This window comes from Quercus robur, chromosome 5 (assembly GCF_932294415.1).
Source record: "Quercus robur chromosome 5, dhQueRobu3.1, whole genome shotgun sequence".
NCBI classification, from domain to species: domain Eukaryota; kingdom Viridiplantae; phylum Streptophyta; class Magnoliopsida; order Fagales; family Fagaceae; genus Quercus; species Quercus robur.
In genome coordinates, this window is record NC_065538.1 from 69,650,539 (window position 1) to 69,767,117 (window position 116,579).

At 35.6% G+C, this 116,579-nt stretch overlaps 6 protein-coding genes, 1 long non-coding RNA gene and 1 pseudogene across 8 annotated transcripts; 6 read left to right on the forward strand and 2 right to left on the reverse strand.

Moving 5' to 3' along the window:
* The first annotated feature begins 13,935 nt into the window (after positions 1 to 13,935).
* On the forward strand, positions 13,936 to 15,783 carry LOC126729165 (uncharacterized). Its single transcript, XR_007656528.1, has 2 exons — positions 13,936 to 14,082; positions 15,481 to 15,783. It is a non-coding gene; the product is annotated as an uncharacterized LOC126729165 (long non-coding RNA).
* A 7,265-nt stretch (positions 15,784 to 23,048) lies between these two features.
* LOC126728622 (uncharacterized) lies at positions 23,049 to 23,888 on the forward strand. Its single transcript, XM_050434418.1, has one exon. The coding sequence runs from the start codon at positions 23,049 to 23,051 to the stop codon at positions 23,886 to 23,888; it is 840 nt and encodes a 279-aa protein (XP_050290375.1).
* A 9,884-nt stretch (positions 23,889 to 33,772) lies between these two features.
* LOC126726860 (U-box domain-containing protein 35-like) lies at positions 33,773 to 35,968 on the reverse strand. The gene is made up of 4 exons (XM_050432265.1): positions 35,369 to 35,968; positions 34,556 to 34,674; positions 34,342 to 34,457; positions 33,773 to 34,226 (listed from the first exon to the last, which is right to left on the reverse strand). Exons 1-4 carry the CDS (start codon positions 35,754 to 35,756, stop codon positions 33,962 to 33,964), a joined length of 888 nt encoding a protein of 295 aa, XP_050288222.1. The 5' UTR covers positions 35,757 to 35,968; the 3' UTR covers positions 33,773 to 33,961.
* A 15,699-nt stretch (positions 35,969 to 51,667) lies between these two features.
* LOC126726862 (phosphatidylinositol/phosphatidylcholine transfer protein SFH2-like) lies at positions 51,668 to 59,819 on the forward strand. Of its 2 annotated transcripts, XM_050432268.1 has the most exons (11): positions 51,668 to 51,869; positions 52,007 to 52,035; positions 54,728 to 54,811; positions 54,931 to 54,984; positions 56,141 to 56,218; positions 56,396 to 56,449; positions 56,573 to 56,632; positions 56,800 to 56,895; positions 57,827 to 57,928; positions 58,135 to 58,215; positions 59,171 to 59,819. In XM_050432268.1, the coding sequence occupies exons 1-11, from the start codon at positions 51,815 to 51,817 to the stop codon at positions 59,486 to 59,488; spliced, it is 1,011 nt and encodes a 336-aa protein (XP_050288225.1). In that variant the 5' UTR covers positions 51,668 to 51,814; the 3' UTR covers positions 59,489 to 59,819. The 2 variants fall into 2 exon arrangements, with proteins under 2 accessions (XP_050288225.1, XP_050288226.1); XM_050432269.1 differs by lacking the exons at positions 51,668 to 51,869; positions 52,007 to 52,035 and adding an exon at positions 53,038 to 53,628.
* A 637-nt stretch (positions 59,820 to 60,456) lies between these two features.
* Positions 60,457 to 62,618, reverse strand: LOC126726861 (WEB family protein At1g12150). The gene is made up of 2 exons (XM_050432266.1): positions 62,425 to 62,618; positions 60,457 to 62,124 (listed from the first exon to the last, which is right to left on the reverse strand). Exons 1-2 carry the CDS (start codon positions 62,602 to 62,604, stop codon positions 60,568 to 60,570), a joined length of 1,737 nt encoding a protein of 578 aa, XP_050288223.1. The 5' UTR covers positions 62,605 to 62,618; the 3' UTR covers positions 60,457 to 60,567.
* Positions 62,619 to 76,906: 14,288 nt separating this feature from the next.
* On the forward strand, positions 76,907 to 83,174 carry LOC126726863 (cellulose synthase-like protein E6). The gene is made up of 8 exons (XM_050432270.1): positions 76,907 to 77,397; positions 77,527 to 77,848; positions 80,930 to 81,070; positions 81,178 to 81,309; positions 81,418 to 81,630; positions 81,743 to 81,967; positions 82,077 to 82,424; positions 82,511 to 83,174. The coding sequence occupies exons 1-8, from the start codon at positions 77,075 to 77,077 to the stop codon at positions 83,054 to 83,056; spliced, it is 2,250 nt and encodes a 749-aa protein (XP_050288227.1). The 5' UTR covers positions 76,907 to 77,074; the 3' UTR covers positions 83,057 to 83,174.
* A 2,260-nt stretch (positions 83,175 to 85,434) lies between these two features.
* Positions 85,435 to 91,403, forward strand: LOC126726866 (cellulose synthase-like protein E6; annotated as a pseudogene).
* An 8,820-nt stretch (positions 91,404 to 100,223) lies between these two features.
* Positions 100,224 to 106,080, forward strand: LOC126726867 (cellulose synthase-like protein E6). Its single transcript, XM_050432274.1, has 8 exons — positions 100,224 to 100,560; positions 100,727 to 101,048; positions 103,811 to 103,951; positions 104,065 to 104,196; positions 104,336 to 104,548; positions 104,662 to 104,886; positions 104,980 to 105,327; positions 105,420 to 106,080. The coding sequence occupies exons 1-8, from the start codon at positions 100,289 to 100,291 to the stop codon at positions 105,963 to 105,965; spliced, it is 2,199 nt and encodes a 732-aa protein (XP_050288231.1). The 5' UTR covers positions 100,224 to 100,288; the 3' UTR covers positions 105,966 to 106,080.
* The last annotated feature ends 10,499 nt before the right edge of the window (positions 106,081 to 116,579 follow it).

Genomic DNA, 116,579 nt, shown 5'->3' on the forward strand with positions numbered 1-116,579 from the left:
AAATGATTTGGTGGTTGATGTAATCTCTTCTTCTCTGAACCATATAGATGCGATCATTAATAAGGACACTGAAGCAGCCTGGCGCTTCACCGGTTTCTATGGCGAACCGGAAACACATAGAAGGCATGAATCATGGGATCTACTCCGCAATTTACATAGCCAAAACTCAATGGCTTGGCTGTGTACTGGGGACTTCAATGAGATTTTAAAGCAAAGTGAGAAGCTTGGGGGACGGATGAGACCTTTGGGACAAATGCAACTTTTCAGGGATATTTTGGATGAATGTAGCCTTATGGACATTGGTTTTAAGGGCTCGCCTTTTACTTGGAGTAAACATTATAGCAATGGAATTTCGATATGGGAAAGGCTAGATAGAGCTGTGGTCTCCTATGACTGGTTTGCAAAATTCCCAGGTGCTCGGGTTCATCATATAGATAGTACAACTTCGGATCACAAGATTCTTTGGATTGAAAATTCGGATTTGAACTATTTACCGAGGAAGAGATTGTTCAGGTTTGAGGAGATGTGGCTAGGAGATAAGGGGTGTGGCGAGACAGTGGAAGGCATTTGGCAGGTCAGATATGAAGAGGAAGGAAGCACTAGAGTTATGAAGAAGGTAGAAAATTGTGGGAAAGCTCTAACAAAGTGGAGCAAAGACTGCTTCGGCAATGTTAGAAAACAATTAGAGCGAAAAAGAAGGGAGTTAGCACAGATTGAAAAAGTGGTCCTCCAAGGAGGGAATTCGGGCAGATTAGTGGAGCTCAAAAAAGAGATTAATTCTCTTATGGATAAGGAGGAACGAATGTGGCGTCAGAGATCACGTACCTTGTACCTTAAAGATGGAGACCGAAATACCAGATTTTTTCACTGTCGGGCAACACAGAGAAGACGTAAAAATCTCATCACCGGTATCAAAGATCAATCTAATACTTGGTGTACAAATCCTGAAGAAGTTTCGGCTACTTTTAAATCATATTTCCAGCAACTTTTTGCTACATCTAGCCCCGAGATCACTGAGGTAGACTTGGACTCTATTCCACGGGTAGTAACAGTTGAGATGAATGAGAGCTTGACAGAGGATTTTCAGGCTTGGGAAGTGGAGCTTGCTTTGAAACAAATGGCACCACTTAAAGCACCGGGACCAGATGGGATGCCGCCTCTTTTTTATCAGAATTTCTAGGATTTGGTAAGAGGTGATGTAATTCATGATGTTTTGTATTTTTTAAATTCTGGTTGTATTCCTAGCCCTTTAAATCATACATTCATCACTCTGATTCCTAAAAAAAAAAATCCCGAGTGTGTTACTGAATTCAGACCTATTAGCTTATGTAACGTGCTTTATAAGATTTTTTCAAAAGTTCTTGCAAACAGGCTGAAAAGAGTCCTTCCCAACATTATCTCAGAACACCAGAGTGCTTTCATCAAGGGGCGTTTGATCACAGATAATATTTTAGTGGCATTTGAGACTTTGCACTACATGAAGAATCATAATTCTGGAAATTCGGGGTTCATGGCTCTTAAACTCGACATGAGTAAGGCGTATGACCGTGTTGAATGGTCTTTCCTAAAGGCGGTGATGGCACAAATGGGTTTTAGTGATAGGTGGATAGGATTGATCATGGAGTGTGTTACCACAGTCACTTACTCAATTCTGATCAATGGGGAACCCAGTGGAGAAATCAAGCCAGGCAGGGGTATCCGCCAAGGTGATCCTTTGTCACCATATTTATTCCTGCTTTGCTCAGAAGGCTTGCACAGGTTGATTCAAAAGGCAACAGAGAAAGGCGAAATTCATGGGGTGGCTATATGTCGCAATGGTCCTAAACTAACCCATTTGTTTTTTGCAGATGATAGCCTTTTGTTTTGCAGGGCTACCACTCAGGAGTGTGAAAAGGTGATGGAAATCCTTTCATCTTATGAAAAGGTTTCGGGGCAGAAATTAAATAGAGACAAAACATCTCTATTTTTTAGTAAGTCTACCCCAACTGATGTGCAAAGGCAGATTATGGAAACTCTTGGAGTTAGTGAGCTGAAGCAATATGAAGAGTATTTGGGATTGCCGGCAATGGTGGGGAGGAATAAAAGAGCTAGTTTTGATAAATTGAAGCAAAGGGTGTGGAAGAGATTACAAGGATGGGAGGGTAAGCTCTTATCACAAGCCGGTAGGGAAGTTCTTATCAAATCCGTTATTCAAGCAATCCCCACTTATACAATGAGTTGTTTTAAACTCCTTATTACCTTGTGTCAAGAGATTGAGTCCCTTACAAGAAAGTTTTGGTGGGGACAAAGGGGGGATAGGAGGAAGATTCATTGGGTTAGATGGGAGGATATGTGCCAACACAAAGAAAAGGGGGGGATGGGTTTTAGGGATTTGACAATGTTTAATGAGGCGATGCTTGCTAAGTTAGCTTGGAGACTCCTTCATGATGACAATTCTCTTTTTTTCCGAGTGTTCAAGGCTCGTTTTTTCCCAAGTTGTTCCATTCTAGAAGCCAAGGAGTCTTCTTCGGCTTCTTACGCATGGAAAAGTATTCTCAAAGGTCGAGATGTCATCCAAAAAGGGGCTGCTTGGAGAGTGGGCGATGGGAAGATGATAAAGATTTGGGGAGACAATTGGCTGCCTTCACTTTCTTCAGCTAAAATCACAACACCGGTTCTATTTGGCCAAGAGAATTCAAGTGTGGAGGTGTTAATCAATCCGGTGACTAGAAGTTGGAGGACAGAGGTAATTGAGCATGTGTTCAGTGCACAGGAAGCCGAGACTATCAAAGGCATCCCACTGAGTTCCACTAGCCAAAAAGATGTACTGGTGTGGCCTTTTACACCCTCTGGCACTTATTCGGTGAAATCGGGCTATCGGTTCCTTGTTGATAATTCTGCCCAACCTCAATCTTCAAACCAGGATTCGGCTTTTTGTAAGAATTTATGGAGTCTGGAAGTGCCGAGCAAGGTTAAAAACTTCGTGTGGAGAGCTAGCAGGGAAGCTTTGCCGGTGAAAGATAATCTTCGTCGAAGACGGATCATCACAGAGGGGCTGTGTAAGACCTGCAAAACAGGGGAGGAAACATGCTCACATGCAATTTTCTTTTGTTCTGATGTGCAGGTAATGTGGAATTCAGTCCCCCAATGGCAATGGCTTTCGGAAATGCCAGGCAGTAGCGTGAAGGATGTCTTCAAGCGAGCTTTTGAGGAGAGGATGGACGTGGAGCTGCTGGCGTTTACTAGCTGGGCCGTGTGGAACAGGCGTAACCAAGTGCGACTCAAACTACAAGCTTGCCCCCTTGATCAGATTCATGTTTTATCTAAGGAAAGGAAGAACGAATTCCAGCTCATTCATCCCCATTTGGGGACGCCTCAACACAGGAAACATGTTCGATGGAAGCCACCAGACCAAGGGTGTTACAAGATCAACTACAACGGAGCGGTCTTCACTCAGCAAAGGAAAGCTGGTCTCGGCGCTGTTATCAGAAATGAGAAAGGCGAGGTGTTGGCTTCAATGACACAGCTTGCGCCACTCCCAACAACAGTGGCACAAGTCGAAGCCTTAGCAGCGAGGCGAGCTATGGAATTTGCACTTGAACTTGGTCTCAACAGAGTTATTCTAGAAGGCGACTCGGAGGTTATCTGCAAAGAACTTCAAGACCAAAGTCCATCTCTAGCTCTGCATGGACACATTCTGCAAGATGTCAAATACTTGGCAGGAGCTTTCCAATCTGTAAAGTTCTCTCAAATACGCCGTCAAGGGAATAATGTTGCTCATGCATTGGCACGAAGGGCTATTAAGGAACCAAATTTAATGGTCTGGATGGAAGATGTACCACCAGACATTTACCATTTTGTACTGGCTGATTCAACCAATAATGATTAATAATATTAATAAGTTTCTTCCTCAAAAAAAAAAAAAAAAAAAAACCAAATGTTTAAATCTACGTATAAAATTACTCTTCTAACAAAGGCCTGAGCTGGAGAATATGCCCTTCCTCTTGATCTGAATATACCACTGAAAAAAACTCAGCTTGCAATTATATGAGTCTTGATTTATTCAGCAAAAAAATTATGAGTCCTGATGTTGAATGAGAATTGTGAGACACTATCCGAATGGTGCCAGGGGGATGAGAATTGTCAAGTCTCAGTATTTTTTGTTACTATGGGTCCTTTGACGATACCTACTGAAAAAACTGTAATTACTAATGAATGTGACAAAGTTAAGCCATTTTATTACACGTACTATACTTGTCATTTGTCATTGTCGGTCACCCTTGTAACCTATTTCGTTGGTATTTCTTAACGTTTTCAATAAGATATTTAGGGTTCCAATTGTTATTCTCTCAACTATCAAATATTTTTAATAAGAAAAAAAAGTAAAATAGACCTTCTAAATTTTTTTGAATAACTATATATATATATATATATATATATATATATATAAGTAACTCGTGCAATATACAAAAAATTTTAATATATAATTTTTGTTCTTTTTCTTAATTTTATTTTTAAATATGAAATAAGATAATTATGGTAATTATTAATAGACATTTATATGGATTCATGATTGTATTTGTATATAGAATTCTATGGTTTAGCATTATTATGACTGTATTTGTATATCTATATATATAATAATAAATGAAGCTGAGAGAAACTCATATTACAATTCTAAATTAGAGTTCTAATTTTGCGCCATATGTTCTAAATTATTTATTCTTAAAGAATTTTATTTCTTAATTTTAGAATTAGTATGGGATTACATCATAAATATCTATCTAAGTGTGAGTTATTAATATTTCGCTTACCTTTTTCTCAAAAAAAAAAGTACAAAAACCAAAAAGTCTAAAATAAATGAATCGTAAAAAAAAAAAAAAAAAAAAAAAAAAAAAAAAAAAAAAGTGCTTCACAATAATTAAAAAAAAAAAAAACATTGACAATTTACATTTTATACCTAATAATATTCTTACAAAATTTTTTAAAGAGTTAACAAAATATAAAAATGACTATCAATAGTATTTAAATTATATATATATGAATTATATTATGCATTTTATTGTATATCTTTTAAGTGTATCCTTCTATATGCATGGAGTTACAAGTTAATTTTACTAGTCTATATATATATATATATATATATATATAAAACCGAAGCCTTTGCTGGCACCACAATTTTCCACGTCAGCACAATATTTAAAAAATAAAAAATAAATAAAAATTATAACTCCTCAAAACCCTAGCAACCTTACCCCTCTCTCAAGTTAAGTTAAGAAATATAAAGCCACGGTTTCTGCAAACTCTCTCTTTCTCCAGACGTAGGAAGCCCTAAAGCATTCAAGATCTACAAAACCCTAGCAACCTTACCCCTCTCTCAAGTTAAGAAATATAAAATCACGGTTTCTGCAAACTCTCTCTCTCTCCAGTCTACAACGCACGGTATAAATTTTAGCTTATAAAGTTCAGCTTTTGTAAGGTTAGTTTTGTTTATATATTAATTAATACATAGTACTTTGTTCACCATTGAATACTCATATAATCAATTTCCAATTCAGTGTTCAAGAATTAAACCAAAATTCTAATTGCGCTATCATAAAATATTATTATTAGTATAAATTTTATGGAGTTGCAGTGTTCAAGAATTAAACCAAAATTCTTTTAAATTATCAATAATATTTTGTCCTCTGAAAATTTTATCTCTTTGATTTTAGTATATTATGTTTCTTAAGCTATAGAGAGATTTTCTTTGGTTTTCGCAAACTCTCTCTCTCTCCAGATGTAGGAAGCCCTAAACGCACGATATAGCATTCAAGATCTACAACTCACGGTATAGATTTTAGCTTATAAAGTTCAGCTTTTGTAAGGTTAGTTTGTTTATATATTTAGTCCTTACGTTTAGGTTTAGGTTTAGGTTTTAAGAGATTTATATATTACTACTATGTGGCTGAATTTCCCGTGACATCAATTTTATATTTTTAACCAAATATATCAGGAAAGCAAGAGAAGGCGCATAAATATTTAGTCCTTACATTTAGGTTTAGGTTTAGGTTTTAAGAGATTTATATATTACTACTATGTGGCTGAATTTCCCGTGACATCAGTTTTATGTTTTTTTTTTTTTTTTTTTTAAATTTGTTTTATGTAAGGTTAGTTTGTTTACATCAGTTCTTTATCTCAAAGATAAGGCTTTTATTTCTACCGCAAGAACTATTTAGGTATGTATCCCTTGCAAGCACACATGAACTTAAATTGTCTTTTAATATATGCATGCTTTATTATTTTCTAATAATTTTCCCATGCATCGCACGGGTTAGCGACTAGTTTTAAAGAAAAAATGATTTACCAATACTCTAATGGAGAGTTTAAATATAGAGTAAAATTTAAAAATAATTGAAATCTATATAGTAGAATAATGACATTTTTTTAGAAAGAAAAAATAAATTGAAATAAAAATGTACCAGGAGACAGGTAGCATAGTGCAACAAGAAAAAACACACCGTGTTGTTTAAATACTCGCAAATTATTAATCTATGACATGTTTATTTGTGAGGTCTTGAAAGCTCATGCGGCAGAATATTCTATGATCAGACAAAAGTCAAATGTCTTAAATTAAATATATATTACTAGTAGCAATATGAGCAATGTACAAAAAAATCAATAAAATATCATTTTTATCTAAAAGAAACTATTTTTTCTCTCTTTTATTTTGTAAAATATGATTTTTTTTTTTTTTTTTTTTTTTGGGTGGGCGCGTGAAATTTGCAGCCCTTCAACCTGAGTGTTCAAATATGAAATATAATAATTGTGATAGTTATTACAATTAATAGACATTTTATTGTGTTTTATATGAAATGTTAAATATGAAGTTCATAATTGTGATATTAATTAATAGTTAATAGATATTTATTATGATTGTGTTTTTATATGAAACTATTAAATAAATAATTGTGGTAGTTATTAATGGGTATTTATTAAGTTATAAAAAATTAATAAGTATTTATTATTTTATTTTTAGATGGAAGTATAATGCTTGGGACACAACAATTTCATAACATTCCTAAATTAGCATGTCAACTCACACATGGGTTCACCAACCACCAAAATCCCCAATTTAACTTCTTTTTTTTTTTTTTTTTTAAATGATGTGGTATGTTAATTTGAGAGTGTTGTGAAATTGTTGTGGCCTTTTGTTGTGTCCATAGCCTTACTCATATAATTATGGTTATTAACTTATTAATGATAGATATTTAGTTATTATGTTTGTGTTTTTATATGAAATTATCTATTCAATTCTTCTAAAAAAAATTATCTATTCTATCATTTAAAGAAAAGATTATGTGTCAAGATTTTAATTGAGTGTTTAAATATAGAATAAAATATAAATTCCATTAAAAATATATATTAAAATATTAATGTGTAAAATTGTGAAGACTCAAAAATTTAAGTGGAAAATATTATGAAGCCAACCAAAAGTAAAACATCTTCAATTTTATATACAGTATAGATTATAAATAAAAGTGTTAGGTTTAATTGTTCAAGTTATAGTTTATGTACTTTGCAAAAAAAAAAAAAAAAAAAAAAAAAAAAAAAAAAAAAAAAAAAGAAGAAGTTAAGTTTGTGTTACTTATTATTGGATTACAAGTTCAATAAAGTATAATATAATCATTTGATAATTACAATGAGGAGGGAAGATTTGAATCCTGAAATAATAGCGATGTCAACCACTTGAATTACAATACTCTCAATTAAGGGTTTGACTTACCTCCAGTATTTTTTTAACTAAACATGTCCTTTTATTTTAAATATACAATGGCAAGTTGGTAGTGAGTTTTAATCTCCACTTTTTATTTAGTTAGTGAGTGATGTGACAATCTCTCATTAAAATAAAAGGAGATTCATTTTTAAAAAGTATTAGAGATAAGCCAAACCTTCAACTAATACACATCACACAATAATTTTTTATTGAAGGAATATTTTTAGAATCTTAATATTAGAATACACGTAGTTATAGTTATATATTGATGTTAAATATGTAACTCAATTATGTTTTTTTCACAAAAAATACTTTTTTTTTTTGGGAGAATGTTTTCAAAAAATACTTGGTGGTATAGACAAAATTTGAACCAAATCTAGCTAAAACATATATAAATTACATTTCATGTTAGTCAAGTTTGTTTGGCTAGAATTCTAATACATAGAAATATGTAGACATTCACAACTCACAATCTAATAGTTTTTTAGGGTCATAATTAAATTTATTCTTATCATTTGTTTAATTTGTTAATAATATCTCACTACAAAAAAATCGTCCTATTGCAGTATTTTTTTCCAGCGCTTTTTGAAACCGTTAGTATAGGAAATCCTATTACGGCATTTCAACACTAGAGCTTCATAAATCGCTGCAATAGAAGACCTATAGTGGCGGTTTCTAAAACCACTGGTATAGGAAGCCCTATCGCAGTGTTTTCAAACCACCGCTATAGGCCAGAATTACCAATTTTTTATATAATTATTTTCTTATTTGAAAAGATCCTATCCCGGCGCTTCAAAAGTGTTGTAATAGGTTAACCCTATCCCTCTCGAAAGCATTGGGATAGGATTACTCTATTCCCTTATAAGGGAGACCTATCCTGGCGCTTTTAAAAGCGTTGAAATAGGGTTAACCTATCCCAGCACTGTTAAAAGCACTGAAATAGGGTTACTCCATTCCATTATGGGGTATACCTATCTCGGCACTTTTAAAAACTCTAGAATAGGGTTCACCTATACCAGCGCTATAAAAGCGCTGAGATATGAGTACTCTATTCCCCTTATGGGAGAGACCTATGTCGGTGCTTTTAAAAGCGCTGGAATAGGGTTTCTTCATTCCATTATGGGGGAGACCTATCTTGGTGCTTTTGAAAGCGCTGGAATAGGGTTTACCCCATTCCCCTATAGGGTATACCTATCCCGGTGTTTTGAAAAGCACTGGACTAGGAATTTCTCATAATAAATTACCAATACCCCCTTAAAACTTGAGCAATGAATAAAGTACCCCCTAAAATATCAAAAAATACCAAAATACCCTCGATTACTTGAATAAAACCAAATTACCCCCATAAACCGAAAAAGTGACCAAAATGCCCCCATAAACACAAAAAATGTCCAAAACACCCCCGATACACCCTCAAAACCTAAAAAATGACCAAAATACCCCCTAAAACATTGAAAATGACCAAAGCTTGTGCCTGAAACAAACCAAAATACTCTCGATTAGTTGAATAAGACCAAAACACCCCCATAAATCGAAAAAGTGACCAAAATGCCCCCGTAAACACAAAAAATGTCCAAAACACCACTGATACCTAAAAAAAGATGGATACACCCCTGAAACCTAAAAAATGACTAAAATAACCCCAAAAACCTAAAAATTGACCAAAGTACACCCCAAAACATAAAAAATGACCAAAGCACCCCATGCCTAAAAAAGACCAAAATACCCTCAATTACTTAAATATGACCAAAATACCCTCATAAATCGAAAAAATGAATAAAATGCCCCCATAAACACACAAAAAAAAAATGTCCTAAACACCCCTAATACCTAAAAAAGACCTATACACCCTCGAAACCTAAAAAATGACCGAAATAACCTCAAAAACCAAAAAACTAACTAAAGTACCCCCCAAAACATTGAAAATGAACAAAGTAGCCCCTATGCCTGAAAAATATCAAAATACCCTTGATTACTTGAATTAGACCAAAATACCCCCTTAAAGCGCAGAAAATGACCAAAATGCCCCCATAAACACAGAAAATGTCCAAAACACACCTAATACCTAAAAAAAGACCGATACACCCTTGAAACCTAGAAAATGACCGATATAACACCCAAAACCTAAAAACTGACCAACGTACCCCCAAAACATCAATAATAACCAAAGTACCCCTCGTGCCTAAAAATGACCAAAATACCCTCGATTACTTGAATACGACCAAAATACCCCCATAAATTGAAAAGAAAATGAACAAAATGCCCTCGTAAACACAAAAAATGTCCAAAACACACTCGATACCTAAAAAAGACGGGTACAAACCCGAAACCTTAAAAAATGACCGAAATACCTCCCAAAACCTAAAAAAATGACCAATTACCCTTTAAACATTAAAAATGACTTGAGTATTTTATTAATTTTTTAAGTTTCCAGGGCATTTCGGTCAGGTTTTAGGCTTAGGATGTATGTGTGTAAGAAAATTTAATGCTTAGAGGGTATTTCGTCATTTTTATCTTTTTGGGGTATTTTGGTCATTTTTTTAGGCTTAAAGGGTATTTTTGATCATTTTTAGGTTCAAGGGTACTTAGTGATTTTATTATTATTATTATTTTTTTTTTTTAAGTTTCTAGGGTATTTTGGTCATCATCTTAGGCTAAGGGGGTGTTTTTAGTAATTTTTAGGGTTTGGTGGTTTTTTGGTCTTTTTTTAGGTTTCAATGGTATTTTGGTCTTTTTTTTTAGGCTTCAAATTTATATTAGTTCTTTTTCATGTTTTGGGAGTATTTCAGCCATTTTTTGGTTGGTAGGGGTGTTTCAGTCATTTTTTTAGTTTATCGGGTAAGTTGGTCTGTTTTTAGTCTTAGGGGTATTTTAGTCATTTTCAAGGATTATTAAATTATATTTTATTAATTTCAGTCTTTTTTTAGGTTTCAAGGGTATTTTGGTCTTTTTAATGCTTCAAGGGTATTTTGGTCATTTTTCATGTTGCAGGGGGTATTTTAGTCATTTTTTGGGTGGTAGGGGTGTTTTAGTCATTTATGTGGGTATCTTGCCCCTTTTTTCAGTCTTAGGGTTATTTCAGTCATTTTAATGATTATTAAATTATATTTGTTTAATTTTGGTCCTCAAGTTTCATCTTATATTTTTATTAATTATTAAATTATATTTTATTACTTTTAGTGTAGGAAAAAAAATCCCTAAAGGCCTATTATGGCCGTTTTTACACCTATTATGGTGGTTTTAAAACCGCTACTATAGGTTTGAAGTAAAAAACCGGTTTTAAAATTTTGAAAATTCCATGACTTATTGTGGCAGTTTAATGTCGATGTAATAAGTGAAAAATTCGCCATAATAGGTTTAAAACTTATTACAGCAGTTTCTACCGCTGCAATAAGTGCCATTTTCATCACAATAAGTACCTCGTACCACTTCAAAATTTTCAAACTTCTCACGTATTTTTTTCAGCTTCCCACCACTTTGGCCTCTCATTTTTGGTCTCCCACTTCTTTACTTCAGATGTTTTCCTCTCACCCACATTTTCTCCCCCTCTTCCTCTCCCTCTCCCTCTCTCTCTCTCTCTCATGGATCTTCTCTAACCCACTTCCCCTCCTCCTCTCTTCTTCTTTACTCAAAATCCACCATTTCATTCCCAAAATTTCAAACAAAAAAAATACTACCCAAAATCACAAACCCTACCCAAAGTAAGGTAAGTCTCTCTAGCTCTTATTTCTATTTTGTAGCAATTTTTGTATATATATTTGTTGTTAAATTTCTAGTCTTTTAGTTTTAATTTTGGTTTGTATAAGAGCTAAGAGGGTAATAAACATTAAATCAACAAACTTAATGATATGTGATTGTGATGGAGTCAACATTTTTTTTTCCATTGTGCCATATGTCATCAATTTCTTATACTCAATTTATAATTGGATGGTGCATTGATGATGCCTTCGTTCATCAATTTTGTTTTCTATAGCAAGAGAATGAAGGTGCTAACACGTGCAATTGGATTAGCCTTTTATAATTCCAGAGCAAAGGAAACTTCTTAATCTGTTATATTAGAGATAGTATGCCATTTAAAAAAAAAAAAAAAAAATCTGAATAGTATATAGTTGGATTACTCAATTCATAGTTCGACATTATTTTTGGCCCAAGTGGCATTGGTTCCAACATGATTGGTGTTTAATTTCATTATCTGATTTCATGGTTTTTGTGGGTCTTTTATGGCATTCTCAATGATTCTATAGATATACTTTTGATAAGCAACTTGTAATGAGATTTATAATTCATCTGAACTCTGAAGTTGTACATGTCATTTTTTTACCTTGTAAAAATTATTGCACTTATGTTTATAAATGTATATACTTACTTTAATAGTGCGGCTTGAGTAGGAAAAACAGATACTGCTTGTGAAGTTTGGATGGTTATATTCTGTTTGAGGTGAAAATTGAACATTGTTATGGGGTGGCATCACACCAACTAGTTTAGTTACATGTCAACCTGGTCAAGTTCGTAACTGAAAACTGGATAGGTTGCTCAACTAATAGATCTTTTATGAATAAAGATGTTTGAATGTATAGTTTATTTATATATTATCTATTTATTGTTGCCACCCCCTTTACTTATATGAAAAAAAAGTTTAGTGAAGCTTAATCTTTTCTCTTTCAGATTCCATATATTGAGAGATCTTACACCCAATAGTGATCAAAAGAGAGACACGACATCATTCCTATTAGAGGTACCTTATTAGTGAATAATCTATAACAAATTTGGCTAAACTTTTAGTTGTTATTTTATTAGTGGACACTATAATAAATTTGTTAAAATTAGCTCTCTTTTTTTGTGCTTAATTTGACCGATGGTCAGTGTGCCATTTCAGATTACTCATGTTCAATATTTACAAGAAATGGTACAGAAGTACGAGGGTTCTTACCAGGGATGGAGTTCTGAGCCCACAAAGTTGATGACCTGCATCCTTGTTTCTAAGTGAATTCTCATGTGTAAATATTGAATATAAGTTTTCTACTTTTTAATTTGGAATTGACCTATGCATTTTACAAGTTTAAAGAAGCCTTCTGTAGTGGGGAGGTCATTGAGGATATGACTTAGTATTTAGCATTAACTATTATACTAGGCTGGTATTAGTATAATAGTATAGATTATAGAAGGGTAAAAGAACTCTAGGTTTTTTTTTTTTTTAAATTGTTGTCAACTGAGAAGAATTAATGTAAAAGGCTCTGCAACTATTCTGATTCATTTTGACACTTTTTAGTCATTTTGTTGTTTTTCTTCATCAATAAGCAAAAAAGGGTTTTGTAGGTGATGCAGGTTGGTATACATTTTGTCAGTGACACCCAATCTTATGGTAATTAAGTTGCAAATACATCAGTTGGTATAGATTCAATCCAAGGTAAAACTACTAGTTTTAAAAACTTGAGGTAGGTCAAATTCTTTTAATTGGTTAGTATGTATTTCTGGCTGTGAACATCCTAGTTGGTTTTATTTTGATATTTATACTAGCATTACTAAGTAGCTCATGAACTACTACTTCCTCTCTATCCTCATTCCTTTTCAACTTTCTCATCTTTTACAATCTTTGTTTGCAGATTTTGTTCTCAAATATAAATATTGGTTTGAGTATGGAAAAAAAAAATGTAGTTGTGATTTTATTTGCAATAAAACCAAGTTTGTAGTTTTTTTTGTTTTTTTTATTTGCATTATATATCCACGTTTAAGGAATGATAGAGGATTATTCTTGCTACAGTTTCTATTGAGTGAGTGCAACTCATTTTATGTGGAAGTCTACGTACTGTGAACTTCCAAAGTCAATTTACTCTTTATTTTGGAACTCAACGCAGGGAAAAAATGATATAATTTCTATGGTAGGTTTAAAGTGGGTTTATTCTATACAGTTTTTGTTTCAACCAAAGTTAAATTCTGGTTTTGTTGTTGTTTGTTTGCCCCTTGAAGCTTGGATTGGGGGGGGGGGGGGGGGAATCTAAATTGGGATTAATTCATTGCATAAAAAAGATTAAACCAATTATACGTTATATTGTTCATGGCTGATGTGGGCTCTATAATTTGGTCAACACTTCCTACCCTAATATACTAAGAATGAAAAAACCACCCAAAAAAAAAAAAATTTATGATGATGATTATTATTATTCTCACTACAAACTTTTGTTGTTGAGAAAGTAAATTGATGCATCCTATTCATACCTTTCTTTACTTTATCTTTATGCACTAGTTATCTCAATAGTTTATAATTTAGACTTAGCTTTTGCAGGATTAGTAGCTTGCTATAAGTTTGGGTTCTTCTTTCCGTGAGGTGGGCAGTGAGTTGCTAAGGGGTGAGTAAAATCTGCTTCATAATATCCTACTATATAATTATATGTCAAAATTACTGTTGTGGTGGGTTGTTGATTTGGAGTAAGCGGATGGCTAGCATGGTGATATAAGTTGGTCTATTTTTCATTATTGGGAGTGTTGATTCTTATTTCTTTAAAATGTGTTCTTAGTTGGCAATAGATTGAATTTGTATTTTGTGTTTGTTTTATGTCTTTCATGGAAAATATGATTTGTAAAAGTGGCCAAAAGGCCATTTGGCAATAATTGAGAAGCGGGAGATACATACTTGTGGTTCCGAAAGCTATAACGGTGGACCTCCTTGTAAGAATTAAAATTTATATATTAGTAACATGTCAAAAAATAATCAAACTTAAATTATTTTGCGTTTTAAAGTAGAAGTAAATGTGTTTCAACACCGTCGCTCTATATTTTTGAATGTAATGACATCGTTGTTGGAAAAAAAAATAATGGAAAGCCAATAGACATGACAAATAATAAGTGATTTTTTTTTTTTTTTTTTTTTTTGTGCTGGAAAAATAAGTAAATAATAAGATGTGCATAACTTTTCATTTTAGGGTTAATAATATGGTGCTAGACCCCCAAAAACATTATTTGTGGTTCAATTTGTCAAATCTTATAATTGCATGCTTATGCAAACAAGTTGTTGATCCTTGCGTTCAGCAGTCCTATATTTGTTGATTTCCTCAGGCGTAGATCACCATTCTATCACCAAAATGGCATTAGGGTTTTCCAGGCAAACATGCACCATTTTTGGCATTAGAAAGTCTAATATATTGGATACGAAAGCTAAACTTTTTGACACTTCTGTGGTGGAATTTTCACATTTCTATTAACATAGAATTGTCAAAATTTGTTAATAAAATGAGTCACAAACACACACATCAAAAGCCTGTAAATGTGATGTGTGATAAATTATTAATGAGAAAAACCTTATATCTCACTTTACTCTTGATAGTGTTGTCAAAGATTGTTATATATGTTTTTTGCCTTTACTTTGCATCTTTCCAATACAAGAAACCTTAAATTGGATTCTTAACGCAATGCAATCTAGTAGTCACACTTTTTGGGACTTTTGACTAATGTCATATATAACGCAATATTAAATGTTTTTCTATACTGATTATGCTCTTCAAGTTTCAAAATGATAGGAGATAAAACCATCTCATTAGTAAACTATTCAAAACTATAGTTTTTTCTTTTCTTTTCTTTTAATGTTGTTTTGAATTTATTAAATGCATGGATTCATGAGTTTTATATTATAAATTGATACAAAATTTAACATTTACAATAATTATAAATAGATGTGATTTAATGGTGGTACTGACAAAATACTAATACGTTGATGTGAACTAATCCATTGTGCGTTTATTATATTGTAGGATGGTGATGATGATTTGGCAGCGGATGTCCATTCTCCTAGTGATAACCGTGTATCATCCAATGACAGACATTAGACGACAATGACGTAGACAGTGGGCCTTATTTTGGAGTAACTACCTGGACATTTTGATATTTATAATAAAGTTTCAAACTTTGATCTATATATGTCATAGTTGGAAACTTTATCATAAAATTCTAGACACTTGGGATGTATTATTTTGAGTATAATAATCTAGATATTTGGGATGTAATTATTAATATGGTGTAATTAAATATATTTGGTTTGCTAGTTTAAAGTGATATTGTATTTGCTATTGGAAAATATGAATTGTAGGTTCTATAAAGTATAGATTACAGGGGCTATGAATTGTAGGTTCATTACAGGTGCTGTAGGGACTCGATTTTTAACGACCCATAGACGACGTTGGGCTCGCATGTAAAAGGCCCCAACAATATGATTTGTAGAGGGTGGGCCTGAAAGGCATGACCTTGGGCACAGGTGAGCGGTTTAGTCGTAGTTCCTACGGGAATTTATGTATGGACGGGCTTGGCTTGACTAGCTAAACCCTTCATTAGCAAGGGTTGTAAGACTTAGGCTTCACCGCCCCCCCCCCCCCTTTTAGCTTTGTTTTCTTCTCCTTTTATACTAGTGTTTCATTCCCCTTTTTGTGTCCACGTGTTAGTTTTACTTTTTGGGGTGCAGGTCTGTTCAGTCAACCCATACCTAGAGTGGTTGGGGGTTGCTGGAAAAGCACAAAGGCATGAGTTTAAGTATGGGCTTGTCAGATGCAGGATTCTGTATTACTGTATTGGCGGCTTTTTCCCTTGCCCTGCCCCTGTACCGAGTTTGCTTCTTTTATCCAGGTGTTTTGGGAGGTGCTGAGCATAAGATCGTCCTCGGCCATGTCCTCGTGCCCTTCTTAGGCTTTCATTAGGCATCCTCGGAGACAGCTCTCCTCGGCTTAGGCCTTGGGCCCAAACGAGGAGTGGGCTTGGGCCACAAATTATCAGGCCCCACAATAGCCCCTCAAAATCCTGCTGCCCGACTTTAGTTGGGGAGGAGGGTTTTGATTATGTTGGGTTCTCATCATGACTCGCTCAGATTCTGTACTTCATTGATGTCTGTGCCTTTCCATTTGCATAGAAGATGCACCAAATTATAAGAGGCGCCCCTTTAACTTTTAGTCACGCGGCGTTCTTTGATGTTACAGTGCTCGAAACGCGCCTTCATGAGGATCTTTTAATTTTATGGTTGCAGATGGCATTGGAGACTGAGCCAAGTCCTCCTGGTCCGTAGCGTTCCTTGGAACTCTGCGTAAATCAAATATCTCCTCCTTTCCCTTTAAATAAGCAGGATAGGAGGTTACTCCTCTTACATACAAACCCTTCGGTTTTCTTCACAACCGTAATCCTTCAGCCATAATTAGAGTCTCCATATCTAGTGCTTCCCACCCTTAGTGCAATATGCCTAAGGCACGTGTAGGGGTGAAGGAACTACACCCGCCACAGAGGCACCGGGTCCCTCCGAAACTCAAGGTGAGGTGGTCTGGACAGGGTAGACACAGACTCAAGATGATCTTCCATCTTGGTAAGGTGGGGATAGTATCTCTACCTCTTTTAGCCAAAATCTGAAGCAGGTACTGGTCGCGTCAGATTCTTGACGCGTCAGAAGTAAGGTTTTCCGCCATCAGCGCCGTCTGCTCTATCGCGGGCGCGGTTATACGGAGGCTCCTCAAATTCCGGCTCCCGGCACATTTTCTTCAACGATGCTAGCCTAAAGTCAGGTTCCCTACACCTTTTCTTCAACAGTGCAAGCCCCAAGTTGGGCTCTTTGGCTGCCTGAGTTATAGGCATGTAAAAGTGTTGAGGAATGGTTTCCTTGAACAACGTCTTGGAGCAGCAGCCAACCTCTCCTCTGCACTTCTTCCTCGGCTTTCTCTTTATTCTCTTGTATCTTTCTTTTCGCTTATGTAGTTAGTTTTAGTATAAGCTTATTCCAGCTTTTCATTGTACGCTGTACTATTTCTTTGTCTTAATAAAAGATGAATTTATTTCTTTGTAAATACTTTTTCTTTTGGCAGCAATTACTTTGTGAACAGGTGCGCTATGTATGTATCTTCCTTTACTGATGCTTAAAGCAGGAAACCTTGAAGCAGAAACTTACCAATTGAGATAACGGCTTAATGCCCCATAATGCATGTGCGGCGACCGTCCGAAAATGATAAATACTAAATATTCCCTCCGAGGGGGTTGCCGAGCAGTGAGGGGCTTTGGCCGTGTTTTGATAACACCTGACCCTATAACAATTGCACCCATTCCCTTGGTATCGAGGATCCGAAGGTAGGCTGCGGATTTCAGTCGGTCTAAGAATTAACCCAACTATCAATGGGTAACTCTCATCTGGGGTAGACTCTTAGGGCCATATAACGTCCTGGCTGTGTCCAAACCTTGCACTTTTCCTCTTAAGTAGTTGGTTTCCCCAGAGGCTTGAGTCCGAGGACCATACAAGGCCTTGGTTCTGTCCAAAACTTGTGGTTTCTCGTCTAAAAAGTTGGTTTCCCCAGAGGCTTGAGTCCGAGGACCATACAAGCCCTTGGTTCTGTCCAAAACTTGTGATTTTTCGTCTAAGTAGTTGGTTACCCCAGAGGCTTGAGTCCGAGGCCCATACAAGGCCTTGGTTCTGTCCAAAACTTGTGGTTTTTCGTCTAAGTAGTTGGTTTTCCCAGAGGCTTGAGTCCGAGGACCATACAAGGCCTTGGTTCTGTCCAAAACTTGTGGTTTCTCGTCTAAAAAGTTGGTTTCCCCAGAGGCTTGAGTCCGAGGACCATACAAGCCCTTGGTTCTGTCCAAAACTTGTGGTTTTTCGTCTCAGTAGTTGGTTTCCCCAGAGGCTTGAGTCCGAGGACCATACAAGGCCTTGGTTATGTCCAAAACTTGTGGTTTTTCATCTCAGTAGTTGGTTTCCCTAGAGGCTTGAGTCCGAAGATCATACAAGGCCTTGGTTCTGTCCAAAACTTGTGGTTTTTCTTCTAAGTAGTTGGTTTCCCCAGAGGCTTGAGTCCGAGGACCATACAAGGCCTTGGTTCTGTCCAAAACTTGTGGTTTTTCGTCTAAGTAGTTGGTTTCCCCAGAAGCTTGAGTCCGAGGACCATACAAGGCATTGGTTCTGTCCAAAACTTGTGGTTTTTCGTCTAAGTAGTTGGTTTCCCCAGAGGCTTGAGTCCGAGGATCATACAAGGCCTTGGTTCTGTTCAAAACTTGTGGTTTTTCGTCTCAGTAGTTTGTTTCCCCAGAGGCTTGAGTCCGAGGACTATACAAGGCCTTGGTTCTATCCAAAACTTGTGGTTTTTCTTCTAAGTAGTTGGTTTCCCCAGAGGCTTGAGTCCGAGGATCATACAAGGCCTTGGTTCTGTTCAAAACTTGTGGTTTTTCGTCTCAGTAGTTGGTTTCCCCAGAGGCTTGAGTCCGAGGACCATACAAGGCCTTGGTTCTGTTCAAAACTTGTGGTTTTTAGTCTCAGTAGTTGGTTTCCCCAGAGGCTTGAGTCCGAGGACCATACAAGGCCTTGGTTTTATCCAAAACTTGTGGTTTTTCTTCTAAGTAGTTGGTTTCCCCAGAGGCTTCAGTTCGAGGACCATACAAGGCCTTGGTTCTGTCCAAAACTTATGGTTTTTCGTCTAAGTAGTTGGTTTCCCCAGAGGCTTGAGTCCGAGGACCATACAAGGCCTTGGTTCTGTCCAAAACTTGTGGTTTTTCTTCTAAGTAGGTGGTTTCCCCAGAGGCTTGAGTCCGAGGACCATACAAGGCCTTGGTTCTGTCCAAAACTTGTGGTTTTTCGTCTAAGTAGTTGGTTTCCCCAGAGGCTTGAGTCCGAGGACCATACAAGGCCTTGGTTCTGTCCAAAACTTGTGGTTTTTCATCTCAGTAGTTGGTTTCCCCAGAGGCTTGAGTCCGAGGACCATACAAGGCCTTGGTTCTGTCCAAAACTTGTGGTTTTTCTTCTAAGTAGTTGGTTTCCCCAGAGGCTTGAGTCCGAGGACCATACAAGGCCTTGGTTCTGTCCAAAACTTATGCTTTTTCGTCTCAATAGTTGGTTTCCCTAGAGGCTTGAGTCCGAGGACCATACAAGGCCTTGGTTCTGTCCAAAACTTGTGGTTTTTCTTCTAAGTAGTTGGTTTCCCCAGAGGCTTGAGTTCGAGAACCATACAAGGCCTTGGTTCTGTCTAAAACTTGTGGTTTTTCTTCTAAGTAGTTGGTTTCCCCAGAGGCTTGAGTCCAAGGACCATACAAGGCCTTGGTTCTGTCTAAAACTTGTGGTTTTTCTTCTATGGGACCTTGGCTTTAGGGGAGTTAGCTCCTCGGTCGAGCTCCTATAACCATCTGCGCGGCTGACGCTATAAAGCGTAGCCCTTAGTCAAGGATCGTAGCCCCTAACGTAACTTTACGCTAGAACACCATAACCGGCTGGTAGAAATGACAAGGGATTTGTCTCGAACTATCGCCTATGCCAAGACACAAGCCCTCCCCACAGACGGTGCCAATTGTAGGGACTCGATTTTTAACGACCGATAGACGACGTTGGGCTCGCATGTAAAAGGCCCCAACAATATGATTTGTAGAGGGTGGGCCTGAAAGGCATGACCTTGGGCACAGGTGAGCGGTTTAGTCGTAGTTCCTACGGGAATTTATGTATGGACGGGCTTGGCTTGACTAGTTAAACCCTTCATTAGCAAGGGTTGTAAGACTTAGGCTTCACCGGCCCCCCTTTTAGCTTTGTTTTCTTCTCCTTTTATACTAGTGTTTCATTCCCCTTTTTGTGTCCACGTGTTAGTTTTACTTTTTGGGGTGCAGATCTGTCCAGTCAACCCATACCTAGAGTGGTTGGGGGTTGCTGGAAAAGCACAAGGGCATGAGTTTGAGTATGGGCTTGTCAGATATAGGATTCTGTATTACTATGTTGGCGGCTTTTTCCCTTGCCCTGCCCCTGTACCGAGTTTGCTTCTTTTATCCAGGTGTTTTGGGAGGTGCTGAGCATAAGATCGTCCTCGGCCATGTCCTCGTGCCCTTCTTGGGCTTTCATTAGGCGTCCTCGGAGACAGCTCTCCTCGACTTAGGCCTTGGGCCCAAACGAGGAGTGGGCTTGGGCCACAAATTACCAGGCCCCACAGGTGCTATAATTATAAAAAATAAAAAAAACCTATTGCAGCGCTTTACAAACCGTTGGAATAGGGTATGACAAAGGTAGTACCTATTTCAGCATTTTTAAAAGCGCTAGTATAGGCTTTGTTATTTTATCCATTGATGACTATACCAGTGCTTTTAAAAGCACTGGTATAGGTTGTATTCATATTTCTGTAAATACCCTATAAGGGTGGTTATAAAACTGCTGGTATAGATAGACCTATATCAGCGTTTTTAATAAGGCAATAATGTCACGTGTCATACCCAAGGTCGAGGAGGCTAATACAATTCCGAGGAGGCCAATACACTCGGATGGTGAAGCCAGAGAGGGGAGCCATGGTCATGTCAATGGCACATTACCAGAGGAGACCACACTGTAGAGAAAGAACTTCAAAGAGGGGGTTAGCCCTAACGTGATTGGAGGGATGGTAGCTGTGGTGGGTAAAGTCTGTCAGTTGATGTTGGGCCATAACTCATGTACCAAGCCCAGCCGCGATAAAGAAGAAAAGGCGTGGGCGTAGGATACCCCGTCCCAATAGTGATGGGCCGGGCCTACTAAGGGGCGTCCGAGGAGGAACACCTCCTCGGACTCACCAAGTAAGCATCCAATTTGCACCCCTTACTTAGCGAAAGGTCGCCCAGTACACGGAAACAATGCGTGACACTCAGGAAGGAGGAAGAGACAATCACAACTGCCGCATTAAATGCCAGGGAACTACTTTTCCAGCCGCATTAATGTGGAAGGGACAGGAACGCAGAGTGACCTTGGCCACTGCAACTCACAGAAAGGAGGGAGAATGACCTATGGAACAGGCACTCGAGTGGAGGATGGGATGACTGACAAGTGTAGGGACATGATCTCAGGAAGGGAGCTATATAAGGAAAGGAGATCCCCATGGAAGAGGGATCGGATGGTGTAGAGAAGAAAGGATAAAGGAGGATAAAAGAGAGAGAAGCAACAAGAACAGCCTCAGGGACCTTTACTAAAAATGCTCGAAGGAATATCCCTACGTCCAACTAGGTTGCATGGCTTGGTCGTAACTTCATTTTCTCCTGTCAAAGACCTAGTTCTATAACTCGCTCTCTACAAATTCATTGTTGAGGGACTTTTGGGCCAGGATCTCCCACCTGTTGGGCCTGAACCCCGAATTCGTCACCCTACAATTGGCGCCCACCGTGGGGAGAACTTGTGTCTTGACAAGTGAAACAGCAAGGGATGGAAGGATCAGGTCCGCGCCAAGCTGGACGTACTGAATCTCAACGACAGGACAACTTTGTAAACCTCGAACGAGCAAAAGACCAAAATGATCAACGAGAGGGCAGTGTGAACACCGCTCACACGAGTAAAAGTCGCTCGAAAGGGAAAGACCATGCATCCCGCCAGCACAACGAGCAGAAGGCTCTGCAGCAAGAGATTGAGGATTTGAGGAAAAGGCTGCGGCGAGCCCAACAAAAACGTCCTTTGCCCATTTCGGATACTAGCAGTGGTGAGGATGATGAATACAGACGAAGGAGGAGGACCCCCCCGAGCGAGACGTTCTCCTATGAGGAAGAGAGGCCTCACAAACGCGGCCGCAAAAGCCCACCTTACCAAGGCTTAGTCAATGACGCCATGAGCAAGGCCCTGGATCGAATCTCCCAGTCGCCATTTACCCGTAGGATAGAGCGGGCGGTGCTCCCTCGGCGATTTAATCAGCCAACGTTTAGCCTGTATAATGGTCGAACTGACCCAGTGGAGCACGTGAGCCAGTTCAACCAGAGGATGGCCGTTCACTCCAGGGACGAGGCGTTAATGTGTAAAGTGTTCCCCTCCAGCCTGGGGCCCCTGGCCATGAGATGGTTTGATGCCCTCCCACCAAACTCTATAGACTCCTTCAAACAATTGACGCAGGCCTTTGGTTCCCGCTTCATCACCAGCACTAGAGTCCCTCGGCCCCTCGATTCCCTTTTATCTCTGTCCATGCGAGAAGGAGAGACGTTAAAGGCCTACTCGGACAGATACTGGGAGGTGCACAACGAGGTAGAGGGGAGTCACGATGACGTCGCCATCAGTGCCTTTAAAAGGGGCTTGCCAACAGAGCATGGTTTGAGAAAGTCTCTCACAGGGAAGCCAGCAACCAGCGTGCGGCAACTTATGGACAGGATAGACAAGTATAAGAGGGTCGAGGAGGACCAGCAAACCGGGAAGGGAAAGGCGAAGTTTGTCCCCCAGGAGAGAAGGGACTTCAGGTCGGACCGCTTCAGCAACAGTAATAAGCCGAGAAGAGATTATGCAGAACAGTCGGGATCTACAGGGGCTCAGGTAGTCCACGCTGTGTTCCGAGAGCCATTATACGTGATCATGGGAAAAATAAAGCACGAGCCCTATTTTCAATGGCCAAATAGGATGGCAGGTGACCCCTCAAAACGCAATCAGAATCTATATTGTGCGTACCACCAAGAGCCCGGCCATGTCACAGACGAATGTAGGAATCTGAAGAACTATGTGGATCGACTCGTCCGAGAAGGAAAGCTAGGGCATCTGTTGCAACGTCCTGAGCAGTCAAATGTCGATACCAGGCAAAGTACCTTGAGGCCACCCATCGGCACGATAAATGTCATTCTTGCCGCACCTGGGAGAACCGGTTCCGTCCCATTCAGAGTAATGTCAGTAGGTAGGTTCCCGACAGAGTCAGGCGAAAAGGAATCCAAGAGGGCTAGAGGGAGAGTGCCATTAATTGGATTCACGGAAGAGGACAAAGAGGGAACTATTCAGCCCCATGACGACGCCCTAGTCGTGACACTCAGAATAGGAGGCTATGACGTGAGGAGGGTGTTAGTTGATCAGGGCAGCGCCGTGGAAGTGATGTACCCGGACCTGTATAAAGGGCTGAATTTAAAGCAGGAGGACCTGTCGCCATATGACACTCCTCTGCTTAGCTTTGAGGGAAAAATCGTCATCCCTAAGGGCATGATCAGATTGCCTGTGCAAACAGACATAGAAATAGTGGAAGTGGATTTCATTGTGGTGGATGCATACTCACCCTACACGGCTATCGTGGCACGGCCATGGCTTCATACGCTAGGGGCTGTGTCATCTACCCTGCACCAGAAGGTGAAGTATCCCTCAGAGGGCCGAATCAAAGAGATAGTGGGGGATCAAGGAGTGGCCAGGCATTGCATGGTATCGGCCATTGCTCGACAATTAAGCGACGCGCCTTCCACTTCAACCGGGAATACCTTATAGCAATCAAAAGCCCCGGTCCGAGTTGCAGGTAATGAAGGACCGGACCTGGAGGTGAGTTGTGAAGAGCTAGAGAAAGTGCTCGTCGGATCAGACCCCGAAAGGTTTTTCCGGATTGGCTCGGAGCTGCCAGCACAGGAGAAGTCGGCGCTAATTGATTTTCTGCGTCGAAATGAGGATGTGTTCGCTTGGGATCCTTATGAAGCCCCTGGGGTCGACTCAGACCTAATACGCCATCACCTTAACGTTAACCCAGCAATTACCCCAAAGAAGCAGCCGCCTCGGCGCCCGTCAAGGGAGCATGCAGACGCTGTGAGGGAAGAGGTGGCGAAATTGAAAAGAGCTGGGGCTATCAAGGAAGTCTTCTACCCCGAATGGCTGGCGAACACAGTCGTGGTGAAGAAGAAGAGCGGGAAATGGCGAGTCTGTGTGGACTTCACGGACTTAAATAAGGCTTGCCCGAAGGATCCTTTCCCAATGCCGCGAATAGACCGACTGGTCGACGCAACCGTCGGGCATCCCCGAATGAGTTTTTTGGACGCTTTCCAGGGCTACCATCAGATATCCTTGGCCACGGAAGACTAGGAAAAAACTGCCTTTGTCACCCCAATTGGCAATTATCATTACAAGGTGATGCCTTTTGGCCTGAAGAATGCCGGTTCGACCTATCAAAGGATGATGACTAGGATGTTTGAACGGCAGATGGGAAAAACTGTCGAGGTGTATATAGATGATATGGTTGTAAAGAGCAAATTAGAGACCGACCACATCAGGGACCTTGACGAGGTGTTTCACATCCTGAGAAGGTACAGGCTGCGACTGAACGCATCCAAGTGTTCATTTGGAGTGGGATCGGGAAAATTCCTTGGCTACATGGTAACCCACCGGGGGATCGAAGTTAACCCTGACCAAATAAGGGCCATTCATAGTATGCAACCGCCTCAGAATCCCAAAGAAGTCCAAAAGCTTACCGGCATGATAGCAGCTTTGAACCGTTTCATCTCCCGCTCGGCGGATCGATGCCGACCTTTTTTCCTCTTATTGCACAAGTGGAAGGGTTTCGAGTGGACTGAGGAGTGTGACATGGCTTTCCAACAGCTCAAGGAATACCTCGCCCGACCTCCGATCATGTCCAGCCCCGAGACCGACGAGGTACTCTATGCGTACATCGCAGTAGCCGATCATGCAGTCAGCCTAGTACTGATCCGAGAGGACAACGGCACGCAACGGCCCGTGTACTACGTAAGCAAGTCGCTACAGGAGGCTGAGACCCGGTATCTCCCCCTCGAAAAGGCAATATTGGCTGTCGTGCAAGCTACAAAGAAGCTTCCCCACTATTTTCAAGCACATACAGTTGTTGTGCTAACCCAACTTCCATTGAAATCAGTCCTCCGCAGCGCCGACTACACTGGGAGAATCGCTAAGTGGGGCACCATCTTAAGCGCCTTTGACATCAGATATATGCCGCGCACCGCCATAAAGGGTCAAGTCCTCGCTGATCTGGTAGCTGAATTCGCGGAACCAACCGTGGAAGGAGTGGACGTGTCAGGGTCACCGAATAATGATAGGAGACTGGTCAGTGCGATTTCTGTGCAAGAGCACGATGAGTGGAGGGCATACATTGATGGCGCAGCGAACCAAAAGGGATCTGGAGTGGGGCTCGTTCTGATCTCTCCCGAAGGTATAACCCTGGAGAAGTCGTTGAGACTGGGATTCCAGGCAACGAACAACGAAGCTGAGTATGAAGCGCTGCTGGAAGGGATGTTGATGATCCGGAAGCTGGGTGGGAAATGCGCGAGCATATTCTCGGATTCAAGACTCGTAGTGAGGCAAGTAAGCGGGGAATTGGAGGCGAAAGATGAAAGAATGCAACGGTATCTTGCCCAAGCTAAACGCTTACGCACCCACTTCGATGGCTTCCGTTTGATGCATATACCCAGAAGCGGGAATACTCACGCCGATTCTTTGGCAACACTGGCCACATCCTCGGCCCAGCCCCTTCCGCGGGTTATCTTGGTCGAGGACCTCTGCCGCCCCACGGAGGAGGTGGCTAAAGGTGTTCGGATACACAATGTCGGCCGCGGACCAAGCTGGATGGACCCCCTTGTACAGTTCTTGAAGAATGATTCTTTACCCAACGACAAAGTCGAGGCCGACAAAATCCGGAGGAGAGCCTCTCGATTCTGGTTGTCCGAGGACTCCAAGCTCTACAGACGTTCATTCTCGGGGCCATACTTGGTGTGTGTACACCCAGGCGCAACTGAACTCATTCTGGAGGAGTTGCACGAGGGGATTTGCGGGAGCCACACGGGGGGCCGGTCCCTCTCCCACAGGGCTATGACGCTGGGTTACTGGTGGCCAAGCATGCATAAGGAAGCTCTGGAATATGTGAAGAAGTGTGACCAATGCCAACGGTTCGCTCCGAATATACATCAGCCCGGTGGGGAGCTTAACCCATTGTCCAGCCCTTGGCCATTTGCACAATGGGGCCTAGACATACTAGGTCCGTTCCCCAAAGCTGCGGGGAACAAGAAGTTTCTTCTCGTCGGCACCGATTACTTTACGAAATGGGTTGAGGCTGAGGCACTGGCAAACATTAGGGATGTTGATGTCAAGAAGTTTATCTGGAAAAACATTGTCACCCGATTCGGCACCCCACACACCCTAATCTCGGACAATGGACTACAATTTGATAGCAAGGCCTTCAGAGAATATTGCAGTGAATTGGGGATTGTCAACAGGTACTCTACACCAGCCTACCCGCAGGGTAACGGACAAGCCGAGGCAGTTAACAAAACCATAGTGAATGGGCTGAAGAAGAGGTTAGACGACGCGAAAGGGAGGTGGGTTGAAGAGCTCGCCCATGTTTTGTGGACGTATCGCACCACGCCCCGCCGATCCACGGGAGAAACCCCCTTTTCATTAACCTACGGGGCCGAGGCCGTCATCCCATTAGAGATAAACTTTCCCTCCCAAAGGACTGCTACATTCGACCCTATCGTTAACAACGGGCTTCTAGAGAAAAGCCTGGACCTCCTTGAAGAGAGAAGGGATTGCGCGATGGTGCATCTAGCTCAGTACCAGCAAAAGCTCAAGCGGGGCTATGACGCCAAGGTGAAGTCAAGGCCGTTGATGCCTGGGGACCTAGTGCTAAGGAAAGTCCTCGGCAATGCGAGGAACCCTGCCTGGGGAAAACTCGGGCCGAATTGGGAGGGTCCATACCGTATCACCTCTGTGGCTGGCATTGGAGCGTACTATTTGGAAGACTTGGATGAACGTGTAGTGCCACGTCCGTGGAATGTAAATAACCTGAAAAGGTACTTTTATTAATGAAGAATATTTTGCTTGATGTAGCTCTATTGTGCAATCTTCAATAAGTGTTAAACAGAACCCAAGTCCTGCATGGCTCCTCGGACCACAGACTTGGGGGAAATTAACCACACAACGATTCTCAATAAGTGTTAAACAGAACCCAAGTCCTGCATGGCTCCTCGGACCACAGACTTGGGGGAAATTAACCAGACAACGATTCTCACTAAGCGTTAAACAGAACCCAAGTCCTGCATGGCTCCTCGGACCACAGACTTGGGGGAAATTAACCACACAACGATTCTCTGTAAGTGTTAAACAGAACCCAAGTCCTGCATGGCTCCTCGGACCACAGACTTGGGGGAAATTAACCACACAACGATTCTCACTAAGCGTTAAACAGAACCCAAGTCCTGCATGGCTCCTCGGACCACAGACTTGGGGGAAATTAACCAGACAACGATTCTCACTAAGCGTTAAACAGAACCCAAGTCCTGCATGGATCCTCGGACCACAGACTTGGGGGAAATTAACCAGACAACGATTCTCACTAAGCGTTAAACAGAACCCAAGTCCTGCATGGCTCCTCGGACCACAGACTTGGGGGAAATTAACCACACAACGATTCTCACTAAGCGTTAAACAGAACCCAAGTCCTACATGGCTCCTCGGACCACAGACTAGGGGGAAATTAACCACACAACGATTCTCACTAAGTGTTAAACAGAACCCAAGTCCCGCATGGCTCCTCGGACCACGGACTTGGGGGAAATTAACCACGCAATTCTTACATCAAGGGTTAATCGCTCCTGACTCACGAAGAGCGTTGAAGGGAGCCCAAGTCCTGCGCGGATTTCTCAATCATGGACTGGGGAAAAATCAGCATTGAAAGCGGTGTTGCTCAGCTACAAAGTATCGCAATTCTAACGTCTTTATTTATTATTGTTCGATTTTAAAGCAGTAAAAGGGTAAGACCAATATTCATCCATGATTAAAACAAAATGAAGTAAGGCAGCGATATACGTAATCAAATAACTTTTGTCATATAAAGTTCAAAGTAATTCAGTTCTAAAATATTAAGTAAGGATCAAACAAAACAAAGTACAAAAGCGGGACAGACGAATTCCTAGTCTACGTCCCTAAGGGCCCTGAGTTGGGGCAGGCTGATCATCCACTACTGGGTTCTCCGGGGCGATCCCCTGGGCCTGGGCGAGGATCTCGCTGATACGAAGACTATCCTCGGGTGACTGGCCCTGCGTAGCTTGTTCCATGCTGCCAGTCTCCGGAATGGGGGGATCTGCTGGAAGGGGCTCAGTGGAAGCAACCTCCCCAGGTGTCTCACGTATCTCGGCAGGATAAAAGATGTTCTCAGCTTTCCTGAGATCAGAATCTGCGGGAACGGCTGCCCTATCCATGGCCAATCCCCAGGTCGAGGTGACATAATCCCTGCAGACAGTGGCGATTTCCTCGGTCAATCTTTCCTCGGTATCGTGAACTCCACGTTCATACGAAGCCGCCACAGCCTTCTCGGCAACCTCCCTGGACAAAAGGGCTTCCTCCTTCGCCCTCGCGAGCTCGGCCCTAAGCCCCGAGACCGCTTCTTGCTCCGCTGACAGTTTTTCCTCAGAGTATCGGAGCTGCTTGCGCAGCTCTTCGGTTTGCTTTTCAGCAGTCTTCAGGCCAGCCTCTGCACTCGCCGTGGCCTTCTTTGTTTCTTTCAGCTCATGATCCTTACGATCAAGATCTCGTTTGAGATCGCTCGCGGCCCTCTCAGCTGTGGCACGGGACTGAGCCTCCTTATGCGCCTCCTCCCGAGCTTGCTTGGCCCACTCCTCAGCAACATAAATTTGTTGGGTGACCTGCACTCAGACGGAAATGAAGACGATACCAAGATAAGACGATAAGAAGGTTCTCAACACAAAGATAAGATAGAAGATTCCACTTACCACAGCCATGTCCCTCTTCAGTGACATGAAAAGCTCCGGTTGACGAATTTTCCTGAGGCCTTCCATATCACGAGGCAAGAGAAGAGGTTGCTGCAACGCTTCAGCCAAGAACGAAGCTGGCTCACGCTGGGACTCCCATAGCGTCGCATCCCAGAGGATTGGAGCGCCATCTAGCTCGATCCGAGGAGACCATGTCCGAGGTACCCTCTGAGTGACCGCCTCATCTCGGCTCTCAGTGGACCTTGTTCTTTTTTCCCGGGTCTCTTTTGTTTCCTTGCCCTTCTTTTTAGGCCCGGCCTTCTCACGAGCGACCTCCCCCTCCTCTGCCTCTTCTACAGGCCTTTTTCGCTTTAGATTAGGCATGGGCTTCAGCGCCGCACCCGACGAGGGAGGGGGAGGAAGAGCGGGGGCTTTGGAAACGACCTGTTCTCTCGAGGCCTCCTTAGAGGTCTGCCCTTTGGACCTGTTGGATAAAAGGCCCCTGAGACCAGTCCTCGGCTGGAGGTCCATTCCTTCTTCTTCTTCTGTGTCCTCGCTAAGATCAGGCTGTGCTACGACCAAACCAGTACCAGGAGCCGCTGAGGCACAGTCCAAATCAGCTTCAGAGTCGGAGATCTCTACTACTCTGACTGAGGCCTCCCCTTCCTCAGTAAATTGGAACCGGTCTATCTGATCCTCTAAGGATGAATGCGAGGAGCCGGACTCCACCTCTGGGATAACTACTGGGGGAAAAACGTGTTGGGGGGGTAATTGAATTGGAGGCAAGTCTGTATCAGCGAGGAACCCTGGTATGGACACGTCAATCCGTGCTAATCTCGGACTACCGGCCCTTATAGCTTGCCCGGCTTCTACCTGGGCTCGTGTGAGTGGAGTATAATCCAAAATTAAAGGAGCCGACCGTAGTTGTCCGTCCCTGCTAACAAAAATCTCGGACCTCAGGAGGTAATTTAGAGCTGGGACATTGACTAGGCTCAGCCGAGGAGTGGTTAGCTTCTTGTCTGCAAATGCCGTCAAACGATTTATGTTAGTCCGAGGAAACATGCAATCAAACCAACAAATCTAAAGCAAGTAAAAGAAAGAGGGGTGGAGGAGCTTGAAACCAAAATCCTCCCCACGGCATCTAATTCTACGACACCCCACCTGGTTTTCCCTCCCTAGTCGGACAGTGAGGGCCGTCAGACCATGGCCCGGAGACGATTAAATGGTCGTCCTTCAAGCCTTTGCTAGACTTCGAAAGGCAAGATATCAACCTCACTGCGTCAACCCTAGACTTTAGATAGTATGTGTCGCCGAGTTTATGGCATTCGTAAAGATGAACCACGTCGTGCCATGAGAGGCCGAGGTTCATCTGATCGTTCAGGGCTTCGACACACCCCAGGATCCGAAATACATTAGCGGTGCATTGATGGGGGGCCAACCTATGGCCACGCAGATAGTCCCTAGTTATTTTCCCCATCGGAATAGTCATTCCTCCTTCCACGAAGGCTATCATTGGAATTGCGACTTCTTCTGTTCTCCGTTTCATCAAAATGTCCTCCAGATGACAGTACTCTAACCCTACCTCCGGTGGGATACGATACTTCGCCCTGAAGCCCGCCATACCGGCCGGAGAATCTACCAGTTTCTCAAGCCTACCCATCCCCTCTAATCCTAAAAACAACTTGAAGGCAGTATGATTAATGAAGAATAATGGAGAAGAAGCGCGAACTTACGGGTAAGAGGTTCGAAGAAGTCTTCAAGAGAATGGCAGCGGAAGCAAGAACAGACTGGAGGAATAGGCTCTGAGAAGTTCTGAATATTGGGAAGCTCGTCAAAAATAAGAAACGAGCGCCCTCAAGACCTGTTATACTTGGTGGAAATCGAACAGACGCGCTCGCGTCTAAGGCATGCGAGGCGCTGTCCACCGTAGATCCTGCCTCTAACCGTTGGATTGAGCGAGTGTAAAACCTCAAAAGCTGCGGTTACTTCCCCCTGAGCCACCAACTGCCCACAGCATTAATGAAGCACGTAAAGGCGTGCACTCCCCCTTCCACGTGTGAAGCAGTGGTTAGCCACGAGCCGTCTAGTGGGTATCAAAATCCCGCCTTTTCTCCTCGGACTCAAAAAAGGCCGACATTTTGAGGGGCTATTGTGGTGGGTAAAGTCTGTCAGTTGATGTTGGGCCATAACTCATGTACCAAGCCCAGCCGCGATAAAGAAGAAAAGGCGTGGGCGTAGGATACCCCGTCCCAATAGTGATGGGCCGGGCCTACTAAGGGGCGTCCGAGGAGGAACACCTCCTCGGACTCACCAAGTAAGCATCCAATTTGCACCCCTTACTTAGCGAAAGGTCGCCCAGTACACGGAAACAATGCGTGACACTCAGGAAGGAGGAAGAGACAATCACAACTGCCGCATTAAATGCCAGGGAACTACTTTTCCAGCCGCATTAATGTGGAAGGGACAGGAACGCAGAGTGACCTTGGCCACTGCAACTCACAGAAAGGAGGGAGAATGACCTATGGAACAGGCACTCGAGTGGAGGATGGGATGACTGACAAGTGTAGGGACATGATCTCAGGAAGGGAGCTATATAAGGAAAGGAGATCCCCATGGAAGAGGGATCGGATGGTGTAGAGAAGAAAGGATAAAGGAGGATAAAAGAGAGAGAAGCAACAAGAACAGCCTCAGGGACCTTTACTAAAAATGCTCGAAGGAATATCCCTACGTCCAACTAGGTTGCATGGCTTGGTCGTAACTTCATTTTCTCCTGTCAAAGACCTAGTTCTATAACTCGCTCTCTACAAATTCATTGTTGAGGGACTTTTGGGCCAGGATCTCCCACCTGTTGGGCCTGAACCCCGAATTCGTCACCCTACAGTAGCTGCTACCACATTTAATGCATCTCACCAAACTCCTTGGTCGCATTTATGTGGAGAAGACCCCTGAACAGTGTTGTCTTGGTTGCCACAACTCATAGAAGACTTGGGAGAGCGTCTGATAAGACAAGCACTTGAGTAGTGACTTGCATAATCAACAAATGGAGGGCTAAGATTAGCCAAAAGAGGCTATATCATGTGAAAGATCCTCCAGGGATAAGGGAAGGTTCATCTGAGAATTGAAAAGAAAGCATTGTAGCATTAAGAACTGAAATCGTATTCAAGTTGGAAAAGAATATAATCAAGAACTACCCTCCTCGGACTTTGGCCGAGGAAGAATTTCTTTACAAAAAGTTTGCTTGTCTTTGTCTTCTTATCATCTTTTCCATTATGTGTGTTGTCCTAGTGAAGCTTAATTTTTAGCATACTCTCTACAAATTCATTGCATTGGACTCTTTGAGCATGAATCCTTTTACCTTTTAGGCTTAGGATCTAGAACTTGCCTTATAATAATAATAATAGTGGATTCATGTAAAAATGACAAGCAATCAATCATAGTTTGCCACATAAGATGTGAAAAAAAATGTAAATTGTTGTGATCGTTCTATAAACAAATAGGTCAATAGTAACACAAATGTGATACAAATAGGGTGTTTAAGCCAGGTAGCCCGTTTAGAGTAGTTCAAATAAAACCTTAATCTACATTGAGTATTTTGTGCGCGAACGCGTGTTAAGTGATTAAGAGAAAGAGAAGAGTAAATGAAGTTCTAAACATCTTATATATTATCACTAACTAGAACATGTGCAAAAGTTTGGGGTAATTTGAATAAGAGAAAAATAGATGAAGCATTGAGGTTTTTCTTACACCTTATTATAGCTAGTAATGTTGTATATATGTACATATCAGCATATATTTGTAGGTTGTAATAATATGTTAGTGATTTGACTTAATAGTAGAACGAAGAATGAGAAAAAAAAAAAAATCGGTATTTTTTGCACTGAAATCGTGCGTGTGTGCAAAATTGTGTGTAATTAACACGTCCTTTTTAGGAATTGGTGTTAACCATTATCACCAATCATTGTCATATGTTGCTATTGAAATTTTTTATTTTTTATTTTATTTTTTTATGATCCTACTGAAATTTATTTTGCCATTCCTGCTTGGTCACATTTTATGTTCATATTTTTACATACCAATTATTCAAGTTTCTATCTTGATTTTTTGAGTTTGAGGTGAGTGTAGATCAAATAAAGCAATCATACTCAATAGTGTAAATGTTAAAACCCCTTAGTTACCATGCATACCCTACATTGAGCTCCTTGTAAATATAGTTCCATATGATAAAATGTAATTGTTTAAGTGGTTTTTGTTGTGGGGGTTGGGGGTATGTCAAACTGAGTGGTCGTTTGGTTAGAGATTTCTAGTATCATTGTTCAGTTTTCAATGTTGTGGAAATACGTGTTTAAGTGTTATAAAAATACATGTTAGAAATATTATTGTTGTTTAAACACTAAAAACTGTTGTTTAAACATTGGTACCAAACAGCCCTTAAACTTCATTAATTCTATAGCTTTTGGTCCATGGTGTTTGGACTTTGGAGTACTTACATGTGTTGGATACATTCATACATACATGGGTACACTCATTTTAAATCCAAGAAAGTGGCTTAAAAAGTCACAGGGTTGTTCCACAAGTTGCTAGTCTAAATTCGATCGTAATGTACAATGAAGAACCATACCAAAAACAAAAAAAGAAGAAAAGAAACAAGGAAAGTAAATCAAAGCCAGAGGTGGAATTAAATCAATTAATGGGCAATTGGGAATTCCCTGTGAAAAGAGGATTTCAAAATCAAATGGAGTGTGGTGAGTATAACTTAACTTTCAACCATCAGACATTCATTCTGATTCTATACAACTCTGTTCCAGTTCTGTAAGTGTTTCGTTACAAATATTGGGAAACCAGTTACTCCTTGGGTCTAAAGCACAACAACCATTTAAAGGAATCAGTGCGTTGAAATTTTTTTGAAATGCTGCGTTGAACTGGAGACTTTTGTGTAGGCTTGGGATTGATCTCATCATTGCCTCGCGCACGAGGTGATGTTGTTCGTGATTCACTCATTAGGTCAATCACTTCCTTTCCTTCACAAATGATCTTTACTTCACAACTTACTGGTGCACTCTGAAGCACTTGATCAGCTATCCCATTCCCTTTTCTAAACTTCAATCTCCTATACATTGGAAAAATATATGCGAGAATTTATTTGAAGATGAGAAAAGGGTTGCTTAGAAAAATTGGAATTGATTTCTCAATTGCTCTTGCCTTTAACACACTTATGATTATACCTTAGGCTGGATTTAGTGGTTCCTAACACCAGCTTTCTTATGTTGACAATAGGAATGAGGTCCAGGATTGCCTTTGAAACCATCTCACTCTCAATAAGAATGGTATCTACCTTAACCTGTTTGATCATTAGTCTTTTTTTTGGTTCAAATTAAAAAGATTAACCCAGAAACATAAACATGTTCCTTTAAAATGATACATTGGAGGTTTATGTACCTTGGAAGAGGAGCATGCATTTAGAAATTTTTGGAGTAGTTCTCTCCTCTTGTTTCTTTCTTGGTCCATGTAACTCTGCACCTGCTCTGGACTCACTTGACTCTTTGGAATCTTTCCTACTATAATCACAAAGATACATCTGTCATTTAATTTGATCACATTGGCAACATTTTTTTTATTACTAACACAGAGACAATGAAAATGTAATCCAATTATTAGATTCAAATCGATCATGGATAAAATCCAATGAACTCCATTATTTAAACTCAGGCTTCTGCATTCTAATATCTAAATTATCTAAACCATGGCTTAATTATGATGATTATCTCCATTCGCAAAGAAATAATTTCATAATTTTATCAAGTACTATATCATTGAAAATCCTAAATAATATGTCACTCCATACACTATTAGATTCCATAAATAAATAAAAATTTGTCCCTCTTGAATGATCAAACTTGGCTCCTCAAGCCTCATGCTTGAGAGTTGAGACAATCCATTATCCATCTACAACTAATTACATCGAACCTTTCGATGTTGATTCTCATAGAAAAATTAAAGCTAAGCACAAATCTAGGCCCTTAAAAGAATGAATTACAATTTAAAACCAGGCATATCTAATCCCTTTTCCCGTGAATCATGCATGGTACTAGTATTTTGTCAATTCTTTTTGTCTTTGTTTGGAAAAAAAAAAAGCCATTTGGTGGTGGTGGGTGGGTAAAGACCCAAGCTTTTAGTGGCCCAGATTCCAATGCACCAAATATTTGACCATGACTCACCAACCAAAGAGAAAAAGAGGGGGAGAGAGCTTACATGGACTGGGTATGTACAGTATCTCAGGGAAGACATGAACGAGATAGACCATGGTGGAGGGAGAGGTAACAGCGTGCTTTAACGTCCAAACTAGAGCTTCCATGCTTGACTCGCTCTTCCCCACACCCACATACACGCTATCTTCCAAGCTCTGAAGATCCAATGAATACAAACTACCTGCCTCAAACGACTCTTCTTTGATCGTTTCCATGCGTACCAGTCCATGATCGTTGACCTCAATGATCTCGCTTGTACTACTACTCTCTTCCTCAATCTCGCTCACGCTGCTATATGCGTTAAACTGGTTCCTATACCCAACAGTTGTAGATGCGCTGGCTTCATCATGGGATTGGATATGTCCTATCTCTGATGACAATGACACAGACATCTTAATTTGGCTTCAAAGAATGATCAACATGACACTGTTTTTGAAGCTATAACATATCTTCTTGTTGGACTCTTTCTCTCAGAAAACTACATGACAATAAAGAATACAGGGGGTTCCGTACTTGCAAACTTTTTGCCATTTATTTCAACGCTAATTTTGGCCCAGCCACCATAATGTACGATCCCTATGAGCTAAAAATCCAGAGACTACACCTAAAGAATAAGTAAATATTAACCACGAAAAGAGGCTGTCAGTTTCTTCTACTTTGACTTTGCCAGTTCGCTCGAGGACAAAAACAATCAGCTTTGTTGGCAATACGTCATGCATTGATATATTTACATGTGGATCGATAAAGTCTAAAAGCGGTAAAGAAAGAATGCATATATCAAACATATAAGATCATGGTCGATTAGTAACATGTCCCGACAGTTTTGACGTTACCTTGTTGGCTTATTATAATAATCTTCATAATGAATAAGGAGCTACAGTGATTTCTCTTATATGAGAAATAATTTTAATTTTTTTGATATATTTTTGAAATAATTTGAATAGAAATGGTAATTAAATGTTCATCCATGTGTGAAATATATTTCATTTATTTCACAATATAAATTAATAGAATTTTAAGAATTTTATGGTGAAGCTATCAAGAAATCTAATTAATATTAATAATCTCATTATTATTATTATGATATTCTTGGTATGGGAAGGTACAATTTATTGAATTCTGATCTGACTATCTGAGGTGTGAACAGTGATGCACAGTTTTGAGATAATTTTCTATTGTCGCGCGCGTAACATAATTATTGGAGTGAGAGGAAATAATAATACATTATCGCTATTATATATTTTTGTACATGAACCACGAATGGAATATCCAATAGATGTGAAGGAATCGCGGCTATCGGGAAAAAGATATATTCAAAGTCAAATGTAGTTCTCACAAAAGAAAAAAAAAATGTAGAAACATGATTTTTTTTTTTTTTTTTTTTTTTTGGGTGAGGTCGGATTTGGGATATTCGATGGATATTTTTGTTTTATTCTTGGCAGCTTCAATGTCACTCGTTCAGGAGATTTTTTTATTATTATTTGTTTTCTGCCCTCCATAAAGAATTAAGACTATGGGTCCGTTTGGATTGAATTTCTTGTTACTGAAAACTGAAAACACTGTAACAAAATAATTTTTGAATGTATGAAAAGTACCGTGGGACCCATTTTTAATATTTTTAAATGCGTGAACAGTGATGCTACAGTATGTGAACAGTGTGCTACAGTGCATGAACAGTGATTTTTGTCTCTGCACAGTAAATTCACTGTTCATGTGCTAAAAAAAAAAAGAAAAAGAAATAAGGAAGGAAACGTGAAATGAAAACGTAGACGCAGTTTTTAGTCATATCCAAACACATATTATATTGTACGTGAATAAACAAATTGGAGGAAAAAGAATATTGAGTTCACGCATTTTTTTTTTTTTTTTGGTAAATTACAAATTAAGTTTGGAGGTGGTTGAATTTTACACCCTAAAGTTTCAGAATTTGGATTTTACCCCCTAAAATTTAGTGATATTTGGATTTTATACCCTGACGTTTCGAATTTAGATTTTACCTCTTATATTTTAGAAGTGTTTTGGATTTTACTCTTTAAAGTTTTAGATGTTTGGATTTTACATCTTAAAGTTTCAGAGTTTAAAATCCAAACAATCTTAAACTTTAAGAGGTAAAATCCAAGTTGTAAAATATTATGGTGTAAAATCCAAACACCCTAAACTTTAAGAGGTAAAATCTAAATTCTAAAACTTTAGGGTATAAAATCCAATCACCCTCAAACTTTAGGGGTGTAATTTACAATTTACCCCTTTTTTTTATAAACAAACACACAAAAGCCATGGTAGTTCACACCCTTCAATCAAGTTCTTAGATGTTTATTCTTTCTTAAAAAAAAATGTTAAATGTTTATCTAAACTCTTGTTGAGGTCCAAAAAGTCATGAAGTTGCATCAAGGCCCAAAATGGCACAGAGAATTGAACTCCATAAAAAATACTTGAGCCTGCAATAAAGAAAAGGGATGGTAGGCCCAAATCCATTAAGGTTTTAAGGAGGAACCCAAACCCACGAATGGGTAAGCCTTAAAACTCATGAAACGAAGGGAAGAAGAAAAGCCCAGCTTGCCAAGGTCAGAAAATCATTAGGGAGCCCAGTGGTGAGAACTGGGCCGAGATACCTGGGGATTGCCAGGAGCTCGAGATCCTCGGGACGTGCAGCAAAACGAGAGTTGAATTAAGACAATTCAAAAGGGGGTGCTAGGAAACAAAAGGAACGAGAATAGATATGTCCCTATCAGCCACTCAATGATGCAGAAATGAATCAAAAGGCTTGGGAACCAACAACTCATGAACAAGGGGCTAGTACCTCGAGAAACCCAGAAAGAGGAACCATGAGGGGAAGTGGCTGGAAAGCTTTCAACTTGGCAGGAAGGAATTAGCTCAGTTGGGAAATGAAAAAGGGAAAGGTGGCCAAAAACTGAGTTTGAAAAGGTGAGGTTTAGAAGCCTTGAAGGAAGAAGGACCAAAAGTTAGCTCTCTAAGGACACCCCAAAACGGAAAGCCAACTAGAGACTTTCGGGGGAGAAGCACCAAAAGAAGAAAATTATGAGAAATGAGGAAGAGACCAGCCACTAATGTTGCTAGCACAATATTGGTTATGGTACCCAGGAGAGCAAATGGGGGGAATCGGTGGTACCCTAGAAACCCTAGGATAACACTATAAAAAGGGGAAGCAGCCAACAATGAAGGGCATTTAGCAACAGTGAATTAGAGTAGAATCATTAAGAAAACTCTATTAGAACTCAAAGAAAGTGAGAAAAAAGTGGGAAATACCACCCAATATCCTCAAACAGGCACTAGAGAACACACTTGGATTCAAACTTTGCAAGTCATAAAGACTTGAAGAGTCATCTAAGTCTGTGATTTTTGAACTTATTTGGACCTTGTGATACGTCCTAGTGAGCATAATGTATTATATAATTGAGAAATTAATGAAATATTTCACAATATCTTAAGGACCCTAACGTTTACTTTGTGCCTTTCTCTATCACATTACCCCTTTATTGTTTCTTGCTGTTCAATGCATATATTTCTTATTTGCTAGTATGTATGTGTTGTAGGATTCTTACTCTGTGCACTATTTGGTTCGTAATCAGCCCATTTAGCTGCGGTGAACCAAGCCCAATCCCTTAAAACAACAAGTAAAAGGGCCTATAGTCCTTGTTTCTACTTGGACCTGGGTGCTATCCAAAAAGGACCCACACATTTTGGTGACTCTGCTGGGGACTGGGTAAAGGAGAGGGAAGAAGCAGCCCCTTCGTAGAGCATAACTCCAAGACCAAGGAATAGCAAAGGTACCAATGTGCCACCTGTAGCCTCTAAGCCCATAGGAGAAAATGAAGTGGCCTCTAGACAAAGGAACGAGGTACCTCTGGTAGAGTAGGAGGTCGTTTCAGGGCAGAGGTGCACAGGGCAGGAGTTAGACCCTGTGGCTAGAATGGCAGAGATGCTGAAAGATTTGCGGAAAGAGATCCACCTCCTCAAAAAGGGTAGGACCCAAGAAATCAAGGATAACGCCCCTCTGTGGTCAACCAGGATAGAGCCCAACTAAAGGGAGGGTCAACAGCAGAAGGGGGAGCTAACCCCTAGTACCTCACGCTAGCAGATGTCAATGCCCTTCTGGAACAAGAAAGGGAAAAGTTCTCGAGGATCCCCAAGCAATTTTCTTGAGATCCCTCATTCCCACCAGAACTTCTTGGCAAGTCTTACCCTAAGGGATACGAACCCCCAAAGTTCCATCCTTTTGATAGAAGAAATGGAAGTGTTCTGGAACACGTGAGTAGGTTCGTTCACACTATAGGCCCTTACGCAGGAGATAAGGAGCTGTGCTTAAGAGAGTTCGCTAAGTCCCTAATAGACAGAACATATACATGGTATACCAACTTGAGGTCTGGGTCCATTAAGACCTGAGAAGAGATGATGGAAATGTTCTGTGCAAAATACTATCCAGGCGAAGACATGGTCACCTTCCAAAGCCTTCAGATGGTAAAGCAAAGGCCTAGAGAGGATCCTGTCCAATTCATCAAAAGGTTTGAAGATGTTTCTCTAGACTGTTATGGGGACTATGAAGAAAAGGAGCTCGTGGAGACCTACATATCCAACATAATCTTTGATTACAGGCTTTAGATTGAAAATCTATGCATAACCCAATTTATTGACCTGCTGCAAAGAACTAGGAGGATTGCATTGACTATGAGGACAAAGAAAGTGCTAGTACCCCAGGCCATGATAGCTTCAATAGGAGAAAAAAGGAAGAAACCTGAAGGAAAAATTGCCAAGGATCCACTTGTGATCCCATGTACTGCAGAAGAAATGAATCATGTTTTGGATAAATGGATTGAAGATGGAATTGTTAGGCCATTTACTGTATCTAGGCCACCAACTGAAGAAGAAAGAAAGAATATTTTGTTTTGTAGGATTCATAACTATGTCAAGCACTCTATCAAGGACTGTTGGACCCTCCATAGGCTTTTTTACAAGAAGCTTAGGGAGGGTACCCTAGAGCTCACTCAAAAGGAACCCGAAGTGTAAAGGAACCCTTTACCCAACCATAAGGGAAAGGGAGTGGTGGCTGTAGTGATCCATGGGAATCCGGTAGAAGTAGAAGAATCTGAAGGATCTTTCCATCCAAGCACAGTCAGGACCCTTTATAAGAATCCTAAGTTCAGATCACTATTCAACCAATTGGGATTTAGGCTAGAAGCAAGAAGGATGGTCACAAAGTCCCTCATAAGTATAGCAGCAGATTTGGGAATGGAATGTTCACAGCAGAATCCCATGCTAGCTGAGCTTACTTGGAGACAACCAATGCAATAACCTTCACTGATGAGAACATAGAGGTTGAACATCCATATCATCGCAGACCCCTTTATCTAATAGCCACCATAAACGGTGTCCAAATTAGAAGAGTATCGGTAGATACAGGGGCACCACTCAACTTCATAGACCTGAATACCCTTAAAGCCGTGGGCCTGACTGGCAGGAGGATCTTGAGAGCTCCCATAGAGATAATAGGATTTGGAGGATCAGCAGAATCAACTGAGGGATATGTGCAGTTAGCCTTAAGGGTAGGCCCAATAGTAGTCCTGACTAGATTTCATGTGATTAACTTGAAAGTTTCTTACCATGTTCTGTTAGAACACCCATGGTTCCATAAGCATTGCCTTATTCCTTCCACGTACTATTAATGTATTAAAGGGAGATTGAATGGGAAGCCCATAAAAATCCCTGCCAACCCTAATCCTTTCAATCAAGGAAAGGTAAACTTTATGGAGACAATGTTTTATGACGAGTTGGAACCAGATGATGAAAGCCTTATGCCGGGGACCCCAGGAGCACCTGTCTTGGAAAAAGAAGAAGAAGGAGGTACTCATGACCTGAGGAACCTCCTGGACAAAAAAAGGCAAAGGAAGGAAACCAACTCCTCAGGATCCAGAGAATGCATGGTAGTATGGGAGCTTGGAGAAAGGCTAGTTTATTGTTTATAAAAGTGCGCGAGGCCTAAATGCTTCGTGCAGGAGGGTCCCGGGCCACTAGATTGTATGATGGCTCAAGAAGAAATCCTAGAGGACCTAGTCAAGGAAGCACAAATTCAGCCTGAGGAAGAATTGGAAAAGGTAAACTTGGGGGCTAAGTTGGGATCCCAGAAGCCTGTTTTTATTAGTGGTTAGTTGACAGCACAGGAGAAAGAGTAGTTAGTGGCATTACTCAAAAATATGTGGATGTGTTCACTTGGACATATGATGAGATGCTTGGTCTAGATCCAGGGCTAGTGGTCCATTCTCTTAATGTAGACCCGGGAGTCACACCAGTAGTCCAACTAGCCAGAGTCTTTCACATTGATATAGAGGCTCAGATAACTCAGGAGGTCAAGAAGCTGTTAGTAGCTGGTTTTATCAAGTCTATCTAGCATCCCAAATGGCTCTCCAACATAGTACCCATGAAGAAAAAGAATGGCCAAATTCGATGTTGTGTGGATTTTTGCAATCTAAACAAAGCATGTCCAAAAGATGAATTCCCTTTGTCTAACGTTGGCCTTCACGTAGATTCAACTGCGGGAAACTCAATGTTTTCATTTATGGTTGGATATAGTGGGTACAACCAAATCCACATGGCTGCTAAAGATGCAGAGAAGACAGCATTTAGGACATAAATCAGAAATTTTTATTATACCATGATGCTCTTTGGCCTTAAAAATGCAAGAGCCACATACTAGCGAACTATGACAGCTATCTTCCATGATATAATGCATAGGGAAATGGAAGATTATGTGGATGATATTGTGGTAAAGTCAAAGACCAAGGCAGGACACTTCCAGATACTTGAACAAGTTTTTGAAAGGTGCAGGAAGTACAAACTACGCATGAACCCCATGAAGTATGCATTTGGAGTATCTACTAGAAAATTTATTGGGTTCCTAGTACACCGCAGAGGCTTAAGTGTAGATCCAGTCAAAACTACAGCAATCGCAACAATGAGAAGGCCTACTACGGTTAAAGAGTTCCAGAGTTTCTTGGGGAGGGTCTCCTACATCAGGAGGTTTGTGCCAGGATTAGCTTCGATTACAAGTAGTTTATCCAAACTGTTGAAAAAGAGGGTTGAGTTCATTTGGGGAACTGAACAGCAGGAAGTCTTTCAAAGGATCCAACAGATCATGAATCATCTTCCTACCCTACAAGCACTGATACATGGGCAACCCCTGTTGCTATATCTAACATCAAATTTCAAGGCTATAGGAGCCTTGCTAGCACAAGAAGATGATGATAGGAATGAGCAACCCATGTTTTACGTAAGTAGGATGCTAAAAGATACAAAAACCAGGTACCCCAGGATGGAAAGAGCATGTCTAGTGGTTATCTACACGTCTCAAAGGCTAAACCAATACTTCTTAGCCCACCAGATCCTCTTGGTAACCAAGTCACATCCCATAAATGCACTCCTTCATCAGCCTCTCCTAACGGGAAGGATAGCACAGTGGCCGGTCTTGCTCTCTCAATGTGACATCAGCCTTAAGACCCCCAAGGTTGTCAAAAGCCAAGTCATAGCAGATATGCTAGCCTAGTTCCCAGGGAAAGAAGAATGTTTACTAAGTAAGGAGATCCCCGGGGAAGTGGCAGTGGCAGAGTTCCTAAGAAAGAAGAGGACAATGAGGTTTGATGGGTCAGCAACGACGACTTCAAACGGACTGGGAATTGTCCTAAGCTACAAAGATGGGGATACCATGTCATTATCTTTCAAGCTTGGGTTTTCTTGTTCAAACAATACTAGTGAGTACGAGGCATACTTGACTGGATTGGTCATAGCACTTAGCATGGGAGTAAAACATATGAGGGTTTTAGGAGACTCCAACCTTGTGGTCTCTTAGGTAAGGGGTGCTTTGCACTAAGAGAGCAAAGCCTGGCAACTTACAGAACTTGGGTGCAAAAGGTGGAGTAGAAATTCCAGACCTTTAGTGTGGAGTACGCCTAGAAGAGTGAGAACAGGTTCGCTGATATCCTCAAAAAGATGTTCTCTGAAGAACCAAAAACAGTAAGATTGGAGAAATGAGGTAAAAGGGAAAATGATTAATGAGCTACAATGATTTCTCTTATATGAGAAATAATTTTAATTTTTTTGATATATTTTGGAAATAATTTGAATAGAAATGGTAATTAAATGTTCACCCATCTGTGAAATATATTTCATTTATTTGACAATATAAATTAATAGAATTTTATGGTGAAGCTATCAAGCAATCTAATTAATATTAATAATCTCATTATTATTATTGGTATGGGAAGGTACAATTTATTGAATTCTGATCTTACTATCTGAGGTGTGAACAATGATCACACTTTTGAGAGAATTTTCTATTGTCGTCTAACATAATTATTGGAGTGAGAGGAAATAATAATACATTATCGTTATTATATATTTTTGTACATGAACCACGAATGAAATATCCAATAGATGTTAAGGAAACGCGGCTATTGGGAAAAATATATATTCAAAGTCAAATGTAGTTCTCACAAAAAAAGAAAAAAAGAAACATGAAGTATTTTTTTGATATTCGATGGATATTTTTGTTTTATTCTTGGCAGCTTCAATGTCACTCGTTCAGGAGATTTTATTATTATTATTTGTTTTCTGCACTCCATAAAGAATTAAGACTTTTAGTTCACGGCTTTTTTTTAATTGTAAATTATACCCTTAAAGTTTGGGGTAATTGAATTTTACACCCTGAAATTTCATAATTTGGATTTTACCTTCTAAAATTTGATGATGTTTGGATTTTATATCCTGACGTTTCAGAATTTGGATTTTACTTCTTATATTTTGAAGTGTTTGGATTTTATTTCCTAAAGTTTTGGGGTATTTGAATTTTACACCTTAAAGTTTCAGAATTTGAGAATGTAAAATCCAAACAACTATAAACTTTAGGAGGTAAAATCTAAGTTATGAAACATTAGAGTGTAAAATCCAAACACACCAAATTTTAGGAGGTAAAATCTAAATTCTGAAACTTTAGGATGTAAAATTCAATCACTCCCAAACTTTAAGGGTATAATTTACAATTTACCATTTTTTTTTTTTTGAGAAACAAACACACAAAAGCCATGGTAGTTCACGCCCTTCAATCAAGTTCTTAGATGTTTATTCTTTCTCAAAAAAAGAAAAAGAAAAAAAAAATCTTAAATGTTTATCTAAACTCTAAACCAAGGTAAGGTGGGCATAGATATGATAATATTGGACCGGGCCTATTAATCCATCCTGATCCAGATGATCAAAATGGATACAAATAAGGGTTTTTTTTAAAATTTTTTTTAACTCATAAAGATATGGATCAACTTGAACTTGGTTCGGTAAAAAAATAGGTTGAGTCGGGTTAACCCGTGGTCAAGCCGATTGACCCCCTTTCAGGAAAAAAAAAAATATATATATATATATATATATTTTTTTTTTTTTTAGGTTTGGCTTTGTTCGCCCTCCACAACTTCAAACTTTCAAATTTTCTTCTCTAATTCCCACTGTCTTAGTTTTTCTTTTTACTCTTCTTATTCATTTTATTTTATTAAGTTTGGTGAGGGCAATGTCTCTATGCTAACACCACAACTCATTTTTGCTAGACCGATCTCGCATTCTTGCTTAGCAATTATCAATTGGTCAATCTCCGATCTCCCCCACTAGGACTATCACCCACTGATTATCCAATATCCATTTGTCATTACATTCACTCATTAACCTATATATAGCTCATTGTGTAGAAAATATATAATTCACAAGGGCTTTACTCACGATATTTCTCTCTTTCTCTATTTATTCTCAACACGGTATCAGCCACGTTCTTGTAGCCTTTAATAGTCAATGTTTATCATCACTATACAACCTTGCACATTGCTGTTCAACAGCGTTACCCTCAAACTAGTGCACATTCCTGTCCAACAATGCCACCCCAATTCCCAGACCAACTTGCTCGACAACACAGATCTTCACTTTTCTCTTATCCAAAGATATCAGCCAAACGACTCAAACCAAAGTCAATTCCAAGCTCACACACGTCCCAACTGGTGTTTCCACATGCCTCACGAACCACCATGCATGCGCCACCTAGAGTTCTCGTGAGCCATCTTTTTTCTCAACAAGTTTGATCAATTTTAGTTTGAAGTATATTTTCTTATGAAACTAATCATTGTGCTGATACTTCATCCGAATAAGGATGCAACTAGACTGTAGAATTTTTCGTTTATTCTGATTCATTTCCTGAAGTTATTTTGTTATTGAACTAGATGCTTCTCGTTTGTACTCGGACTGATTAATTAAAACACCGATGATTTTTTAAGGTCCAACTAAAGTCTATATGAAAAAAACAAACACACACAAGGAATGATGTGTTTCTAATAAGACCAGGTGCATAAAAATTGTGTGTCAAAATTTGACTCTGACCTGATTCTAGAGTTCGACGAGTCACACTCCAAGATGGCGTATTTAACTTGAATATTGTGAGCTTCCACAACTTGACTTTCAATTTTCAAAGTATGTAATGTAAGGGACTCATTTATATATACTGGGGACTGGGGAAGGTTCAACTGTATTGGTGTAAATGATCAGCCCAACTCTTCACGAGCAAACCCATCAAACTATGACTAAATTTGGTCAAATTAATTGTTCCGCTCGCTTGGGCCATTTACTAAGATATATTAAGAAGCCAAATAATTCAAGCACAGTTAGCTAGCTAGGCTTGCAAGTCATAAATAGCATGCCTAGCTCGCATTCTTTTCAATCTTTTCCCACTTAAAGACAAAGTTGGGCTTTGAACAAAGCAAGGCTCAGCTTGACTAAAACTCATTCACATGCAGTTCACACCCATAAGTTGAAGTAACATTGGAATTCCATATCGATCCATAGTCTTCATATTGGTGATACAATTTTAATGCAACTGTATAACGCGTTGTAACTTGTAAAGCACATTGGAATTTATTGCATTCCAGAAATATCTACGTGGTCCACAAAGCGTGGGAAATTTGGAATACAGGACCATAATGTCACTAATTGGGTACTACATATTGCTGGACACCAAACTGTGATGACACTTTTTCATTCTCCTTTCCATGTGTTACATTACAAAGACCATTGAATGACAATGCTGAGAGCTGAGTGTTCGACGAAGTTTCTCCGTAGAAAAAAGATGCATTATGGTCTAATGCCTAAAGTAATGGGGTTCTCATACTTTTGGGAAAAGTATTCTTGCAAAAGCAAAACAAAGCCAAATTTGTAATGCCTTCTGTCTGATATTTCACACTTTGTTAAGAAGTTATTGTGAGTTTTGGTTTCTTAGGGGCGGAGCCAGGAATTTCTGTTTGGGAGGCCAAGTTGCAACACTAATATATTTATCAAGACAAGCCCATACACACACATAAATACACATGCTTTTTTTATTATATACACACTTTTTTATTTGATAAGTTATATATATACACACACCCAACAAAATAATAGCTTAATATTTTCAATCAAAATTATGTTTGATGGCTATCTTTCATAAAATTAATAAAACACATTTTCACAATTTTCATAGTGAAATTCTTAAAAAATTTCATTTTCTATAAAAATTATCAAATTTTATACTAATGTAAGTAAAATTATTCAATTGAACTAATGTAATTTTCAAAAACAAGGGAGGAACAAATTAGTCTTAAAACATATTTGAAACTATTTTGCTTTGACCCATTATGTGGCAACTAAAGAGACATTTCATGTGTAGTTTTAGTGACAATAATTTTTTAATGAGTCAATGACTTGTTAATCGCCACATAACAAGTTGAAAAAGATAAATTCAAACATGTTTGGTGCCAAATTTTTTCAAATATTTAATAGATATAAAAGCACATTTTACAATAAAAAATAGAATTGTGAAAAATAAAGTTGTCTCTATAACTATTAGACTAATTATTTTTTTTAAAGCATCATTGAACTAATACAAATACTTAGGGGGGGCCAGCTCTTATTTTTGTATACTAAATTTTGAAAACATTAAAATAATTATATATATTTAAAAATTTTCCAAAATTGGGGGGGGGGGGGGGGGGGGGGGGGGGGGGCGGGGGTGGGGGGCCAGGCCCCCACCCTTCAACATGGCTCCGTTTCTTTGACTTTTTCTTCTGTCAATATAACCTATTCAAATAGATGTATACCTGTACATGGCAATATGACCTATTCATGGAGGAAAAAAAAGCAAATGGCGGTGACATTTAACTGACACCTCTTGTTTATTTAAAAAAAAAAAAACTCAAAACACCTCGAGTCTTGAGATGAATGGTGATCATGATCTTAAGTTCAAAGATTGATTTACCGATAAAAATAATTGTACATATACCATACATAGTGATAGTAAATCATATATCAACATTATACATATCATATTTTTGTAAAATATCTCTGGTAACAATTAAGCCAATGACAATGAGTGAATTGTGAAAACCATGTGAATGGTTGGTAGAACAAACAATTAATATAAAATTAAATTATATAACATTTATTTATGATATTGTTAAATGACTTACTTGGTATGTCTGTCATAAAAGATATTTTCTCCATTTTTATGTCAAGATTCTTTAAAATAAGGTTCCAGCGAGTCAAAGTCTTATAGCTAAATTAACATCTCTTCACGCATAAATTGTTTGAGAGTTTAGGGAAAAATTGTTCGAGTTGTGAGATTAGCAGCATGTTCTAAGTATTTCTAAAAAAAAAAAAAAAAAAGTTCCAATGATAATAATTTAGTGGTATTGTATGAGTTTAGTATTCCAACACGGGGAGGGGGGGTGTTTGAAGAGGAAGAACAGAGTAAACAGAAATAGTGTGAGAATTTTTCTCTTTTCTAATAAATATTAATGAATGTATTGAACATGTTAGATAGTTACCATTTTTTAATATTAAAAAAATACACGCATACCAAACACACAATTGTATTTTGTTCACTTATGAAAAAAAAAAGTTATTAAAATTAAAATATGGTACAAAATAGATTTTTTTTTTTTTTTTTTTTTGTATTATGATTTTTTTTTTTTTAGAGAGTTTTAACCTATGATGTTCGTTTTTTATGATAACTCTTTATTATCAAATCAAAATACCAATCAGTTTTTAGTGTATTTTCACAACACTTTTTAAATGAAAGTTTGCACACCATTTTAAAAACTGGTACCTGAACTCACATACCAAACAAACCCTTAACCTTCAAAGTAAGGCAAGGTCGAAAAGGAGATAAAGTAGGCTATCAACAATAAATTAGGGTGCTAATGACATCCACCTACCCATTTTATAAAGAGAAATGTGATGTCTACAATATTTTTATAACATTAAGATTTTTACTAGTAGTTTGATTGGTAAAAAAGTAATTTTGGGGCTAAGTTCAAATTAAAATTAGTAACAATGCTGTTACTAATTAGAATTTGTTATAAAAATGCCAGGATAGCTCCAATTTTTGTAGTGAACTTACTACTTAGAATTTATTATAAAAATATTGTGCAATGACACTCTCCTTATGTAAAATTCAAGTCTTACCTATATTTAGGTGTTGGTACAGAAATACTAGCGAGATAATTGAATTTAGCAATAACAGAATGGAAAAGGGAACCCAAATAATGTACGGATGCATTAGTCTAACATAAATTGAAAGGCTTGTTTTGCAATTTAATACTGATCATGGATCTGAGATTCAAACTTAAAATAATTTACAATTAGTTCACTATGTACAAGTTTCTCAAAAAAGTTCACTATGTACAAAAGAATAAAAAACAAAGACTCAGACTGGCGGACCCATATAGGAAAAGAACAACATAAGAAGAATAAAGAGTCGGTCATTCGTGGCACCATTTCTATGTTCTTAGCCTCTTAAGAGGGTTCTAGCTGAATACTCTTAAGGCCACTCGATTTTCTTTGTCTCTAAGGAGAAAGAATATTCCAAAGCGAAAGAAACGTTGAAATGAAGTGCAGGAAGAGATCTACCGACGAAGGACCACTGCTAGGGTAAATACACCGTCCAATTACTTTGATGGTGCGCATTGATAGGAGTTCCGGACTTGATCACACCTACAAGTTCAAGAGTTGTCGGGTTTGAGTTGTGTGCTTCACAAAAATGTTGTGCCATGACGCCAATAGCCCTAACGTGCTCAGGGATGTCCTACACCATCAATAGCGGGTTTAAGTGAGCCAGGTCAATGATCACACGCGTATGACCCTCTTTTTTTTTTTCCATCAAAAAAAGAATATTAAATATTCTTCCAAAAAAAAAAAAAAAGAAAAGAAAAGAAAAGAGAATATTAAAAATTGATTTGTGAGAATTTATTTTCAATTTATTCACTTTATTTAGTTTGGTACAAAATTTTGAATATTTTTTTTTAGTTATAAAAATAATTTTCTAATTATTTATTTATTTTTTAAACTTTAGCAGGCTAATTAAAAATAAGTTCTCCCAAGCAAGTGCTAAGCGGTAACTAAATGTATCCATCTAAAAAAAAATATAAAAAGAAAAAAAAGGCAAGCTTAACGGGTTATTATTAATAAATAAATTTAAAGATTAACCAACTAAGCATGTATAAAATGAAGGATCAAGCGACAAAACCTTATTTTTATGTGATGTAGTTTGGTTGGAGTCAACCTTTTAACCTAAAGTACTTGTTTAATTTTTCTCAAAAAAATAAAGTACTTGTTTAATGATATATTTGTTTTAACTTAAAACAAATATATCATTAAACAAGTACTTTATTTTGGTCATTTTTTAGGTTAAGGGGTATTTTGGTCTTTTTATTAAGGTTTAAGGGGTATTTTGGTTTTTTTCAGATTTTAGGGGTATTTTGGTCATTTTTAGGTTTAGGTGTATTTTTGGTCATTTTTTAGGTTGAGGGGGTATTTTGGTAATTTTAGTGGTTTTGGGGCATTTTAGAGTTAGGTGATTTGTAGAAATGATAGTTGGATCATAATTGGATCTAATTGGGTACCCAATTAAAACCTAATAAACATTAATATTAATTGAGTTTAATTGGGTTAATACCCATTTAACCCAATTAATAATTGGGTGGGTTTGGGTCTCATTTAAGTGGGTGGGTTTGGATAGGCAAATGGATTTGGGTTGATTTTGCCACCCCTAGTTTTAACTAAAACTCAAGTTTTTATTTTCAGTCAATTGTTTACCCTCTTTAAAATCCCATTTTGTTAAATTTAATTTATACATCTTATTGGCAATGGGCTTACCTATTGGCACCTACCCTTTTTAACCAACCCCCATTCTCTTCTTTAAAAAGAAAAACCAAAAAAGAAAAAGAAAAATTGTATTTTTAAATAAAATAAACAAATAAAAATAAGTTAATGCAAACAAATTTTGGCTGTTCTAGGTTTAAAATATTTATCTTTTTATATTTAGTTAGATTTTATAAGAAAAGAGAGAGTAATAATTTATCTCTACGTGATTTGATACTGTCACAATTTATTTTATAAACTTTCAATTGTTATGTTTCAACCCAAAAGTTTGGAATAAAATAAAGTACTAATAATGATTTTATTTTAATCCAAAGTTCTAAACCTTAGGAACCAAATGTAGTAATTGAAAGAATTTGTTGAACTAAATTGTGATTGGATCAAATCACAAAAATTATTTTTTGTTGAAAATAAAATATAAAAATCAATTAATAAGGACGTAATCTAGTTTCATTTAAATCTAAACTTTGGTTAATGCAAATAATATATAACATAAAATTAGATAATATGGATTATGCATAGAAGAGTTCCATTTGAATCTAAACTTTATGGTGATAAATATAACAATAAAATATTTGTATTTTTTTATTTGTTGATAATTTGATAGTTGAGAGGAGAACGATTTGATCTGTAGAGACATGCGATGAAACACAATGTTTGTAAATAAAATTGTCATTGAACCAAACACAACTACAATCACAAGGTTTAATTGAAAAAAAAAAAAAAAAAAAAAAAAAAAACCAGCGCACGCAGCAAATGAAAGTTATCTAGGAAGCATAGAAACTTGTTCTGCTTTTTCATCTGTAAGATAACAGAAAAACAACATAACTAGTTTAACTTTAAACTACATATAAGCAAAAGCAAAAGCAAAAAAAGAAAAAGAAAAAATAATGTTATCAATTTATTTCAGAGAGAGAGAGAGAGAGAGAGAGAGAGAGAGAGAGCGAGCTTCAATTTCTAGGTAGAGAGTGAAAGTGGGGTGACTGTCTTGTAGGCCCGCCTTTGTTGACCTCTCTCACTCAAGTTTTTTTTTTTTTTTTAGTTGTGGTGTACTTTTTAGCTGGTAAGTTGCCTCTGTATATCACCAAGCTCAAGTAAAAAAAAAAAAAAAAAATCCAAAAAGAGTCAAAGAAGAGAGAGAGAAATAGAGAAAGAAAGAGAGCTTGAAAAGTAGTGATTTTTTGGGGGTGTGCATTTGGCATTTGTGCAAATTTGTGGAAGAGAAGAAATGGGTATTGCTTCTCAGGAAGTGATCAGGCAGTTGCAAGCACTAATAGATCAAGGTCTCTGCTTCACCCAACTTCCTGCTCTTACTTTCTCTTTTTCATTTAAAGATTCCTTTTTTTATTTTTTATTTTTAAATTTTTTTTAATGCTATTCTTTTGCATTAATTTTTTTTTTTTTTTTTGAATAATGGCAGTTGAGGAGCCATTGAAGAAATCATATCAGGTTTGCATTTCCCCTCTTTTCCTGTATTTTTTATTTTTATTTTTAAATTTGATATTTTTGTGTATTTTGTTTAGTAACTTTCTAGTTGCAATTGAGCAAAAATGAAAGCTAGAAATTTTTTTTTTTTTTTTTGGGTGAATTTTGTGAGCAATAGAGTTTGATCCTGAATTATCTTAATAGTTGGTTGGCTGATTGAATGGTTTGATCTGGCAACTGGGTCTTCTTGGTGCCTACCAGCTCTTTTTTGTTCGGTGAACTGAATGTGATGTGATTCAGAACAAGGGTCTAATATGAATTAATTCCTGGCACCACAGTGTGATTTGAATTCACAAGCTGAAGTTCATTGCTTCTCTTTCTTCAGAGTCATAACTACAATAAATTATTCTTGTGGAGTTAGATAAGATTCAATTGCCACACATTCCCATTTGACCAATTCATTTCATGTTTTATGGGGGTGATCAAGGAGAATAAAACCTGGAGGAAATGTGTGACCATTCCCAGAATGTGATATGAGCAAAGAGTACTTGACAAGGCATAAGGTCTGCTTTGTGGACTGTGTAAGACTCAATGGAAGCGGTTATGCTATGCCCTTACCACAATGCCTCAAAGATTTTGTCAGCTATGATGGTTGTCCACAGGATTTGGCATATTCTACAATATTTGGTCATCAAAAAAGTAGTTCCTGGAAATATTCCATGGGTTGTCATTTAATGTGGTGTTTGGCGGCCAATTTGGTAAATCTCATTCATTTTAAATTGTATTTCTCTAAAAAAGTGCAACAGTTCACAAGCTTTTCTTAACGGTGTCAAGAATTCTTGATTCTCGTATCCAATGTTGGGCAAGTTTGGAGGGTGAAGTTAGAAATGATTGCATGTTGCCTGCATCAAAGTATCTAGACTCCACCCACTGGACAAGGTCATTATATCTTCGCAATTGAGGGAAAACAAACACTGTACTTTCCGTTAGAATGATTGCTGATTTCTACTTGTTAGGTTTTTAAGTGTTGGCTAATTCCATTACAAAGGTTGTATTCAAATATTTGGATGTATTTCATTTTTTGTAAAAGTTAGTCCTAAGCTGCCTTGAAGATCTCAAGAGAATTGAAAACTGAGAATTTCACTCGAACATTAAAGCATAGCCCGTCACTCGCTTGAGGCTTGCTTGAGCGAGATTGCGTTGATCATAATTCTGTTTCTACTTTCATAAGGGCTTTCATGACCTGCTTGTACACCTATAAAAACCATGCCTTGTATGGGCTTAAATAGAGAAAAGTGCTGCTACACCCATAGAAACACAAAACCTTTGCCTTTTTCTTCCTTCAGCAAGACTGAAAAACCTTTATATTCTACACACTCATCTTGTGATCCCAAAGAAAGTGATTTAGAGGTTGTTTTGAAAATCCGAGAGCTTTTACAGTGAGTCCACTCCATCAAATCTTTAAGGAGGTCCTTGGAGTTTCAAGGGTTCTGGTTCATGTAGATGAGTTTTGTTTGTTGAGGATTTTGACTTTGGAAGATTCTAGAGGTTCTATGGTTGTTGCAGTAGGCAGGCAAACAAGTCGTTTCAGAGGTTGCAGCAGATTCTAGTGCAAAGGTTTTGTGAATAGACTATTTGTAACTGCTTTTTCTATTGTGAATTTTCTGCAGAATTGAATCACTGGAGTGTTTTTTACATTGAAGATGTTCTTCACTGGTTTTCTGCTTTGTTACCAAATATGTGTCCTTCTATTACTTTTTTGTTTTGTTGCTAACGTGGTGTCCAGAATTCACCGGGCACCTAAATATTCCTCCAGGTATGTATAGTCCCCCAGTCCAACACACAGTAGGTAATTACAGAGAGTAATTCCTTTAGGATTTGGCCCAAGATGCTGGCTAAGAATTTTGAACATAGGATCTCATGAGGCTTGGGAACCACTAGACCATCTCCTTTCATTATATTTACTGCGTTTAGATTTTGTACTTGATAACTGTGGTTGAATTATCTATATGTGCGGATTAATTCACAATAAACTTGTCCAATCAATCACTAAATAACTTGTTAAATCCCCAGTGTAAAATACATAATGGTCTACATCAGATTTTTCACTACTGAATATTTTGGAATAAATTATTGTCCAAAATGCAAAAACACACCCAAGGGTTTGGGTCAGTTGCAAAAACAACCCCCAGGGTTTCAATTTTTCTTTATAACTCCCTGAGGTTATCATATTCACCAAATTGACCTTTGGAACTAACTTTTGTTAGCTCTCATGGACGGAAATATCACATGACCACATTAAGAAGCCTCACCAACTGATTTGCAGCACTGATATATGATGCTCTAGTAATTTTTCGGAAAGAGCTAAAGAAAGTTAGTCCCAAGGGTTAATTCGGCAGATATGAAAACCCTAGGGAGTTATAAGGAAGAATTATACTCTAGGGGGTGTTTTTGAAATTGACCCAAACCCTCGGGGGTATTTTTGCATTTAGGCCTCCATTATTTATGGAGATAGTTTGTCTTTAAGGGTTGGTGGGGATGGAAGAAGTTTTCTTCATTTTGTTCCTTATCTTTTCATGCAGTTGGTGAAAAATTTAGTGTAGTTTGTAGGTAAGAGATGCTTGCTTTGAGCCTCACTTCATGCTATGCTCCTAATCTAAATTAATTGATATTTGTGTTTATTGAATGGATGTAACAATTATCTCTTTATCTGCAGAATGTTCATCAAGGGTATCCAACTGAAAATCTAGCACGTTTCCTAAAAGCAAGGGAGTGGAATGTTCCCAAAGCCCACAAAATGGTTAGATATTAGTCTTTGGTTGAAAACTTTTGCAAATCTTTACAATTATGTTATTGAAACATTCAACTATGATTCTTGTTTTAATTGTTGACATACTTTATGCTTGTATGATGTTCCAGTTGTTGGACAGTTTAAACTGGAGGGTACAGAATGAGATTGACAACATCTTAGCAGTAAGTTTGTATTTTTTTCTGCTTATGGTGTCACATTTTCTTGAAGCTCATAATTTATCCAAGGATGTTTAATTGCTGATTATTTTTCCAAATATATTATATCAACTGATCATTTTCGTAAGATCTTCGATTAATTTGATCTATCAAGTTAGACATCAGCTCTTAGAATCCTTTCTGTTCTTTTTGTTTAAGGCAAGGTGGTACCCAATGTCATATTGTGTGATTGATAAAAAGTAAAAAATCTTTTGCGTGATGTAAAATGTATTAATCCCTTGTCTGCAATTTACCTTGTGAACCAATTTCTGGTAATTTTTGCTTTTATTCATAAACTAAATTTATCATTAACTTTTGTGGTTACCTAGTCTGAGTGCCTATATGACCAATATGGTTATTGAAGCTACCATGGGTGGGCCATCATAGTTCTAGAATTATAGAGGCCACATTTGGATGTTGTATCCTTTAATCTATTGGCATACCAGTGGCTTCTTGATCTGGCCAGTATATAGAAAACCACTATCTATAATTTCCCATGTTATGGATGAAAATCATGTTAGGGCAGCTGAACTGTCAAGTTGTTAGACTCCAAGCACTATTATTTATTTTTATTTTTAAGTAATGCAATTGTATTAAAAATCAAATATACTTTATGTTCACTATGATGAACATAAAGTGTCCAAAAAGTACAAAAGTCTCAAAAGGAAAATCTAAGTGAAACTTGAAACTCTAAATTAGAAGAATATTGTGTGTACCCCAAATCTGGGACCAGTCAAAGAGTCTGAGCAAACAAAGTTTTCAATTGATCCAAGTGGCTCTCCATGTCTTCAAAAGTACGCCTATTCCGCTCTTTCCAAACAAGCCACATCAAACAAGTTGGCACCATGTTCCAAATATCTGAGTCTTGTTTGCCAAACCAATTTCTCGTAGCACTAATGTTTCTTATCATTAGTTGGACATCAACTCACGAGCACACACACACACACACCCCAAGAAACACATTATACACAGCCTTTTTTTTTTGGTGTCAAAGATTGTGTTAGCTTATTAGTGGTTTTGTTCAAAAAAAAAAAAAAAAAAAAAAAAAAAAACTATAAGCATAGTATTGGCCATTGCCAATGAATTCTTTTGTTTCTCATGTGGATGCTGTTTCTTTATACAGAAACCCATAGGCCCTACTGAGCTGTACAGAGCAGTGCGTGATTCACAGCTTATAGGACTGTCAGGTTACTCAAAAGAGGTTCTCATTCTCAACCAAAAAATTATATTGTTTACAGCATTTACATTCTTTATTCTTTAGCTAGCATAGTGTTTATGTATTAAATACTGCAATATGTTGCTCCATGGGGATCACCTAATTCAAAGTAATGATCGTAATTGCATTACTCTCACATGTTCTTGTCTTATTACTCTCCAGGGACTGCCTGTCTTTGCAATTGGTGTTGGGCTCAGCACGTTTGACAAAGCATCTGTAAGTATTATGATAAAATTCCTTATTTACGTTTCATTGGTACCAGTTCTAATATGAGACTACAATTTCTACTGCCTGGTCTTAATAATGTATTTTTATTTATGTTCCTTTTTTATTTTACAGGTACACTACTATGTGCAGTCACACATTCAAATCAATGAATATCGGGACCGTGTAATTTTGGTGAGCATGAAAGTTTGGAATCTCTTAGAAATTTCTTCTGTTGCTGTTTTAGCCTCTATGCTATTTTTTTTTTTATAAGTATTTTAGCCTCTATATTCTGTTATAGCATTTTGCATTATAAAAATATTAAGTCACTGTGTTGATTCATACATAAACTGCCTTTGTAGCCTTCTGCATCTAAAAAATATGGGCGGCCTATTACCACTTGTGTAAAAGTTTTGGACATGACTGGCCTAAAGCTTTCAGCACTGAGTCAGATTAAGGTATAATAACTTGCCACTGTTGAAGTTTTATGTATTTTCTTCCCTGCTGACCCATTTAACTTTGTGAACAATCTTCTTATTACACCCATAAATTATGATATATATTTGTTTTATTTAGATACTTATAATGTTTTTCTATTAGTATCAAAAACAAAAATAGTTACTACATTACTCCTGTACTTGGATGGGAAGGATTTGTAACCAAGCCTTACACATTATTAATCTACTTTGAATTTTTGACCTACATTCAATGATTTTTGGACATTCTCAAGATACATTAATCAGAGTACACAAGAAGGAAATTAAACACTTAGAGAATTTATGAGCGGAAAGTATGATTGTTGAACTCTAAGACAAGCAACATATGATTAGCACTCCATAATAAGTTTCTGTGTAACATCAAATGGGGAAAAAAATAATTCAAAGGATGATGTGGCTACTCAAAGAGCACAATCAGCACATCATTTATTGGTAAGGGAAAATATTAGGTATAATTCCTTAAATACTGTACTTTAGGTTGCCAATTAAATTCAAACACATGGCAGCATTGATCAAGGCAACATGAAATTGCTATTTTTCTCAAGGAAAATTAAATTCGATTAGCGATTTGTTTGAATTTAATTGAGAACCTAAGGTACAACACCTAAAGAATTCTTTTTTATTTTTATTTTGATGAGTAACACCTATAGAATTCTACCTAAGTTTTGCACTATTGGTAATATGAATGTATGTTCTGATACTCTTATGTACCTTCAAAAAGCTCAGCATTAAGCAAATGTTTTTTGGCTTCGGGCATACTGAAACAACAAATTTTAAGTAACTAACTATCTCTAAGAGAAGAACCACTGCACTTTTTCTGTTGAGCTTTGTAGTGTATAAACTTTTAAAGCCATGTAACATTTACTTGGTCTTGTGTTTTCTGCTCTTGCAGTTATTGACAATTATATCAACTATTGATGACTTGAACTACCCAGAGAAGACAAATACATATTACATTGTAAATGTTCCGTATATATTTACAGCATGTTGGAAGGTAAGCCTCAATGTTGTTGATCGATACAATTTAATATTATGGTTTGCTATAAACCAGTGTTTCCCCTTGATGCATTGGTTCAATTTGAGCGCTTGTTTATATATTAAGCTCATTTAGGAGTAAATGCCTTCCATTTTCTTCTTCATCTTCTTTTTCCTGGACAAACCTTTTTGGTATGGTAACAATGTAACTTTAACTATTAGCAGGTTGTCAAGCCACTTTTGCAAGAAAGGACAAGGAAAAAAGTTCAGGTCTTGCCAGGTTGTGGACGAGATGAGCTCTTGAAGGTCTGCCCCCATTATCCAAAATCTTTTGTAATACTTGACTTAGATATCATTTGGATGCTTATGTATAGCTTCTTTCACCACTGACTGTAATTGTCAGTGTTCCTCCGTCTTTAATACATTTAGTTGTTAACCCATGTGATACACAGGAAAGTTGATAAAATGGTATTTATTTAAATATATTAATGAATTAAAAGTCAAATTACAGAATTTTAAGAAAAGATGCGATATAATTGAATCAGAAATATTTGTTTAGCAAAGGCCAAATGTAATTTAATCAGAATGTTTAGTGTTAGGTTGCTTTTTATTCTACTAAAACACTGAATTTTATTTCTTTAAACTCACATATTAAAAAAATCAATTGAAAAAAATATATATTATAATGATGATGTGAAAAAATGTAGGATTCCAAAACTTACGTGGCAATATAACAAAGAGTCAACCAAAAAATCTAGCCAACTCCAAAAAATTTGCAAGGCATGGTTGTTGTATATAGAATACACAGATATGGATTTCATGGTCATGGTGTCCCAGAGATCATTATTGGAATACTCTTATAATAACTAGTAGTTTTGACCCAGTATCTTTGCTGATGTTAGCAAAGCTTTGTTCAGATATTGGATAGCTTGCATAATCAATGTTTAAGTAGCATTATCGTTTTAGGCCATGGGATGGGGTGGAATATTCTCCTATTCATGGATGCTGGAGTTTCAGCCTTTGGCTCTGTTTCAGTCAATAATCAAGCCTCCTGTATTCCTCTTCTGATGTCAAGTACTTGTTGAAAGATGTGTTAAAAATACTGGCTACGGATAAAGGATGCAATGGCAAAAGTTCTATGTTTCCTTACCACTAGAACTCAAGTGAATACTGAATATGCAGAATAACTGTTGAATGGTTTTCAGTCTGCTGTTCTCTTGTTTCAGATGACTAATCTTGTTGGTTTTTGTGTTTGATGTAGATAATGGATTATGCTTCTCTCCCACATTTCTGTAGAAATGAAGGCTCTGGATCATCTAGGCATTCAGAGAATGGATATGAAAATTGCTATTCCTTGGACCATCACTTCCATCAACAGCTCTACAACTACATAAAGCAGCAAGCTTCAAAACGTGAACCTGTTGCGCCCATAAAACATGGTTCCTTTCACGTGGATCTGCCTGAACCTGTTGCAGAAGGAACGGAGATTGCTAAAACCATAGAATCTGAGTTACACAAGTTTGGGAACGGGAACGGGATATCTGGCTCGCTAAATGGGCTCAAGATTAACAATGATTGAAATTATGTAGCTCAATTTCTTTCATCATTTGCAGTGATACACGTGAAAAGCCTTGATGAATGCCCATTCACGTTTTTGGAGCTGTGGTAGAAGGCATATGGTCTTCCTGATCCACCATTCTAGTTATACCATATAAATGTAATAATAGTGGCTTATGTTATCCCAAAATGAATTCCAATGGGAAAATCTATATGGTGTATGTAACTTGACTATTGGCTGGATAATCAGTTTATAAGATACCCTCAGCCTGACAATTCTCTAGAGAATTGCATTTGTAGTTTGCACAGATTTAAGTCTAATATTACTAGGGCAGAAGAATCTGTTTCAGAAATTAGCAGTTTGTAGCTTTGACTGTTAACTATTGGTTTGATTTACTTCATTGTTTTGGCTGCTGGCTAATAATTAATTGTTTGAAAATTCGTTTTTTATATTTAAAAAGTCAAGTTTTTGTTGAAAGCAATTTCTTTTACCAATACAAATGACCATGGAGTGCTTTGCGTTGACCGGTTCTGAGAATGGGAGATTATCAAATGGTTTGGCCCCTACTGGCCCCTTGTCCGGTCCGGTGCCATTCTGTCCTTTGGATTACCGAATGCTTTCAACAGCCATGAATCCATGGTTGCTATTGATTTACTGACTTCATAAACGGCCATTGAAGAACATATCTCAAAATGTGAAATATGTGTAAACTATATACGTCTCTTTTTCCCTGTTATATTCATCTCTTTAGTTCTGTATTGACAAACCTGATGATCCATTAGGGAACACCTACATAATTTGTTAAACATTTAGCTATTGCTACTGAGAATCCAAGAAATTACCATGAAGGATTTTTGGCTACACAATGTCAGGGTTCAATATTTTTTTCCCTGTTTTTGAATCTCTCAAATTTGCACAATTTTTTTGGGGAAGACACATAGCTAACATGGTTGCCTCATCTGGGAAATGAGGAGCTCCAGTAATTCTAGTTTATCTTCAAATGCAAGAGTGTCATTGAGACTGAGCAAACGTGATCTTGCAAAGCACATATTTTCTCTTGGTTCATCCTGATCTCTCTAGCAGGTGTTGCTTTTACAATCCTAAAGCAGTAGGGGGGTTGACCCTGACAACCTCCCTGAATCCTCTTTAAAAGAAGAAGAAGCTTCAGAACTCCCAATTTTTTCTTGTTGTCGCCACCTCCGTAGTTCACCCTCGACCATTGTTTTTGCTGATTCTGCCATCTCTGCTTTTGTCAGAGCTATCTTGGTTGCTGTCTTCATTTCATCAATTTCTTTCAAATTGGCCTCCAACTTTCTATCTGCTTCATTTTTACTTGCATTGATTGCTTCTAACTGAGCCATGGCAGCTAGCTCTTGCTTTTCAGCCAAATTTATTGACTCCTGGGCTTTCCTACTCAAGGAGTCAAACCGCTTCAATGACAACTTGATCGTTGGAGCAGAATCTGAGTTCAAAGAGTGAAGAGTATTCTTTTTCTCAGATAAAATCCTCATCTCATCAAGGGCTCTCTTTTCAGCTGCCTTTGCTTCCTCAGCCTCTCTCAAGGCGAGTTCTAGTATTTTCTCTGCTTCCTCTGATGCAATTGTGGCGGCTTCAGCTTCTTGCCTCAGCTCATTAGCATTTCTCTTCATCTCTTCTGCTTCCTGTTCAGCATTTTCAGCTTCTGATAATAGCTGCTGGAGTTTCAGTTCTGCCACTGCCTTGCTATTCTGTACTTCAGTATTCAGTTTAGCAGCTAAGGATTCTTCTGCCACTTCCTTCTCCTTCAATTCAGCCTGCTCTTTCTTCACATCCTCCAGTTCCAGCCGAAGGGAACTCACTGATTTTCGAAGAGAGCTTTCTTCTTCAGCAAGTTTCTGCAGTGTCTTTGTGGATTCGTTGAGCTCTGAGGTTACAACTCTCACACTATCCATTTCAGAAGCATGTGCCTTCTTCATCTCCTCTTGCAGGACTTCAATCTCTGCACTTGTTTCTGCAAACTTAGCCTCTAAATTTCTATCTGATTCAGGATTAACCTCTTTTTTCAAGGACAACACTTTTTTATCTACTTCTCTCTTGGCAGATTTGAATGATTCTATGCAGGCATCCTTTTCTGCCACAATCTTTGAGTGTTCTTGTTGGGCGTGTGGGGTGGCATGCTTTAGATGTTGAATTGATGATTGCATTGCTGCAATTTCCTTTGAAAGCTCCCTAGCCTTTTTTGTGTTAATGTTTACAGAACGCTTAGCTTCTGCTCCTTGTTGGAATGCAGCCAATTTTGCTTCTAAGGCAGCATCAAAATCCTGCCGAATTTTGTTGAGCTCTTGCTTTGCAGAATCAAGTTCAGTAACAATGGTTGTGTACTCCTTTCTTGCATAATCCAGTTCTTGTTTCCAAGCTTCACATCCAATGGCATTTCTTGATTTTTCCACTTCAAGGTTCTTGGATTTATTCTTCACAGCTTCTGCAGCTTCAATTGCTGATTGCTTGGACTCATTTACAGATTTGAGCTTGGTGGTCAAATCTTGCACTGTTCTCTTAGCCTTTTCAAGCTCTGTAAGTGCCCGAGTTTTTGTACATTGTGTCTTCACCAGATGTTGCTTAATCTCGTTTAGTTCATTCTGGGCCAATAGAAGTTGTGTCTCCTTGTCCAGTATATTCTGGCAAATAAGGAAGAAAAAGGTCACATCTTTATGACATTAGACAAAGATGCTACATAAAAGAGACATCATCATATCTTATGTTCACCATCATTGTCACTCAAGCATTGCAACTTTATAGTTTAGATTAAAGGTTATTTGGGTATTCATTAAGACATATTCCAGAAAATCATCGGTGGCTATTGCACTATCTTTGCATCACAGGCAATGGACCCTAGCCTCTAATTCACTAATAATAACAAATAGTCCTGGTGTTCAATCTCTAACGATGTGGCTTGGCAATGGAATAACCATATGTACCTCTGAAGAAAGTTTTGACTTCCTGGCAGCAGATTTGTCCCTAGAGACAGCTACTTCACCAAATAGACTAACAGCAGCTTTGACAGATTGGAAAGGTGCCCTGGTGTCGATCTCTCCCACCTCCGTCCTCGAAGAATCTAGAGGAACCTTTTGGCGATCTTTCATGCGGATATTGACCATCTCTTCCTTTGGAACTTAGCTGCAAAATCATTTGAAATTAACATCATGCAGAATTGAGACATATATAATAGCAGCAGAAAAGTCAATTACTTTTGAGTTTTCAAGTCCAATACTATAATTTGATTAAGAATTTTTATCCAAATTATGAAGATAATTATATTGAAACCTCCTGGCACCCTAGGAGTTCTTGGAAAGGATCATAATTATAAAATTTCCACTTTATTTTTAAAAAAGAAGAAGTCATTTTGAACATATAAAACTAAAAATTTGTAAATGATTGAGAATGTTTATATAGAATTCAAGACTAAGATCAGAGACAATTGGACAATTCTACAAAAGAACAAATACACGTCTTCAATAGAGTCGAATAATTAAAACTACATATCAAAAAATGGATAAATGAAACTGTCAAATGCCTTGTGATATCCCCAGGCATAAGTTGCTGTAGCACAAATTCTTCCTTCAATTACCAAAGACACAGAGAAACATTTACAATCTATCAGAGAATGCAATATCATATGCCTATTTCTACAGCCAAAACACAATTGATACTATTGCTTTGAATTTGGCTAGAATAATAAGAGTGTAATATGTATCATCCAATTTTGCGAAATATAAAATGCAACATTAACATTAATCAAACTAAGGAAGAACAACATGGTTAATATTACAAACAAATAAGGCATTCAAAAAATTGAAAACTTTGAATACATGAACATTATTAGATATGAACTGAAAATTGCGAAAGCCTTACATGAATTGAAATTGCATAATCATTAGAAGAAGGCCACGCACCCAAAAAGACTGAAATAAATTGCCAAGCCTGAGATTGAATTTAAGAGATATGCAATTTTTTTTTTAAATAAAGATGTATACAAATTTTGATGGACCTTAAAAGAACAAAAATGATAATACAGGCTGGATGGTATTTGAAAACAAGAACATCCCAAGATTAAGGTTATAGTTTTTATTAGTTAAAACTTAAAAGCCTTTTTTACCTAGTGCAATTAATTGTCCTGATATAGCGGGGAAGACAGATCGCTCTGAGGTGGATTTTTACGGTACATTCCAACCGTTTTGTTGTTTTGAAAAGACAAGATTGCCCTCAACTATAAGAGTTTGCGTCAAACAAATGTGATAACTCTTGGCCCCTTGGGGGCTTTAAGAAGGGCATATGTGGGAAAGGCCAAGAAGTAGTCGTGACATGATGGTCTTTCTATAAATATAAGTACTTGTGAGATAGGAGTACAAGGATCGGGGTTTAAATCTTCACATAGAAGTTTCACACACATACAAATGAAGATGCTTGCTTTTTGTTAAGACCAAAAACCATCTTGATGCACCTTAGCTAAGAGTACTGTAACTTAACTGGTAAAAAATAATAATTACATATATAATGACATTTTCCAGTGTTTCTAATGGGAAAGTCCATGGTTCAAATCCTCTCATAAGCAAAACTAGAAATTTTGCTTGAGGACAACTTTTAATCAATAATACATACACTTTCGTCTTTACTTTAATGTGACAGGGTAATGTTTTAGGATTTACAAGAATGTTAAAAGATTTCCATGTTTGGTTGCAAATCACATTAGAGAATCAGATGCTAGGGTATCTGGATTCCCCATCAACCCCTTTTTGTAGGAATCTGAATTCCCTTTAAAACAAGTAGGTAGCCATATTCTCAAACTTAAAAGAAGTTGTATTTTTTATAAATTGACAATTTTAATTATTTTTCCTTATCATTCAAGTAAATGAGATAAAACGCAAAACAACTCGTCAATATCTCTTCTCATGTCTTTATCTCTTTTCGCCAAAACAACATAAATAGGATATACAACTCTATTGATATATTCATTAAAAAATATTTATTCAGGTTTTACGCGTAGAAAAAAAAAAAAAGTTTGAAGGGGACCTCCATTGTTTTTAGGTAGTCACTTTTAGTGTTGTTGTGTGTGTTGCTCAATAAATTATTAATGGGTCTATTTTTATAGAAATTTGTTAATGTATTTATTCGTATCTCAGATCTTGGTTTTGTTTAGTTGCTATAAATATAGATTTGGATTGGTGGCTTTGTTTGTTTGTTGTTGTTGTTGTTGTTTTTTTTTTTTTTTTTTTTGTGTTTTTTGTGTTTTTTGTTTTTAGATTAATGGCTTTGTGTTGGTTGAACTTCAGAAGTTTCAAATTTTTTTGAGTTTTCTTAAATGTCAAGTTTTTATTTCTTGAGTATGATTGCAGTGATGACCCGACCACCACTAAATCGTAAAAAGAAAATTTTAGTTGTGTTGTTTCATCAATTAGATTTACTCCGTCAAATGTGAATGATGTTAGTGTATATGTGTGCAATAGAAATTCTTTCTAGGAACAGAAGAGTTAGAAGAATTGGAGATTAACGCTCTATTTGTTTCGAAGTAAAATATTTTCAGGAAAATATTTTACACATTTTACCATGTTTGTTTTGTTGTAAAATCTAGTCAACTATAAAATATTTTCTGGTCAAACTGTAAAATTAAGGCAAGAAGAAGTAAAATATTTTACGCTTAAAATTTTGGTAAAACATTTTACATTTTACAATCTCTTACGCGTGGAGATCACATTCACAGACCAACCACTCCCAACTCTAGCCCAAGCCACAGATAGGGAGAGCACTCACCCGCAGCACAACCTTCAAAGCCACCCACTCTTCTTAGAGATGGAAGTAATTACCTGCATGTACGGCTGCTCATGACTTTCATGGAGCAATTGTGTTGCTGTTTTGTTGTTTGATGCTAATTTAGGGATTTTTTTTCCTAGGCCCTTTAGATTTGGTTTTGTTTTGCACACATCTCCACTGCTAGGCCCTGTCACACAAAAAATTTATAGATCTCTACTAGTGTCCTTGCAAATTTGGTTTTTTTTTTTTTTTTTTTTTTTTTTTTTTTTTTTTTTTTAACCTTGAAATAGGCACTTGTAAATGAATTTTCAAATATGCAACTAAACACCGTAAAATGAAAATATTTTTTGTAAAATATTTTACCTTTGAAAATATTTTACATCGGAACAAACAAATTAAGCCTAATACTCAAACTTTCTAGTAAAAGTGTTTTATGAGAAATGAGTAAAACTAACACCATATGAAGATTAATACTCAATCTTTCTTTCCAACTTCTTAATTTTATGTTTTTTTTTTTTTTTGCAATTAATTTTTTAACATTATGACTTTTAATTAGAAGTCATTCTTTCATGTAAGATTATGTAAATCTCAATAAGAATTAGTCATGGAAAATTGATAATTTTAATACTTTTATTTTATACTTATGATATGAGTGAAAATCACACATTTGTATAATATACTTAATATTTGTATTCTTGTTTATGGGATAATTTTTCTTCATTAAAAATGATCCTCTTGAATATTAGAATATAAAATATGTAGCACTTATTTTTGAAAGGAAGGAACTCATAACTTGGAGGGGAAGCACAAAATTAAAAAAATTCATCACTTTCTTAAGTGAGAGTGGCCTTATTCAAAATTTTGGTCCCACACCCTTGAATCCGCCATCCCCCACTATCGAATATCCAAAAAAGAAAGAAAGAAAGAAAGAAGGTTAAATTAGCTAATAGGTAATTTTAGTCTCATTAAAATATGTTGCATTAAATTAGCTAGGTGGTAGTTAAATTTTCCAATTGTTGCAATAATTGGTCAGGTTTGGCATGAAAGGGAGATTGAAATATTTTGTAGTAACAAACTAGAATCTTGAGATTACAATATTGTATTAATTTTTTTATCTATATTATTTATAAGAGGATTCTCTTCTTTAGACTGGAATTTTATGTGATCAAAAAATATCTCTAAGCCTTAGCTTTAATAGGGAAAAAACTTGAGGATAACTCGGTAAAAATATATCTCCAACTCCACTTAAAATGCTTACAAAATAAGACACTCCCCTATTAATCTATATCTTCAAAACAAACTTATCCTTTTTTTTTAAATAAAAAAAAGAAAGAAAGAGAAATTATGACACTAAACCGAAAAAAAAAAAAAAAAAAAAACTCACTGCATGTACAAAGCGCATGTGATAAGGCAATGGTTACATTCTTAAAAGAGGTTGCATATACAGCTCAACCTTTCTCATGTAAGGGTTGGATTAAAAAGATTAGGTGACAGCTTGGATAAAAATTGAATGTTACTGGGCCAATATAGGCTTGAAATTATTTTTTAAAAAGTATAGGCTTGCGATTTCTTGGGCTCTTAACAAGTTATTTTGGTATAGTAGGTCAATAAGTTAACCTGGATAATTATAAACTGATTGGGCCAATACTCAATTGATTTTTTATTTCCAAATATATACCTTTTTTTGTTGTTGTGTTTATATGTCAAATTAAATAATCAATGAAACTATATTTCTATTTTTTTCCATTAATCTTACAGTTTGAGATTAACCAGTAACTAATTTGTGTGATGCATGAGAATGTATTTCGAAACAATAAGTGTCAAATTAGTTGAGTATAATATATATTCACATGTATTTAAAATTATATTCACATATAATTTTATAAATCTATCGTATTTTTTATATCAAAATATTGGCTTTTAACATGCTATCTATTAGAATAGTAAAAAAAAAAAAACCTATATATAACTATATCATCCATGCAAGGTTTAGAAACCCGGACCGGACCGGACGGTCCGACCGAGAAAACCTTGAATTGGCCATTTTACGGTCTGTTAAACATGAAAAACCGTTCCATGCAAAAAAAAAAAGCAATGAACCGTACGGACCGCAGTCGGACCGTCCGGTTCAGGTGGTTCACACGGGTCCTTTGTTTCAAGCCTTAAACAGCACCGTTTGGACTCTCTTCCCTGTTTTTTTTTTCTTATACCGCGTCGTTTGGACTTTGGAATTGGATCATTCTCTCAAACAAGAAACCCTCGCCTCACTCTTTCAATCAAGAAACCCTCGGTAAATACCGGCCAAAATTCAAGATTCGGCCGGCATGGAGTTTGGACTGTAAAACTAAAATCTCAAACAAACAAACAAACAAACAAAAAAAGAAGAAGAAAGAAATGAAATAAACAAGCGTACCTTACAAAAAAAAAAAAGCAAAACAAAAAAGCCACAGTGAGAAAGTGAGAAACTTGAGTGAGAAGTGGAGAGAAGTCAGATGAGATGAAGCACTAACTGGTAAGTTGAAGAAGACGCATAGTCGAACACAAAGGAAAAAAGTAGAAGAAAGAGGAAGACAGCATATAATGACAAAGATGAGGGGAAATTTAAATCTGAGAAGAGTGTGACTAGACGTGTGTGGATGAGAAAATAGAAGAGAAAAAAAAAGAAAAGAAAAGGGAGTGTGAGTGAACCAGCTGGTGGAGAAACTACACCCTGTTTCGGGTGTATGTTTCCTCCATCTCACAAGCTGGTGGGACCCACAGCTGGTAGGTCCCACCAGCTGTGAAACAGAAGAAACATACACCCGAAACAGGGTGTAGTTTCTCCAGCTGGTGAGGAGAAAAGGAATAATATAAAATATTGAAAATATAATTGGTTGGGCAGAGTGCAAGCCAACTTTCAGTTTCATACTTTCATTTTGTACGTTGTTGTTGTTGTTGTTTTTTTTGTTTTTGTTTTTTTTTTTTTTCATTAAAAGAATTAATTAGTATACTTTAATAAAATAATGGTAGTCTAAGTAAATGATCATATTAGTACTAAGATAACAAGTTTTATAAATGTATTAAAAATATAAATTTTTATAATTTTTTTTTTGTAAGTAATAAGATATGAAATTATATATATATATATATATATATATATATTTGCAGTAGTTCCAAAATGGTACACTAAAATGAGTTCGTACCGACCCAGTACCGAAACATTTCATTCCAATAGACAAACCGAAATAGTATTCATAACATTGGTTTTATGTATTTTTGTAAGAAACAATGTGTAATAGATTACACATTGTTACTGTGAAGTGGTTAGTTCTGTGAAAGCCATTGTTAATATGAAACCTACTATTGGTGGATTACTTTCAAACCTTGGGATAGATCAAGGGCTAGATGATATAAAAGATTTGCTTGGTGAAACACTCGTCTTGGAGCTTGTTAGTTAAATCCTTGGTGAATTAGACTATTTTAGTTAATTTTTCTATTTTTTATTAATTTAATATTTTTATATATATTTAAAATAATTATTAAATTAATTATGACGTCATCACGGTTCGACCTCGGTTCAACCTCAGTTCGACCTCAAAATTCTTGAACCTCTCTCTTTTATGGTTCAATGAACGGTTCAGGTTTCAAAACCTTGATGATCCATGCATTTCAACACCAACGGAATTCGAATGATAAAAACACCAAATTGATACAAATAATTATTGATTATAAACTTATACAATAATCAAATTAAGAGTTAAAGAAAAGAATAAACACACTTTTTTTTTTTAGAAGAATAAACACACTAATTAGCATAAGTCAAGTATGGAAATTAATACAAAAAGCTTTTGTAAAATCTAGAGATGAGACGAAAGAGTCGCTACAAATACCCAAAATATAATATATATGAGATGGGTTCAAGTTACACCTGGTGTAACTCTAAAGAGTTACACCTTTTCTAAACCATTAGATTTAAGTAGATCCAACGGTAAAAAAAGACACTCATTAATGGTAATATTTAGATTAGGATCTCATTAATTATCATTTATTTATTACATTCCATACCTATCTCTAAACCTAAAAAAAAGGTATACGTCTCTCTCTCTTTCTCCTCCACTATACATTTCTCTCTTTTTCTTTCTCCTCCACTGCTCTTCCACCGCTCTTCCACCTCCATGGCCAGGTTGCCGGCAGAAAGAAAAAAAAAGCCACAGCCGCTGGACGCACAATTGGAATTTCTGATCACCACACTTTGCTTGGGCCTTAGGTTTATTCAAAAGGAACTGATAATTTCACATATTTTGTAGCTAGCCTATAAGGCCCATACGCGACTGAACTAGTGCTACATATATGATTATTGGAATGTAAACTAGTCCACTACAAAATTTTGAAGATGATCAGTACTAATGCGAATACCGCAATACCAAGTTACTAACTAAATTGACTAACATATTGGTCCATAAAATTTTTCTCCTGCATGTGCGTTTGCTATGTTTCCTTTTGTAATTAAGCAAAATTGAAAAGAATATCCAGAGCCTAGACCAGTAGTTTTTGCTTGTTAGGTGACAGATCCACCAAGTCCTTTTCAGTGTAACACTAAATTAAGTCGTTATTTGAGTTGTTATACTAGATATGTCACACTTTCCCAACCTTTTTATTTTTATTTTTTGGGTTGCTGAAGTCTGAATTCTGAACAAACAAATATAAGAACAAAAACCTTTTGGGGAATAATACATTTAATAATAAGGTTTAATTTTTTATTAGATGGACCATAAAATACATTTAATAATAAGGTTTTATTTTTTATTTGTTCATGTTGATGAGGCAAGGAGCATGCTGGTGAGATTGGAATTAAGAGAAAGGCAGTGAAATTGATTTGGGGAAAATCGATGGAGGAGAAAGAGAGAGCAGAGAAAAACGTGAACTATGAAGGAGAGAGAGAGAAAAACGTAGACCATTTTTTTGAGTTTAGAGATAGGTATGGAATGCAATAAATAAGGGATATTAATGAGATACTAATCAGAATATTAGTATTAATGAGTGCTTTTTTTAACCATTGGATCTACTTAAATCCAATGGTTTAGAAAAGGTGTTACTCTTTAGAGTTACACCAGGTGTAACTTGAACCCATCTCAATATATATATATATATATATTATAAAAAGTTTTTTTTTTTTTTTTTTTTTTTTTTTTTGAGAAAGATATATTATAAAAAGTTAGATTCAAAAACTGGTAGATGCATGTTATGATGACACATTCCTTTTCAAAACATACTACAATGACATATGACAACTTTCTATATATAATTGGTATGACATGGACAATGTATTAAAACAATTATTTATATATGTAGGGGTGTACCCAACCTGCGAACATGACACAAACCTGATACAGGTTTTTGCGGGTTAAGGTTGGGCCTTAGCAGATTTGGGTTATAAACGGGTCAATCCGAAAGTGGCACATTAAGAAACGTATTATAAGCGGGTTAGCCAGTGTAACTTGCAATAGACATGTTTGACACGCCAACTTATTTGTGTCAACCTAAAATGACTCATTTAACAAAACCTGTTTAACTAGTATAACAAATAAATATTCATTTTTATTTTAGATTTATCAAATACCTTTTATATCTAACCTATATTTTAAATTAAAAAGAAAAGTGAGTAATTACAAAAACTTACAAGGGATATAATTAGAAATTGAAACTTTACAAACCTTGAGGATATTAAATTTTAGGGTGTAAAGAACTTATTTCTAGATAGATGTTATATTTTTATTGAACTATATTATTTTGAATGTAGGTTGAAAACTTAAAGTGTATGCACTACTTTTGGGGTGTAAAAAAATATATTTCTAGATGGATGTTATATTTAATATTATACAAGTTGAAATGGATTGTGTTATATTCGTGTCAACCTAATGCGACTCGTTTATTAAGCGTGTCAAGTGGGTTGGATTAGGTCAATTTGCCCTATTAATAAGTCGAGTTAGGGTTGAAGAATCGTGACATGATTATTAAATGGGTCAAATTCAGGGTTGAACCATTTAGTCGAATACCCCTATCTTGACATGATATGAACCCAACACGCTAACTTGAATTGACACCTCTGGATTACATGTCAATATGTCTGACATGTGTCAATAATAAATAGAAATTAAAAAGAAATGCCCTTAAATATTCACTATTAATCTGACCAATATTGCCTTAAATGTTCACAAAAATGTGCCCTTAAATGTAAACTATTAATTTCACCAGTATTTCCTTAAAAAATCAGTTACATGAACCTCTGTTAGGTACGGTTTCTTAGATGAGAAAGGTTGAGCTATCACCTAATCTTTTTCCTTAAATTAATTTTCTTCTATATAAACATTTAATTTCATGCCCATAGTTTAAAAAAAAAAAAAAAAAATCAAATTCACAATTAAAAAAAGAAATTATTAGGCTCTCCAAAAAAAAAAAAAAAAAAGAAAAAAAAATTATTAAAGTTGGTAAGCACATTTTTCATGTTTAAAACATTGAATATGTTAATATATTACTATATATGTACAATTTCAAAGCACTCGCATTATAATTATTTCCTATTTATATGATAATGAAAATTCCATTAAATTAATTTGGTGTCATAATTATGATAAAATTTTAGCAATAAATTAATTTCCTCTCATTTAAACCAATTAATTTCTTTTAATTTTCTATTTTTTATCAGGAAAATTTAGTGTAGATTTTTATTCCTTTATTTATCCGAAATTTTAAATTTTATCAACAAAATTTTGTGGGTTTGTTTTCTACTCTCTTATTCTTATACAGTTATACCTTTTTGAATTCCAATTTTTTTGAATTAATTTTTTTTTATTGTCTAATCTACATTTATATATATATATATATATATATATATATATATATAACCGAAGCTTTTGAAGCTCCTACAATTTTCCACGTCAGCACAATATTTAAATTAAATTAAATTTTCCACCTCATCACTGTTTTCTTTTTCCAATGCAAATTAGACTTCTAGCCAAATAAGGACACTCTCCCACCTCTACTCTCTCCTATTTAAGAATTGCTTGCGTAGAAAACCTAAGCCCCAAAAACTATTCGCAGAGAAGATGATGTTTGAGGACCCTTACCACAAAGTGAATATTGAAACTGACATCTTTTTATAAAGGTTGGTCAATATCTTATATTTATATGTATGGCCGTTGGTCACCACTATTTTTTTATTATTTTTATTTTAAATTCTTTTTATTTTAGATTTTATGATTAGATCTGCTATTATCTTCTTTTTCCGCAACACAATTTTCTCCTTAAAACTTATTTTTCTTCAAGATTTTTTTTGAGGGCGGCTCATACTTCACATATTCCACTTATGTATTAGACTCCTCTCCTTCTTCGGTCAATGCATCAAGGTTAGGGTTATTTGATTTGTTCAATAAAAATTATAGATTTGTTGCTTTTTCTTATAAGTTTGTCAATTGTTGTTTTGTTTATTTAATTGCTGGGCCTGAATCTTTTAATTAAATCTTCAAATTTTTTTAACCTTTTAAAAGTTTTAATATTTTGAATTTTAACATTTAAAAGGTAACTCATATTTCTCTAATATTTCTATGTTGTGTAGACATATTTTTTTTGTTTATTATATTTCTTCATTGTGTAGTCACATAATTTTTGTTTTGTTTTAATAAATTCTTGGCTCAAAATCTTCTAATTGTTTGGTTTACATATGAATTTTTAAGTTCATTTTTTGCAATACATTTAATTGTCTGGCCAATTTCAATAGTAGAAAAGCTATAATCATGGATTCCCTTCTTTCTATTGTATTTCTCTATTGCGTAATTATATATATATATATATATATATATATATTGTTTATTTCAATACTTTTGAAGCTTTGAATCTTCTGATTTTAAAAAAAAAATTTTTTTTTTGGCCTTTTGGAAGTTTTAACATCATAACTTTTGGGTTTTATTTTTTCTATTATCAGAAATTATCTAGAAGATTTCAATGAATATCCATGAATTATTCTTTTTGAGGGTAACCCATCTTTATCTTATATTTCTATTTCTAACTTTTTTTTCCTATATTTTTTTCTTTAATTGTCCGTGTTTACGTCTCTTTTGTTTTTCTTATTTTTACTTTCATAGCGTATGTACATGTTGTGTATGTTCTTTGATTCTTTCTTTAATGATTTTTGTGTGAGTATATGTCATCGTATCTGGGTACTTAGGCAAAATCTATAAAGACTAAAGATGCTTCTTTCTTTTTTTCTTTTTTTGTAATGAATCCTGTGTTTTTCATGACTTTAGTGAGTCATATTCTTAATGATCGAAATGGTTTTGTTTGACGTGGATTTTGTTCATATTGGTTTCAAAGTTTATTTCTTGACTTATATTATAGATTGTAATATATTTATTCATCAAACTGTTTAGTTGAGTTTGTTTTCGAAATTGTTTTCAGTGTTGGACATTTTCTTGAAGCATGTTGGTATCATATAGTAAAATACTGTTAAGTTGATAATAATAATAATAATAATAATAATAATAATAATAAATGTCTGAAACGTATAGCTGTTAACAAATGTTTTAGCTATATGATTTTATTTTACAAATTCAATTTTGGTGTTGTAGTAAAATAAGCAAAGATTAAATTATATATTGTACTCAATATATTTCCCGTGCATCGCACGGGTTAGCGACTAGTTAATGATAATTTGGGAACTTTAGAAGTTTTGTAGTCATTCTTAAACTGATATTTAGATACATGGATATGCATTTTCATTTCTAGATTTGCCTAATGATCTATAAAAAGCATAAAAATAGTATTCTCTCTAACTATCACAAGTCTTCCAATGAGCAATTATTCAGGTACACCATGAAATGCCCTTCTCTCTCTCTCTCTCTCTCTCTCTCTCTCTCTCTCTCTCCTTACTAGATATATAGCTATCATTTGCAACACTATAAATTTATATTGAATTATATGCCAAATGAATAAGTAGTTTCTGTGGTACGGATGATAGCAAGAATGTTTTTAAATGCGTTTGGAAACATTACATAATTTGCATAAGGATTAAATTAGATGAGAATGATAAAGTTGTGTTTATCCTATCTACTCAATAGAATATTAATAGTCATTTTATTACACGTATGCAATCTATTTGATAAAATTGATAAACAAAATTTTTATTGATTTTAAAAATTCTATTATATGCTGTGTTTTCAAGAGATAGAAATTAAGATGAGAAGGGTAGTGTTGGTGATGATAGAATAAACAACGAAATACGACATCAAATTAAATAGGAATTCAAGTTACAGTTAGAAGGAAAGAAAACAATCATTTGTCATATGACATAAAGTAAGATGTGTGTCAGTGTGTATAATTGTTTTGAAAGAAGAAATATCAATGTATCTTTTAGAAAATAATTTTGAAGCAGTTAATTAACTTGATTCATTTAAGTTTTTAACATCCGTTTAGTTGCTAAACTATAAATTGTTAGACTATTCAGGAACTCAAAAGTCAAAAAAGGTTTTGCATGTGTAAGTATGGTAAATTATAATTGAAAATTCTTCAAAATTAGTGAAATTGAACTAAATGTGTGCTTGGTAGACTTTGTTGGTACATTTGGGTCAACAAGAAAGTGTTGTGTCATATTTTGATCGAGTTTTTAATACTTGAGATATGATGGATTTTCAATAACGGTTGAGATTTGAAAATGTTTTTTTTTTTTTTTCAATTTAAAATAACTTTATATTCTAAGGTAGGTTATTTGTTAACTTTAAACCAAAAAACTAATATATATATATATATATAAAAGAAAAGAGATTAAATTCTATAAGGATGTGTTGTAAAACTTAAGTTTTACATATTTCAATCCTAACATGCCACATTATTATATTATGTATGAAAGAATAAACACAATCACACATAATCAATTTTCACACCCGTTTGAAAATCCAACCCAATTGGGAATTTATTAAAATGTTATTAGGTATACGTAGTATGATGTATTAAATTTTAAGTAAAAAGTTGATGTAACAATTTTTTATTGGATGGTGTAAAATATGGATTTTACACACCACATTCTTACCAAATTCGAACTCATAAAAAAAACCTCTAAATGTTGGAAAAACTAAATGGTTAGGAAGAAAAAGTGCTTAGACACAATCACACACAATCAATTTTAACACCCATCTGAAAATCCAACCCAATTGTGAATTTATTAAAATGTTATTAGGTATACGTAGTATGATGTATTAAATTTTAAGTAAAAAGCTGATGTAACAATTTTTTATTGGATGGTGTAAAACATGGATTTTACATACCACATTCTTACCAAATTCGAACTCATAAAAAAAACCTCTAAATGTTGGAAAAACTAAATGGTTAGGAAGAAAAAGAACCCATTTCCCTTTTCCTTGTGTGTGTATGTGTGTTTGTTTTTCAAAAAAGAGGAAGAAAAAGAAAATCGATTGAACGGTAAAGGAGTAACCAACTTTACAAAGTCTCAACATAATGAAAGCCCACTACTAAATATATATATTAAAAAATATTAGGAAGAAAAAAAAAATTCGATTGAATGGTAAAGAAATAAGCAACTTTACAAAAGTCTCAATCTAATGAAAGCCCACTACTAAACTTATATATTAAAAAAAAAAAAAAAAAAAAAAAAAAAAAACCAAAGGTCAGTTAACACGACAGTTTCAAATTTTGACGCAAGAATGACTAGAGCACAACTACAATAATAACTTGAAAAAAGAAAAAGAAAAAAAGAAGCAAAATATGCTAGTAAGTAGGGTTAATTTTTTGTGCTACAGGGCTTTCCTTCATGGAAGAAGTATCGCCACTAGGGGTATTAACAGGGAGGAGAAAAAGGAAAACAAGCATCCCTTTTACATTTTCATAACAGTGGGGATATGGAAGCTATTCCTCATAGTAGTGTGTTTGTTTCAATTTCTAAAAGTAATACCACCTTTATATAGAGTATGGTACCCTAATTAGATTAAAATATTCTAGACCTTGGACATGTAAGGAGGCTATCGAGATTTAATTTGGTAAGGCATAGTATACTCATTTTCTACAATAATGTTAACAACAAACATATCACACTAAATCACTATCTTTAAGACAATATTTGCTCACACTCGAAAGATATCCTGAATTATTTCTAACAAATTATTTCTAAGAGAATTCCAGAATTTCCTTGTATATGTATATTATACAGAAAAAAACCGAAAAAAATTATATAAAGTCAATGAAATGACACTAATGAAGAGATACAATTGAAGAATTACAACCTTCAAAATATTGTTAAAATTGTTATAAGAAGTTAAAATAGTCATTACTTGCTTAATTAAAGCACATTTATTTTGTGAAATTTTATAAAATTTTGAAACCTTAAATTGTTTCTCTCGACTCTTCACTCGAGCGAAGTTAATTGAGAGTGAATTGATTTTCACTTTAGCGGAATGGCTTTTGAAAGTTTCATTTTTGTGTAAGTAGAATTCAAACACAAGTTTCTTATTTCACGATAACCCGCACAAACTCAAATTTATTTCAACGTTATTGGCTTGTAGCCTTGTACAATAGCCTCATATTTGTTTGCAATATCATTGGCACCATCATTTTCCTGCCATGTGGTTCTGTCTCTCTCTTTCTTGTTTTAAAAGTTTATCAAAATTGATAGTACTCAACTTTGACTTCTACTAGCGCTAGCTATCTCACAAAAGTTTGTACTTGCTCAAGCTAACCTGGTCACTTCGTCAATCAAACCTACTGTTCTGCTTGGCTCCTATTATACTTTTCTCTGCCTTTTCTTTTTAACTCTTATTCGTAGTACTATATATATACATGCAGTGTAACTCATTGAAAGCAACAAAGGAGCTAGAAAGAGTGAGAGAGATGGAAAAAGATGATAATCTTCCTCTTTTTGAAACAAAGTCAGCCAAGGGACGAATCCTTTTCCAATTCTATTCACTTTTAATTTTCGTGGGAACATGCTTCATCTTCGCATATAGACTGAGCCACATACCAGCAAAAGGAGAACCAGGAAGATGGGCATGGATGGGATTGTTTTTCTCGGAGCTTTGGTTTTGTTTTTATTGGTTTGTCACTACGGTTGTCCGATGGAACCCCATCTATCGTAACACTTTCAAAGATCGCCTCTCTCACAGGTATATCTCTCTGTTTCACAAGCCTAGCTAGCTAGCTTAGATATATTGGATGCAAACTTGATTTTCTATGTATGCGTTTGTCTATTACATGCTTTTCTTGCTGACTGTGGTTGTATATATAATAAACAGATATGAAAAGGCTTTGCCGGGCATAGACATATTTGTTTGCACAGCAGACCCTGCGATAGAACCACCAGTTATGGTGATAAACACAGTGCTATCAGTCATGGCTTATGACTATCCACCCGAGAAGCTAAACGTTTATCTATCAGATGATGGTGGTTCAGATTTGACGTTTTATGCTATGCTAGAGGCCTCACGTTTCTCAAAGATCTGGCTGCCGTTTTGCAAGAAGTTCAAAGTAGAACCAAGATCGCCGGAGGCTTATTTCCGCACAGCTGTTGAGCCACTTGGGGAGCCTGTCATGGCCAAGGAGTGGTCAACTGTTAAGGTACATCTCTTGCTATCATGCTCTCCTCATCATTTGCAAAACACCATTCATTGTTGGATGGAATTAGACGACCCTCATCATTTCAATTGAAAAAAAAAAAAAAAAAAAACCCTTCACTTTAAGGTTATTAACATTTTACTATTTCTTAGATCATATATATATATATATATGAGAAATCCTTCTTTACATGGTAAAATACCATCTAAATTTATATTGTACAAACAAAAAAAAATAGTAAATGTTGTACATATTTATAAAAAGTGTACAATATTTATTAGTTTTTGCAAATTTGGTATTTGTCACTCTTCTTATGTTAACAATATAAACATATAAAATATTTATATACTTTGCTAGTTGTGAAGAGCTTTATAACCTAACTGACAGTCATCTCATGTTTTCAACCGACCATCATGATTTAAATTCATCCAACCTCAACTTAAAAAAAAAAAAAAAAAAAAAAAAAAAATCCTGTAGTTACTAGTAGACTGGTGAAAAACCGTGCGTATAGAAGCAAGGATACAGCTTGAGCAATAAGCTGCAAATACAAGTCAAGAGATTTGTTACTGTGGTCTCCCGGGTGTATGTCTCTTTTTTTTTTTTTTTCTTTTTTTTTAACTCAATTTTAATTTTATCAGTATTGTGCTCTCTCCCATCTATTGGGAAAAGCATCATTGTAGGGTACAGATACAAAAATTGTCTTCGGGTTCAAATATCTGATAATTTTCATTTAATTTTCTTTCTGTATGTTCTTGGTCCATTTTGGAAAAAAGTTAAAAAACAGTGTCACCACTCACCAGTTAGTAGGTAAGAAAGAAAAAAGAGCATACGGTATCATTCAATGAGACCCTCCTCCAAAATTCAATGGGACATCATTCGGGTCAGTTGTCACTGTGCATTAACTTTTAGGTGTTGGCCTCTGTTGCTCTGTCCAGAAACAAATCAAAATATAAATACCACAGTACCAGGATGCTTTGTCCAGAGAAAATATGGTCCATTGGTACCTACCCCAAACATTTGCATGGAAAACTCATGGGAGATAATTAATTTTTAATGAATGCTCACCTTTTAAGTAGGGCTGGGTTGAATGATGGGATTTCTGCCTTTTATGATTTTATCTTATCTTGTCTTTGACTGAGAAAATATGGTCCATTGGTACCTACCCCAAACATTTGCATGGAAAACTCATGGGAGATAATTAATTTTTAACGAATGCTCACCTTTTAAGTAGGGCTGGGTTGAATGATGGGATTTCTGCCTTTTATGATTTTATCTTATCTTGTCTTTGACTTGTGCTGTATGGTGGGGTAAATTGCCTTCCACATCCTCGCATACAAAATTTTACATTGTGTTAATCTGTCACACCCCTTCCGCACACCTATTATAATTTTTTTTAATATAAAACTTGTTTCATTAATATAAAAAATACTTAAAATTAAAATTAAAATTATTATTTTAATCAAACTAATTCTAAGTATAAATTGAATAATATTATCCAAAGTGTTTAACAAGATAATATCAAAATAAAACAAAAAACCTTAATATTCATGCATTTAAATACTTAATAATAAAAATTAAGTCTTTAACACTAGTAGAGTGAGCCGGAACGGGGATGGGGCAGGGCTAAAAAGCCTAAACTCATCCCCCGCCCACCACCTTAATTTGCAGGGCGAGAAAAACTCTCGCAAGTTGGAGTGAAATGGAGTAGGTAAAGGCAAGATGGGAAAAAATGGTCATCTCAGTAGCTTCTTGATGATTGATTGTTTGTTATTATTTTCTACAATAAGTCATGGTTTGGAAATTGTGGCAGCTCAAATTATTAATATACTTGGAACTTTGGAAGTGCAGGTTGAGGCAACTCAAAGTTACCATAAACACAAAGAAGGGGTAGGAATTATGAATTTATTTTTGGAAGAAATGGGTATCATGACCATGTGCCTATCTCTTTCAACGATGGGTATTTATGAACGTAATACATTACCTTTTTCATGAGATCAGTAAAAATAGTACTTTGGCATGAAAAAGAAGAAGTAAAACTTATACTTTCACCATTCTAAAATGGATACCTCTTGAAATATGTGAGTACATTGCATCATATAAAATATAATTCATGTATAATACTTATTCATTATATTATATATATATATATATATTTTAAGAAGTTTTCATTATATTATATTTGATAATTATATCACGTCATTAAAAAGAGGAAACATGAATTTTCGTGCTTAATATAATTCATTTATATATGAACATGTTTTTGAATGAATTCACAAATATTTAATTACTTTAATTAAATTAATTACACAACATTTTATATATTTTGCTTTTGTTTTTTGCTAGTTTTTGTTTCAATTGTTGCTAAAACAACTAAATTTGAACATGAGTGTTATATACCAAATAATTTTTTTTTGATATAAATCTTAAATAATAATCACATATTTTTTCAGTCCACACCTTTGTTTACACACACACACACACATATATACATTGCTAAATAGTTGTTAGAATTTTTTTATAATTAAAAATATAAAAAACTAATTAAATAAAATTATTTATCTTTGAATACAAATAAATAATAAAAATTAACACATTTACTTAGTTAAAAAGGTTAAAATTAATTAATTCATTAAAACTTTTACTTGGATGGAAGGTTAAATGAATAATACCTATACCCCTTTCAAAGAAGATTGATACATAGAACTAATCAAAAAATGAGGTGGAATGTCAAATGAGAGAATTATAAAAAAATACGTCATATAATGGAACCTTATGTTTTCATTCATGAGATTATTACTTTTTTATATATATAATTACGATGCTTTGATTGTTAATCCATCTAAAAACATATGAAAGCAACCAAAAATAAAATCATTATAAACTCATCAAAAGGCTTCTAGGAAGATTGTTATATTTATTTTGTATCTTTTTGATCATTTGCAAAGTCATCTATTTATTTTGTACCTATTTTGAGATTAGGTTGAAAATCAATAGACAAACATCTTGTAAATTTCCTTCTTTACTTTATTTTTGAGTTCATGTACGTGTGCTAAAAACTAAAATCGTATTTCATGTTCTATGTAGATGTTATATGAAGACATGAAGAAACGGATTGAAAACGTCACAAAACTAGGTCGAATATCTGAAGAGATAAGCAAAGAACACAAGGGATTCAATGAATGGATATTGGTTGCAAGCCAACGTGACCATCAAACAATTCTTCAAGTACATACTTTATATTCTCTTTGTCTCATGAATTGAATATACTATAGTATTTAAATTTTATTCAATTGCATGGTTTAGTTAATTAATTAATAATAAATAATTTGTAGATACTTATTGATGGGAGAGACTCTGAGGCTATCGACATTCAAGGACAACCTTTACCTACCTTGGTATACTTGGCACGTGAAAAGAGACCCCAATACCATCACCATTTTAAGGCAGGAGCCATGAATGCAATGGTAAACCATACATCATATCTGCATGCAAAATGCTTTACCAATCCAATTCTTAGTTTGTTAGAATGTTATACTCATAATCATTTTTCCTAATTAAAAAAAAAAAAATAGATAAGGGTGTCATCAAGGATAAGCAATAGTCCAATAATTCTTAACGTGGATTGCGATATGTACTCAAACAATTCAAAGTCAGTTAGAGAAGCTTCATGCTTTTTTATGGATGAAGTAAAGGGAAATGAAGTTGGCTTTGTACAATTTCCACAAGCATTCGAGAACCTAACAAAAAATGATGTTTACAGCAGTTCCTTGAATGTAATAATGGAGGTAAGCATCAAAAATAACTTATAGTGATTTCAATATGTTGAATTGAAAATGCATACCCTTGACTAGAGAAGATTTTAACAAAATTTCTATTGTGCTGTACATTGAAACAAAGATGGAGATGCCAGGATATGATGGGAATGGAGGATCTTGCTATATTGGTACTGGGTGCTTCCACAGAAGAGAGGCTCTTTCTGGGCAAAAGTATAGCAAGAATTATAAGGTAGATTGGAAGAGATCGAGCAATAGAAATGTAGAGAAGAGTACAAGTGTACTAGAAGAGAAATGCAAAGTCCTTGCAAGTTCTAGCTATGAAGAGAACTCTCAGTGGGGAAAAGAGGTATGTGCGTGTGTGTGTGTGTTCAATTCATTTGAACCACTTATATGCTTATTTGTGATGTGTGTGTATGTGTACAATTCATTTGATCCTCATATACACTTATTTGCAGATGGGTTTGAAGTATGACTGTGCAGTGGAAGATTTATTAACGGGATTAGCCATGCAATGTCGAGATTGGAGATCCATATATTTCAATCCAGAAAGGAAGAGCTTTCTAGGAGTTGCTCCCACAACACTACTACAGTCACTTGTACAACACAAAAGATGGTCTGAAGGTGATTTTCATATATTTGCCTCCAGGAATTGTCCCTTTGTGCTTGGATATAAAAAGATTCCTCTAAAACTTCAACTTTCATACTGTATCTACTTGCTATGGGCTCCAAACTGCTTGACTACGTTGTACTATGTTACTGTGCCATCTCTATGCTTGTTTAGAGGCATATCCTTGTTTCCACAGGTAAGAGACTTTTATTTCTTGAATTGAAGTTGTATATTATTGTTGCGAAATTATCTCCTAAGAATATATTGATCTTGCACTAGCAGATTTCAAGCTCATGGGTCCTAGCATTTGTATTTGTTATCTTTCTCCACCGTACTTACAGCCTTGGAGAATTTATTTGGTTTGGGGGCACATTCAAGGGTTGGTGGAATGATCAAAGGATGTGGCTATATAAAAGAACAACTTCCTACTTCTTTGGCTTGTTGGACTATATCCTAAAACGACTAGGGTTTTCAAAGTCGGCCTTTGTCATCACAACAAAGGTGGCTGATGATGATGTGTCACAGAGATATAAGCAAGAGGTCATGGAGTTTGGTACTTCTTCTCCAATGTTTACCATTTTAGCAACACTTGCATTGCTAAACGCCTTTTGTTTCGTTGGTGCATTGAAGAGGGTGATTGCAGATGTGGAAATTTTGTTTTGGGAACGATTTGCATTGCAGATTCTTCTATGTGGTCTGCTAGTTTTCATCAACCTTCCAGTTTACCAAGGTCTTTTCTTCAGGAAAGACGTTGCTAGCCTGCCCACCTCTGTAACAATCAAATCAACTATGTTTGCTCTATTGGCTTGTGCAATAACCCTATTATAATTTCTATGTTTGTGCCTTGTAAAACTTCCGTTGGTTAAGATATAGTTAATTTGATGGAACCATATATTGTCAAAATAATTATTGGATCGGAATTGATTAGAATTTGATTTTTTATGTACTTTTTTTTTTTTTTTTTGCTTCATTACTCAAATCTATCTATTAGTATCTAGAAACTGAAAACTAGTATTTATTGTTACTGCGTTCAAGTTGAGTCATATCAACATAGCATTTCGATGCATTTTGGTTCATTTTGGTCCATTTTAGTCCACTTCGGTCCATTTACTTAAGAATGGTAAAAAAATAAAAACAGTATTTTTTTTTAGAGAATACTTAATCTAAATCCAAGTTTATTAATATATATATATATATATCTCAAATTTGTGGCACTAAAAAATCAACAAATAGAACTAAACGCTGAATTTGGCTAGCTAGAGTTGGAAGTCTTGCAAGCTTTAGTGACTAGTATCTCCTAATATACTCTAATGGCAGAGAAGACATTATTTTTATAGAGAAAAAGCACCATAAACTTTTATTATGAAATTAGCCATAATTAGTCAAAACTACGTTAGAAAAGTGTGGATGAAAATTTTTCATCCACATAGATAAATCAATAACATGTCTCACATAAAATTGATGTTGCGTATATAAGCGGGAGGGTCCATGATCTATGGGTCCACAATAATGCTCAAATGGGTCGCCATGCCCAATTTATATTTGAGCATAATGCAAACCCTCATCCCGCCCCAAAAGAGAGTCTTCCGCAGCTATTGACCTAAGCATTCCACATATGCAAGGTCTACCCAAAGAGACGTGCACGGATCAGGCAAACTAACTAAGAATATCTTCATGACCTTGGATATGTAAGTAGGTCATCGAGATTTTGGTACGGCTTAGTATACACATTTTCTACAATAGTGTTACCAACTCACATTGAATAACTATCTTTAAGACAATATTTGCTCCAACTCAAAAGATAGTTTGTTATAAGGTTCCTAAAAAATTATTTCTAAGAGACAATAAGCCTAAATTTTACAAATATCAATTGTTGAGAATTCCAGAATTTCCTTGTATATGTGTATATTATAAAATAAAAAACCAAATAAGTATATAAAAATAGTCAATGAAGAGACACCAATATACAATTGATGAATCACAACCTTCAAAATATTGTTAAAACTGTTATTAGACATTAAAATAGTCATCCCTCACTCAAAGCACCTTTATTCTACATAATCTTACAAAATTTTTAAACCTCAAATTTTTTTTTTTTCGCTCAGCTCTAAACTCGAGCAAAGTTTAAGTGAAATATGGCCTATTTGATAGTAAATTTCAAACAACAGCTTTTAGTGTTTTTTTTAGAAGTGTAGGTAAGAATGATTTATTAAGAGTATTTTGAGTTAAAATTCTCAAATTATGGTATTTAAAACATGTATTTTAAGAACTTATCCATAACAGTTTTTTGAGACCCACTTGACAAGACCAAACATAATTGAAACTCTCTTTGAAACGCTTCAACTTCTTTTATTTATTTATTTATTTCCTTTCTTTTTCTTTCTCCTTAAACAAAATAATATACCTTTATTGTACAAGTCATTACTTAAAAAAAAAAAAATACACATATCAAACACACAATATGTTTTTTGAAACATAGTACTAAACATATATATATATATATATATATATTGCATTATAAGTACTTTAAACGCATGTTTTCACGATATTTTGTAAATTCACGTCATTTTGAATACTATACTTAAACACTACTACTGTACAACTACCTTTTACCCAAGCGAAATGTCTTTTGAGAGTTTCATTTTTGTGCAATTAAAATTTGAATGCAAGTTTCTTATTCCACGATAACCGACACAAACTCAAATTTATTTTAACATGATTGGGTTGAACCTTGTACAATAACCTGATATTTGTTTGCAGTATCGCAGGCACCATCATTTTCCTATCATTTGAATCTCTCTCTCTCTCTCTCTCTCTCTCTCTCTCTCTCTCCTTATTTTGTTAGTTTATCAAAATTGATAATATCCAACTTTGACTTCAACCAGCTCTAGCTCCTCCCGTTTAAACCTTTTCACAAATCTTTACTTGCATTTGCTGACTTGGTTATTTGCGTGTATGGTGTGTAATAATAAAGTTCGGTTTGGATACCGTTTATTACTGAAAAATGAAAATAATATAGTAAAATAATTTTTAAATGTGTGAAGAGTGCCGTGAGATCTAATTTTAAAGTTGTTTTTTGTTAAAAAAAGTACTTGCGAGTCTCATAAACAATACACAAAACTCACTATTTTTCAGCAAAACCAGGAACATATGTTTTCCGTGCATTCCAAACTCACACTAAGTTGTGCATTAACGATTACCCTTTGATCAATCAATCCTACTCCCATGAGTCTTATCTGCCTTTTTTAAAAGCTAATTGCGTCTTATCTACTCTTCTACTTGGCTCCTATTATACACGCCTTTTTCCCCTCCTTTTTCTTTTTTAACTTTTGGCAGTACTATATACGTGCAGTGTAAAGCACCATAGGAGAAAGAGTGAGAGATGGCAAAAGATGAAAATCTTCCTCTTTTTACAACAAAGTTAGCGAAGGGACGAATCCTTTTCCAATTCTATTCACTTTTAATTTTCGTGGGTATATGCTTCATCTTTGTATATAGACTGAGCCACATACCAGCGAAAGAAGAACCCGGAAGATGGACATGGATGGGATTGTTTTTCTCAGAGCTTTGGTTTTGTTTTTATTGGTTTGTCACTACGGTTGTACGATGGAACCCCGTCTATCGTAACACTTTCAAAGATCGCCTCTCTCACAGGTATATTTTTCTGTTTCATATGCCAAGCTAGCTAGCGCGCACACACACAGATATATATATATATATATATATATTTATTTATTTATTTATTTATTTATTTATTGCATGCAAACTTGATTTTTCTATATATGCGTTTGTGTATTACATGCTTTTCTTGCTGAGTGTGATTGTATATATAATAAACAGATACGAAAAGGCTTTGCCGGGCATAGACATATTTGTTTGCACTGCAGACCCTGTGATAGAACCACCAGTTATGGTGATTAACACAGTCCTATCAGTCATGGCTTATGACTATCCACCTGAGAAGCTTAGCGTTTATCTATCAGACGATGGTGGTTCAGAGTTGACGTTTTATGCTATGCTTGAGGCCTCGCGTTTCTCAAAGATTTGGCTGCCGTTTTGCAAGAAGTTCAAAGTAGAACCAAGATCGCCGGAGGCTTATTTCCGCACAGCTGTTGAGCCACTTGGGGAGCCTGTCATGGCCAAGGATTGGTCAACTGTCAAGGTACATCTCTCGCTATCATGCTCTCCTCATTTGCAAAACACCATTTATTGTTTGATGGTACAAGACCCTCGTCATTTCATATGGAAAAAAAAAAAAAAAAAAAATAGTTACTTCAGGTCAAGATTTTACTATTTCTTTGATCATATATATTTATGTACTTAAATATTATTATTTTTGTGTGTGTTCTAATAAGTATTATGTTTACAAAAAGAAATATAGATGTTTTATCCTACATATGTTTAGTATTTGCTATTTATAATTCCAATCTACAACTACAAAGGTTAAACCTTTTTATAGTTGTACTTTAGTTCTATAGTGTATTATAAACCTAGTTTAAAATACTGTTTACTCAAAAGAAAAAAAAAAAACTTTATAGCATAACTAGTCGATACATTTTTGGTATTTCTATCATAAACATTTACAGTTTAAATTCGTTCACCTCTAACTATATATATTTAATTGACCATGCTAGCTAGAGTAACATGACGAAGGAGAATTAAAGTGAATAACTGTAGTAAAAAAAAAAAAAAAACTTTTGTGTAATTATGTGTAATGATTGAATAATAATAAAAACAAGAAAGAGAGAGTACATATAAAGATTTACATGGTCCAGCCTGACGGTCAACATTGACAATGAAAAAACTTTTAGATGATTATATATTGATATTAACTAAATATTTGTATTACAATAATCCCAATATAAAGTTTCCACTGTTGTAACTTGTAAATAATATGTCTAACACTTACTTATGCGGGGTACTTGTCAAAATCAAATTTTGTCTTACAAGCACAGCCACACACATACATACAAATGTTTTCTTCCGTCTTAAAAAATCTGATCATTTTCAATTTATTTATTTCTACAGCCCCTCCCTGTCCATTTTTGAAAAAGAAAGTTACCAAAACAGTGTCACCAGTTAGAAGATAAACAAGAAAAGAGAGCATACGACATAATTCAACGGTACCCTCCAAAATTAATTAATACCATCAAAATCCTCCAGTCGGTTGTCACTATGCATTGATTTTTTGTTGTTGGCCTTTGCAACTTGTTCTGTCCGGATACGAATCAAATATAAATATGAGGATGCTTTTTTTCCAGAGAAAACACGGTCCCTGCCCCAAACGTTTGACTGGAAAACTAATTGTTAATGAATGCTCACCTTTTACGTGGCTTCTTGATGTTTGATTGTTTGTTATTATCTTCTACGATAATAAGTCATGGTTTGGAAATGGTTGTGGCTGCTCAAATAGTTATTATACATTGGAAGTGCAGGTTGAGGCAACTCAAAGTTACTGTATATACAAACAAGTGGGTAGGAATTATGATTTTTCTACGTATCTAATAGCTAGCTAGTTACTGACCTTGAGGAAGAAATGGGTATCCCCATGTATAATTAATACTTATTCGATCGGCATATTATATTTGATAATTAATTATATACTATATGTCATTAAAAAAGAGAGGAGAGAAAATAGAACTATGAATTATCAATAATTCATATAATTCAATTGTTTCAATCGTCGCTAAAGCAACTAGACTTGAACATGAGTGTCATATTTTAAATAAATTGTTTTAGATATAAACTTAAATAATAACCATACACTTTTCCAAGAAGAACCCAAATCTAAATCCTCCCTCTCCACTTTTTGTGAGAAAAAGAAAATATATTAAATTTATTTTATATTAATTTAGTGGACCACCTACAATAAAAATACATAAATGAATGCAAATGTATCTAAAAAACTCATAACAAAAAATTAATATTAAATAAAGCAATATTTTTTTTTGCTCAATAAGAGGAAAAAAAAAAAAAAACACTAAATATAGTTAGCAAATGATTAAAAAATTTGCTAATGTGAAAGATGAAATGAAGAGTATCCAATTTTCTATTCAATTAACACCCCAAATGACAAAGTCTGAGGCTATTGTACCTTCGAATAAACGAGTAGAACAAATTATTAGTCGGCAACTTGAGAAAACACATGCTAGACACCTTTTATTTTGAAAGTAATTTATCAGTCAAAACATTTGTTCACAAACATGGCATTTGCACTTTGGCAACCATTTATGATGCACAATATCTATCCCTGCTAAGTAGTTGTCCAAAAAATTTATTAAAATATTAACACTAAAGAAATAAATTATTTACCTTTGAATACGAACAAATATAAAATTTATAAAAATTATTAAAACCTTTGCTTAGGTAAAAGATTAAATGAATTAATTCATTAAAAATATTTACTTGGATAGAAAACTAAATGAATAATACCTCTATCCCTTTCAAAGAAGATTGATACATAGAACTAATAGAAAAATGAGATGGAATGTCAAATGAGAGAATTATAAATAAAAAATATGTTCTGTGATAGAACCTTATATTTGCACTCATGAGATTCCTGCTTTTATATATATATATATATAATACTATGTTATAATTATAAATCTGTCTCAAAACTTATGAAAGCATCCAAAAATGCAGTCAATTATCAACTTAACTTTTCATATTATCCTTCAATTAGAAGTTTAGAACCCGCCATTATAAACCCATCTAAAGACTTCTAGAAAGACTGTCATACTTATTTTAAATCGTTTTGATACGTGTCATTTGCAAAGTTATCTATTTATTTTGTATCTATTTGGGATTAGGTTGAAAATAAGTTGATAAATATCTAGTAAATTTTCTTCTTTACTTTGTTTTTCAATTCAAAAGCGTGTGCTAAAGAATAAAATCATGTTTCATGTTGTATGTAGATGTTATATGAAGACATGAAGACACGGATTGAAAACACCACAAAACTTGGTCAAATATCCGAAGAAACAAGAAAAGAACACAAGGGATTCAAAGAGTGGATATTTGTTGCAAGCCAACGTGACCATCAAACAATTCTTCAAGTACATACTATATATATATATATATATATATATATATATATTTTCATGAATTGAATATACTTGAATATTTTTAAAAATATTTATTTCATGGCTTAGTTAATTAATAATAACTAATTTATAGATACTTATTGATGGGAGAGATTCTGAGGTTGTGGACATTCAAGGACAACCTTTGCCTGCTTTGGTATACTTGGCACGTGAAAAGAGAACCCAATACCACCACCATTTTAAGGCAGGAGCCATGAATGCATTGGTAAGCCATAAATCATATCCACATGCAAAATGCTTCTTCAAACTAGTTCTATTTTTTGTAGTCTCAACACTCGATAGCCATAAAATCCATATGTTATAAGTTTGTCAGTATTTTGTACTCATAATTATTTTTCATAATCAAACATATTAGATAAGGGTGTCATCGAGGATAAGCAATAGTCCAATAATTCTTAACGTGGATTGCGATATGTATTCAAACAATTCAAAGTCAGTGAGAGATGCTTTATGCTTTTTTATGGATGAAGAAAAGGGAAATGAAGTTGGTTTCGTACAGTTTCCACAAGCATTTGAGAACCTAACAAAAAATGATGTTTACAGTAACTCCTTAAATGTAACAATGCAGGTAAGCATCAAAAAATTACTTAGACTAATTCCAATATGCTCAATTGAAAATGTGTTAGAGAAGACATTTTAACAAAATTTATGCCCATGGTATACATTGAAATAAAGATGGAGATGCCAGGATTTGATGGGAATGGCGGGCCTTGCTATATTGGTACTGGGTGCTTCCACAAAAGGGAGACTCTTTCTGGGAAAAAGTACAACAAGAATTTTAAGGAAGATTGGAAGAGATGGAGCAATAGAAGTGTAGAGGAGAGTACAAGGGTACTAGAAGAGACAAGCAAAGTCCTTGCAAGTTGTAACTATGAAGAGAACACTCAGTGGGGAAAAGAGGTTTTTGTGTGTTCAATTCATTTGAACCTCTTATATTCTTATTTGTGATGTGTGTACAATTCATTTGAACCTCCTATACATTTATTTGCAGATAGGTGTGAAGTATGACAGTGCATTGGAAGATGTATTAACAGGATTAGCCATACAATGTCGAGGTTGGAGATCCATATATTTCAATCCAGAAAGGAAAGGCTTTCTTGGAGTTGCTCCCACAACACTACTACAGTCACTTGTACAACACAGGAGATGGTCTTACGGTGATTTTCAAATATTTGCCTCTAGGCATTGTCCCTTTGTGCTTGGATATAAAAAGATTCCCTTAAAACTTCAACTTTCGTATTGTATCTATCTTCTATGGGCTCCAACCAGCTTGACTACATTGTACTATGTTATTGTGCCATCTCTATGCTTGCTTAAAGGCATATCCTTATTTCCACAGGTAAGAGACTTTTATTTTTTAAATTGAAGTTGTGTATTATTGTTGCTAAACTATCTTCTAAGAATAGAATCATCTTGCACAAACAGATTTCAAATCCATGGGTTCTCGCATTTGTATTTGTCTTCTTTCTCCACTGTGCATACAGCCTTGGAGAATGTATTTGGTTTGGGGGCACATTCAAGGGTTGGTGGAATGATCAAAGGATGTGGCTATATAGAAGAACAACTTCCTACTTCTTTGGCTTGTTGGACTATATCCTAAAACAACTGGGGTTTACAAAGTCGACCTTTGTTATCACAACAAAGGTGGCTGATGATGATGTGTCATAGAGATATGACCAAGAGGTCATGGAGTTCGGTACTTCGTCTCCAATGTTTACCATTTTAGCAACACTTGCATTGCTAAATGCCTTTTGTTTCTTCGGAGGACTGAAGAGGATGATCGCCAATTTGGAAACTATGGTTCGAGAGCAATTTACATTACAGATACTTCTATGTGGTCTGTTAGTTTTTATCAACCTTCCTGTTTACAAAGGACTTTTCTTCAGGAAAGACGTTGCTAGCCTGCCCACCTCAGTTTCATACCAATCAACTATCTTTGCTCTATTGGCTTGTGCAATAGCCCTATATTAATTTCTATGTTTGTGCCTCACAAAACTTCTTCTGGCTAAGATATACTCTGTTGGAACCATATCTTGTCAAAAGAATTTATCAGGATTTGATTTTTATCTTCATTCTTCTTCTCCTTTTTTTTTTTTGGCTTCATTACTCAAATTTATTAATATTTAGAAGTTGAAAGTTGATATTTATTGTTGTTACGCTTTTGTTGAACTACATCATTGTAGCAATGCAGTCCATTTTTATACACTTATGAATGAAACATAACTAGTTTAGATTGGGAGTGCATATTCTAAATTTGAATTTATTAAAAAAAAATATATGTGGCATTAAAAATTCAACACGGAGAACTAAATGCTGAATTTGGCTAGAGTTGGAAGTCTTGCTAGCTTTAGGGTGTGTTTGTTTGGAGGGATTTTAGGGAAAATGAAAAATTGATGAGAGAAAAGTGGATAGAATATTTTTAGTGGGTGTTTGATTGGGAGGGATGGAGGAGAAACAACAAAAAAAAAGTGGTGGGGGCTAGGTGTTTTCTCCCAAGCTCACCAAAATGTCTTCCCCCCAAAATGAGGAGAAAACTGAGAGGAAAACTCTGTGTATAGAGAAGCCAAAAATGCCCACGTGTAGGTGCACATGAGTTTCGTTTCTTTGCCAGTTTGACTTTTTTTTTTCCTCCTTCAAATCTCTACCAACCAAACCCTAGTGACACCATACATAAATAAATACCACACTAGCTCTGAAAAACTCCATTTCTCAAAACGCCATCGTTGTCACTGTCTTCCAGACTGTCACTTAGCTCGGCTTTCACCGTAGCTTTCTGTCCTAGCTAGCGATTCTCGAAGCCCTTGGTGGTGATCGTTAAAGCTTCTGGCTCTTTGGACGCGAAGTCGACAATTTTGGTGGAGGAGAAGCTTGGCAAGGCTGGGCTGAACCTTCTCAAAGAGTTTGCTAATGTGGATTGCACTTAAAATCTTAGTCCCGAAGAGCTTTGCACCAAGATCTCGCTCTGTGATTAAAACCCAGATCTTTCATCTTCTTAGTTCAATCTCTTGATGTCTAGTTCATTCTCTCTCTAACTCATCATCTTTTTCTCTCTCTTTAACCCCATGGCCAATTGGTAGTGATCGGGTGGTCTATCAGTCCAGATCTGAAAGAGAAGCATAGAGGATCCGAGTTTTCTTTGGGGTTTGTTGAGGATCTGTGGTTTGATGATGTAATTTATGGATTTTGGGTTTATGATTGGGTTTTCTCTAAGGTTTGTTGATGATCTGTGGTCTGATTGGTGCTATGTTGTTTTGTTGTCAATGTTCAATGATTTAGATGTTTTGTTGTTGATTTGGCTGGGATTTGATTTATTGCTTTTTTTTTTTTTTTTTTTTAAATTTCTGGGTTTGTGATCTTGGATCTGGGTTTATGTTTTTGTTCAAGACACACTTAGATTCAATTCATGTGATTTTTGGTTTTTAATTATGTTTTTAATTTTTTATTTAGTTAAAATTAATAAATTAATTTTTTTAATTTAGATGTTGACGTGGCATTTTTTAATGCCAAATAACATTTTTTATTATTATTTTAATGGCCATGTCAGCTTTTAGTCTGCAAATAGTGCACTCTGATTGCCACGTGTGTATTTTCCGTCTCTAATGTAGCAGTAGGGACAAAAACGAGACACGTTTTTCAAGATAGGGACTAAAAGCGGTGGAAATAAAATTTAGGAACCAAAGTGGAATCGTGTGGAAATGTAAGAACGAAAATGTGGATTTCATCTTTTTTTTAAATATTATATATAATAATAATTTTTTTCTAGGTTAGGGTGGTATTGTGTGAGTCTATGACTGTGACTACCCTGACTTTAATCTAGAGCCACCCCTGGTTATATATAGAGACATTATTAACTTCATTGCTACCCGTTGCAACTATTGAATTTATAAAATCATATATATAAATAAATAAAGGGTCATGCTAACGAGTGCCTTAAGGGCACTGGTTAAGAATCTATTTTAGGAAAATTTTGATATCACTTTTATGGGAAATGAAAAAAGCTGTCAAAACATTAATTGTTTTATTTTTTTTTTCTTTTCCCATAAAAACTTTCTTTAATTAGATTCTTAACCAGTGACCTAAGGGCACTCATTAGCATTTCCCATAAATAAATATTGTGGGGGATAAAAGACCTGGAGGCCCATATCAATGTCTACATTGGGCCAAGGGTCCAGCCCAAGGAAAAACCCCTCCTCGACCATAGGGAGAATCCTCCTCGGCATAGATATAGCCGAGGATAAAGGAGGCAACCTGCTATTGGCAATGACACTCCAGATCATCCCACGGAACAGGACAAGTACTAAAAGTAGAAAAGGACAACAGAAAAAAGGGAAATGTCTAAGGGAAAGGCTGCCATCATTACGTTTAGTGCCTTATGCCTGACATAGCCATACCTTTCTACCTTTACAACTACTTCTAACAACTGGAGGGAAGGGCTGATGGGACAAGTACTTACCCTAGGAACCCCACCCATAAGGAAGGAAACTACTATAAAAAGGAGTGGAGGGAAACAAAAGGGGCGGGGACCCCCCCAACAACAAACCAGAGGCACCAGGCAAAGCTCCTCATTTCATGTCGAGGACCAATCCTTTCTGAAAAACTCAGTCCACCCCAGCTCGATCATGAAGAACACCGTGATAACCGTTGTCCATATACTAAAGTCTAGTTCTTTGGCTCGCTCTCTATAAATTCATTGTACAAGGCTCACTGTTCTAAGGTCCCATGCATCTTGGGTTTGGCCTGAAAAACGTGACCCTACAAATATCTATATATGTGTGTTTGTGCGCGCGTGCATACTCCATAGGATTCACGTCATTATATGTTCCATCAATCAATATTATCCACATGTTTTTTTCTTTAAAAAAAATTTAAAATAGATTTTAAAAGGTAACCCTAACCATTCAGTCCAACCTATTTTCTAGTCTTTCACATATTTCTTAGCTAAAACAAACATATTCCACGTAGTCCGTCATCCTTTTTTCTAGACACCGGTGAAGGTTAAGCCCTCTTTTGAAATTCGGGTATTCAAGTTCAGTTGATGTAGAACACACAACTCAAACTTTCCTTGAATAAAAGGATAATCTCAAGTCCGATCATGCACAAAAAGTTTAGAATGTATGATGATGCTAAAAAAGTCTCCAGTGAGCCACAGGTACTTACGCACTCAAAATAGAACCTGCACAACAAAAAAGAGAAGACCTTGCAAAGAGCACCGGTGTGATGCAGGCCAAGTACCCTCTAAAGGTCAAGTTAGAACTTCTTACAACTCTAGAGTGCAAGAGAGGGGTGAATTATGCGTACCTTGGCTAGTGAGGGTATTAGGGCTTTTATAGTAGTAGATGATTGACATCTCCTCCTTGGTGTGGAAGTCTTTTCTGTTAGGACATATGTGTTTCACATGTTAAGAACATATGACATGATTTTATGTAATTGGCTTATCCTTTGACAAAACTCACTTTATTTGTATTTGAGTTGATTTAGGATGTCTTTAAATAATTCAAGAAATCTTGTTTCGAGATCAAGTATTGAAGCTTTCAAGTCTGTTCAAGAAAACAAGTTCATAGTACAAAATCATTAAAGCTCGACAGCTGGCTCGACAGCTGCATCTATCGAGTTTAAGGAAGTTGTTCTTCATTCGGTGTGCTCGACACCTGCTATCTGTCGAGATTTAAGATTTTCAGAATTCCAATATGATTTTCTTGGGATCCGTGAATGTGTCTTTGGGCTTTCTTTTCTCTTAACCCTAGACATATAAAAGAATCAGTTTAAGGGTCGTCAAAGTGTTCAAAAGTTGCACAAGCTTTGAGAAAACTCTGTTCAAGCAAATTGTGACCAAAGACAAAGTTCTTGCCCTAGTTCATCTCTTTCTCTTGAAGAAGTTGCTGTGTATGTGCACCGTAGGGTTTTGTGACCAAGCACCTTCTTGATCTTTATCGTGTGGATGAACTGAAGAATTTTGCAACCAACAACCTTCTTAGTTGGTGATTGAAGTCACGTACTGGGATCTGCGCAATTGGTTAGTCACATACTGGGAGTCGTGCATCTGAAAGGGGAACTGTCACTACAGAACAAGTCTAATTGAGTATTGGGGTAAGGGTTCAACTGTAAGTTGGTAAGGTACTTGGATTCCTTTACTTGTAACCGCTTGTTGTGATAATAGTGAAGTTTCGAAGTGGTGACCTGAAAATCACCCGGTGGGGTTTTTACCGTTAGGTTTTCCCCATTCGTAAACAAATAACCGTGTTATTTATTTTCCGCTGCATTATTAGTTTATTGGTGATTTGTTTGTACTACCACGCGTTTGCATGATAAATTGATTAATTAATAACTTGGCTAATTAATTAATTAATTTCTATCACAAGGGGTCATTCAGTTTGTGGCCTATCGTTTTCCTTATAGGAGTCTTCTTGGGCATATTTGGCGGGATCCTTTCCTTATAGGGATCCTTTGAGTAGCATCAAACATGAAGGGCAAGACATTTCCTTATATATGCAATCGTGGGTACCAAGTAAACTTGCATCAGGGTCGTCAGCTTATCTTATTTCCTTCAGCCTTACTGGTGTCAGTTTGTTGATGTCGTCAGCCTTTAGGTGTGCCTTGCGGACTCCCCTCATCGCCCCAATCTAGAACATCATTCGTTGACTCCTCCAAGAGGAAGCTGACGGTTGTAACTGTACCCGTCAGCTTTATGCCTTATATGAATAAGTACTATTTTTTTATCCTTATCAACTGCCCCTTACTCTACATCCTCGTCGTGCTAAACTGACGAGTTGTGGAGTTAAGTTCTTTTCGGTTAACTATCTTTTTGGTTCAGAGGAGCGGGAAAATCATTTATGAGTAATTCCACGAGCCGCCAGCCATTTAATGCTTGGACACATGGCGCGCTCTCATTGGCTTCATTTCTGGACGAAGGTATCTCTTCGTCTTCCGCACTTTTCTCCTCCTATATATAACGCGCATCCTTCTCCTCATTCCTCTATTTCAACCTTGCTGATATTTCAAGAGAGAGAGAGCTCGTCGCCTTCGTTTTTGCTGATCCGTCACTTATTGATAACGCCGTCACTTTTTAGGCCGTTCTTTCCTCCAAGGCTTATTCACCTGTAAGTTCTTTTTCCTTCTTTCTTCGCATTTTTGCTCTAGCTGAACAATTTCTTAGTGAGGACGTCAATTTAGGTACTTAGAATGGATCCGTCACTTGTAGGTAGTCAGATGTCAAGTGACGTGTCGAGTGAATAGTCATTAGTTTGCGATGGAGCAGGCTACGACGAAGTTTTTGGCTCAGGTCAAGAGTCCGACGGCTTTTCTGGGTCGTCAGAAAGAGAAACGTCAGCCCAGTCTCCAGGCGATGATGTTGAAGGTGACGTTGAGGGAGTTGAGGAGAAAATAGTAGGTGAGGATGAAGGGGAGGGAGAGAGTGACGGTGATGAGGATGAAGGTGACGAGGAATCCTATGAAGAGGCTTTAGTAAGTCTTGGAGGAAACCGTCCCTTCATCCTTCCCGAGGATTGGGCCATCAACAAATTTTTGCCTAAAATGAGTGAAAAGGTTTTTAAAGAATTATGTGCCCGTTTCCACATCCCAGACCACATCTCAATCCGTCTCCCTAGAAAAAAGGAAAAGTGCTATACAGGGAGGACTGCAGACGTCGGCATGTATGACGCCGTGCTTGCTACCGGATTAAGGCTGCCATTGACGGCTTTGCACCGTCAGCTTGTTGACTTTATGGGGCTATTCGTCAGCCAGATTTCCCTCAATGCTTGGAGGACTTTTATTGGAGCTGAGGTTTTATAGGGTTGTCTGAGCGGTGGGAACCGTCAGCTTTCCCTAGATGAGTTCTTCTACTACTACAAACCCCATCAAATTGTTTCGTCCAAAGGAACTTATCATTTTTTCGTCAGGGAGAAGGACTTAAGACTTGTATCTGATATGCCAGATTCCAACAGGAGTTGGAAAAGTAGATATTTTTTCCTTGAGGGGTCTAACTGGATACACCGCCCAGAAGTGTGGGTTACCATGCCTCGTGGTTTTGATAACACCTAGGCATTATTTAAAGCCTCAGGTTTTGATACTGACAGATTTTGTTTTACCGTCAGCTTTTAACCTTTTATTACTCCATTTAGTGTTTTAATGTCTTCATTTTGTCTCTTCAACCTGTAGCCGTCCACATATAACTGCTGAGCAGGAGGTGTTCATCCGTCGGGTTTTTGAAACCCTTTGGAGCAACGAAAGTGTAGGGACTTGATTACCCTTGACACTATTCACTTGTATTGCGGGGGTCTAGAGCCGATGGCTGAAGCTCGTAGACTGGACGATTTTTCTTGTTGACATGAGTAAACTCTTTATTGCCTCCGTCAGTTTACTCATCTCGTCTGTTGTAATAATTGTTAGTTATTTTGTGTTGAGATGGAATCTGCCAAACAAAGGGTGAGGACTACTGCAGCCCACAAAAAAGAGGAAAATAAGGTGAAGGAGACAGAGAGGGGAACCTCGTTAGCCCCTAAGACTGTCTCTAAGGTTTCGAAAAGGAAACTCGACGGGAAGGACGATCGTCCATCCAAAAAACCTGCCGTCACTCTTGAGGACGTGTCTCCGAAGAGGAAGTCACCCCTTAAGCCAAGCCATGGTACGGGCAAGGGGGTAATGACTTCCTCTGGTTCCATCATCGAGGGCCCTCGTTACCTTTTGACCCATAAGGACTATGCCGTCGAGGAAGTGGGGTCCATCATAAAGCTGGCGGATATAGGGCCTTGCGATTTGTTAAAGACGGAGGACTTAGGGGCATCAGCTCTTTTCGATCTTGCTAGGGTATACTCGCTCCCTCAGGTTAAGTTGGTTTCATTTTTTGATTCATTTGATTGACGCTTGTATCATTTTTAGGCCTTGGTGCGTGTTAAGGCCCTTCAGGATCGTTGTGTTGCCAAGGAGGGGGTCGTCAGCCGGGTTAGGAAGCATAATGCAAATTTAACGAATGAGCAGGGGCAATATAAGGAGGCCGTCCGTACTTTAAATAATGAGCTGAAGGAGGTAAGGGGGAAGTTAGAGGAGGCTGATCGTCAGAAGGAGAAGCTGCAGCAAGAGGTGACGGCTTTGCGCGAAAAGGTGGAGACGGCTGGAAATGACGCTGTCCAAGAATTTAAGGCGTCGCAATCATTTATTAACTCTTATGCCGACTATTATGGCATTGGGTTTGATGATTGCCTTAAACAAGTTGCGTCAGTTTTCTCAGAGCTGGACCTATCTGAAATTACGATGGATGATGAAGGTGACGGGTCCCCTGAGTCCAATCCTCCTCCCAAGGATGACGGCGTTGTTGTTCTCGCATAACCTACTGCCAATCCTCCTCATACTCCTACTTCCAACCTTTCAACTGTGTTTGTACATGTCGAAAATCCTGAGTCTCAGAAAGATGACGGGAACCTTGCTGACACTCCTGCTACCTAATTTCCTTGTATATGTGTATATTATAAAATAAAAAACCAAATATGTTTATATAAATAGTCAATGAAGAGACACCAATATACAATTGATGAATCACAACCTTCAAAATATTGTTAAAACTGTTATTAGTCATTATAATAGTCATCCCTCACTCAAAGCACATTTATTCTACATAATCTTACAAATTTTTTAAACCTCAAATTTTTTTTCGCTCAGCTCTAAACTCGAGCAAAGTTTAAGTGAAATATGGCCTATTTGCTAGTAGATTTCAAACAACAGTTTTTAGTGTTTTTTTTAGAAGTGTATGGTAAGAATGATTTGTTAAGAGTATTTTGAGTTGAAATTCTCAAATTATAGTATTTAAAACATGTATTTTAAAAACTAATACATATCAGTTTTTTGAGACCCACTTGACAAGACCAAACATAATTGAAACTCTCTCAGAAACACTTCAACCTCTTTTATTTATTTATTTATTTCCTTTCTTTTTCTTTCTCCTTAAACAAAATAGTATACTTTTATTGTACAAGTCATTACTTAAAAAAAAAAAAAAAAAAAAAAAAAAAAAAAAAAAAACACATACACATATCAAACACACAATATGTTTTTTGAAATATGGTACTAAACATATTTTTTTTGCATTATAAGTACTTTAAACACGTGTTTTCAATATATTTTGTAAACAACAAATTTCACATCATTCTGAATACTATACTTAAACACTGCTATTGAATAGCTACTTTTTACCCAAGCCAAATGTCTTTTGAGAGTTTCGTTTTTGTGCAATTAAAATTTGAACGCAAGTTTCTTATTCCACGATAACTGACACAAACACAAATTTATTTTAACGTGATTGGTTGAACCTTGTACAATAACCTGATATTTGTTTGCAATATCGTAGGCACCATCATTTTCCTATCATTTGAATCTCTCTCTCTCTCTCTCTCTCTCTCTCTCTCTCTCTCTCTCTCTCTCTCTCTTTGTTTTGTTAGTTTATCAAAATTGAAAATATCCAACTTTGACTTCAACCAGCTCTAACTCCTCTCATTTTAACCTTTTCACAAATTTTTACTTGCTCTAGCTGACCTGGTTATTTGCGTGTACGGTGTGTAATAATAAAGCTCTATTTGGATACCGCTTATTACTAAAAACACTATAGTAAAATAATTTTTAATTGTGTGAATAGTGCCGTGAGACTTAATTTAAAAATTTTTTTTGCTAAAAAAAATACTTGCGAGTCCATAAATAATATACAAAACTCACTATTTTTCAGCAAATCGCAGGAACACTTGTTTTCTGTGCATTCCAAACTCGCACTAAGTTGTGCATTAACAATTACCCTTTGGTCAGTCAATCCTACTCCCATGAATCTTATCTACTTTTTTTTTAAGCTAATTGGGTCTTATCTACTCTTCTACTTGGCTCCTATTATACACGCCTTTTTCCCCCTCCTTTTTCTTTTTTAACTTTTGGCAGTACTATATACGTGCAGTGTAAAGCACCAAAGGAGAAAGAGTGAGAGATGGCGAAAGATGAAAATCTTCCTCTTTTTACAACAAAGTTAGCGAAGGGACGAATCCTTTTCCAATTCTATTCACTTTTAATTTTCGTGGGTATATGCTTCATCTTTGTATATAGACTGAGCCACATACCAGCGAAAGAAGAACCCGGAAGATGGGCAGGGATGGGATTGTTTTTCTCAGAGCTTTGGTTTTGTTTTTATTGGTTTGTCACTACGGTTGTACGATGGAACCCTGTCTATCGTAACACTTTCAAAGATCGCCTCTCTCACAGGTATATTTTTCTGTTTCACATGCCAAGCTAGCTAGCGCGCACGCGCGCACACACATATATATATATATATATATATATATATTGCATGCAAACTTGATTTTTCTATATATGCGTTTGTGTATTACATGCTTTTCTTGCTGAGTGTGATTGTATATATAATAAACAGATACGAAAAGGCTTTGCCGGGCATAGACATATTTGTTTGCACTGCAGACCCTGTGATAGAACCACCAGTTATGGTGATTAACACAGTCCTATCAGTCATGGCTTATGACTATCCACCTGAGAAGCTTAGCGTTTATCTATCAGACGATGGTGGTTCAGAGTTGACGTTTTATGCTATGCTTGAGGCCTCGCGTTTCTCAAAGATTTGGCTGCCGTTTTGCAAGAAGTTCAAAGTAGAACCAAGATCGCCGGAGGCTTATTTCCGCACAGCTGTTGAGCCACTTGGGGAGCCTGTCATGGCCAAGGATTGGTCAACTGTCAAGGTACATCTCTCGCTATCATGCTCTCCTCATTTGCAAAACACCATTTATTGTTTGATGGTACAAGACCCTCGTCATTCATATGAAAAAAAAAAAATTAGTTACTTCAGGTCAAGATTTTACTATTTCTTTGATCATATATATTTATGTACTTAAATATTACTATTTTTGTGTGTGTTCTAATAAGTATTATATTTACAAAAGGAAATATAGATGTTTTATCCCACATTGATTGTATGTGTCTAGTGTCTGCTATTTATAACCCCAATCTACAACTATAAAGGTTAAACCTTTTTATAGTTGTACTTTAGTTCTATAGTATATTATAAACCTGATTTAAAATACTGTCTACTAAAAAAAAAAAAACTTTATAGCATAACTAGTAGATACATTTTTGGTATTTCTATCATAAACATTTACGGTTTAAATTCGTTCACCTCCAACTATATATATTTAATTGACCTTGCTAGCTAGAGTAACATGACCAAGGAGAATTAAAGTGAATAACTGAAAAAAAAAAAAAAAAAAATTGTGTGATTATGTGTAATGATTGAATAATAATAAAAAAAAAAAAAAAAAAGATGGTACATATAAAGATTTACATGGTCCAACTTGACGGTCAACATCTACAATGAAAGAACTTTTAGATGATTATATATTGATATTAACTAAACATTTGTATTACAACGATCCCAATATAAAGTTTCCACTGTTGTAAATAATATGTCTAACACTTCTATTTATGCGGGGTACTTGTCAAAATCAAATTTTGTCGTGTTTTGTCTTACAAGCACAGCCACACACATGCATACAAATGTTTTCTTCCGTCTTAAAAAATCTGATCATTTTCAATTCATTTATTTCTATAGCCCCTCCCTGTCCATTTTGGAAAAAAAAGTTACCAAAACAGTGTCACCAGTTAGAAGATAAACAAGAAAAGAGAGCATACGACATAATTCAACGGGACCCTCCAAAATTAATTAATACCATCAAAATCCTCCAGTCGGTTGTCACTATGCATTGATTTTTTGTTGTTGGCCTTTGCAACTTGTTCTGTCCGGATACGAATCAAATATAAATATGAGGATGCTTTTTTTCCAGAGAAAACATGATCCCTGCCCCAAACGTTTGAGTGGAAAACTAATTGTTAATGAATGCTCACCTTTTACGTGGCTTCTTGATGTTTGATTGTTTGTTATTATCTTCTACGATAATAAGTCATGGTTTGGAAATGGTTGTGGCCGCTCAAATAGTTATTATACATTGGAAGTGCAGGTTGAGACAACTCAAAGTTACTGTATATACAAACAAGTGGGTAGGAATTATGATTTTTCTACGTATCTAATAGCTAGCTAATAACTGATATTGAGGAAGAAATGGGTATCCCCATGTATAATTAATACTTATTCGATCGGCATATTATATTTGATAATTAATTATATCCTATATGTCATTAAAAAAGAGAGGAGAGAAAATAGAACTATGAATTATCAATAATTCATATAATTCAGTTGTTTCAATCGTCGCTAAAGCAACTAAACTTGAACATGAGTGTCATATTTTAAATAAATTGTTTTATATATAAACTTAAATAATAACCATACACTTTTCCAAGAAGAAACCAAATCTAAATCCTCCCTCTCCACTTTTTGTGAGAAAAAGAAAATATATTAAATTTATTTTATATTAATTTAGTGGACCACCTACAAAAAAAAATACATAAATGAATGCAAATGTATCTAAAAAACTCATAACAAAAAATTAATATTAAATAAAAACAATTTTTTTTTTTTTTTTTTTTTTTTTTTTTGCTGAATAAGAGGAAAAAAAAAAAAAAAAACTAAATATAGTTAGCAAATGATTAAAAAATTTGCTAATGTGAAAGATTAAATGAAGAGTATCCAATTTTCTATTCAATTAACACCCCAAATGACAAAGTCTGAGGCTATTGTACCTTCGAATAAACGAGTAGAACAAATTATTAATCGGCAACTTGAGAAAACACATGCTAGACACCTTTTATTTTGAAAGTAATTTATCAGTCAAAACATTTGTTCACATACATGGCATTTGCACTTTGGCAACCATTTATGGTGCACAATATCTATCCCTGCTAAGTAGTTGTCCAAAAAATTTATTAAAATATTAACACTAAAGAAATAAATTATTTACCTTTGAATACGAACAAATATAAAATTTATAAAAATTATTAAAACCTTTGCTTAGGTAAAAGACTAAATGAATTAATTCATTAAAAATCTTTACTTGGATAGAAAGCTAAATGAATAATACCTCTATCCCTTTCAAAGAAGATTGATACATAGAACTAATAGAAAAATGAGATGGAATGTCAAATGAGAGAATTATAAATAAAAAATATGTTCTGTGATAGAACCTTATATTTGCACTCATGAGATTCCTGCTTATATATATAATACTATGTTATAATTATAAATCTGTCTCAAAACTTATGAAAGCATCCAAAAATGCAGTCAATTATCAACTTAACTTTTCATATTATCCTTCACTTAGAAGTTTAGAACCCGCCATTATAAACCCATCTAAAGACTTCTAGGAAGACTGTCATACTTATTTTAAATCGTTTTGATACGTGTCATTTGCAAAGTTATATATTTATTTTGTATCTATTTTGGGATTAGGTTGAAAATAAGTTGATAAATATCTTGTAAATTTTCTTCTTTACCTTGTTTTTCAATTCAAAAGCGTGTACTAAAGAATAAAATCATGTTTCATGTTGTGTGTAGATGTTATATAAAGACATGAAGAAACGGATTGAAAACACCACAAAACTAGGTCGAATATCAGAAGAAATAAGCAAAGAACACAAGGGATTCAAAGAGTGGATATTTGTTGCAAGCCGACGTGACCATCAAACAATTCTTCAAGTACATACTATATATTCTTTTTTGTTTTTTTTTTTTCATGAATTGAATATACTTGAATATTTTTAAAAATATTTATTTCATGGCTTAGTTAATTAATATTAACTAATTTATAGATACTTATTGATGGGAGAGAGTCTAAGGCTGTGGACATTCAAGGACAAACTTTGCCTACTTTAGTATACTTTTCACGTGAAAAGAGACCCCAATACCACCATCATTTTAAGGCAGGAGCCATGAATGCATTGGTAAGCCATATATCATAAAATGCTTGACCAAGTTAGTTTTATTTTTTGTAGTCTCAACTCTCAATAGCCATAAAATCCATATGTTATTATTTTGTAAGTATTTTAATCATAATCATTCTTTATAATAAAAAATTATTAGATAAGGGTGTCATCAAGGATAAGCAACAGTCCAATAATTCTTAATGTGGATTGCGACATGTACTCAAACAATTCAATGTCAGTTAGAGATGCTTTATGCTTTTTTATGGATGAAGAAAAGGGGAATGAAGTTGGCTTCATACAGTTTCCACAAGCCTTCGAGAACCTTACAAAAAATGATGTTTATGGTAGTTCCTTGAATGTATTAATGGAGGTAAGCAAAAAAAAACTTATAGTGATTTTAATATGTTGAATTGAAAATGTGTACCCTTGACTCGAGAAGATATTTTAACAAAATTTATACCTGTGGTATACATTGCAACAAAGCTGGAGATGCCAGGATTTGATGGGAATGGCGGGCCTTGCTATATTGGTACTGGGTGCTTCCATAGAAGAGAGACTCTTTCTGGGCAAAAGTATAGCAAGATATATAAGGCAGATTGGAAGAAATGGAGCAATATAAGTGTAGAGGATAGTACAAGTGTACTAGAAGAGACATGCAAAGTCCTTGCAAGTTGTAGCTATGAAGAGAACACTCAATGGGGAAAAGAGGTCTCTATGTGTGTTCAATTCATTTGAACCTCCTATATACTTATTTATGATGTGTGTACAATTCATTTGAACCTCCTATACACTTATTTGTAGATGGGCTTGAAGTATGACTGTACAGTGGAAGATGTATTAACAGGAATAGTCATGCAGTGTCGAGGTTGGAGATCCATATATTTCAATCCAGAAAGGAAGGGCTTCCTAGGAGTTGCTCCCACAACTCTTCTACAGTCACTTGTACAACACAAAAGATGGTCTGAGGGTGATTTTCATATATTTGCCTCTAGGCATTGTCCCTTTGTGCTTGGATATAAAAGGATTCCCCTAAAGCTTCAACTTACCTACTGTATGAATTTGCTATGGGCTGCAAATTGCTTAGCTACATTATACTATGTTATTGTGCCATCTTTATGCTTGTTTAGAGGTATATCCTTGTTTCCAGAGGTAAGAGACTTCTATTTCTTAAGACGAAATTGCCTATTATTGTTGTTAAATTATCTTCTAAGAATATAATCATCTTGCTCTTGCACTGACAGATTACAAACTCATGGGTCTTAGCATTTGTATTTGTCATCATTGTCCATCGTGCATACAGCCTAGGAGAATTTGTTTGGTTTGGGGGCACATTCAAGGGTTGGTGGAATGATCAAAGGATGTGGTTGTATAAAAGAACAACTTCCTACTTCTTTGGCTTGTTGGACTATATCCTAAAACGACTGGGGTTTACAAATTCAGCCTTTGTCATCACATCAAAAGTGGCTGATGATGATGTGTCACAGAGATATGAGCAAGAGGTCATGGAGTTTGGTACTTCTTCTCCAATGTTTACCATTTTAGCAACACTTGCATTGCTAAATGCCATTTGTTTTGTCAGCGGATTGAAGAGGGTGATTGCAGATGTGGAAACTTTGGTTTGGGAACAATTTGCATTACAAATTCTTCTATGTGGTCTGCTAGTTTTGATCAACCTCCCTATTTACCAAGGTCTTTTCTTCAGGAAAGACGTTGCTAGCCTGCCCACCTCTGTAACATACCAATCAACTATGTTTGCTCTATTGGCTTGTGCAATAGCTGTATATTAATTTCTAAGTTTGTCTCGCAAAACTTTTGCGGCTAAGATATATTTTGATGGGACCATATCTTTTCAAAATAATTGTAAAAATATATTATGATTTTATTTTTATCATTATTTTTTAATTCTCACGTTTGCCATTTTAGTTTTGTTGGATGGATGCTTTGTGTCATAGAATGTTATTTTTGTATTACTTTATTTGCTTCTTTTTCCCCCCTAAAAGCCTTGGTGGAACTTACAAAATTTTCTTTTGTCATTAAGTTATTGAATTTTGTTGATCCATGTTTCATAAAAGTTTAAACGTGGTAGAATATAAGTAGTGTGCATTTGTTTCATCTTATAAGAACACAATATGCTTATTTTTTTCAAAATATGTATATCTTTGTTTCATATTATAAATATTGAATAGTGAAGATATCTAACAACGGTTAACTATCCAATGCATCACACATGTTAACAACTACTAATATATAATAGCTGAAAACGTTTGACTTTTTTTGGACTCTTTCATAATATGCCACATAAGCTTTGGTAGCCTCTCAATTTTTCACATAATTTTTATTTTTTTAATTCTTTATTTATTTGACACATAATTTTTATTTTTTTAATTCCTTATTTATTTGGCAAAAACTAATCAAATGTCAACAATTCCTTTTAATACCCAATACGTACCTTGTATTTAGACTCCCATTAGATTTTTTTTTTTTTCTTAAGAGTGGTGTGAAAGTCTTTGACTTGCTTCCAAAGCATGTTTATTTTCAATGCAAATTCCTTCACAATAAAGGATGTGTAGTTGACTTACTTTCTTAAAAATCATATATGATTAAAAGAACTAGGCTAAACTCAACCTGTACACCTATATAAGCAAGAACCCTCATAGATAAATTAAACAACATTGTAGTTGTAGTTTCAACTTTCAAGTCATGGAAAACCACCGTGGAAGCGTCAGAGAGACATATAGAAGAAGAAATAGACCATTACCAAGTACATGAAGACCATCCATCTTTGCATGCCAAATATGCGTAGAGACCATGCAATTAAACCAAAAATTCAACTACAATAACAATTGTGTGCACCTTTTTTATATTTATTAATGATGAATGAATTGCATGTTTAAATAAGAATTAATAAATAAAACTTAATATCACACACACACACATATATATATATTCTATATCTATATTTGCTACCTCACTTTGATGGCTTCACAACATCATTATTTTATTTGTTTGATTTTAAACCAAATTTTACCACCACAAACGTGTTTCTATTATATTTCTCTTATGTACTTTGGTCCACTTTTATCCTATTCAGTCCATTTTCATTCTATCCACTTCAGCCCACATTGATTCTATTTAGTCCACTTCAGTCTTATGCGCTCCATTCAGTTCACTTTGGTTAAGAGTGTCAATTCGGGTTAGCGTGTCGAGTTCGTGTCGTGTTGAGATAGAGGGTATTTGACTAAATGGCTCAACCCTAACCCGACCCATTTAATAATCGTGTCATAATCCTTCAACCCTAACCCGACCTGTTAATAAGGCGGGTTGACTTGACCCAACCCATTTGACACACTTAATAAACGATTCGTGTTGGATTTACACGACTGTAACACAATCTATTTCAACCTGCATAATATTAAATATAATATTCATTTAGAAATAATTTTTTTTACATCCCAAAAGTAAAGCATAAACTTCAAGTTTTCAACCCACATTCTTGTAATCTTTAAAAGCAATACCATCAGATCTAGTTTATAAACTATCTCAATAAACCCATTTGCAAGATATGTAGACAGTGTCCAACACTAATACAAACACCAAAAAAAAAAAAAAAAACACACGGCATAAGACAAAAGCTACAACTGTGACCTTAATCAACAATTAACATATCTCATATATTAATAATGGCACATGAGTTCAAAGTTTATAGAACAAAAGCATTATGCAAAAAAAATAAACACATTAGAGAGAGATAGAGAGAGCAATAACCGGTTTGAGACTTTGAGTTTGAGAATTGGGCATGAAACTAAAAGATAGTAGAGTGAGTAGTACTTTAGAAATTAAAAAAAAAAAAAAAAAAAAGGATATTTATAAGAAGGTCTAGAGATTTAAGGTTTTTAGGGTTTAGAGATCTAGGGTTTGTAAAGTTTCAATTTCCAATTATATCCCTTGTAAGTTTTTGTAATTACTCACTTTTCTTTTTAAATTTAAAATATATGTTGGATATAAAAGGTATTTGACAAATCTAAAATAAAATAAATATTTATTTGTTATACAAATTAAATAGGTTGTGTTAAGTGAGTCATTTTGGGTTGACACAAATAAATTGGCGTGTCAAACGTGTCTATTACAGGTTACGCGAGTTGACCCGCTTATGACACGTTTCTTATCGTGTCGCTTTTGGGTCGACTCATTTATGACCCAAACCCATGTATTAAGGCCCAATCCTAACCCGAAAAAACCTATGTCGGGTTCGTGTTGTATTCGTGGGTTGGGTTGAGCATTGACAACCCTAACTTTGGTCCTACTTGGTTCACATTGGTCCAATTTAGTTCATTATGTCCACTACGGTCCCATTTGGTCCTATTTGGTCCACTATGGTCCTATTTAGTCCACTATGGTCCTCTTCAATCTACTTTGGTTCTATTCGGTCCTATTATGTCTAATTATGTCCACTTTGGTCCACATTGGTCTTATTCAATCCAATTTAGTCCTATCCAATCCATTATGTCCACTTTGAGCCTATTAAGTCCAATTTATCCCTATTCGGTCTACTTTAGTTCTAGGTAGTTATATCACTTTGGTCCTATTCGGTCCACATTGGCATATTCAGTCCATTCTACTCACTTTAGTCCTATTTGGTCCAATTTGGTTCTGTTGAGTCCACTTTGGTCCTATTCAGTCAAATTTGGTCCATTCTATACACTTCGGTCAATTTTGGTCCTATTTGGTCCATTTGGTTCTATTCATTCTGCTTTTCCCTTTGGTCTTGATCTGTCCACTTTTGTCCATTTTGTCCAACTAGGTTTATTTTAGTCCATTTGTGTCCACTTTAGTGCATTAAGCTTAGTTCAATCCAATTCTGACTACTCGATTCAAATCTCAGATAAAATAAATAAATAAAAATCATCAAACATGGCATGGTAGGACATCCATATATATATATATATAAATGAAGGTTTTGGTGTTTCCAATGAAGACATATACGATTCAAATCTCCTCATAAACAAAACTAGGAATTTTTCTTGAAGACAACTTTTAATCAATAATACACGCACGAACTTTTGGCTTTACTTTAAAAGTGTTTTATGAGAAATGAGTAAACTAACACCATATGAAGATTATTATTCAATATCTCTTTCGAACTTCTTAATTTTGTATTCTTTTCTTATACATAACTTTTTAACATTATGACTTTTAATTAGAGGTTATTCTTTCATATAAGATTATACAACCCTCAAAAAGAATGTATCATATGGGACTTTTTAACTCTTTTATTTTATAATTATAATAGAAATAAAAAAGCACACATTTGTATAATCTATATATATATATATATATATATATATAAAATCGAAGCCTCTGCTAGCTCCACAATTTTCCACGTCAGCAATTTTTTTTTTTTTTTTAATTTTTAAATATGGTTTTATTCTTTTTATAAATATATATATATATATATATATATAGTCTCCGTCTATTGATAAGCAACTTTAAGTTTTTCTATCGATCTCTCTCTTTCTCTCTCACATAATGGCTGACAACGCCACTGCCACCACCACCACGACAGTGCCACTGCCTCAAGAAAACACCACGGCGGCAGCTGCTGCTCCGCCGTCGCCACCGCCACAAGAAATCCCTGTTCCAAAGACGGAGATGAAACGCTGGGTGATGAAGAAGACGACGAGCCTTTGGAGGACACAGCTACAGCAGGACAAAGTCGCTGCCGAACTCAACGTTGAGGCCTTAACCATCGACGACACCAAAACGCTCACATCACTGCGGTACCATCAATCTCTCACATCACCAAGATTTGAATTTCTTTATTTCCCTGATCCTAATTAGGGTTTCGATTAACTCAATACCTTTGCTGCTACTTTTTGTTAAAATATAATAAAGTACTGATTTTGATTATAGTTTGAGATCCTGATTTGAATTTCTTTATTTGCCTGATCCTAATTAGGGTTTCGATCAACTCAATACCTTTGCTGCTACTTTTGGTTAAAATGTAATAAAGTACTGATTTTGATTATAGTTTGAGATCCTAATTAGGGTTTTGAATCTTTATCATTGATATTAATTTTTGTTTTGATGCTTATACAATGTGGCAAGAGATATAGTGTTCTATAGTTTTAATTCCTATTATTATGTTACTTGGAACATGAATGCAGAAACACATATGTATAGTTGAATCTGTCAAAAGAACTGCTGAAGGATTTATAAATTGAGATGAAATTCCAGAAGCCAAGTAAAATTCAAGCTATTAGTTTGCCCATGATTTTGACTCCTCCCCATAAGGATTTGATAGCCTAGGCGCATAATGGTTTTTCTGTCAATTTAAGGATTTCGTTTTTAATTAGGTTTTTCTGTCAATTTAGGGATTTCAATTCCTAATCCCTTTTTCTCTCTATTCATTTTTGTTGAAGTCAGGGAAACACTCATAGAAAATTAAATTCTACAAGTTTTGTAAGAAAGTGGAGATAGTATTGAAGAGGCTCCCAACTGTCAAAATCTGACAACAATCCTACAGGTTTTGCTTTACTTTCAAGTTTTGCTTTATTTTGCTATCTAGGTTTTTTAGCACATCTGATTTAGCTTAGCTTAATCGTATGTTTGATTAAATAATTATTTGGGCACCTAAAACGTCAGCCTTCTTTGTCTCCACTCAGTCCCCTATTTTTTTTTTTTTTTTCAAACCTTCATGTTTATTTTTGTGTTGTTCCTTGCAACAACAAAGCAGGTTTCATTCTTAATTTTTGTTCTTCCATTCACTTTTATTTAGATTTAATATTCCTGATTAATTTCTGCTTTTTTATTGCCTTTCTCTTCAGTCTTTTCCTCCATTCGAATCAAGGTTAAAGGTATGATATTCGTTTGCCTCTGTACTAAATTTTTGAATTTTTTTTTAGTATAGGGTTAACTATTTGTCTATGTACATCTAATTTCTAAATATTGTAGTTTTCTCTTTACATTTAAAGAACTCATGAAACTCAATTTGAATTGGTACTTATCATGTATAAATAATTTTTTTTTTGAATTTTTAGTAATTAATAATTGCATTGGTATGCTGTTGAGACACACAATCCAAATAAAATTGTAAAAGTGTCATGAAGGTTGGTTGAATTTTACTCTATTTTAATGATCATGTTGATTATATGTGTGCTTTACCTATAAACAATTGCATTGTTGTATCTTCTGGAGTTTTATTTTTATAGACTTAACTTGAATGTTTTAAAGCTAGAACTGACAAGAGCACATTAACCATCCTGCCCCAGGAGGCAGATTTCATAATAGCTGAATCTCCAAGTTCTAAGTCTTTTTACTATGAAATCTTAAGTAAGTGACCAGGAAGACAGGGAAAGCCCTGAAACAGCAAACATATATGATTGGTAGTATTTAAAACATGAGCATTAAGAACCTTGGTTCTCAAATCTTCTTATTTATACCAGGTTAACTTGATTAACAATACTGGGGATTATGACATGTTCTAATTCTACACCTAATTACATACACATCTGTGGGATTTTTTTTTTTTTTTTAATATCATTATTGGTTTATTTCAGTTTAATCTAAACTGTATATGTAATACTATGGCTCTATTTGGATTTTGAAGTATTATAGCTTATTACCAGAAGTATTTGTTATATAAAATCCAAAAACTACATGTACTGCTCAAACTTATGCTTTAAATTTAATTTTTACTCTTCAGCTTGCTTTACTTTTGTAAATTAAAGGGTTTAGGGGTTTATCTAACAAACTAAGTCTTGAGTCTAAATATTCAGAGGATAAATGATTTTCACAGCAAGTAGGACTTCATTTCTGATTGTAGTTGCTGTTGGATTCATATGTTATTTGTACTGCCATTTTGCATCTATGTTCGTCAAATTTTCACTTGCTTTGAACTTCTCCAATCCCAAAACAAAGAGAGAAGGAATGAAAATTCCACTGACATGAGCACCATCTTTACCAGTTACAACTCCAGCTTCCAATTCAATATCACAAATTCTGCCAACACAGATGGAATGATATCAAAATTTGATTGATCCAGATAGGCTTTTCAGTTTTTTATGATGGGTTTTGCTTGGTTTTGTATTTTGTATTATGCATAATTGGTTGTTGTACATTTGGTTGGAGTCAGTGATACGCTATTGTTATGATGAATATTTGTGCATAGTACTTTCAAATGATCATCTAAACAACATTTACAAGCAATAAAATTTTAGTGTTTAAACAATTTATAATTATTAACGCATGATAGATAACATTATTCTAACAGTAAGACTCCAGCATTACTTCTTTTTTTTATTTTATTTTTTATTATAGATTAAAAGTTCTGCTTTTAAACATAATTGTCATTGAACTGTTCATGCTCTTTTCCCAGTTAATTGAAGTACTTTTATTAATTTATTGTCAATATTCCTTCCCAAATTCAGAGCCCAGATTCTATTTCCAGAATTCTCTTAAAATAGTAGTGTCTAAATACAATATAATTTTACCTTTTAGGGTAAAAACAACTTTAGAAAAAATAGCAATATTCATAAATAACAACAAATCCAATTTGGGAAGTCAAAATAGCCATAACTAACCCAGATATATCACATGATTTTTTTTTCATGATTGGTCCTGCATGATGGTCACACTTCACATGTCAAAATAGCCATAATTGTACATTGTATGCATGACTATATTTGAGGAATACTATAATCTCAGCTGCTTACAAATATGATATTTAAGATGTATATGTTGTGGCCTATCTTAAACCTCAAATGAAATGGAATTGTATTGTGTTTTGGTTTAGGTTCTTTAAATTTGGGTTTAGATATGATTTAGGTCTGGGTATTTTGATTGGATTGGATTGGATTGCATTGCATTCAGGTTTTGGCTTAGATTCGGTTTGAGTAAGAAATTTGGGTTAGAATTTTTTTTAATATCAGTTATCTGTGTTAGATTTGGTATTTCTTTTGGATATTTGGGTTAAATTTGTTTTGAGTATGTCTTGGCTCCAAAGAGAAATCTCTGGAGATCTTCATGGATTGATTTAGTTCTGAAGAACATAGATTCATGTTACCAAAAAATAAAGCTCTGTTTGCCATTTCATTTATGCTGTTTTTAATTTTTTTGTTGAAATATATTCCCCTCTTTATATTTTCATTTCCCATGTTTCTTTTCTACCATTGTTGTCAAGTTTTTTCAGTATATATTTTTCTAAAGTTAAAGTTTTTCCTGGGTTATGATATAAAGGCCATGTTGTTCACATATCACAATGAGTAGGTCAATTTTATTATTAAATTGTATTTCGTTAGTATACACACACACTCTGTAATGTTAGAGATGAGTTTTGTCATATTTGATCAACGAGGCTAATAATGCAAACTTTGCATCTGAATTGGATTTCCATTTCTACTTTAGTATGTCAAATATTTGAGCTTCAAGTCTCAATATCTATTTATTTCAATTTTTTGTTTAATGATGTGCTCTGCCTGTTTGTTAAAAGAACTGAGTCAATAAATTTTTCAGAAATTGTTGTTTCCTTTATGGCATGAGATTAACAATATGAACTATTTGAACTACCCTTTATTCTTTTGTTATGGAATTGTTGTTTTAAATTTTAATGCATCTTAATTTGTGATAATATCTTGCTATCTTGGAGGGTTAGTCATGTTGTGCAAGTCCACTAGATTCACCAAGTACATTCTCATGTTTGTAAGATTTCAACTTTTTATTAAAAAAAAATCTGAATTTTAAAAATCGTTCACTGGGTGAATTACTAAATACTCCTCAATGTCATTTTGTCTTTGTAAGTGCATCAAAAATCTAACAAAGAGGTACTTAAGAAGATTTTTGACATCGTGAGAAAGATAGAAAGAATTCAGGTAATTTCAAATGTAGTTAATCCAGGTGATTTAGGTTTCAGTACCATTTCAAACACGATTTACATATGATCTATAAAAGACTTTGTCTGGCCTTCCACTGCAACAAAATTCCAAACCAAGATAATTTTTTGCTCCCAAAAACACCATCTAAAACAGGTATTTTGGTTGGATTGATTTTGAACTTATGGTCTTTCAAAAATGGCATTAAATATGATTAGTTTTGGGTATTTTGGTCGGATTGATTTTAAATCTTTGATTTTTATTTCTAGGTTAGATTTTGTTTTGATAAAGGTATTTGGTTAGAATTTGCTATCTTTAGGATATTTGTGTCACATTTGGTTTTCTTTTTTGTTTAGAGTATTTGGGTTAATGGGTTTTGGGTATTTTTCAATGATGTTTTTAAAATAGAGAAAAAGAAACACAATCATGCCTTTCTTTTCCTTTTTCTTAAGAGATGGGAATGGTGACAATCTTTAAGTTTGGAAGACTATTTTTTTCCTCGATGATGGTTACCAATTCCTGTAGATAACCATAAGTCCATAAGGCTCATTAAAAATCCTCTGGGCTTTAGTTTAATGGTAGAGTGAATTACGTCCATGGAAATAATAGTGATTTTAATGATTCAATGTGAGTGTGTGTATATATTTTATCCTTACTGTGTTTGTTTAATCCATATAATCATGTTAAAATTAGAGATATGCACATGTTTTGATCCTTGCCACTTTGAAATGTACATATATATTCTTGATTGCCATTTTGATTTATAGCTGATATTTCTGCTATAATTGTTAAAATTATGCTATAAACTTGATTTTATTGTGCTTTGCTAAGTTTGATGCTGAAATAAGCTTTATTCTGAATTACTGTATTATGGGTATATAGAAAAAGGCATATAAGAATATTTTGGGTTCAGGCTTACTGCTTATGTCCTTCGTATAATAGTATAATGAAATAATGTTTGTAGATATTGATTTAAAGGTGATTGCTTTTGCTTTCTCTTGAAAAAAAGTTTCAGTGCATATGGTGGTATCTTGAATCTACCTATTCAATTCTTATTTAGTTTCTTTTCTTTATGTTGCATTCATTTCTTAAGTTGTATTGTAGCCATTGTAATTTGATATTGAGGTTAACATAGTTCTATGGTGCATAGGCTTATATAAAATGTGAGTACTTTTTTTTTCTCAATGGATTTTCTTGCCTCATATTTTAAGTTCATAAATTGATGTATTATGTGATTATACCATTTAGTTGAGTTATGATGCCAGCAATTTATTCTGTTTGTATTCTATTATTGTATTTATGAACTAAATGAGTTATGATGCTAGCAATTTGCTGCTATGGAACTCATTTGACTAAAGCAAATAAAATTTGAGCTGACAATTTTTTCTTTTAATGTTTCCCTTTTTAGGTGTATCTCTTGAACCTGTTTGGTTTCCTGTTAATTGGAAATGTTCATAGTTTGCATACTACATTCATAAATCCAACATATCAGATGAGGCGCTTTAGAAAAATTGGAGTCATCACTGTAATGGATGGGCTAATTCATGAAATGCGCCCACTTTAAATTTTTTTATTTTATTTTTTTATTGATGTAAGTTGCGTAAGCTTTTTGTTGTAAAATTGGTAGTACCTTTAGCATTTTCCATATGTTCTTACGTTTCAATGCTTTGATTGGGGAGCTTTGTTTTGTGTGCTAATATTTTGGATGGGAATGATTATACATGGGGAATTATTATTGCAAAACTGGTAGAAGCACATGGTAGATTAATGTTATGCTTTATTTTGAAGCAAATAAAAAGAAGATGCGCTAAATAGGTTTGGTTTGAGGATAAGAAATATATAAATATATATATATATATATATATATATATATATATATATTTAGCTAGAAGGGTAAAGATTGTTGAGGGATTGAGATAGTATCAAAAACTACAAGTGTGTTCCAAGATTAACTATCCCGTGCATCGCACGGGTTAGCGACTAGTATACTTAATATTTCTATTCTCATTTATGAGATAATTTTTGTTTCTTTAAAAACAATCCTCTTGAATATTAGAATTTAAAATATGTAGCACTTATTTTTGAAAGGAAGGAAGATCATAATTTAGAGGGGGAGCACAAAATTAAAAAAATTCATTAATAATCTTAAGTAAAAGTGACATTTTTCAAATTTTGGTCCCCCCACCCTCTAGTGTAGTTCCACCCTTAATCCCTCATCCCTACTATGGAATTATGCAAAAAAAAAAAATGTTAAATTAGCTAATAGGTAATTTTAACTAGTCTCATATTAAAATATGTTGAAAATCAATTTAATTTTCACTTGAGCAAAATGGCTTTTGAAAGTTTCGTTTTTGTGTAAAAAAAATTCGAGGACAAGTTTATTTTTGTGTAAGAAGAATTTGAAGACAAGTTTCTTGCTCCACGATAACCTATACAAACACAAATTTATTTTAACGTTATTGGCCTGTAGTCTCATATTTGTTTGCAATATCAATGGACACAATCATTTTCCTGTCATTTGGTTCCGTGTCTCTC

Bases quoted from the DNA above. Each gene is read 5' to 3' on its own strand.
- LOC126728622 (XM_050434418.1), top strand. From the start codon at position 23,049: ATGGCAGGTGACCCCTCAAAACGCAATCAGAATCTATATTGTGCGTAC.
- LOC126726860 (XM_050432265.1), bottom strand. From the start codon at position 35,756: ATGTCTGTGTCATTGTCATCAGAGATAGGACATATCCAATCCCATGAT. The intron at 34,675-35,368 runs GTAAGCTCTCTC...TTGTGATTATAG, and splicing joins ACTGTACATACCCAGTCCAT to TAGGAAAGATTCCAAAGAGT. The intron at 34,227-34,341 runs GTATAATCATAA...TCCAATGTATAG, and splicing joins ACCACTAAATCCAGCCTAAG to GAGATTGAAGTTTAGAAAAG.
- LOC126726862 (XM_050432268.1), top strand. From the start codon at position 51,815: ATGGGTATTGCTTCTCAGGAAGTGATCAGGCAGTTGCAAGCACTAATA. The intron at 56,633-56,799 runs GTGAGCATGAAA...CTGCCTTTGTAG, and splicing joins ATCGGGACCGTGTAATTTTG to CCTTCTGCATCTAAAAAATA. The intron at 56,896-57,826 runs GTATAATAACTT...CTGCTCTTGCAG, and splicing joins CAGCACTGAGTCAGATTAAG to TTATTGACAATTATATCAAC.
- LOC126726861 (XM_050432266.1), bottom strand. From the start codon at position 62,604: ATGGTCAATATCCGCATGAAAGATCGCCAAAAGGTTCCTCTAGATTCT. The intron at 62,125-62,424 runs GTACATATGGTT...CTTATTTGCCAG, and splicing joins AGTCAAAACTTTCTTCAGAG to AATATACTGGACAAGGAGAC.
- LOC126726863 (XM_050432270.1), top strand. From the start codon at position 77,075: ATGCAGTGTAACTCATTGAAAGCAACAAAGGAGCTAGAAAGAGTGAGA. The intron at 77,849-80,929 runs GTACATCTCTTG...TGTTCTATGTAG, and splicing joins AGGAGTGGTCAACTGTTAAG to ATGTTATATGAAGACATGAA. The intron at 82,425-82,510 runs GTAAGAGACTTT...TTGCACTAGCAG, and splicing joins GCATATCCTTGTTTCCACAG to ATTTCAAGCTCATGGGTCCT.
- LOC126726867 (XM_050432274.1), top strand. From the start codon at position 100,289: ATGGCGAAAGATGAAAATCTTCCTCTTTTTACAACAAAGTTAGCGAAG. The intron at 100,561-100,726 runs GTATATTTTTCT...TATAATAAACAG, and splicing joins AAAGATCGCCTCTCTCACAG to ATACGAAAAGGCTTTGCCGG. The intron at 104,549-104,661 runs GTAAGCAAAAAA...ATTGCAACAAAG, and splicing joins CCTTGAATGTATTAATGGAG to CTGGAGATGCCAGGATTTGA.